Source organism: Pleurodeles waltl, chromosome 9 (genome assembly GCF_031143425.1).
Source record: "Pleurodeles waltl isolate 20211129_DDA chromosome 9, aPleWal1.hap1.20221129, whole genome shotgun sequence".
In the NCBI taxonomy this organism is placed as follows: Eukaryota; Metazoa; Chordata; class Amphibia; order Caudata; family Salamandridae; genus Pleurodeles; species Pleurodeles waltl.
This window is the reverse complement of record NC_090448.1, coordinates 1,163,709,689-1,163,853,867: the sequence shown is the minus strand read 5'-3', so window position 1 is coordinate 1,163,853,867 and position 144,179 is coordinate 1,163,709,689.

The window sequence follows — 144,179 nt, the reverse complement described above, 5'->3', positions numbered from 1 at the left end:
ACGTAGGTGAGTAGCATGCCTACAGCATACCTGACCATGGTAAATGGAAGGTTCCATGACTGAGGACTGTTGTACTGACCTCTGTAAGTTAAATGGGGTATGGCCATTTGGGAGGTATGTATGGGTATGTGATAAGGCTTTAGCTGATGAAACATTGAACCAATCTGTTTGCCTATTTGTTTAGACAAACACTGACAATTTTCTAGCTTCAGTAGTCTGTGGGGTTGTTGTTATTCACACCTATGCTGAACCATTACATTGTGTAGCTATAGTGTTCTGTGTGATATTTGGCATGTTGTCAACCTGTCTGTTGGAAAGTGCACTAAATGGGAAAAAGAGTGTGCCCACTTGTACAACTGCACATATATCAGACCCAAATTCAACAGTATATGTGAGATGGGACTTAACAGATCTTGAACATATGTGAATATCATGTGTATGCAACATTTTTCACAGTTAACTGTTCAATATAGCTAAGAAATGATCTCAACCATGATACGTGGTTCAGTTGTATTTATTTACAAGTGCACAGATAAGTTTAAGGAATGTGGTCCAATCTTGTAGTGCAAACATGTAAAGGTTCAGTCATGGTGGATGTAATCATCAGGGTAGCTGCTAAAACATTTGGAGTCTCAAGTCCAGTGTCCTTGGAAAATGGAGAGTGGTTGAAAAACAGTCAACGGGGTGCATCTCTCACACACAAGGAGAACCAATGAGTAGAGGATCACTTCCTGACAGTGGCTGAGGTCTTGGCATCTGCTCCTCCTGGATGTTTAGGTAGAAGTCCACGTTTGTGGGGGCATTCTTAAGCTACAGAGGCAGGGGTGTCTGAGGCATGTCCTACCCGCTGCAGAGCCTCCATTTCACTGGCTGCCACAGATGTAGAGGAGCGTGATACAGCATGGCCAATGGAAGGGATCTGCTCTAGTGGACACAATCTACTCAGGGTAATATTAATGTCTCCCAGCACCCCTGTTAGGGAGGCCATGTTGGCATTGTGGGCCTCCCACGTCTACATGGCTTCCTGGTTGTTGTCCCTCTGCAGCTGCTTGTTCTCACGCATCATGGCAAATACCTGGCCCATCACGTCTTTGGACTGTTGGTAGGCTCCAAAGACTTGGGAGATGGTGTCCTGGCCAGTTGTATCCGTATCCCTAGCAGCCTCAATCCGCAGGCCCACACCATCTCTCCCATGTGCCCTACCCTGACGTGCCTGTGCCCTTGGCACAGTTTGCACACTCCCACTGGTGCCAGGTCCTTCATTGTCTGGGTTCTCTAGTGGTGACTCCGGTACCTGTACTGGGTGCACATGATGGTATTAACTGTCTTTGGGGCACAGGTTTGGGGGGTGAATGGTTGCTTGGGATGTTGAAGCAACACGGCTGGGAGGAGTAGTTGTGGGCTGGGTGAGGCTGACAGGTGTAGATTGACCAGTTATCCCAGATGGGCCAGAGTTGTCCTCATTGTCCTCACATACAGGGATGTTGTCCTCACTGAGGGCTGCATCCAGGAGGGGAGTTGGCTGTGTAAGGTGTCTGCTCCATGGTCACAGTGGGAAGGTGACCTGTTGAAGAAGTAAAACAGACTGTTACAGATTGTAATGCAACATCTGGTATCAAACTTTGAGAGGTAGATATGTTTTGAGCCATGTACAGAAAGGCTTTCCTTGATCCCCTCATATGCCAGTGACACCTGCTTTCAAATCTGGGGTACAGCCATATGGGATACAGGGTATACCTATGTCATACACCTCACCATAGGATATCAGATTAGGCTGGCATTTGGAGGTCTGTTGATAGACTCAAATCTTGTCTGCTGGGTAGCTTGATATTGTTCATGTTACCTCCCAGTTAGCAGTAGCTCAGTATTGAGTCACCAGACAGCTGCATAATGTCAATGTACAATGACCTGTCCATCACCTTAGGTGTGACCATTCTACCTGGTCATATATATCAGGTTACGCCTAGTACAGCACACTGCAGATATATGTGTGCCCCCAAGGTGAGTATCTGTCAATGGGTAATCGGAGGTAAAAGGGCCATTTTAGCAGAGGACACAGCAATAGCTGTGTGTTGGTGGTATTGTACTGGCAGATGCCCTTAGCATTGGGTGGGTTGAGTTGACATGCAAGGCTTTTTTCATTATGGTACACTGTTCTGGTTTTGTTAATGGTAGAACAGTGGCTGCTGGTAGTTGTAGTGCTCTCAGTCCCGGTACTACCCACACCATACACAGACACTGTGCCTCCAGGTGAGTTTAGTTGACATGTGGTGTGGAGAGGGGTATTTGGTTAGTTGGAAACAGGTGGTTAGGGTGTTGGCTGTTAAGATGTCAAAAGGTGATCAGTGAGCATGCAAGACAGAACTTTAGGGTGACATTTCCAATGTTGTGACTTAACCGACTCCACTCCTCCAGGTATTCCTGTCAAGCCCTCAGGATGCAGGATGTCCAAGACAGTCTCCTCCCATGATGTGAACGTTAGGGCAGGAGATGGTTGCCCACTGCCAGTTTTGTGGACGCCAGCTGGTGCCCTGCAGCCATGGAACGTACCTTGTGCATGGATAACTACCTACAGAATTCACCCCGTCGACTATGTTTTGCCACATCTCCATTTTCTTGGCAATTGAGGTTTGTTGTATTTGGGTTCCAAATAGGTGTGGCTCTACTCTGATGATTTCATCCACCATGATTGGCAACTCTTCGTCTATGAAGGAGGGATGTTTTTGTGGGGACATGGTAGTGGTGGACGGCCCGAAAAGGTAAATAACCAGGTAATGAGGTGTGGGTGCTGTATTGTAAGTGGGTGACGGGTGGTGAGTGATGTGTGCGAAGATTAGTGTGATATGTATGATGTGCAGGTGTGGGATGGGTGGTATTTGGAGTGGTGAGGGGTGCTTATTCTATAGTTCCTAAATTCAGTGTGTGGCCTCTGTCTAGATGCATATGGCGTTTTTGATGCAAATGATTGTGGGATGTGGGGGGGCGTGGCCTGACCGGCAACAATGGCGGACTCGTAATCATCTTGCTCCGTCCGGGCCCGATACTTATCCTTTTTAAATAGCCCTGGTGGCGGTCAGTGACGACCCATAGCTGTGGAGAGCGGTTGGGGTGAACCAGTGGAGTCTCCGGGCCGACTGGAGCTGTGACCGGTGGACCACTGCGGCGTCAGATCCGTAGAGCGAGGTGGAGGTTGGTATGGCGCAGTGGTCTGCGGCAGGCTTGCGGGGGGGGTGCGCCTGGACCGCGGTTGATCGGTGCGGCCCCGGAGCTGGAAGACGCCGTCTACGATTCAGGTGGGGAGCCCGGGGCCGCGGTGCTGTTGTGGACGTTGGGGCTGCCTGGGCTGGCACCGCCATGGCGCAGCAGTTTTGAGGGTTGGGTGGTGGCCGACTTGGAGCCGCGTCGGATGACAGGCCAACATGACGGCGTGCGTGGGCCCATCGCGGATCGGCGAGGCCCGAGGGCTTGGCGGCGCCGCCCTCCAACAAGTATGAAGATTGTGAGCCGTGGCACTGTGGTGGGTGCTGGGACCCCTCGCAACAGTATAGGAGAGGCCTCACCAGGCAGAAGTACGAGGGAGAAACAAAGCGCACCACCAGAGGTAGGGGGCAGACTAAACGAGGTGTCAGCCCCACTGTGCACGAATGTGAGCGCCCCCCCCACACATTACCCTGTTGAATGCAACAGGGAGCCATGATCTGACGAGACCAGAAAAGTGCCCTGCAGTGCTTGGAGCCTGGACACGGATCCACCTAGACAGTGACCAGCTGGGGACCGCAACTGTTGAGCTGTCAGAGACTGTGCCCTGGTGGTGCATACTCACATGACGATATTGTCTTGAGAGACCAAGCTAGAGAGGGGAGGACGGGGACCAGCAGTGGATCTCTACTGACGGTGGCCTACCCCCTGAAATTGGGCCCTCCACTGGCCGTGCCCGCTCTGGGGAGCGGCTGAGTTATCCTGAGAAAGGTCGCCGCGGTACCGGCTGACCCTCCGTTGGGGTTGCCTTCAGCCCAGCTGCATGTCTACTAAACACCGTAACAAGGGAAAGTCACCGGGAAAAAGCCGTGACGGCGACCAGAACCAGATAGACATGGATGAACCACTGCTGCCCTCCTTACAGGTCACATTGGGCAAGATCGTAGGATCTATTGAGGAGTCCAAAACTACACTCCAGCGAGAAATCGGCCAGGTGTCGTTGGAACTGGGCCTATTGTGAGCAGACCACCAGAAGCTTGCAGATAGCATCCGCTTCACTGAGACAACGCTTATGGATCTGGCCCCAGCGCAGCAGGAGACTCAGGCCACCATAGCGCAGCTGACAGAGCGTGTCCAGCGACTGGAACGCTGGTCCGAAGATGCTGAAGGCCGGAACCAGTGGAATAATGTACGCATAATTGGGTTGCCAGAAGGGGCCGAGGGTACTGATGCGGTGACCTTTCTCGAAAAATGGTTGCGCCAGGAGGTCACCCTGGGTTTGCTCACCCCTTTCTTTGCTTTAGAGAGAACCCATCAGGTGCCTTCAGGGCAAGTCTCAATGGGACGGCCCCCACGAGCTTTGGTGTCTAAACTGCTCCACTACAGAGATAGAGACATCCTACTGCAGCAAGCCAGAGAAGCTGGGCCCTTCCGAGTGGACAATGGAACAGTGGCCCTCTTCCTGGACTTCACTGCAGAGGTACAGTCCAGGCGGGCCTCCTACACAGCGATGAAGAGGGCTATGAGGGATGCGGGCATCCAATATTCGCTCCTATTCCCAGCCAGGATGAGAGTAATTCTGGAGGGCCACATAACTTTCCTTCAAACACTGGAAGAGGCCTGGTAGTGGCTGGAGGCACACACACGGATGGGGACCCCGGTGCCCCGTCTGGACCATTGTACTGGCAGGAACACAGGAGAGTGATGAGGCAGCAGAACAGATCCCGCCCAGGAACGAGGCCAACTCCAGCACAGAAGGAGCTGGATAGACAGTCTGCCCTGGAGGCGGTGGTGTAGCTGAAACAGGCAACCACAGCTGACGAGGCCGGTGGAGATGAGACAGATCATCGATCCCACTCCATGGACTCGGACTCTCACCACTCTGGCGAGGCTCCAAGAGTGACTCCCCGAACTGTGGATGATTTGTGATGAGACTCAATGGAGGGTGCCGGCTCCTCATCTGGGGCCTTTGTTTGATTCTGGGCCCGAGGTGGCCACGTTCCCCCGCCCAGATTCTCGAACGCTGTTTATTGAAATGCAAGAACTCTATATGACTCAGTGTTACTGTTCTGCTTGTTTTGTACACGCTGGACAACCGCCTGTTGCGGTATTGCCCTGGGAAGTGGGAGTTGGGGATTGCTGTTTCATTCTTTTAGAATGCGCAGGAGCTTAGTTATTTTAGAACTAACATTGTTAGTGGTACCTATGGGACATGGGGTGGTGCTGAGGAATGACCATCACCAAAGGAGGCGGCCGCCCTCTCCCAAACTGGTTTTCATCCAGCGATGGACTACAAGATAATAACGTGGAACTTCCAGGGGATGGGGTCACCTGTTAAACGCCACAAGATCTTGGCAGACCTAAAGAGAAGGGGGGTACATGTAGCACTACTCCAGGAAACGCATCTCACCGCTGGGGAGGTTGACAAGTTAAGGCGCAGATGGAGGGGACATCAGAAACCTGGTTACCGAATCACCAAATGGGTTTGCGAGTCACAATTAGGAAGGGGTGCCCCCTTCCTAATTGCGAGTCGCAGTGCAATGCAGGATTGCTTTGTGACCACGAACACGGTTGCAAACCAATCGCAGTTTGCACCCACTTGAAATGGGTGGTAACCCATTCGCAAAAGGGAAGAGGTCCCCATGGGACCCCTTCCCCGTTGTGAATGGCACTGCAAACATTTTTTCAGAGCAGGCAGCTGTCCTATGAAAAAATGAAACAAAATTTCCTTTAAGGAAAACGGGCTGCATTCCATAAAAAAACTGCTTTATTTAAAAGCAGCCACAGACATGGTGGTCTGCTGTCTGCAGCAGGCCAACATCCCTGTGAATGCCGCCAGGGACACCATCCAACGTTCTGAATTGCAACTCGCAATTTGCGGGTCGCAATTCAGAAGTTTGCTACATCTGGCCCATAGTGCTGATTTGTGTATATGCCCCTAACGAGTTGCAGACCCCCTTTTGGCAGACCTTCTCCGGGTGCTTGGCCAGGTCCTTGAGTGGGCGGTTTCTGATTTGGGGGGACTTTAACTGCATACTAGACACTGAGATGGATCGCTCCCCCCCCCCATTGCCTGCGACGACAGCACACAAGATGGCAAAATATCTAAATGACTGGACGATGCACTGGGAGTTAGAGGACGTCTGGCGGGTCCAGCACCCCCATGATAGGGATTACTCCTTCTATTCAGGGTTACACCAGCTGCACACAATAATGGATCAGGTGCTGTGCACTGGCTCCATCTCCCACGAAATAGTATGTTCCAAATACCTAGGCCATACTTTATCAGACCACAGCCCGTTGCTTATCACCTAGCAGGGCGTGGGAGGGAGAGCACCTACTCTGTCATGGAGGCTTCAGCCGAGGGCCCTGGAGGACCCGGTATATAGGGACGGACTCAGATCTCACCTTTCGGAGAACATTAGCATCAATAGGGCACCAACGTATAGCGCCGCATAGAGTGGGAGACTCTAAAGGTGGTGACGTGTGCTCACTGCCTGGGACAATCAGTAGGGATCAGACGTACCCTTGTGCATGAATTAAACCAACTGGAAAAGGAACTACATGATAGGGAGGTTGAACAGGGCGCAAATCCAACGGCACAGCACAGACTCCTTCAAACAAGGGAATTGTTTAATCAAACGCTGGAAAGGCTATGGTGCCATGATTACTGGCAACATATGATGTCCATACAAGAAGAAGAGGGTAGATTGGGCAGGCTGCTCGCTTGGTTGGTGCGGACGGAGGGGGGGCACTCTGATTACGAGTTTATGGGGGAAGCATAGGGAGCATGTCTATGACCCGTCTGAGATAAATGATGCCTTTAAATCCTACTACACATCCCTCAATAGGCAACCTGAGGAAGATCTGCTGCAGTCACTGGACCACCACCTACGGTCCATCCCACTGGTCACCCTGCAACCGGAGGACCGGGACCCTCTGGGGGAGCCGCTCACCCTGGAAGAGGTGAAAAACGCTATTACACAGTTATCCGCGGGCAAAACACCAGGCTCGGATGGACTCCCCATGGAGTTCCACAAGACATATGTGGATCTCCTAGCTCCGGCTGGTTGATCTCTACACTGATGCTTACGATGCAGGTACTTTACCTGAGACTCTGCGGGAAGAATTGGTGGATCCTCTGCCCAAGTCCAGGTCACGCGAAGCGTCAGTGACTGATTTCAGGCCCCTATCCATGCTAAACTGCGACTTCAAAATCCTTAGCAAAGCCCTGGCTAACAGGCTACTACACCATGTCCCACACCTCATTCATGAGGACCAGAATGGTTTTATACCTGAGCATAATACCTCTCTGAACCTGAGATGGCTCTTTACACTCCTACACCTGGCACACAAGGAGTGGCAACCCGGGGCTGTGATTCTCTCAGTGGACCTCGAGAAAACATTTGATTCATTAAGGTGGGATTCTCTGTGGGCAGTGATGACCCGAATGGGGCTGGGTGAGAATTGGATACGATGGGTTGAGCTTTTGTACTATCTCCCAGTAGCGAGAGTGCGGGTGGGCGGGGTGGTGTCGGCCACTTATCCAATATTCTGTGGCACCAGACAGGGTTGCCCTCTTTCACCTTTGCTGTTCGCACTGGCTATTGAGCCCCTGGCAGCACAGTTCCGAGTGGAGGGGCTTGGTAGAGGGGTGCTGTGGGGTCACGTGGAACACATTATCTCGCTTTATGCAGATGACCTACTGATTTACCTGCAGGAATGTTGCATCGGGGATTCCTTGGGCACTCACTCTGCTTGAGGGCCACACCTTGATGCAAAGTCAGATGAGAGCTTGGACCCAGGCGGGAGTACTGACCCTGGGAGACCTCTTCCACGAGCGAATTCTACGCTCCTTCATAGAAAAGGTGGAGGAGGGCAGGTCCCGGGGGGCAGTTCCTGATGTATCGGACACTGGTTCTGGCTGTGAGGAGGTTATGGCCTACAGTGAATGCAGAGCCAGAGACACATGCCATATTGCACCTTCTACTGATAGCAGGGTAAGACAGTCATTTCATCACGAAGCTCTACAGGGCTCTTACTGCGGCTACCCTGGTGTCTTTACAGACTCTACGGACGAAATGGGAGGAGACAGTGGGCAGGAACCTGACGGATGTGGAATGGCAGAGAGTGCTAGCATACCTCCAGAGAGTATCCAGAAATACACCCTTTTGATACATCAGTATAATTATGTGCATAGAACGTACCTCACTCCACACAGGCTTAGAGTCATATACGGTGGTGAGCCTAGGAGCTGACCCAGATGTAAAGCTGTAGACCCGGATTTTCACCACATGTTCTGGTAATGCCCAGACATACAGAGATGCTGGAAGGGAGTATTGAAGGACCTGGGGGGAACCCTTGGCACACAACTGGACTTAGACCCCCTCCTGTGCCTGCTGGGTTTGCATGGAAGGCCAACCTCCAAGAGAGTGGGCAGCAGGTTCTTGGACCTCGCTCTGGTCCTATTCCGGCATTAAATCCCCATGGTCAGGAAATCCCCAATGGGCCTGCATTTAGCGGACTGGAGGCGGGATGAATCAGTGTGGGCCCAGGCCGAATTGCAGGCGCTGTAAAGGGAGGAGGCCCGGGGAGTTTGGACACTGTGGACCGAGATATTGGAAAACTGGGAGGTTCAGAGACAAGAACCAGGAGGGGTGTGGGAGCCTGGGGAGGACGTGGCACCACTGGAGCGGGACTGGGCTGACGCTTAAGGGGGTAATAGAGGATTGGGGGAACACAAATATTTACAGTGCACACACCCGAGAGATTTCACTACTCTCCTACATGAGGGGGAGAGCCTTAGGACCGACTATACCGACACCAATGTATGTGACTCGATCATATGACTAACTTAGGGATGAAGCTGAGTCCCGCCAGGACTAGATCACACTACTACATTAGAATGGGGGACGGGCAGACGCTAAATATGACTCTCCCGGATGGATGACCTAGATACACATACATAAATCAGTCCCACTGTGCCTCTACCAAACACTCCAGCGCACTGTTTATATGTTTTCTTTATTGTTTTTTGATTGTTAACTATGTTTATAGTTTGTGTGGTAATACCTGAGATGATATGGAAAGCCGAATGACCGCACTGGAAAACGGACAACAGGATCAAGCAAGGATATGATGATGGAGGGTACATATTGCTTGATTGTATAAAGTCCGGAAGAATATCGAAATGATTAAGTTACTGTATATCATCCAATTATAGTGTATAAACTCGGATTGCCGTCCTGCACTGAGGGACACACTCAAGTACCAACTGTTATTCAACTGCAGAAAATACCAATAAACAAAGGTTACAACAACAAAAAAATGATTGTGGGGTGTGAAGGGGTGTGTTTTATTATGCAGTTTGTAGGTGTGTGGATGTGTCTCAGGTGTGTGGAATTCAAACTATCTAACATGGTGTAGTGTATTACTGTGTAGACTGCCGCGGTTCGCACTGCCACTGGTTTTCCTCCATGGGAGTACACTATCGTGATTTGTGGTTTGTTATGAGTTCGGAAGATTTTTGACTGGCTGGTGGTGGAACAGCCTGTTTCCACCCCTCCAGAGTCCTGATGGTGTCGGAATTTTGGCGAGGTTTCCGCGGTCCTGCATGTTTAACTCGTAATATGGCGGTCTGTATGACTGCGAACATGGCGGTCTTATCGTCAGACCACCAAACTCATAATGAGGCCCTAGGATGCTTTTGTTGTTTACTCAAAATTCTTGAATATACTTCTTCTGAAAATGAGGTTGGATTTACCACCATAAAAGTGGCAGAAAGGGGATTTACTGTACGCCATGGAGAATTTCTGATGATGGAAAATATTTGGTAGTTGTTTATTTCTTTTTTAACATATCGTGAGAAAATCCATTTGTGCCCGATATTTAGAGATATTGTGTTTCTTAGGGCTGCAGAAATATTAGATTATTTATTTGTACATTAATGCATACCCTTCTGCTAGTGGTGGGGAAGTCCTTAAAGGATATTCTGAAAATCATAACACTGCTTTTAGCTTAAATAAACAAAATCATTTGTATAATCAATGGAGAAAATGTAAACTTGTTTGTTGGTTTTGTGGATTGTTTCATGCATGAATGTGTTACTAAAGGCATTTTAGTCTAATAAACGTTTAAAAAAAACTAAATTGCTAAATTTTGTACAATTAATCGATTGAACCCATGAAAAAGCATTTCCCAAGCCTGCTTTGGGCTTCTGTCCTAGCAGTGAATTTCACAAAATATTTTATTTGACACAACTATGACTGGTGCAAAATATGTTTACACAAAATGAAACCTTTAAAAGTAATGTCTGTTGGGAGATATTTGGTATCCAATTGGATTACTGATTCAGTTAAGCAATTGCTTCAGAGATCTGTGTGTGATTTTCATGCTGTGGGCTCAGATCCTAACAGGTTCTACTCTACCTTTTATCCAACTGTCGTCAACAGAAAGACTCCTGATTCCATTCAAAAATAATACTGATGTAGGAATTATAAAACTGTTAAAATTTAAAGGGCTTCGGGCAAAAGCATTGTACAACACAATATCAAATACTACAATATTGAGTTATCACCCAAAAAATATTGTTTACCAAAACGTATCGAAATATTGTCACCCTATACACAAACAAGAAATACACACATATCTCAAACAAAAATATTGCCCTGAAAAGTATCTAGACTACCACAATATTGAATACAAAAATATTGTAAAACATATCCTTAACACATTATATATAATATTATAAAAATATCGAAAAACAACAATTTTGACAACAAAAATACATCTTGAATAAATTGAAAAATATGAATCCAAAATACATTTATTCAGTTTTGCACCAATAATTACCATTAAAAGCCCATCTATTAACCAAATACAAACAAAACATTTTAAAGTATTCCATTTACCGAATAAACACAAAAGAAAATATTATAAAGTATATTTAAAACCATATCTACTCAATAAACAACTAAAATATATATATAGTGGTTTTAACTAATTAACAAATAAAAATAGTGTACAACTGATAAACTTTTATAATTACAAAAAACATTAACTAAAAAAATATAAAATTATGTACACCTAAATAATCTTAGTACATAGACATATATGTTACAGTAAAACATTATCCTGAATTAGCGTCCACTAAATTAGGAACAAACTGCCAAAACAAAATGGAAACTGAACACAGCTACACCTACACAAAAGGGACACCATGCTGTAGTCTACATTCAAATTCCAGGATCGACCCTGCACAAAATCATCTCCATCCAAAAAACACACTGGGTCATATGTATGAGCCCCTTGCACCGCCTGAGCGTCACCTTTTGTGATGCTCCAGCAGTGCAGAAACAAAAATCATATGTATGAGGCCACGCAAAGCCACTTTGCATGGCTTTGGATGGCTTCATACATATGGAGTAAGGCAAGCCAGCACAAGTTGCTGCATTCCCTTAATTTGTGTCAGGCAAGCGTTCCATGGGCGTTGGGTTTTCCCACGCAACACCTATGGATTTTGACACTGCTCTAGATTTACAAAATCACTTAAACCTGGGGAAGCACCAAAACCTTACGCCTTCTGAGGTGAGGCATAAGGAGGAGAAATATTTGTATTTCTCTTTGTTTTTTCCTCTTTTCACGTGTGCTGCATTCTGCAGCACACGTGAAAAGAGGAAAACGCCTGTTGGGATTGTTTTTGCGCAGGAAGGTGCCCCTTCCTACGCAAAAACAATTTTGCATGCAATGGAGGCATCCTTGCATCATGGCGCAAGGGTGCCTGTGTTGGTAATAGGCTGCCAAAACGGTGCCAGCGCAGGGGGGAAGGACAGGAATGCACCCTATTGTATAAATACGCTGCATTCCTGCCCTTTCACTTTGGCACAGGGCCATGTAGCAGGATAACTTGCTGCGCTGCCCTACTAAAAATCCCCATAAATATGCCCCCCAGTAACTAAAAACTAACCTAAAGTAATCTCCTAAAACTTAAAACAAACCACTAAAGTAAATATTTTTCGCTATAGCTCCAAACTTTAGAACCATTACAAGATTACAAAGGAGAATGTAGTCCCTCTCACCATAAACACCAGTTTCCCAAACTACAAACTTGACAAACAAACTCATAAAAAGGTAAATGCAATTAATTGTTAAAATAACTTAAAGCGTTAAAATGAAAAAGAATAACCAAATACCTTTAAAACTAATGTAACTATTGTTTTAAAAATAAAAACAAACCTTCTTTATCCAGCAGAGACAAAAGCACCACCTGACTCACATCTCAACAGAAATGAGCCAAAGAGCAAAAAAGCAGCATGTTAAAAGGATAGCAACTATGTAATTTCAAAATGCCAACAGTGGAAATACATATAAAAATTGTAACTGTAGTTTAAATACAGTTTATATACAAATTAATAAATATATACTAGCATTTGCAGATATAGAGGGTGATTACGAGAGTGGCGGTCTGGACCGCCTCCTATGTGGCGGTCTGACTGCAAACATTACAACCCTGGCGGTTGGACTGCCAGGGAACCTCCAGCTCTGCCTGGATCTTGGATCGCGGCAGTCTGGATGTGGTGGCAGTCCTAAATGGATGGTAGAGAATGGGTGCAGAAGGGCTCTGGGGGGCCCCTGCACTGTCTATGCACTTGGCATGGCATTGTAGAGAACCCACTGGTCAGCACCATCGCAGTGTACACTTTCTGCTTTGTAGACAGTGAACATTGCAAGAGTGCTGGTGCACCCTGCATGCTACAGCATTGCCCTGGTCTCCATTACAAGCCAGAGACAATGTTGAAGCTGTTCCCTTCTAGGCCAGTGGGTGGAAAATTAGGTTTCCGCCCGCTGACCTATCAGGAAACCCATAATAGCTCCTGTGGGGAGGTCACCCCGTCGGTGGCGGCCACTCTGTCTAGAGTTTGGCGGACAGTGTTTTTCATCCACTAAACTCAAAATGACCCCCTCTATGTCAGAAATAACAACACACATCACCTCCTAAAAAGGCAAAAACTTATCGCACATGGGATATACATCCTGAAGCACTGATAATCTACATTGAAAATGTTCAAAATACTATGCTAATGCTTGTTATTAGAGGGCCATTACTAGATATGATGCTGTAATTAAAATTAGAGAGCACAACAACCTCCCAGATATAACACAGATAGAATCTGTAAGATGTTTATTGCAAGACCTGAGAGAAGTAAGCACTAGTTTCCAGGAACCCACGGGAACTATCTTAATAAAGATACTCCCAAAAGTTCCAGAGCCCCCAAATACCAGGAATCCGTAATAAAAAAAAATAATAGCATGCACCAAAATGGCCTCAAAAGAAACCCCTGCTGCTCCCAGAAGATACAAAGACATAGACATTCCTGAAAATCTAACAACTACACACACTTAAGAACACTTCCTCCTGAACAATAATTAAAACAATAACAGGAGAATAATAATATATGCAACAGAACTGAACCTCTATGTCAAGCCCAAAAGTGGATGATGGATGGCACTTTTAAACTGTGCCCTCCAACATTCACACAGATATGCACTATAAATGGTGAATATAATCATAGTAACATTCACCATAATATACCCTCTACTTCCCAACAAGCAAATTGCTAAATACTATGAACTACTAAGCCAAATTAAAATATAAACTGACAACTATTACCCCAAAAAAGTGATAATAGACCTTGCGCAAGCCATGACACAAATCATTTTGAAAATCTATCTCCAAACAGCCATATAAGGCTGCTATTATCATTTCAACCAAAGCATTTGGAGACAACTCCAAAAATCTGCACTAGTGTAGAATATGCAACAGTCAATTCAATCCTAAATGAAAAACAAAAGATATTAGCCTTGGCGTATGTATCAGTCACAGAAGTAGGTAACCACTACAACCTCCTCATAGAATTATTTTCCTACCAAACCCATGAACAAAAACTAAATGCCCTAATGGACTATTTTGAAGACACCTGAGTTGACAGACTCCACTCTTCTGGTGATAGTCACCAACCCAAATGCCAAATGACCAGCTCCATGGCCCAACAAGCCAAAACCAACAACCTAGTGGGAGGATGGTCGAATCGCTTTCAAGCAGAAGAGCAAAAGCCACCCCACCTCTGTATAAATAACAAAAAAAAACACTACCTACAAAGTATTGCACAAACAATACTCTAAACGACCTGACAATCCAACTTAAAATAACATTCAACATAAACCAACAAAAAAATATAATATAGATTTTTTAAATATCATTTACATTTTCTTTATTAATAAGCCTATGTTAAATATTTAAATTAAATATCAAACAAGACTGATAAATAAATTTAATGTAATATAAAATGAATAAATACATTAATACATGGAATAAAACACAATTACAAAAAAATTAAAAAAATCCAAACTAACAAACATTCTATAAAAATATACAATATACAACACAATTTAAAATGACAGAATGATAAAAAATAAAAACAATTCCCCCACACAAAAAAAAAAAAAACTTATGGTTCTGTAGTCAAAGTCCATCATACTTCTCCAACTCATCAAAAATAAATCCATGAAATAGAGAAACATTAACCCCAAAATAATGCAAAAATGACGCAGCCAATACTAAATACACAAAATTGATCCACAGTTCTAGAAAAAAGTATATTGTTTATATATATCAAAACATACACGCACTACAAAACAACCAACACTGTAAAACATACCATAACACAAAAAAAACAAATTCATTTATCACATCCCTCTTTCTAATACATTATCTATTAAATTATAGATTACACTTTAAAAATATACTACATCCAATACAAAAAGCTATGTTTGGAAAGGAGTTAGACTTAAAATGGTTTATTTATAGTAAACTACATCAAAGAAAATTTTGAGCATTGAAGAGTTCATATTTACTATTCCCACTCCAATCAAAACCGCTTTGAGCAAGGTGTTGGTCAAAATATTGAGCTTTTAATATAGTGAAACTATTTTGGAGAACTTGTTTGACATTGATGGGGTCAGGCTTACTATTCCGACTCCAATCCAAACAATTTTGAAGAAGGTGTTTGACATTAAGGGGGCACATTTACTATTCCCAGCCCAACCTAAACTATTTTCGGGAAGGTGTTGGACATTGAAGCTGTCAAATTGACTATTCCTATTCCAATCAAAACCATTTTGACGAATTTATTGGACTTTGGAGGGGTCAAATTCACTGTTCTTGTGAATATCTAAACCATTTTAGGGGAGATGTTGGACAAAAATGGGGTCAAATTTGCAAAGCCACTTAATCTAAGCCACTTTTTGGAGTGTGTTGGACACTGAAGGTTTCAAATGTACTATTCTCAAGCCACTCTACACCATTTAAGGGAAGGTGTTGGACAGTGAGGCTGTTCTCCTGACGGTGATGACTACTGAGTTTGTTTCCCTCTGGGATCCCTGCCCAGCTTCCATTTTTTATCTTGGTGTCGAGATTATTGCTCCTGCTGTAATGGATCTCTGTAATCTGCCAATTGGTTCAGTGACCTGTCCTTTGCAATAATAAAGAAAGATAAGATTGGAGATAAATGAATAAAGACCTGTGAATTACCTGGCCTATTTACTCTAAATTGACAGAATTTGGCTTATATTCCCCCTGCAAGGACAAGAACCTCGGGAAAGGTGGTTTCATATCTAGACTACACGCTTCTTAACTTTTCACCGTGCAAGCATTTGAGCGACTTCAGAATTGTGGATTGCGCAGGACATTACCATAACCACTATATAATTAAGGTCCACAGAATGTAAGAGAAAGTTGCAATTTTTAAGGGGGAGCTTGGTACTGAAAATCTAAAGTGACTGAAGTGGCCATCCAATTCAGTCAAAACTCAAGCAGAAGAGGCAGTGACCAGTCTGGAGTCCATGGCCACTGGAACTACAAACCTGACGTCAATTTGGGAGGCCTTTGCTGAGGAACACACAAGCCAAGGTACCTAAAACAGAATGAATAAGAGAGCTCATTTGGGACATCGCAGTGGCGTACATATGCTGCGCTCAGGGCCCATGAGAAAATCCGCTCTGTGTAGGCTGCTGAGGCAACTGCATAAATTCACGAGGACGAAACATTATTAAGTACCCTCTGGGTGCAAAGCAAGCTCTTAAAAAAGGAAATATGGACCTTTAAAAATTTCCAGCAAGAAACATTATGGACTAAACAGCAGTACGCGTCAGCATTGGCAGACTCAAAATGTTTTTGGAAACTAGTTAATTCCATTGAGGAAGGCCCAAGAGCTGCACATAACACAAATATAAGTAAGGAAGCTTGGGCTGAACACTTGTAATCACATTTCAAGGAAAGTTATAATGGAGAAGTCGCATCAGTTCAATGGGAGAAGGGTTTCCAGGCATCTGATGATCTGAATTCTATTGCATATACATCATCAGAGACAATCAAGATTATTTGGAAATCACGATTTGACTGCACTCCTGGCCCTAATAGACTACTACAAGCACTGTTTAAACAGTCAACAACAAGATGGGTGACCTTCCTGGCAACAATATTTAATTATCTCTTGTCGCCTGGAATCATTCCGGCTAGTTGGAAGGGTTCAATAATTCACCCTATCTATAAGGGAGGGAAGGCAGCCTCACCAAGTAACTATGGATTAAATGCACTTTTAAATTTGAACCTTAAATATTTTTCTATATGCTTACTGCAGCATTTAGAGTCTTGGGCCGTAGATAATGGCAAATTTCCCATAAACCAAACCAGCTTTATTAAAAATGAAGGTACTTTAGCAAACCTTATGGCATTGGGTTTGGTTGCTAACAGTGCAAAGGCAACAGGGACTCCATTATATTTGTGCTTTGTTGATTTTAAAGCAGCCTTTGACTGTGTCCCTTGTGGCAACTTGTGGGCAAAATTACAGCGATGGGGGTTGCCTCCAACTATCTTGAATGCTATTAGATTACTTTATTCCGATACATGGGTGAATATTACGCTTGGTGATGGTTCTCATTTATGTAGAGCAGTTAAAACAACAGCTGGTTTGAACCAAGGCTGTATTCTAGCACCACTCCTCTTTCATCTATACATCGCAGACCTCCCCACAGTGTTAGTCAGTCAGCCCATTCACCCTCTCTTGGTGGTCACCAGCTATCCAACCCACTATTAGTAGATGACCTGCTGATGCTTAGCAACTCTAGAATAGGTATGCAAAAACAGACAAATAGCTTAAGAGGGTATACAAAAATGAATGAGCTGGAAATAAACCAGAGTAAAATAAAAGTGATCATCCTTAATTGTAGACCCTTTAAGCAGCGTAAGTGGCATTTAAATGGAAAGATAATAGAGGAAGTGACCACTTATACGTTTCTACGGGTCAAGATAGTTTCAAGAGGGAGGTATGCATGCCAAAGGGAAGTGATAAAGAAGAAAGCCCAGGCTCTCAATCATGCCTGTGGGACTTTAGCAAAGACCATCCGTCGGCATACCCTTAAACCGTTAGCAGCAGTTATGAGAGTGAAATTACTACCAACGGCCTCCTATGGTACAGAAATAATGCGGGGTGGAGGAAGTTCTCTTGTATAAACTAATGGTAAAATCTTACAAGCAAGCTTTTGGGTTACCTAGGTTGACATCCCCTGCCCAAGTCAGCATGAAATCTTCACTAGTAAGGCAGTCGTTGGCTAGACCTGCAGCATTTATTAAATGTTGCCATAAACATCTAATCTAGTATGGCAGGAAATTAACCTTGAGAGGGGCAATAGTAGCTACAAAGAGTATCTGAGAAAAAGTATAAATCAGCTGGATCTGGGTAACCTATGGGACCATACTCTGCCTAGTCCAGTATAAAGGAAAGTAGTGAATAAATCATTAAAGCTACTAAGCTGGCTAGAAAATATGGAGGAACTATCCAAAAGGTCTCATGGATGATTGGTTCTTAAATCATGCAAACCATTTAAAGAATCGCCAATTATGGACGCACCCTATTCTTTGAAAATTAAGCAAAGCTTTTTAAGGCTAAGGCTTGGAGATATCCCAACGTTAGACTTCTTACCCAAATGGAAGAAGGAGACTCAAAGAGTTAACAAGGAATGCCGCTTTTGCCATCTGGCGGTGGAAACGTTGGTGCACGTGGTTTGTGTTTGTCCAGCCTTAGCTATTTAAAGAATAAAATTGTTGAAAAAGGCATTTAATGCCCTAGGGATCAGAGCATGTAGACCGGCCCTAATCGAAACATTTGATCCAAGAAATGAAATATTGAATATCAGGCTAGTCCAATTTTTGGAAATTTTCACTTCACTTACTGCTTCATCCAGATTCTACTGACCCCAGCATCTGGGCAAGCAACAGGGCAGGTGAACAAAGGGCCTTAGTGTTTTTTTCTTATCGAACCTGATCTATACCCCTCTGAGTCCCATTATAGGGATTGGGTTAGGATATGTATCCACTTTTCAAGGATTAAATACTTAACATCTGATTGATATTTAGCTCTCATGCAGAAGGAATGTAATGCACTTTTGGCCCAACTTTACACGTTATTTAAGCTAATAACTTTTAATATCAAATGTTTTTCAATACTTTGCTTCCTGGGGCCAGATGGAATGTTATGCACTTTTTGTTCAACTCTGCATAGTATTAATTATAATACCAACCACTTTGACATTATACTTTACTTTTAGGGAATAAGGTAAAATTTTATTTTGGCATAAGACCTGTACTAGGATATTGTGAAAGAACCTTTTTTAATTTTTATGGTGGCGGACTAAAAACATCTTACAACTTGATCCTGGAACTGATTCCCGCCGCAAACTTAGTAGATTATGAATGATGTTGGGCGGGTTACTTTGTGTTTTACCGTGATTTTAACCCTGTTTTATATGAGCCGCTGCTTATTAGAAATGGGATCACAGGGGTTAATGTATTTATTGGAATCATCATGCCTTGTTATATTTATATGGGGATGGAATTTTTAATGTTTTTTATTAGCTAAATAATTTATCATTGTGTGTCCTTTACAATAGAAAGATGCACGATTCCTACCTATTTTTTTAAAACAAATGTGGATTCAGAGTAGTTATATAACTATAGGTCTGTCTCGAGACAGCCTTTCCCAGTTAAAGGTCTTGGGAAAGTAATTAATAGACAACGCTGACTTCACATCGAGAAGAATTAGAGACTGGAGAACTCAGAGGTGGGTTTTAGGTTACCTCATTGTACAGCAACTGCATTAGTGACTGTGTTAGACTACATCCGGCTGATCCTGGAGAAAGAAAAGAGATTTGCCTTGGTACATTTGGACACAAATGAGGCCTTTGACTCTGTATCCCCTTCTGTCCTAATCTAGAGGGCAAAATCAGAAGGAATTAGGAGGGGCTTTACAGTGGCTGAAGTCTTTTCTTACCAGCCACAAAGAATGACATCCTCCTCATCGTCTAGTAGGATCTTACAGGATCTTGATGTGCAGTGTTCCCTATGGCTCTCTATTGTTCCCAACACTTTTTAACAACTGTTTGTTGTTTGGCCTCATTGATTAGGAAATTGATTTCTGAATTATGTCACACACCAATGACACTCAAATTGTGGTGTCTGTATCAGAAGGTGCCTCAACTGCCAGTAATCTCCATGATTGCATGCTGGATGTCATGCAAGGGATGAACAAAAATGCCTTGAAAATGAATGGAGATTAGGCACATCTTATCTACTTTGGGCCATTACCTTTGACCAACTTTCCAAATTGGTCACCAAGGAACCTAGGGAAATCACCTATCTAGCTATTGATATTGATGGAAAATAATCAGGGTGGCATCATTGATGCTGAATCAACCTTAGATAAGCAGGTGAACGCAGTCTTGGGCAGCTGAGGTAGCTGTGCAAGATTCTTGCTTTCTTTCCTAGGTAAACTTACCTTCCTGTGGCCCATGGCATTTGGTTCTGTTGTGGCTGGACTGTTTAGACTACATTGATTCCATAATTGTGCTGCAAAATTGCTGATTAAGAGAAGGAAATTATGTTCAGCATCAGCAGCTTTTAAGGAACAATATTCGCTCCTTATAAAACAAAGAATTCTGTTTTAAATAGCCTGTATTGCCTAGAGAGACATTTAGAAAACTGGACATGTTTGCATCACCGAAAAAGTTGGAGCCTTGGGTTTTGAGACAGGACGGCAAATTACGCTTCAAGAACTGGAAATAGTAGGAAATGGGGTAGATCTTTCCCTGCTGGCTCCAAAGGTATGGACTTCCCTACTTATCTCATTGAGATTTGAAGCCGGCCATTGGGCATTTAGCAAAGGCCTGAAAATGTGGCTTTTCATTCAGATCTAAGTTCCGGTGTGCAAGCTTTTTGGTTTAGCACCGGACACCCATTTACGTATTTGCGTTTTGTAAATAACCTTCATCATCATAATCATCAACAGCATCATCATCACTGTAGGGGTCAGATTTACTTTTCCCACTCCAATCTAAATCATTCTGGGGAAGGTGTTGGACACTGAAGGCGGTCACATTTACTATTCCTACTGTACTCAAAACCACTAGGGTAAAGTACTAAACTAAAAAATGTAAAACATTGCAACACAAAAACAACTTCACTAATAATATTGCTAGCAACATTACCATTCCAAAATATTTTTTAAAAGATATCACTTACAACAATATTTTTAACCATGATATTTTTAACAATGATTTTAAAAATAACACTAAAAACTATTTATTTCCCTGCAATATACCTGTCGATGATATTTTCCACATCACAATATTCTTGTGGCGAGATTCCAGTATCATGACATTAAAAACTCAATATTTTGCCATACCAGATAAAACTGATATCAAAATTACAATTTAGTCGCATGCATTTTTGCTAGCAGATTTTTTCTGCTAAAGAGACTGGGCCTGATTTAAATCTTGGCGAAGAAGGACGTAATGTGATTTATATTTCAGCAGACGAAATATCCGTCACCCTTGTGATGAAGTAACTTGTTCACCAAGATCTAAATCAGGCTGTCTGTGTTGGTGACTGGTCAAGTTATGGCTCTCTCCTCCCCTCGCCCTAGTGTTGATGTACATTTTACGTGCTGTGCGCAAAGCACACACCTTTGGGCTATAGTACAAGGGTGTGTGCCTGCGTCTAGCATAGGTTTGGTAGGGGAAGGATAGCCTCTCGGTATAAAATACTTTGTTTAGACAACTTAATAGACTTTCATTACTTTGCATGTGTGCGGTACAGTGCAGCACACATGTAAAGTAAGAAAAGAAAAAAGAAATGAAAAATGTTCTCCTTTTCATGCCTGGTTTCAAAAGGTGTTATTTTTTACACAAACCCTGTCTCACATTTTTAGTAGATAGGGTTTTGCATCAAAAGGAGTGGATGGTTTCACGGTAACACTGATGTAATGCCCCCTTGGTGCTAAGTGATGCAAAGCAGCGTTTCGCGCTACATTGTATTACTTTTAAGGCCTCATTACGACTTTGGCGGTTGAAAGACCTGACCACTAAAGCTGCAGGGAGGAGGCTGCCATCATACCGGCGGCCTCCCACCAGTCGAATTACGATGTTTCCACCAGACTGACAAGTGGAAAAATAGTATTAGGACATTTCTGCCTGTCTGACAGACGGAAACAGTGGCACGACAGCAGCCTTGGAATATGCACTATCTCCACTGCAGACAATGCGCATTCTGAGGGTGCTGGCAGGGGGTCCCCTGCTCTGTCCATGCCAGCACTGGCTTTCCACCAGCATTTTCAAGGCAGGAACCCCACCATGAAAATGATGGTGGAAAGAGGATTTGTGATCAGTGCTGCCATGGCTGAGCACGACTCCAACCTCCACCACCCTGTCAGGATCTATGATCCTGGCGCTGGCGGTGGTCCGACCGCCAAGGTTGTAATCTAGCGATCAGACTCCCAGGAGTGCGGCGGTCCATCCAACACCGCGTGCATGGCCGTCTAATGAGTGTCAGACTTATAATGAAGCCATTAGTCAATTTCATGCTCAAAAGAAGATTTGCGTTGGAAAGTAAATAATTACAAAAACTATTTGTGTCACTTTCATGACTCAAACCCAGCGCAAAATGTTACTAAATTGCTCTTATCTGTTTTGCAAACAGTTAAAGAGCTCTTGGACTGCAATTTGACTTCACCCAGCATTTTCCCAAAAGTAATACAACCAATTTTCTTTTCTGCATTATTAAATGCCTCTGTCTTTACTATTGCCAAGCACAATAAGTAACAAGTGGTATTGTAGCCCAATAGTGCTACTAATCAGAAACATGAAAGTTGGCCCCGAGCACATTCGAGCAAGTGACCTCCATATTGCACCAGATGTCACACGTGGGCACTTAACTCACTGAGCCATCTGCTCTGCATTGTTCAGATCCACTATGCACGTCGAATCACTTATCAAACTTGACCCTTCCAAAAAGATTCTCAGTATGTCTCTGACCTAGAATTTACCTTGAAGAGGCAAGATGGACCAATTAAAAGTTACACTGAGTGCACATTGTCAGGCCATCTAGGTAATAAATAAATCAATCAAAGCTTTATAATGTGCATGATGAAATACCACTTTCTGCATTTCAGTTGGAAGGTACCAAGGAAATAATGAGAACAATAAATCACCAACTCCCAGCATGATTTATGCCCCAAATGTTGTAAATGTATTTTGGAAATGCAATAACATTGTTCTCAAACATCAGTTAATCGTTTCATGAAAACAATCTCAGGCTTCTATGGAATACACGCCTTTTATTTTGATAAATAAACATTAATAAACCAAAGAGGAAGCTTTTTACTTTTCATAGTTTTTCATAAAACGCCTCAATTCTCTGAAAATGTATGATTCTCAATATTAGTAAATATACATTCAGGGACAGATGTAATCTGTATGGTCACAAAAGGCATTTTCTGCAGTTTTGCATCCTTAAAAAAGGCTTGAAAGCTGCACTGAAGTGTTTGCAAATGATCCGTGAGTATTTGCACCCATTTGCAATGCACTCAGACTTGATTGTACTCAGATAGTTTATAATGGCGAGTATTTGCAAACAAGGCCATCTGTTTTTTAACAATGCATGTGTAAACCAGGAGAGAGACAATTCGCAAATTAAAATCAATGTGTTGTTATCATTGTACTGGCTATAGTTTCAGAATAATGAAAGGCCTCTAGTAAAAAAAAAAAGTACACAAACTTGATAAATGTGTTTTTTATACCCAGTCAACTTTCATGAAATAATTATATCAGAATAAAAGCAAATAAGGATTTATTGTAAATCCATGCCTTTCCTATGCTTAAAATGACATGGTTTACAGCCTCTAGTCGATAAGAGGGAAAATTCAGGGGCATATGTACAAGAAAGTGGCTCATCAGTCCTGATGCGCCATTTTTCTTGCGCCGCCCTGAGCCCCCCGAACGACACCATGTGTACACCTCATTTACAATACGCCGCATTCAGCGCGTACATGGCACACGTTAGGACAATAGCATCAAAAATGTTGACACTATTGTGGTGCTTTGCAGGATAAGCGCCAAAAAAGATGGCGCTAATCCTGCGAAGTCAAGGGGAGCCCATTGAAAACAAAGGTAGTGTTACTTTAATGCCTGCCTCAGACAAGCCTGAAAAATTATGCTAAAAATAGCGCATGTGAAAGCTTGTAAATTTCACTGTGCAATTTGTATGGGCCTCCCTGTGTGGGAATGACCCCCTTGCATACATTATGCCTGGCGCAGTCATAATGTGGCACAAGGGCCTACAAAGTGGTGCAATGTATGCATTGCGCCACTTTGTAAATATGAAGAGGGGAAATGGCCTCCTTAACGCCACATTAGTGTAAAAAAATATGCTAGTGTGGCGCAAAGGGCTTGTAAATATGCTTCTCAGTTTCAAAAGTGCACCATGCATGGGGTCCAGTGTATCCAGAAACTACAAGCTGGATTTTAATTGGCTATTATCATCCTCTCCATATTGCATGGTGAAAAATTGAATTATAATGCACCACAGTAAGGAGGAAACGCAGCACCAGCATGTGCGTTTGAGAAACTATTTTTCCCTTTTATTATTTCTCAGTTTTTTTTAAGTCCAACTCTTTCTAGCTCACAAAGATTAATTTAATATTGACATTTACATCCATACGTTTGCTTGCCCTTGAGATGATGCGTCTGCAGTCACAGTAAGCGAACCACACCACACTCAGGGCCAAATTTATGAAAAGTGGTGCTACATTACATGCAGCGCCACTTTTTTTGCAACCCCTTGCGTCCCCCTTCTGCCACCATGCGTGCGCCGTATTTCAAATATGGCGCAGGGTAGGGGGCAATAGCGTCAGAATTTGTTACGCTATTGATGTGCTGTTTAGGGCACCAACATTTTGGTGCAAACCCTGAACAGTACATGGGGGCCCACTGTAAACAATGGTGTGCCCCCCCTCTAACGCCTGCTCTGAGTAGGCGTAAAAAGTGCCGAAAAAATAACGCAAAGAAATCTCTTAGATTTCATTGCACCTTTTTGGCCCCCCTAAAGGGGAAATGCCCACTTCCATACATTATGCCTGGTGCAGGCATAATGTGGGGCAAGAGGTTACAAAGTGTCTCAATGCATGCATTGCACCACTTTGTAAATATGGCGTGTTGAAAAGGCCACCTTAGTGCCACCTTTGCATTAAAAAAAATGACGGGGAGGAGGTGCTAAAGGGGAGCTAGCCCCTCTTAAATCAGGGCCTAAGTACAGTGGCGTAGTTCCTTATTTGCAAAGTCTTTCGCTATTACTCCTTCGTCTACACATGGGGGAGCATGTCTCCAGCCATGTGGCCCCAGATTGTCCTGAGACGCCTATGTGATCTTGATGCTCCTTTGTTCTGGAACTGGATTCCTGGGACATTTTGAGATTTAATCACAGCAGCTGAGGCCTGTGGGGGGAGAGTGCTTGATAGTAAAAGCTTGATGTGTCCTGAGACGCTTTACTTCTTTGTAGTTCTTTAAATGCAAATTTAAATGCAAATATAGACGTGCAGTTACTCACTATTTAAAGTACCTGCTTGCTCCTTAGAAATGCCTGTACTCTCCTATATAAATGTATTGCAGCAATGGTGAGAAGTGCATATGCTCTTCCATTAAACTTAAAGAAGTGCCAGTACTCAGTGCCAGACAGTGCCTGCCTATGTAAAGCACTGCTTCTCTGCATATACTTTCCTGTTAAACACTCTTGTTGGTGGGTATAACAGTCACCATCCTGAAAACCCGCATCCTCAACCACAAATGCTCGTGCCTTCGAGCCAATATCTTCCCAGCTGTCACACCTAAAGTCCAGGAGATCCATTGCTGATACAACCTTATAAAAACCTGTGAGCGTTCCTGGGAAGTCGCTAGCACCGAGACCCTGATGGCCAAGCTGACTCCTGTGCTTTGTCTCAATTCCTTTCCCAACTCTCCATTCTCCCCTGGGTGAACTGCATGGACCAGTGATGCCATGTTTTGGTTGGTGTAGATTCGACAGTATGAAGGATTAGTGGATTAGGGTTGGTGCCTCAAAACCTACATAGTCCAAGAGTCCTGCCAGTTTGTGAGGCTCACAGGTGATTCATATGTTGATTCTCTACAAGCTTTTGCTTGAACCTTTGCAAAGATTCACGGTGACCTGTAAACTACAGGTCAAGAAAGGATATTTGCATCCTCCAAGATTAATAAATTAAGCTAACAGAAGGATAGGAGTTTATGGTTTCTACTACACAAAGTATTCTACACCACCCAGTTTCCTAGATTCCTGCTGCAATTACACAAGTGACAGTCAGCTACTACTGATTTGGGTACAGCTCATCCCAAAAAGCATGGAGTTCAAATCCTTCCTTGCACAATGTTGGTTGCATTTTATGCATCAAACTTATGTTTTTTTCAAATGATACTCTCAAAGTGATGTTTGTACTTTCCCCTCTGACCAAGGAAGCGCTTTCCTGGGCAACACCATTTATCAGTGGCCACAGTGTGTTACTGAATGATTGTCAGACTTCTTAGAGTATTTGATAAAATAAACAACAGATCAACCAATCAGCACATGTGGAATTACTTTCTCTACAACAAGAAAATCGGGATCTTCAAAGAAGTTGAAATCTATGCCGCCAAGTAGAGCCACAGGGCCATGCAACACCCAAAAAACAAAAAAGTCATGTTTTTATCCCTTCTCATACTAAGTTCCAACAGCTTCGAGACAAAGCTCAGTGGACCAGTGAATTGGTTATAGTGGTATTGTATCATGAATTTAGTTGAGAAATTAAGGATGCTTTTTCCTTGGTATTCAACCGACCCACCACCCGTGAAGCTTCGATTAACTGAACGCTACAAATAGAGGACCATCAATAGTCTCATAGGTCTGAGAAAAGAAGTGGATATAAGAAATTGGTGGCAGTCCCCACACTACAACACCCAGACTAATATGAAAAAAGGGGGATTAGGCCTCTATTGTGGCAAGAAGGAGTATTAAAGTGTCCTTTGCTGCAGAGAAAATAACACATCCACTCTTGGCAGGCAAACCACAGAGATGCCTTATGTCTAAGAAAGAGTTTGTCACAGAACACACTTTCATATCTATAATAACACACCAAAGGGACCTCTGAGAACACCTGTCATTGTTTGTAGAACATCAGGATGTTTTATCAGTTTCACCTTTTGTACTGAACAGAAGATGACGTTGTAGAAAAAGACTTTGTTTGAGGCAATCATATGGATTGATGGACATCCTTTGATTTCTGGAGATGTATCTTGGGAAACCCAACCAGCTTTCAAGACACTGGATAGTGGACATATAGAGACTCTAGTGTTCGAAGCAATAAAAGATCCTGTCTTTCCCTGTGGTAAATGGATTGACTTGGTTAAGAACTCATAGTCCCATAATGAATGGAAAGAATAGACTATGCTCCTGTCCTCTGACTACTTTCATCATCACTGTTGGCCCAGTCCCCTCTGCACGTGAGATGAACATTGAGATGTTTTGTCCTTCAAACACAATGAGCACAAATACCTGAGGCATATGAGAAGTTTAAAGATATATTGAGCAAGAAGGATGCAGATGAAATCTGTTTACCCATCTGGAATTTGATTGCATCATTGAACATCAACATAATGTCAAGATTCAGGAGGGGTTTACATCACTTTTAAAACCTAATGAACACTAACGGGCTGATTATGAGTTTAGTGGACGGTTTACACTGTCTGCCGAAATTCCGACTGGGAGGTTGCCGCCATAGAGACTACCTCCCTGCCGGCCCCATTAAGAGTTTCCAACTAGGTCAGCGGGTGGAAATCTGAGTTTCCGTCCGCTGACCGTGCGAGAAACATCCTACAGCATTGTCCCTGGCTCGTAATCGAGCCATCGGCAATGCTGTAGAGCGCAGGGTGCACCAGCACCCTCTCAATTCTCACTGTCTGCAAAGCAGATAGTGAACACTGCGATGGTGCTGGCCAGGGGGCCCTTGCACTGCCCATGCCAAGTGCTTGGGCAGTGCGGGTGACCTCCTGGGGTCCCCTGTACCCGTTCTCCACCAGCATTTTTATGGCAGTGGTACCGCCATGAAGCTGCTGGCGGAGAAAGGGGGCGTAATCCCCAGGGCAGAGGTGCTTGCAGTGCTACCCTAGTGGATTAGGGCCGCTGACACCACCAGACTGCTGGGATCTCCGATCCTGGCAGAGCTGGTGGCCCGACCACCAGGGTTGTAATGTGGCGGTCGGACCACCGCATGAGGCCCATAGTATTGAAAAATTACTTAGAGAAAAAAATATTCTGAAATCCAGGTGGGATCTCTCTATTTTTCCTCCCAAAACTGGATGGCTCTTGAGTGGATTATGAGGAAACCACCCGCAACTGATATCCACTCGCCCACCCCTTTTTTCTCTGTCCTATTGAATCAAGTTAATTCTGCCACCGTTTTCTTAATTTGATCTAAGAGTTGATTCTAATTTAGTTTGTAAAAAGGAGGGAGATAAGTAGAAATCAGCATTTATTACAAAATATTGCCATTGTGAATACCTGATTATGCTATTAGATTACGTGAAGCCCCCTTTGCATTTCAGACCCTTTTTAATTAGAAATTCTGAACACATTTATAGTAGGAAATTTAGAAGACAATTTTTTCTGACAACTTACAACAACAAGACATGAAGAATATATTCACTACATTTTAAACACATTCTCTTTATGCTAAAGCAGTAGTGTGTGTTTTTGAAACATCTCAGCTCATGGAATTCATTATTTCTGAGAAGGGAATCGAGGTGGGCCCTAAAAAAGATCAAGACAATAACTGAGTGAGTTACACCATCCTCTGACAAATAAATATAAAAGTCTCTTGGAGGACCTAATTTTTATGGGCATTTCATAGATCATTTTTCACAAATAGTACAATCTATGACTGCATTTGCCAAGGAGAGTCTACCTTTTTCTTGGGGACCAGAGAAGAAAAAGACGTTTAACCCTCTTGAAAAACACCAACGGTCCTGTCTGACAATACCTGGATTGTTTTGGGCAATTTGTAGTTGAAATATGCCAACCCCAGACATGCTAGGTTGCCCCTGTTTTTCCAGTTGTAAGCACAACTTCACTTATAGGCCTGTTTAGAGATATTGGGAAGCTGATGACTTCTGAAGATGAGGAGAAGACATTTATATGGAAACCACTGATAATTTTGTCTTTCTCACAAGGTCCCAGAGAAACATCTGTAGAGGTTTTGTAACAGATGTGACTAGACCAAGACTGGTGGTAGATTTTACCATTGGGATTCAGGAGGAGTCTGAGAAAATAAAGAAAATTTAAGGTTTACCGTTTCATGCTAACACACTCTAAGTGCCAACAGCAGCGTTACAAAGGACAATCGTCAACTGGCGCATTCCCAGACCAGGGGCAAGGCATCCAGGGATCAGGAAAGCTACACATGTGGTATCCAAAATCATCTGTTGGCCAAAGATGAGGCAGTCACTACAACAATAGGTCCAAATGTGTTGTGTGCATCCGGGTTGAGAATAGTTCAGAGGAATAAGTGGAATTATCACAACCTCTTCCCACACATGAACAACCTTGGTCTCAGGCTTCCTTGGATTTTATTGCAAACCATCCTAGTGCATAAGGTCGAATGATATTATGTTCGATTGTAGAACACTTCACATACGTAAAACGATTCTGACTTCTTAGCCACAGAGCATTACATTCATGGACTTGTAGACTGGCTTTCATAAGTTCCCTGTGGACTTTAATTTCACAGTCTGCAGAATGTGTCTGGCTGTACACCCAGGACTGGCACGTGTTACACAAACCTCTTGCAAATACGCCGGGGTGATTGTATCCAAGGCGTTTTCTTCTGAAATTTGTTTTATTTTAAGTATCTACCACAAATTAATTTCAACAATATTTAAAATATTCAAAGAAAAACTGGTAGCGTAGTGCTATGTAGAAAGGTAAAATGAAAAGTGTACCAAAATTGACAAAGAACTGCAAATATCTTCATAATCTAACTTTGTGACACATATATGAAGAAAATGATTTTGTATTGTAAAGCAGTGATCAATTTCTATGAACAATTAATCACTAACAAAAGGTTTCGTTACACAACAGTGAAAGAAGATCCAGACATCACTGATAGAAGCCCTGGGGGATTATGCAGAAAAAACATAGAAGTGCTCGTTGTCCATCGGTGGCATTATTAGTTAGAATGATTCTTTAAAGCAGTGTTTCTTAAATTCTCAGATTAAGAAGCCTAAACATTAACAAGACGTGTCACACTGTTTCAGTCCCTTTGGTACTGGACCTACATACAATCTTGGGTTTCTTCTTCAGGGCACCAGAGTCGACGCTTCCATAAGGCAGGGTAAGCACCGAACACCCTCAGGGCGACATACGTGTGTTTTTTTGTTTTCTTTTGTGAAATTCTGTGCATCAGGTAACAGGGAACATATATCAATGCTGCTGACATTTTTTTTAATCTGTTTATTGAGTTTTGAAGGATGCATCTTAACCACGATAGAAGCAGGGTGTACTAAAAGGCTAAGACGCGATTACATTGTGTCATATTTAACCTCAAAGATCAAGGTTAAAAGTGGTGCACATTTCTCACAGTGTTGCAAAGTTGGGCACTCAAGTGCAGAGAGAGCAGAGTGGGAAAGGGAAAAAAAAGCAATAATGCACCAAGCAGGTATAAATTGGCATCCAATATCTTTGTAGTGGTTAATATTAGAAAAGGGTTGGTATGTCCAGCATCTAAGGGAAAACGTTATGCCATTGACCAACAGTTTAATTTGCCAAGAACAAGGTAATAACAACGAAAAGGAATATTTGCCGTAGCCCCCCTAAGGAACCCCAACATCCTCCCACACCCACAGAACGAACAACACCACCAGTGCAATCCACACATTGTAGATGCTTGGATCAGCTTGTCCACAAAAGGGAATTAGTTGCCTCAAAAACTGCATAGGAAGCGCCATCACCTTGTATTTGGTGCTCCGCGCCTACCACATTTAATCAGCAGTGTCTGGATGACTGCTATTTTTAAGCTCAGACAGAATTGGATCCCAGAAAGAGGCTACTGGGTACCTGCGGAGTCCGAGGTTGACTTCCACAAAGAAACATGGCGCTTTTTGCCTGATCCCATATGAGAAAACATGTAGTCCAAGCAACCTGCGCCGGGGGTTCAGGTGATTTCCACCGCCTAGAGATGAGGCCTTCGGCCGTTATGAATCCCAAATCTAAGCAGTGAGTAGTGACTCTGTTTTTCTTGTTTCTACGGTATAGGCCTATAAGACACTCCTCCCAAGTGTGTAAACCCAGTAGATCAGTACATATGGATAGGTGAGATGTGATCCCTCACTGATAGTCCTGCAGGAGTGGACAAGCCCACTGCATGGGGAGCAGATCTGTATCATTTTGCTGACTGTCAGGGCAGGCAGCATCTGTTCTGTGGAAATACTGGTTCATTTTATCTGGGCTGAGGTAAGCACTATGTATAATATAGAATTGAATCAATTTAAATCGGGCATTATGTGGGACATGTGCTAGACCTTCCAATATCGCAGCCCATTCCCTGTCTGTGCAAGGACGGGCAAGTCTGTTTCCCATTGCTGGCGAAGAGCCATTAGTGCTGGTGCGGTGTGAATGCGCAGTGAGTCGCAAACCAACGTATCGTGTGTCGGCCTGCTCCCATCACATGGAGATATTGAATCGTGAGACGGGTGGGAAGTTGGTTCAACATCGTCCTATTTACTTCCCAGTGAGGTCAGTAAGGTGTTCCACAGTAGGAATTGCCCGAGGAGCAAACCCTTGCCTGCCATTAATGATGTATATGGCAGAAGGATGCCTTCCTGGTAATTCGCCTAGTGTGTGTCGGCCAACAGCACGCCAGGCAGCCAGTTCCGTTATCGAGGTTCAGGTGTCGCCCCTGGAAGTGCCAAGAAGTGCCAGGCTGGGGCATGAGGGACCCGAGACCGAATGAGGTGGAGACATCTGCGGTCGCAGCGATAAACCACTCCCAGCAGAAGGGGATCACAAGTTCCCGTACGGAAGCATGGGTGAAATAAGTGAAGGATGCCAGGTGGATCCCAGGAAGAAAGGGATGTGCTGTATTTGCCAGGAGCTGGCCAGCTAACCACTTAGCTATCCATTTGATCTGAGAAGCAAGATAGTAATGCTCCAGGTGTGGAACTGCCAATCAGCCTGGCTTTGGGGCAAGGATAACTTTGCCAACACTACTCTGAAGCAGGAGGTTGCCAGAATTTAAATAGGTAAATTTGCAAAACAGCAAAGTAAGTGGGGCAAAACTACCAGTTTCAGGAGTGCTAAACCGCCCTGGCACCATTGTTAATAATGTGTGCCAAGAGGCTATTTGGGAGTGTAAGGACGTGGCTGCTCATGTGATGTTGAGGTCAAAGAGGTCCGTCAGGGAGTGGTAGATACCAACACCCCCAAACACCGGAAAGTGGGGGGTTTCTAAGTGATTCCAGCCTTGTTCAGAGTAAAGCGTGAGTTAGGCAGTTCGGGTGCAAAGGGGAATAGACAGGATTTTGCCCAGTTGACCTTCAGGCCCGAAAGGGATGCAAAATGATCGAGTTTCAGAGCCATTGCGTCAGGAATGGCATGCATGTCTTTAAGGTAAAGTAGTAAGTCATTGGCATAAAGGGAGATAGTATGGGTTCCAGCTCCCAAAGGTATGCCCCAAGGTTGGCCCTATTTCTGAAGTGCTACTGCAAATGGGTCAATTGCCAAGGAGAAGAGAATGCTGCTGACTTCCTACAATGTGTTACTCAGTACACTGGTGGATGGTGAAGCGTGTTATTAAACATACATCCTATGCGCGTAGACAAGCGGAACAATAACAGAAATCTGGAAGGCCCTTCAACAATGACCTGCGGTAACATGCAGTCCGTCTGGTATGCCCCCTATATCTATGTATACAGCAGACCACGATAGTCCCTCCGCAGACCTACACTTTTCGGAAGGGTGACATGGAGCATTATTGCCATATTATTCATAAAGAAACAAAAATTATATTTTATGCATATAGGGACCTAGCATACACATTTCTATATGCACGGAGCACTGAAAACCTCCATCCAATTCATTCAGTCAACAGTTATCCCATATACTGGTTACTGGAAGAACCAAATATCACAACAAGGTGCGACGTCTAATGGTATAGAATCAATTAGGTCTATATCAAAGGCATTATGAGTCGGGTACCAAAGAACTTCCTCACATGATGGCAATTATATTGAAAGAGGAGGCCTCACCCACTCTTTGTGGCATGCTTCATCATTGGCAACCTCATCCCACCCTGGTAAGATAAAATCGACTGGGTGGGTGGACTCAACCTTAAAAAGAGGGAGTTCTTTGATAAAACTATCTGGACAAGAAGGGATCACCCTGTTATGGTTCCATAATGCAAGCTTAGGAGTGCCTTTGTTGTGCAGGCCTGCAATGGCTCCGAAAAGGCCAACGTTTAGCTACCTGTGTTATCTGTGTACAAGGGGATCTCTATAAAACAGCCCTTCTCTCTTGTATTCTAAGGCAGGTGTGAGCTGGTCCTGCCTATGTGGGCTGCTTTGGACCATATGCAGGGACATCTAAAGGATTTTGGGGGCCCTTGGCAAATGTGTTTTGGGGGACCCCGTTTGAAGCAGTTTTGAATTTATAATCCAATTACAGCTCTTCTGTGTCCTCTTTGGCCAGGTTCTTTGGCCAGGTGCACAGGAACACTCATCCAAATTCTACCTGTGTTTATATCTAATATTCAGGGATACTGATGAGTTTTCAATATTGTAACACATCAGCAGCTCACTGATATTACTGCAAATATTCTCTGTGAAATCCTCCCATTTCTCATATGTGAGGCCTTGTTTTTATCCAAAAACGTTTTTATGGATTTTGCATGAAACAAACACACCATTTCTCTGCACAATGTCTGTAATAAACTCTCACACATCACCCACATTAAAAATAAATTAAAGGAAAGCAGTATTAAAACAATATGTTTAAGAAATATTGAAAGGCTTTGGCCCTGGGCCAGAGCCCACTTTGCCCATGCCTTTAAACGTCTCTGGCCATATGTGTTATCCATTTACATGGGATCTGTAAAAAAACAGGGTCTTTTATATATGGTTCCAAAAGTGGATCTTACCCCTCTAGTCAAGTAACAAATGCGTTAAAAGAAAACCGTAAAAAAATACCCTTTCATGTCTTCCAAAATATCAGCTTAAGTAGCTTTGGTAGCTTTTTTCATTGCTTTGCTTTCTGGTGCATTCTCGTACATGCTTTATAACTAGGCCTGGGTGGAGTTTATGGTAAGTCATGCTGCTCACGCTGATTTTTAATGCCAGGAGTTTGTCCCGCACTGTGAAATCAGCACGAGTGGCGCAATGCACAGCACATAACGCCGCTGCTTCTTTCTGCTGCTCAAGTAAATGTTGTACTCGAGCCGCAGCTTCTTCAATGCAAGCGGCAGGTTTCTCAATGCGAGCAGTCGTGGCCTTCCACGACCGATCGTGTTAAGAAATCTTGCAGGGAGGTGGTCTATTATTTGAATTTTTCACTCGCCAACCCACAATTGGCGAGAGCAAGCTAGAGGAAAAACTCTGTTCCGCGCCACTCCACAGAGTTTTTGGGAATGGAGTGGGCATAACTTTGCGAACTCCGCCACCCTTATTTATAACGAAAAAACTTCCCAGAATGCAAAAAAAAACAGGAGTAGATAAGTTGCTGACACGTGACATGGTATGAGACCTCTTTCACATCACCTCTGCCATCCTAGTGCAAATTGATGTTTGCTTTGTTTTACATTGCAGACTGTGCCCATGACACAGCACCTTGTACTATCTGCATTGCATCATCCTTTCCATTCCTCACACAGCCCTGTGCCCCTTAAATGGCAGTGATCCCAGGGGCACCATACACGGTGCTCACCTCATGCACAACATTGTTTTTGCATTTTTATATTGCACGAACTTGACCCAAAGGTATTGAAGCACTTTACATGACCACCAGTTACATTACAAAGGGACACAGTCATTGTTTTGGTACGCTAGGAGACATTAGGTGACTTGCCCAGCATCACACGATGTTGAGCCAACACTAAGACTAGAACCAGGTTCCCCAGCTCCAAAGTCTGCAGCGCTGGCCATTACACCAAAACCTCTCCCTGCAATGATGTGCTCCCCTTGTGCACAGCACCCACTGGTCTCATGTCAGTAATCTCACCCTGTGCATCCCTTGACTATCTGAGGAATCTATGGATTATGTGCCACACACTTAATTCACTAGCCTAGTTGAAACACATCAACAAGCAATCATTGGAAAATCCAATATGTCTGCCTTGCATTTTCAGTCCTGACTAAAACATTAAAATGCCTCCTGCAGTATAAATACAAAACAAAAGAATGATTTCTGTATGTAGTGCATCTATGAGAAAATTAATGTAATGTGTGGCAATTCAGAGTGCTTTATGGATAGTACAATAGTGCAATGAAAGCCTTCCATAGGAGAGATGATGCACGATACAGCCAATAGCATGAGGCAAGAGAAAAATACTGCTCTGGGTGGAGCTAAAACTCCCTCTAGCTATATATAAAGACATAGCAACAATAGGTATTGCAGGCAGCGATGCAGTCAAGTCAGACCTAAGAAGGCCACATACTCTGGGGTAAAAGTGCAAGAAAGTGGAGCAAACACTTCCAAGGGAAATAGGAAAAAAACAAGACACACAGGAGCTCAGGAGCTAGGAAATAGGACAAGACAGGTTACACACCACAGAGTACTCACAATGCACTTCACAATATATTAATACAGGATAAATATGTCCATACGAGAGCCGTAGCGCCTTGCTTCTACCTGGCAATTAATCTGAAGGTTGAATCCACAGGGGCCACTTTAATGGTCTGTGTGAAATATTTCAATACATAATCAAATCAATGCAAGCTTGGCAGTACTTAACAATATGGCACAGAGAGAATGATTCAATCTTGGCAACTGCTGTATCCATGGCAGTTGCAAAAACACAGGAAACTGTGTGTTTTATTGCAATATTGGGATTGTTTTCTACTGAAGGTAACAGGTTCCATCCTAGAAAGGGGATTTGTAATCCTGCAAGACAGTTGTAATGGTGTTGGGCCTACATTCTTTTGGGGGTATCATGGTAAACCTTACTTAAGCACAGGTGCAATCTTGTCATGGGGTCCTCGCTTTTCCCATTTTGTGACTGTCTCTTTCCTTGGGTTCTCCTGACTGACACTGGGTCATCTTCACAAGTGTGTGCTTAGGCCAGAAGGAGTTCCTGTATTACCTGGTGCCTTGGGATTGCTTCCTCTTCTGGTACCTGGAGTCTTTTCCCAAGACCCTTTTCTCCATCCCTTTGGATGTTCCCTTTGATACCATGGCATCCACATCAGCGCCCTTAATCTCAATTCTTTGGGAGTGCGAGATCACTGCAATGGCAGGAGACCCTCAAGCATTTGCACTAAAGCGAAAGTAAGGCAATGAAGCAGAATCCTTGAGATCACATGACATGACCTGGTGCCCTCAAGAGCCACAGCTCCCTGTGCTACTCTAAGGACCATCACCAAGGACTTCCCTGTGGTGCATCATTCAGAGCTGTCACGAGGCACATCAGACAGGACCCTCATGAGATGCACTTGTACTCACCTACCTCCTGAAGCACAGGGTTATGTTCTTGATCCTCGTATGGCATCGATTAGTTAGTATGTGCTGGAAGGTGAGAACAATACCAGTAGCAACCCAATGGAAATATTGACCTCTCTGTTGTTGCGATGTAAGGAGAGTCCATGAGCGGTTGCGGTGGATGGTGACACTGCTCTCAGATCCAGGTTACACACAGGCACCCAGCAAGGAATACAGAAATTATGTCACTGCAGTGGAGAAGTTGTATTCTTCACATCCAGAAATGAAGAGCCCAGAAGCAGGCGGGCAAGCTTCCTTCCCATGAAGAGCAGGTACAGCTCAGAAGCAGGAGCGTGAGCTCCCTTCACATGCAGACCAGGAACAGCTCAGAAGTAAGAGACCAAGCTTTCTTCCCATGAAGCCCAGGTACAGCTCAGAAGCAGGAGACCAAGTTTCCTTCACATGCAGAAGAGGTACAACTCAGAAGCAAGAGAGCAAGCTTCCTTTCCATAAAGAGCAGGTACCGCTCAGAAGCAGGAGAGCATGTTACCTTCTCATGCAGAACAGGTACAGCACAGAAGCAGGAGAGTGAGCGTCCTTCTCATGCACAGCAGGTACAGCTCAGAAGCAGGAGAGCAAGCTTCCTTCCCATAAAGAGCATGTACAACTCAGAAGCATGAGAGTGAGCTTCCTTCATATGCAGAACATGTACAACTCAGAAGCAGAAGAGCAAGCTTCCATCCAATGAAAAGAGCATACAGCTCGAAGCAGGAGAGCAGGCTCCTTGAGAGCAAGCTTCCTTTCCATAGAAAGCAGGTACAGCTCAGAAGCAGGAGAGCAAGTGACCTTCTCATGCATAGCAGGTACAGCACAGAAGCAGGAAAGTGAGCGTCCTTCGCATGCACAGCATGTACAGCTCAGAAGCAGGAGAGCAAGCTTCCTTCCCATAAAGAGCACTCAGAAGCATGAGAGTGAGCTTCCTTCATATGCAGAACATTTACAACTCAGAAGCAGAAGAGCACGCTTCCACCTGATAAAGAGAGCACACAGCTCGAAGCAGGAGAGCAGGCTCCTTGAGAGCAAGCTTCCTTCACATGCAGAGCAGGTAGAGGCCCTAAGCAACACAACAGGCTTCATACACAAAAGAGGTAGAGGTCAGAAGCAGCAGAGCAGCTTTCTTTCACTTGCAGAAGGGCCAGAAGCAACAGGCCCAGCTTCTGTCATATACAGAAGAGGTAGAGGCCAGAAGTAGCAGGACAAGTGTTGTTCAAATTGAGAAGAGGCACAATGTAGAAGAAGCTGGGCAAATTTCCTATACATGCAGAACAGGTACATCACTTGAAGCAATAGAGTGCAGTAGTCTGGTTTAACATTGAGGATGTGGTGAGAAGAGGGGTGACAGACAGACACCTATTCTGGCCTTGATGCCTCAAGCTAGCCTTGAGACAGGGACTGAATTAGTAGAGGCTCTCACCACTGACCCTAACGTGGTGAGCTATGGTGTTGCCCCTTACCCAGGTGCTCAGCCAAGGACTGCATGCTCTTTACTCTGCTTTCTTTACCTAGTCCTCAGGAGTCTTGGAAAGATTTCTCTTGTATGCCTTACCCACACTGAACTGTCAGGAAAAGTGTAGCTGTGGACTTTCTGGATTCCTTTGAGGTGTAAACTTTAAAAAGTAGAGATAATTAGTTAGCCTGTTGGATTATGCACAAAAATTGACACAAGCTAAAATTGTGGATTTTATATCTACATTTTATATGTACATTCAGAAGAGGATGTTTTTTTTAAGTTTATCACTGACAATAGGGTGACTAAGCCTTTGACTTGGATGAAAATTCAGCTGCCTTAGAGGACTATCATGGGCGATGTTAGATTGAACGTCTTGTTTGGAGTAGAAAAAGCCTCGGTTTCCCCTGGGTTGTGTCTAACAGGAAGCTAGGCATCATGGATGAAATTATTATGTACTTAAAGTGAGACTGAGAGAAGAAGCTGGTGGTGTTGCAGAAAGTGGTGATCCTTTAAGTCTGGACTGGGGAGGTGAGGAAGACCTATGCGATGCTCATGGTGTTGGAAGTTTGGAGAACCTTCCTATGAGGAAAGTAGACAGAAGATGATCTTCAATTGAGAGAGGGCTACTTCAACTAATGATTTGGTTACTGGAGGGAGCTTCAGTTCTCTGTAAGTGTGCTACTCACTACAAAGCCAAGGTTTTGAGTTGCAGCGTGAGGCTATTTACTGCTAGTGAGGAGAGGTTGTGTGCCTAGGGAATGAGGAGAGGCCCTGCTGAGACAATAACTGCTGATGAGAGCCCGTAGGTTAAAAGAGCGCTTGCTGTCTGTGCGTTGTTGCGCTATTATATTGTTGATTGAACCGGCAAGAGCGGTTGAGGTCTGATTGTTTTGGACTTTGAACAAGGCAACCTCTTGTCTAAGGTGTGTGAATAACTGTGTGGGTGCCAAGAGTGCTTCATCAAGGAAGACCGTCGCCCCAAGGACAGCTTCCTTGAACAACTGTTTGTGTACCAAGAGCGCATAATCGAAGAACATCGGACTGGGAACAGCTCCTTGAACAATTGTGTGAGTACCAAGTGTGCATTGTCAAGGAACACCAGTGACCTGGGGATAGTTCTGTGAACAACGATATGGGTGCCAAGTGTGCATTGTCCAGGAAAATCAGTGACCCGGGACAGCCCTTTCAACAACTGTGTGGGTCCCAAGTGTGCACCTTCTAGGAAGACTATAGACCAGGGGACAGCCTCTGCGAACAACTGTATGGGTGTCAAGCGTGCATTGTAGAAGAAAACCAGTGACCCAGGACAGTCCGTGTGAACAACTGTGTGGTGCCATTGTGCATTGCCTAGGAAGACTGTGGGGTGCCATGTGCGCATTGTCTATGAAGAGTGCAGACTAGAGAACACCACCCAGTAACAACGGTGTGGTGTCACGTGTGCATTGCCTAGGAAGAGTGCAGACTAGAGGAGACCACCCAGTAACAACGGTGTGGTGTCACGTGTGCATTGTCTATGAAGAGTGCAGACTAGAGGAGACCACCCAGTAACAACGGTGTGGTGTCACGTGTGCATTGTCTATGAAGAGGGCAGACTAGAGGAGACCACCCAGTAACAACGGTGTGGTGTCACGTGTGCATTGCCTAGGAAGAGTGCAGACTAGAGGACACCACCCGGTAACAACTGTGTGGTGCCATGTGTGTATTGCCTAGGAAGACTGTGGGGTGCCATGTGAGCATTGTCTATGAAGAGTGAAGACTAGAGGACACCACCCAGTAACACCGCTGTGGTGCCATGTGTGTATTGCCTAGGAAGACTGTGGGGTGCCATGTGAGCATTGTCTATGAAGAGTGAAGACTAGAGGACACCACCCAGTAACAACGGTGTGGTTTCACGTGTGCATTGCCTAGGAAGAGTGCAGACTAGAGGAGACCACCCAGTAACACCGGTGTGGTGCCATGTGTGTATTGCCTAGGAAGACTGTGGGGTGCCATGTGAGCATTGTCTATGAAGAGTGAAGACTAGAGGACACCACCCAGTAACAACGGTGTGGTGTCACGTGTACATTGCCTAGGAAGAATGCAGACTAGAGGACACCACCCACCCAGTAACAACGGTGTGGTGCCATGTGTACATTGCCTAGGAAGACTGTGGGGTGCCACGTGCGCATTGTCTATGAAGAGTGCAGACTAGAGGACACCACCCAGTAACAACGGTGTGGTGTCACGTGTGCATTGTCTATGAAGAGGGCAGACTAGAGGAGACCACCCAGTAACAACGGTGTGGTGTCACGTGTGCATTGTCTATGAAGAGGGCAGACTAGAGGAGACCACCCAGTAACAACGGTGTGGTGTCACGTGTGCATTGCCTAGGAAGAGTGCAGACTAGAGGACACCACCCGGTAACAACTGTGTGGTGCCATGTGTGTATTGCCTAGGAAGACTGTGGGGTGCCATGTGAGCATTGTCTATGAAGAGTGAAGACTAGAGGACACCACCCAGTAACACCGCTGTGGTGCCATGTGTGTATTGCCTAGGAAGACTGTGGGGTGCCATGTGAGCATTGTCTATGAAGAGTGAAGACTAGAGGACACCACCCAGTAACAACGGTGTGGTTTCACGTGTGCATTGCCTAGGAAGAGTGCAGACTAGAGGAGACCACCCAGTAACACCGGTGTGGTGCCATGTGTGTATTGCCTAGGAAGACTGTGGGGTGCCATGTGAGCATTGTCTATGAAGAGTGAAGACTAGAGGACACCACCCAGTAACAACGGTGTGGTGTCACGTGTACATTGCCTAGGAAGAATGCAGACTAGAGGACACCACCCACCCAGTAACAACGGTGTGGTGCCATGTGTACATTGCCTAGGAAGACTGTGGGGTGCCACGTGCGCATTGTCTATGAAGAGTGCAGACTAGAGGACACCACCCAGTAACAACGGTGTGGTGTCACGTGTGCATTGCCTAGGAAGAATGCAGACTAGAGGACACCACCCAGTAACAACGGTGTGGTGTCACATGTGCATTGCCTAGGAAGAGTGCAGACTAGAGGACAACACCCAGTAACAACGGTGTGGTGCCACGTGTGCATTGTCCCAGAAGAGCAGCGACCCTGGGTTAGTTCCTTGAACAACGGTGTGGGTGCGAAGTGTGCATTGTCGGGGTGGTTGGTGACCCGGGGATAGTTCCGTGAACAACGGTGTGGGTGCGAAGTGTGCATTGTCGGGGGTGGTTGGTGACCCGGGGATAGTTCCGTGAACAACGGTGTGGGTGCCAAGACTGCATGGGTGTTCAGCTGGGGGAAGCCTCTGTGAACAGCTGTGGAGATGCCAGGAGTGAATTTGTCCTGGGTTAAGCTGCATTGGAGACAGCTTCCTAGACAACTGTGTAAATCCGGGGTGTGTGTGTTTCAGGACAGATTCCTGCCCGGACCAGCTCTTGAAGATGGCTGTGAGGAGCACTCGCATCAGCTTGTACTCGTCCCGGGTCCCTGGGGGCATGACTTGTGTACATCCGGCGAGAAGCATGTCTTCTGGAGTGGGAGTGGAGGGGTGCATGTTTTGTTAGAGGTGTTTCGGGTGCGGGGGTGTGGGGCTGGTACCCAGTGAACAATCTGTGCGGCGGATTTATAGAAGTAGATATCAGGTAATAATAATGTGTAATCCTGTCTGATGTTGTGTGTCAATTCACTAAAATTCCAGAGGTAGCAGAAGTGCAATTGCATGCCCTTTGACCTTCACTTTCACCCCCACACACATGCTCACACATAGACACACACGTTCACACTTACGCACACTCCCTCCCACGTAAGCACACTCTCACCTGCAAGCACACGCACATTATACATTTAAAATGATGTGTTTACTTACGTCTAATCGCCAATATCAGGTAACCGTACTCTATGGCTTATTACACTAATAGCTAATAATGTAATATTATTCACTATTAGTGTAATAAAAAGAATGACAGACAACAAAAAGAGTGGAGCCCCAACCGACGCCCATAAGGACCAGCTGCCACTGTGTTTCGGGCACTGATTTTGCCACCTCTGAGGCCAGGGGTCGCAAAGGCAGTGCCAGGGGTCACAAGGGGCACCTGCGACCCCTAAATGACGTCCCTGGCTGAGAGTAGCCCCTGCATCGTGCCATGTGTGAGGCTGGTGAGAGGAGGAATGCTCTGTTGCCATGGTGCCCAGCTCGGACAGCTGATGGAGCTGGGGTGTGCTGAGTGCACCCCTGTTCCTACTGGAGCGCATGCTACTCATATCTCCTGCAAGACGTTATCTCTCCAAGGTTACAAAGGGCTATAGAGCGCCAAGAAGTCTCCAGCTTGTGGCGTGGGCACGTGATGTGGCCCTGCACTCTGCAGTGCTGTGCGCTGATTGCTGAGACCTCAGGCTGCGAGAAACTCCAGTCACAACTTGTAAACACACCTGCGTGATGGCATTCAGGCCCGCCTGAGCCCACTGCGGCTTTCATCTGAAGTTGTCTCTCAGTCCCTTGAAAGGCTCTAATTACAATCGCCTTCTTGCGTTTCCTATTGTTGTGGTGTCTGGAAGTGTTGTGCAAGCTGGTTAATTGCTCGCAGCGCCGTGTCGGTTCAGTGAGACTCCTGCACTAACACGTGGTCACAGACAGACGCGACAGCGCACGGAGCCAAGGTCACACATCTTCCATTCACGTGAAGAAGGGTGCTGGGGCCCGCGGGGCGACCTTAAGCAGGGGGCTGCAAATGCGAAATACATTTACGAACCACATCTAAACTCTGCCAGAAATGAGCTTTTTTCTGACCCAGACTTAACCAATCCCAGCACAAAAACCATTGATGTTGCCTGAATCATAGGGGGTGACAGCATCATTCGCCCACTTGGGTGACCACCCGTGGAACGGATGGGCGGGCAGCTCCGTTCCACTGTGGAGCTATCGGAGCGCGGAGATAGTCAAAAACTCCTAGGCCCGCCAGTGGAGCGGAGCTCACCCGGGGCGCGCTGTGGCCCAGATATGGGCTGCACAGCGCAAGTGCAGACAGTGTGCACTTGCAGCGCGCACTAGAGCCCGGGAGCAGAGGCCAGAGGGAGGCAGCCGCTGCAGACGTCGCTATGGGATGATGAGGAGAGGAGGACTCCCTGGAAGACCCAGGTAAGTCCTCCTCTCTTTTGTCGTTGTCTGTGCAGGCTGGTGCACAAACAAGGACAGAAACGGCAGCTGCTGCTGCCTACTACGCCAGCCTGATTTCAGGCCAGGGCTGTGAGCAGTGAAAGCTGCTGTTTCAGGCATCTTATGCACCGGCCTGTCCCATGTGTATATAGTGTATATATTTGTATACAGTAACCTGATTAACTGAATATATCTGGTGCTCAGCCCAAACCTGGCGAGTAGGCTGAACAAATAAGGCCAAGCAAGGGAGTCAAATGCCTTTGTAGCATCTAAAAAAATCCCCACCGCACGGTCTTCGGGATCCACCATCCGGGCTGCCGCAAAGAATGTACGGAGATTATAGAGGGTTGAGTGCCCCGGCACAAACTCCGATTGATCTGGGAGTACCATGGATGATAGCAGTGGTTGCAGTCTGGATGCTATGAGCTTCGCTAGTATCTTAGTGTCTACATTTATAAGCGACAGTGGCCTGTATGAGTCACATAGAAGTTGTTCCTTGCCGGGCTTAAATATAGTGACAAAGTGTGCTAGGGGAGGCAACCGAGCCCTTGTTATGTTCAAAGTATTCTAATATAGTCGCCCGCACTTCTTCCTTAAAAACATAATCGCGTAGTGCCCCACTTGCCAATCGCCAGGTGAACTCTCAGCGAGCACCCCCAGGGTTCCGCAGTACAAGTGGCACCGGTGAGTGATCCGAAAGCGTTCGGGGCACATGCTCCACCTCTGTGGTCCAGAGCTCTGCATCTTTTGTGCCAATCCACATGTCTGTTCGTGACCAGGGTTGAACACCACATTGAAATCTCCACCCCTCAGCAGAGTCCTGGCGCTAAGCTTACGCACCAGGCGCCAGGCCTCCGCAAAGAACTCTGGATCACCGACATTAGGACTATACATATTGACAACGGTCTGAAGGGCTTGTACTGAAGCAACATAGAGACCATTCGGATCGTGGAGTACCCGCACGTTATGCCACGGTAGTCCTTTCCATGTAATTATGGCTGCCCCATGCGCATAGCTTGAGTAGGTAGCAGCATGGCACTCCCCCATCCAACCTGTATGCAGCCACGATTAGTTTCAGAGGTTAAGTGAATTTCCTGTGGCAGGCACACATCAATTGCATGGTGCCGTAAGTACACCAACAGAAGCCTTATTTTTCGAGTATCATTCAGACACCTTATGTTCCATGTCAGACATTTCACTGTAGCAAAATTATCGTGATTTAGCATGTAGCCACCCCCATCTCAACCATGCAGCAACACCAGCTGGCACAGCAGGCAACGGCCTGAGTGTGAGTACGGGGGAAATAGGGAAAAAGCTTTCAGGGAAACAAGTGTAAACTTTTCTAACCAACATCTCCCATCCAACCCGCCACCCACCTCGGACCCCCATTCGGGCAAGACAGCCATACCCCACCCTAAACATTTCCATGCACAAACCCCAACCCCAATGAACCACCATTTATTTGGACTCATCCAGCGGGGCATTGGTGTGGCCGTAGGACCCCCCCCAATAGTGGGTGGGTGAGCAGGAGATAGAACAGACAAATAAGACAGTTGGGCCAGGGGGCGCCCATCTTCAAGAAGTGTTTGCACCACCAGTCATAGTGACCCACTGTATTATGATACTAAGTTGGCATGCTCATTCTAAGTTAGTCATTGTCACTGAGGTGGTCTCCTCCTTCTCCGTTATCAAGTGCTCAAGCCTGGGCCAATTTCTTAAGGAGGGTTTTTACGCACTTGGCAGCTTGCTTCGGGTCTGTGAAAAAGTGTAATTCACCATTATGCTGAATTCTTAGCTTGGCTGGGTACATTAAAGAATATTTTGCTTCTGTTTGGTTCAGGGTGCGCTTAACCGACATGAACGCCCTGCGAGCCGCCTGTACCCCAGGGGTGTAATCCGGAAAGATGCTGAGTGTGTTATTGTTATATATAATGGATCTGTGGTCATGGGCCAGATGTAATACAGCATCTCTGTAGTTCAGCAGGCATGCTATGATGGGGCGTGTTGGGGTGCCAGGAGCCTGCTCCACCACTAACACCTGGGAGACCTCACCAGGAAAGAGCGCAGTCAGCATTGTCTCTATGTAGTCCTCCATACTGCCGATGTCTGTAGACTCGGGGACTCCCTGGATGTGAATGTTGTTTCTGCGAGAGCAGACCACAAGGTCTTCATTCTTTTTGCTAATCAGCTCCAGCACCCGCTCCATCTGGAGAAGGCGTTCATCTCAACCACAACGACCATCCTCCAAGTCTGAGGTGCAGGACTCCACCTGATCTAACCAAGTGTCATGGTCATCTACCCTGTCCTTCATGTGGTCCATGTAGTCCTCGAGGTGGCCTAGTTTGGCATCTATTCCTGCCAGGCTCTGCCTTCAGATCCATAAACATGGCTTTTATAGTAGATGTACTTGACTCTCCTGAGACTGCTCCAGGACCATCTCCTCTGCTGGCCTGCTCGCTTGACCAGCCTTCTTGTTCTCAAAGGAGAGTTTGGTCTGTTTGTGATCTGTCTTCCCCAGGTCGCCCGAGGGGCATTAACCTGTCACCACCTGGGTTTTCAAATACGCTCACCACCACTTGGTTAGCCGCAGGTCTATCGTGAGGGATGCAAAGTTAAAATTCTTCAGCCGCTATATTTGTTTGTTTTTTGTTATTTTCTTTAGTCTTCTCTACACTTGCAGCCCTCACTGCTAGCACACCCGGAAGAGCCACCAGCGCTGTATGCTCTTTGGGACAGGCTCCCTCTGATAATGTATGGCACCCAACCGGCCCCGTAGCCCCGCCAGGACCAGGCCCCGGGCGCCAGAGATGGACGCTCCATTCACGCTTCCTTTATTACTTTCACCATACTTGACAGCTCTTACCTGTATTTCTGAAGGCCCCCACACCTCCGGGAGTGAGACCTCTGTCTCCTCCCGCAGCCACTGCGCCACCGGGCCAGGGCAGCTCCCACGCTACAGGGCCAGACTGCAGGATCCACCCCCCGCCGGTCCCACAGGGCCGGCCAGGCCCGGTGACCTCCTCAGCTGCACGGCATCCCGCGTCCTGTTCCCTAGCAGCTCCAGGTACACAGCACACTCGTTCTCAGACCCAGGCTCCACCAGCTGATGGAGGTGTCCACCACACTGCCAATCTCTTCAAGCCTCAGCGTGGCCAGGGCCCCCGCATGCTGGTCCAGTCTCACCTCTTGCTGCAGGTCTTCCGTGGGGTACACCCCTACAGGGCAGCCCCCGGGCTCACCTCCGCCGCCTTAGGCCTCTGACTGCAGCTCTGGAGGTGACCCGGGGAGGCCCGTCTCAGTGTGGCCAGGCCCAAACTCAGTCACAGCAACGATCCTGCGCTCCGGCGTCGGCCTGCCAGCAAATTCGCCCCAGTTGGGGCCACAGCAGGTTGATGGTATCGTGCTCAACAGGATTCATCAGAGAGCGGCCCCCATGCCCAGATAAATTAAGGATAAAAACTCCTGCCTCACGGAGCCTCACAGGACGGAGGCCATCTTGCGGGCCGGCCAGAACAGTCCCTACGTCTTGACAATATGATTGATACCATCCTCCTATAGAGAGGCCAACAAGACTACAAAGACGTAAATCTGCACCAAACCAGGGTCCTCCAATTTATCTATATGACATAAGTGCTTCTTTGTTTTGTGGACATGTCCTCATATTCCTTGGATTTAAGAACATGCCACCAAAATCAGAGAGAAGTGCACTGGTGGCCCTTTCGTAAGCTGTCCATCATCCTGGCAAAAGGGGGATGGGGAAGGCCAAGCCGGTAGAGCTTCCAGGTGATTTGCACATTTGCATACTCGTAGCAATTTAGAGGGAGAACCATGGACTCTGCTCTCACCCGGAAAGGACAAGAAACAACTCACTTGTCACAGTAACATACCAATAGATCAACAATGCATTCACCTCCACAAAGGATTTCAGATCGTTTTTCAATGTGGAATTGCAGAGAAAACACACTTGCTTTGCCTTATCCAACCCAGGAGTTAGAATAATGTGTCCTTTAAAGAAGTGGAGCTTCAGGTGGGGCACCTGCTCTGTTTATATTTGTAAGTGCTTCCTCGTGAAGTTCAATTTCTGTGAAATGAGCATCAAGGCCAGATTGTACCTGGAGACCCTATCTCCTGAGGCATGACCACAACCTAATGGTGGGGGTGCAGTCTCCCACCCTGGGCTGATCTCAGACATGGGTCCCCATCCACTGGGGCCCGGCCTTCATTGGATAGAAGAGTGGGAGCACTTTGCCAGCTCTCGCCCACTGGAAAAAGAGATTTTACTTTTGCTTGATGGTAGCTGTCAAAGTTCCCACCAAGCAAAAGCAAACAGCTATGTCCTCGACGTGGGCACCCCGGGACATAGCAGGAGCCGTTCTTGGCTCAAGGAGCCGGACAACACGGCCCCCCTCCTTCTGTTTTCATGGGCCGGCCTCAGAGAGGTGTTGGTCCCCGGGGCCATATATGGCTAGTGATGTCATTTGAAATGTCATCAGTGATGTCACTGACCATGTCATGAGTGATGTAATATATAAGGTCATAAGCAGTGCATTGCGGTGCTGTAGTTTATAGTATCTCAGGTAACTATAATTGCTGAATTTCACTGGTTTTGTATGAGGGAAAGGTTAGCCTAACTATAAAATCCCTACATATATATATATATATATATATATATATATATATATATATATATATATATATATTTTGTAAAAAAAAAAATTCATGGCTAAGTTTGTCCCAAGAACTTTGATAAACTCTGAACGTTAAGTTGTCAGGAGACTGACTCTATGAACCAAACTAAATGCTGAAGTGAAAGAAGCTTGTCTCAGCGAGAACTGAGTTATCTCACCTGCTGAAGTAAAAGCAGCAAAGTTATCCTAGTTTCACATAAGGGTACCTTGATTTCTGCTACCATTAATGACATCAATCCCTGTATCAATGGTAAGAAACACATTCCGGATCAACAGAGTCCTGAATATTAGCATAGCTTCCTGGTGCCCTACATACAGACTGAAAGTGTGGAAGACTCGCGCTCAGATTGCGTAGAAGAACATGCACAATCCTTGACGTTGGATATATTTGCACACGCAAGCATTAGGTCCTGAAGATCTTCCAGCGGCAACTCATCGCCAAATGATAGATGGTAATGATTCAATTTCTTACCAGTCAGCTTCATTACCCCAATTTGTAGTCCTCTTGATACCAGTCCTAAATAATTAGTCAATCCCAAACTCTGACAGAAAGTTTCTCACATTAGATACTGAAAGGTCTCTTCCAAAGCAAACTTTCTTTCATTGCATCCGTTCCATTGCTTCCATTTGCTCCCCCACCTCACTCTCTTCCTATTGGTTAAATGTATGTTATTGGAGGTGCAAAGGGATGGAGGGAGGGTTGCGGACTGCTATGATGAGGACTATGAATCAGAGTAATGAAGATCGACGGTACTTAGCCCTAGTGAGGATGTACCAAGTGAAGACAATGCACCAATACTATGATGCTGCAAAGCTGTTTAGTGTGAACATTAACAATTACACCATTGCCAACTTCAAAACAGAAGAACCAAAATTGTTATTGGACAAATCCACTTTATATTTTTTTACAAACAAAAGATGAGCTGTCCAGGTTGCTGCCTGGCATATCTCTTGGCCAAAGAGATCAGTACCGCTCTACAAGAGGGACTTTGAATGAGTGAAGGTATCTGCTCACCCACTGAAGTATAAGCCTGTGTATGGCCTGTTTGACCAATCTACTTATGGTCTGTGATGTATGCTTTTTACCTCTACTCGCTGAACAGTGGGAAACAAATAGAGAGGTAGGGGATTGCCACCCACTGAACATGAAGGGTAGAAAGCGTTGAACCCTTGTCAAACCCATCTTTCATAAATTCTAAAATTTGAAAAGAATCAAGTGAAGAGGCATTCATACCTTTTAAAATGCACCAGGTGGAGAACAGGTGCAGTGTTTTTTTTAATAACAATATAGAATGGGAGAGGCCTGGATGTGTAAAACGACCCTTTGGGAACAGCCCAGTTCCTCTAAACCTAAGCATTCAAGAGCCATGCCGTACGCTGGAGATGCTGTAGCTTTGATGCCGGCAGGAGCAGAAATGGAAGGGAGAAGGCTGAGTCGTGAGATGCAACTGGTGTCCTCCAGCCAGCATCATCAGCAGAGAGAACTGAGGCCAGTGCTATCAGCAATACCTTGTTCCATTCCTCCTGAATTTTTTGAAGTACCCTCAGGGGGAGGGGAATTGGAGGAAAAGCATACAGAAGGCTGTGAGGCCATGGCATTGAGACAATCAACTTCCAAACAAAATACTGGAATCACATTGCTCCGGGGTGATGCAAACAGGTCTATCCGGGATGTTCTGAAGTGGTAACATATCCAGTTGAATTCCTGAGTTGACAGATGGTAGTTCACTGATGATGGAAGATGCCGACTCAGGATATCTGCTTGAGAATTCAAACATTCCTGGATGCAGACCTCACCTAATACCAAAAGATGATGTCCTGCCCTGTAAAAGAAATCAGGTCAGCTACTTGTCCCAGTTCCCTGCTTCTCACACCCCCTTGTCTTGTGAGATAACACCGGGCTTTCTAGTTGTCAATCTAAGGCAGGGGGCTTCAAGTGATCCCAGGGTGGACGCCAGGCTCTGATAAAAAGAAGCATTATGCAGATAAATGTGTTTTGTTTTAAGCAGAAAACAATACATTGCATTTTTAAAAAGGTATTATAACTGAACTGTAATGTTTAAATAAGTCTAGACATTACAATCCTAATAGAAATTTTTTGAACAATTCTGAGGGGGGGGGCGATGATTTTTATTTTTTCACAGGGTGGGGCGCGGCATTAAACTGGTCTAGGGTGACTAAAAAATCCCCTTCCGCTATTAGATGAATGATGTTGAAAAGAGTCACCATCCTGAATGTCTCTAGTGTCACAAATTCGTTTTGGCGTTTTAAATTCAGCATTAGTCATAGTCTTCCAGCCACCTTAGAAATCAAGAAAAGGAATTAATACATTTTTTTATCTGATTTGGCGAGACAGGAATGACTGATTTCTTCACTACCTATGCTTGAATCCCTTGCGATGTGGCTTGCACTTTTGTGACTTCTCTGGACCATGAAGGAATTCTGAAGCGACGTTAGGTAGGTTGTTCTATAAATAGAATATGGTACCCATCTTTTATCACCTGCAGGACCCACTTGTCTGAGATGCAAATTGTCTAGTCATGACTAAACTTTTTAACCTTGCCTCAACTTGCTTGACTGTGATTTACGGGACAGAGCCTGATTATAATGCATGGGAGGGATCCTGTCCAGATGTATTGTTAGGTCAGGACAGCTCACCGAAAGGGGAAAGGTTTTTTATCCTGGATACTCTGAGAAGGGCATTTGAATAGAAATGATTTCTTCCTTGGGATAATTTAAATGGTTAAAGGACCTTCTTTTCCTCGGCTTTATATTATATATTCTTGAGGTTATTATCAATCACCTTTGTGCCATTAAAAGGTAGTTTTTGAGTGAGATTTCTTTGCATAGGATCCAGCTTCCACGACGTCATCCACAATAGTCTATGCCCAGCTATCGTGGCTCCATGAGATGCTGCAGCTTCCCACAAGCAACCAAATGATGCATCATAAATAAACTTAGAGACCAATTCCATATTTGCTAAAATAGCAGAAGGATCTCAATTTTCCTCTGTTCAATCGTACAGTTTTGTACCCTTTTATTCTATGCAGGGTCATCTTTTTGCCTCCTGCCTCCTATTTTTTCTGACCTGTTGCTGTTGGCTTTTGAACTCTGAGCACTTTACCACTGCTAACCAGTGCTAAAGTGCATATACTCTATGTGCAAATTGTATTGTTGATTGGTTTATCCATGATTGGCATATTTGATTTACTAGTAAGTCCCTAGTAAAGTGCACTAGAGGTGCCCAGGGCCTGTAAATCAAATGCTACCAGTGGGCCTGCAGCACTGGTTGTGCTACCCACATAAATAGCTCTGTAATCATGTCTCAGACCTGCCACTGCAGTGTCTGTGTATGCCATTTTAACTGTAAATTTGACTTGGCAAGTGTACCCACTTGCCAGGCCTGAACCTTCCCTTTTCTTACATGTAAGACAACCCTAAGGTAGGCCCTAGGTAGCCCTATGGGCAGGGTGCAGTGTAAGGTTAAGGTAGGACATATAGTAATGTATTTTATATGTCCTGACAGTGAAATATATGCTAAATTCGTTTTTCACTGTTGCAAGGCCTGTCCCTTCCTGTCCCTTCCATAGGTTAACATGGGGGCTACCTTTAAATCTGATTAAAGTGTAGATTCCCTTTGGGAGCGGATGGACGTGTGGAGACTGGGGTCTCTGAGCTCACAATTAAAAAATAAATCTTTTAGTGAAGTTGATTTTAAGATTATGGCCCTCATTTTAACCTTGGTGGTCTTTTTCCAAGACGGCCGAGGTTCCTCTGGGCCGAAGACCTCTAGTGGTGGCCGTCTTCTGCCAACCATATTATAACTGCTGGCAGCCCTCTGCAATTTTTCAGATGGAGAGCCGCCAGCAGCCATACTGGCGGTCGGCGGTGAAGTAGAGGCTGCTCCACCTCCACCGACCCGTCATCAGAACACCGCCCACCGAATAACGTCCCAGTATTCGGCGTGACGGTGTTCTGGTGACGGGGTGCTGGCGGTGGAGCAGCCCCCATGGATCCCGTTCCCTCCTGGAGAATCACCGGAACAGGTAAGGTGATCGTCCGTTAGGGGAGGGGGGCGGGGGTGTTGTGTGGTGTGTGCATGCATGGGGGTGTGCGTGTGAGTGTGTAGAGGGGGTGTGTGAGTGCGTGTATGCATGCGGGGGGTGATGTGTGTATGGGAAATGTGACGTGTATGTATGTGTGCATGTGTACATGTATGTGTGCATGTGTACATGTATGTGTTCCTGTATGTGTACGTGTATGTGTGTGAGTGGGGTGAGCGTGCGTGTATGGGGTGTGTGTGGGGGTTTCTGTGAGTGTGGGTGGGGCGGGTGTGGGGAGGGGGTTCTTCCACCTTTGAGGGTGGTAGGGGGGTTGTGGGTGTTGGGGGAGGACTCAGGGGAGGGGGGACGGGGAGACCCCAATCAGTGCCAGGGAACGAATTCCCTGGCACTGATAGTGCATACCGCCATGGATTTCATGGCGGTACAAAACCCCATGAAATTCATGGCGGTATGCGGTGGTCTAGTGACAGCCGCCAGGCTGGAGACCGAAGTCTCCAGCCCAGCGGTCGTTACCACCCTGGCGGTCAGTGTGTGAAAGTGGCGGTTTTGCATGGCAGTAACCGCCATGCTCAGAATCCCATTTTTTTCCCACCGGCCTGTTGGCGGTATTACCGCCGTTTCAGCACCGACCGCCAGGGTTGTAATGAGGGCCTATGTGTTTGAAAAAGCCACTTTTAGAAAGTGGGCATTTTCTTGCTTATACCATTTCTGTGACTCTGCCTGTTTTTGGATTCCCTGTCTGGGTCAGTTTGACAGTTGTGCTGGTTGCACCTCACACTAGACAGTGACACAAAGGGAGCTGGGGTTTAGCCTGCATGTCCTGATGAGCCATCTGTGCTAGGAGGGAGGGGAGGAGTGGTCACTTACACCTGAAAGGGCTGTGCCTGTCCTCACACAATGCAGTCTCCAACCCCCTGGTGAGTGTCTGGAGCCTGGCCTGGGCAATGCAGGATTTCACATTCAAGAGAGACTTTGCTTTCAAGTAGGCCTACTTCAAAGGAGAAATTGGGTATAAGAAGGGCACCCAAAACCACAGACTTTAGAACACTTCTGGAAACAAGAGGAACCTCTGCCTGGAGAAGAGCTGAAGAGCTGAGGAAGAAGAGCTGCCCTGCCTGTGACTGTGCTTTTGTGGAGCTATCCTGCAGTTGCTGCTTCTGCCAGAGTAAGTGGGCAAAGACTGGACTTTGTGTGCCTTCCATCTTGAGAAGAAATCTCCAAGGGCTTGATTTAGAGCTTGCCTCCTGTTGTTTGAAGTCTCAGGGACAGCAAAGACTTCTCTCTGCCAGTACCTGGAGTCTCTGGAGAGACTCCTGTCTTGACGAGTGGTGCCCTATACAGTCCCTGGGCCCTTGAAAGGAAAAGCTGGTGAAAATCCAAGGAAATCGACTCCGGACTAACGCCGCTGCTGAATCCGGTGACGCCGCCTGCAACCGACTCCGTGATCTTCGCTGGAACATGACGACCTTCGCAGGCCCAACACCGCTGCAGCCCCACCGAAGTCCGCGACTCCGTAGAAGTCGCCACACCACGTCGTGACCGACGCCACTCGAAGTGCACGGATTCAACGTTTCGCACGGACGCCGTAGATCCCCGACTTCGCGCATCGGCTTGTTTTCACTCTTCACCAAGGTACTGTACCTGGGGGTTCACGTGACTCCGTGGCCAGCGCCGCTGGTGTCGGATTGTTGGGAACGACTCCACTCCGTCACGACGCCGTGTTAACACCTCATCTAAGCATTTTGTGTTTCTAAGCGCTAGTTTTGAATTTAATCTTTAAAAATTCATAACTTGACTCATTTATTGTGGATTTTTGTCGTTTTGGTCTTGTTTTGTTTAGATAAATATTTCCTATTTTTCTAAACCTGTGTTGTGTCATTTTGTAGTATTTTCATTAAGTTACTGTGTGTGTTGGTAAAAATACTTTACACCTAGCACTCTGAAGTTAAGCCTACTGCTCTGCCAATCTACCAAGGGGGTAGCAGGGGTTAGATGAGGGTGATTCTCTTTTACCCCGATTAGAGTGAGGGTCCTTGCTTGAACAGGGGGTAACCTGACGGTCAACCAAAGACCCCATTTCTAACATACAGCATCTTCAAGTCCTTTACCAACACTTATGTTGTGAATGTCGGTTCGCAGAGAAAAATTGGAGGCCACATTGGACCTTTTCAAGATGACTACTACGTGCCTATCCACCACCTCAGGAAGATTTCAGTCCTCTGATGCTAGATTCACTGAACAGGCCATGGATGCCCACATTGTATTCTTCTTAGGCGTTTGAGGAAAGTCCTTTTAAATATCTTTTATTCAAGAAGCGGGGTATTGGAGCCTTATACGGGTCTGTCAATTCTTTCAATAAAATATCTTTAATACCATCATGACAAGACAAATCATCATCATCCTTGGATGTGTACTGAGTGTAAAAACTCTTTTCTTGGCAAGGATTTGGCTCAAAACCCAGTGCCTCCCTGAAATGGATCAACTTGTCTCTAAAATGGGTTCCCCATACATAGTTGCCTCTTTGATCCTCCTCTAAATCTTCATCTGTATCTTTGAAACATTTGGGTCTAGGCTTCGAAAGTACTAAACCAGCAGTCTCCTTGATCATAGATTGCAGTCCATGCAAGAGATTTGGAAAATCTCTCCCTCTTCGTCCACCTGCGCTTATGTGCCTTCATTATGATACTTTATGTGCCACCACATGTCCTTTCTGGACAATACACTATAAACACAAACAAGTATGGTGGGTACGACAAGAAAGGGACTGCCTCTTCATTAAATGAATAATCCCTGCCCTATTTAGGCATCACTGGAGTTCTGCGGGACACTTGGGAAGACCAATCTTTTGGAAGAGGGAGCCGCATCCACAATTTGCTGCATGCTTCATCAAAGGCAATCTCTCCCCACCCTGGTAGGTCAGTGCCACCAGGCGAACTCAACCTCCAAAGTCTAGGAAGATGGAGGGAGTTCTTAGATAAAATATAACTGGACAATTGCGGGATCCAGATCAGTTACAAATACCTTGGGGCACCCATGTTTTTCACCTTTAATGCCGGGGACCTCTGATATATCTAAATACAATACTGGGATGGAAAATGAGGGCATGGGGTTGAGCCATCCCCCGTTATGATAAGCAGGGAAGCTGCGCGCTAGCACAGTGTCCTCCCTATTATATAGTATCCTGGCAACCAAACTCCCACAAGAAATGAGAGTCCGGGGCTAGAGAGGAGTGCTGCCTGCCAAAGAGTATTGCACGCGCATGCACACACTTACCACTGGCTGAAACACTACAGCGTGGTTCTTGAGCGGTCCGGTCCAAGAAAAGATGCTCCCCAACCCGGCACAGGAGTGGGGAGCGTAGCATGGGCTGGTGCACAATAAGCTACTGCTCTCGGTTCCAGCAGAAGGACATGTAAATATCCCTAACAGTAGGAGAATGTACAATGCTTACCTCTCGTCGAAGGTGCAGGAGAAATAAAATAGGAATTGAAGGATGTGGGGGAAGGAATATATACAGTGGCCTAACAAAGGCGGGAATACCCTTACTATGTTAGGACTGGGACGAGGGGACCGCAGTGAGAAGGTAATGCGAAGACAAACCACATAGAAGAAACCGGATGAATGCAAACAAAATGTTAATTTCTCTAAGTTGATGCCCAACGACAGGAGAATGAACCAGAGAGGTCTGACCTGCAGGTTGCCTTTAAGCTCTTGAACTCCCAGTTATTTTCTACACAAACATTAAAGGCACAGTGAAAGACATAAGACACCCGAATAGTATGGGGCAGATTTAAGAGCCCCTTGCACCTCCTTGACCTACATTAGTGTCATTTTTTTATGATAATGTGGCCCAACAAGGCCAAAATTGCGCACCAAATTGACAAAGTGGTGCAATGCATGCATTGTGCCACTGTGCAACCCTTTGCGCTACATTATGCCTGCGCCAGTCATAATGTATGCAAAGAGGGCGTCCCCCCGTTAGGGGGGGTGCAAAAAAATTATGCAAAGGAATCTAAAAGATTTCTTTGCATCATTTTTTTCAGCACTTTTAATGCCTGCTCAGAGCAGGCGTTAAAAGGAGGCTCAACATTGTTTACAATGGGCCTCAATGGGCTTTGCAGGATTAGCGTCAACATGTTTCACTCTAATACTGGAAAGCTCCAAACTAGCATCAAAAATGTTGACGCTAATTCCCTAACTACTGTCATTGTGCACCATATCTTAGATATGGCGCACACATGGTGGTGTTAGGGCGGAGCTAAGGTGCTGCACTACTTTTCTTATTTCAGGGCCTATATGTTACAAATGAAGGGGAATATTTACAAGCCCCTTCCACCTCCTTGCACCACATTAGCGACATTTTTTTCACCAATGTGGCATTAGGTAGGCATTTCTGACGTGCCATATTTACAAAGTGCCACAATGCATGCATTGTGGCACTTTGTAACCCCTGGTGCCACATTATGCATGCGCGAGGGAAAATGCATTTCAGGGCTGGGAGGCCCAAAAAATGGTGCAGCGAAATTTACAAGATTTCACAGCGCCATTTTTTGTGTCATTTTTGATGCCTGCACAGAGCAGGTGTTAAAATGATGCACCCATTATATTCAGTGGGCCTCCCTGGGCTGTGCTGCACTATTGTTAACATTTCTGATGCTAGTACAGCAAAGTGCCAAAATAGCGTCAAAAATGTTGACGCTATTCTCCTAACGACCACCATGGTGAGCCGTATTGTAAATACGGCAAAACCATGGTGTCGTTAGGTCCTGGTAGGTGGTTCAAGTGCCCCTCAGTATAATAAATATAGTACGATAAATACAACGGCCAGGTGTCTCTGTTTTAGCTGATCTGGCTGAAAGTCAGTGCTTAATTTGTGCTTGTTGTTTCCGGTGCTGAGCACCAGCACAAATTTTTGAGGGCCGGGGTTTATTCTTCTACCCCAAGCATTTGCTGCGAGCAAAAGACACACATGTGAAAGACGGAGGAAGAAAAAAACGAAAAAGCTTCACGAAGGAAGAAAGCAGAAAGCTGGCAGAGTGAGCTGAGGGGGTAGGGAGTGGTTGTAAATGGATTAAAGAGGTCCGAGATGGCTTCAGGATTACGCCGCCTCGGTATTCCGTGTTCACACATTTAATTGCAGCAGCCGCATGTTTAAGAGGGCACCGGCACCTTTTTATTTACAAATTAAGCACTGCTTAAAGTGAAAACCTATTAGTGTGGGTGGTGGTTCCGCCCTCTTCCAGCACCTCTGCACGGGCTGAATGATAAGAAATCTGAGTGTCAAAGGGGAAATTGATCCTGCTTTCCATGCACGTGGCAGCTGAGATGAATTGTACAGGACGGTGATTGGTGATGAGACAGAATGTTCCAGAATGTTTGTTTTTTACCCAGTGGAGGAGGCTGGTTACCAGCGAGGCCTATCTTAAATCTGGCCTGTAATGTTTGCCCCTCCCCACTGGTGCACGTTACCCCCCTTCTGATGTGTGCGTTAATGCCATGCGGTGCACGGGGGCGCCCCAGCAGGCTGGCAGGGAGGGCGAGGGGCGGGGCGGGCCTCTGGAGAGTGGATGCACGCCCCCCGAGCATCCCTCGGAAGAGGGGGTGCGCTCTGGTAACAGCTGCTGGACCTGCTGACATTTGCTTTAACAGCTGAGATAAGCTGCATTAATGACCGAAATAAAGCTTTAAACATGACATTAACGTGTTTTAACCGAGAGGATTGATTCCGTGCTCCCAGCACAATAGAGGGAGGTCTTTCAAGGCGCTGTGCAGAAATAATGGAGTGATGTTCTTGCTCTATTCCCACTGATACAGCCATCCGGCGCTTTTTTTTCTAAGTTCGCTCTTTATAAATTCCACAGGCATACGTCAAACCGTGGTAGAGTCCGGAGTTAACTGAGCCGGTAAGCACCAGACCTTGGGCGCTTCTGAAACACGGCTTGGGTTAAATGTTAAGGGACCTATTCATGAGCTCCTGTGTGGGCCTTTCCCAAGGAGTCACCCACAAACACTAAACACTAAAAGGAAATGTGTCAATAGAGGGGTGACAGCATATGCAGTGCATGCCTTTCTGTTGCCCACATAACCCTGTGAGCATGAATTGCTCAAAAACTACTGCACAGATTTAAACCAAATCACAAAAATCACTATTTCTGGACCAGGATCTAACTTTCTGCCAAATTTGGTGGAAATTTGCAGTTTGGGTTGTACCAGTATCTAACATTCCCATGGAAAAATGAATAGGGAAAAAGCGTTTTGGGACCCTCTTTTTCTTGGCCCCTGCTTGATGGATCCCCAAAGTTTGCAGTTAGTAGGTGAGGTCAAAAACATTTTTTGAAAGGTTTTGTAAAAATTTGTCAAACTGAGCCAAAATTATCAGGAAAATATAAAATGCTTTTCCTATGGAAACATGAAGAGGTGACCCTAACTATAACTGCCCATTGGCAACATATATATATATATATATATATATGTGTGTATATATATGTATATATATATGTCAACAAAAATCTTTGGGTCTCCCAAAGAAAGACGGGCACTCCAGTGTTGAACTTAGCAAATCCTTTATTCAGCAAAAGCTGGACTTCATTTTTCTGAATGCAGGATATGCTCATTGCAACCCAGGAGTGCCCATCTTTCTTTGTAAGTCCCAAAGATTTTGTTGCGCTCCACGAAGCACCCACAAGCCAATTGAATCAGGTCAAATGACAGATCCCACCAAGCAAAGCAAACAAAGTCTGCTTTCTGACAGCGAGGACTGTCAAACAGCTCCATTGACAGAAAGCAGAGTTTTCATCTGTTTCCCAGCAAGCAAATATGTGTGCAGGGAAACAGATGAAAACATTGCTCCCAGAAGCAGGGAGCTGCTATTTAAAGCAGCTCCCTGCTTCTGGGAGCAGTGCCTGCTCCAAAAGGACTGGGGAAGCCAGCTAGGACCATGAGGGCTTGAGACTCTTCCCACAGTCCTGTCACTCTCTCTCTCTCTCTCTCTTCCATCCCATAGTGGATGGTCTCTCAATGCAATGACTTCAAAGAGTCAGACTAACAAGATGTTTGGTACGAATGTTATACTTACATTTGGATGCAGAGTGGAACAGAGTCACTTCTAGACTAATGGTCTAGGTCTTACACTGTCACTCAGTAGGCTGAAGGTTCAAATCCTACAATTGCTTGGCAGTGTGTATGTTTATTTACTTGAGTTTTGACTGTTAAACCTTCCTAGTGATGGTACATTCACATTTCATTCCAATCACATGCGTGGATTGACTTTCATAGGTATGTCTGGAAGCATCACAGTAAGGAGTCACCTATGGCCTAAAGGTTACAGTCACAAACCCTTGCACAGAAAGTTGGTGGTTCTACTCCAGCTGTGTCCCTGGACATTTTCCTTCTTTAATTTATTTTAAACTTCAAACGTTTAAGGGTCATAAGGTTCATAAGGTGCGTACGAAACCGTAGAAATTCACAAGTTATAGTTAGAGTTACCTGAAGTAACGATAACTCGAGCCCTAAGGTAACTATAACTCGCACCCTCACCTTGCACAGTTTTATCATCAACATTTTTTGTGCAAATATTAAATTGATATTATCAATGATGTTATCGAAGATGGCATGTGTGCCATCATTTGTGGGGTAATTAGCAGTGCACGAGGAGGACACAAGTTATAGTTACCTTAGGGCACAAGTTATAGTTACTTGAGGTAACTCTAACTGGCGAATTTCCATGGTTTTGTACGTTTAAAATGTGAACCTAACTATATTGTCCCTGTAACCTTTAGTTTTTTAAGTGAATTTCTATGTTTTTTATAATTCTATTTCCTAACTATAACGTCCATGTAACCTTTGTTTTTTTCAGTGAATTTCTATGTTTTTTAACGTATAGAAATGTTCATTACTAAATGTTAATCCAACCACTGCCTGCAGCCAGGCCCAGAGACCAACCCCCTAAAAGCAGCCAGCCTTGCACTGTGCATGGCTTTCGCCTGTACGGAGAAGAGGTTGCCTGCAAGACCTGGTCTGCAGCCAGACCCTGCAGCCAACCCCACTAACCACCCAACCCCATGCTGTGCACAGCCCTTTAGCCATGTGCGGCGGGAGTAGGCTGCAGCCTCTCTAAGTATGAGAATAGGTGTGAGAGGTTGTATCTGGGGGTAACAGTGGCTGTGAGAGTGTCTGTCTAGTTGTGAGAGTGCGTACATAATTTTTATTTGTAGGTTCATCAGTGTGTGAGCGGATCTGTGAGTGGGTGCATGAGAGTGTCAGTGGGTCTGTGAGTGGGTGTGTGAGAGTCTGACTGGGCTGTGAGCGGGTGCCTAACTGTCTGAGTGGGTCTGTGATTGGGTGCATGAGGGTCTGAGTGGGGTTGTAAGTGGGTGCATGAGGATCTGAGTGGTTCTGTGAGTGGGTGCATGAGTGCCTGAGTGGGTCTGTGAGTGGATGCTTAAGTGTCTCAGTGGGGGTGTGAGTGGGAGAAAGAGATTGAATGAGAGAGAGAGAGTGTGAGAGGGAAAGAGACAGAGAGTTTTTTTAGGCTTTGATGTATGATATACTTAGAATGAGATAGTTCTGCACAATTTCAAAAGAAAAATTTATTTGTCATATGAAAACAGTAAAATCACCTTTCAGCATGAGCCTTAAACATTTGAATATTTAAAAAAAAGTGCAAAATGACAAGGGACACGAATGGATTTGAACTCTGAACGCTCAGTGTGAAGGTCTGTGACCTTCACACTTGAGCTATTTATTTTTCCATAGTTTTTTCTAAATTATGTTTTATCCCTTTATGGGCTATCTGGGACCCGGGGGAACCTCAAAGACTCTTCCGTGGTCCCTGACTATTTTTTTAACATTTATTTTATACCATGCCCTTTACGGGCTATCTGGGACTGTGGGGGGAGCCTCAAGGCCTTCCTCATGGTCACATTGCTTCAGCAAGCAGGCAGATGTTTAAGAAACAGCTCCGTGCTTGCTGGAGCAAAACTTTCATCTCTGTTCCCTGCAAGCATATCTGCGTGCAGATAAAAACTCCACTTTTTGACAGCAGTACCTGTTTGACAGCAGCCAAGCCAAGGCAAACAGCTGTGTTCTGGGATGGAGATCCCCAGGGCCATTAGTGGCTTCATGAGGGAGGGCCGCCAGGCCCTCCTCCAGCAAAAAAAAGCCCCAGGGAGGTGGTGGACCCCGGGGCTGGGGGGAGAGGGTCATGCAGCCTCCCCCTTGCATTAATGTAGCTCATCGCCTCGGGGAGGTGGCAGTTCCCGGGCTGTGGGGGAGGCTGATGGGCCAGCCCCACTTAATTTAAATATAGCCCCGGGGAGGTGGGTCCCCAGGGATGCGGGAGGGCCCTGCAACACCCAGTATTAATGTAGTTCATGGATCCAAGAAGCTGGCAGTCCGTGGGGCTATGAGTGGTGACTGGGACCCCACGTTACAAGTCAACTTTGCCCCCGGGACCTGGCCAACCCGGGAGCTTCAAAAAATGAAGCGAGGGAGCCCACGCTTTATTTTTCTTTTGAAATTGCATCAGATCTGCCGCAAATAGCAGTACAAATTCTAAAAAGCGGTCAGGGTGTTTGTACCCTTGCCCCTTTTCTTTTTTCTTTACATTTTTGTCCGGGAAGCAGTTCAAGCCGAGTCCTAACACTGATGATAATACTTCCTTGTTAAAGTGTTGCTGATCAATCAGATCTCAGTACAAGCTCAGGAGGCATCACAAATCCCTTGTGTCCCTATATGTACAAATTTGGATCTCCTTAAATTTCTTAAAACTAGTGAATGGGTTTACACCAAATAACAACAAGCATTTCCACTGCGTTTGCTCGAGTTAGAGCTAATAGCGTTGTAAATTCCTAACTAGACTTTTCTTGCCACATAAATTGAAAATGAAAAGTAACACAGTTGACATAAGCAAGCCCATTCAAATCACCATGGCCGACATGAGTGCGAAGGAGAGACACAAAAGGAAAAAGAAGTTCACTTGCAGTCAATCATATTGCCAATCGTTCAATTATCAATGTAACAGGGTCGATGGCCAAGGCGGTAACAAAACTGTCCCAAGGCGGGACAAACATAAAGCATTTACCAATGATAACAAAGGATCTTTGAAAGGCAAGCCCACGACTGAGTGATAGTGATGGATGTTCGGTGGGTGTGGTTAAAAGCCCACAGATAGATCACAGCACGTCAGAGTGCTTGTGCGCTCAACCTAAAAGAACTCTTTCTGGACCAAGAGCTAACTTTCTGCCAAATTTGGTGTAATTCCGTCCAGTAGTTTTGGCACTTTCGTTGTTCAAAATCCCTATGGAAAAATGTATGGGGAAAACATGTTTTGGGACCCCCCCCTTTTGTCGCCCCCCCCAGACGGATCACCCTGAAACTTTCCAGAAAGCAGCTGATGTGAGTGTGAATGTTTTTGGGAAAATTGTTTGAAGATTCATCAAGCAGCACTAAAGTTAGTAGTGAAACAAAAATTGCTTTTTCTATGGAAACTAGGTCCTAACTATAATTACCTAGTGGCGACCACCATTAGGTAATATACATATATATATATATATATATATATATACATATATATATATATATATATATATACATTCACTAAAAAAATAAAGGTTACAGGGTCATTATAATTAGTTTGATGTTTTACCCATACAAAACCTTAAAAATTCTGAAGTTATACTTATAGTTATAATTATGTTACGAAACTATAACTCAACTAAAGTTACTTAATGGCACAAGTTATAGTTTCTTCAGGTAAGAATAACTATGAGTATAACTATAACTGCTGATTTTCTTTGGGTTTTGTGTGGGTACAACATCCGCCTAACTATATCGTTCCTATAACTTTTGTTGTTTTCAGTGAATTGTATGGTTTTTTTTTAACATAAAGTTATATATAAGTAGTGTACTTTAATACAACCATGCCACCTACATATTCCAGGTGTGTACAGCGGGTTTTGGTGTGTGAGTTGGTGCATTTTTTTCAGTGCATTTTAGATCTGTGAATAAGTCATGGATTTATACTGGGGGATCGCGCTGAGCACCTCAGTAGCTTCTAGAATCACCCATTGAATCCTTCTCATATGTCCTGTGTCCAGTGGGTTCAGGATACCTGCATCCTGACCTCTTGTGTCAGTTTTTGATCGTTTCCCACATCCTCTATGGCCCGATGCAAGCAACAAAATGACAGCCCCAACTTTCCTCTCATGCTGTGGCCAGCCAATCAGGGCCTTACTTTTCCCCCAGATCTGCAGATCACCCATGAGTGGACAGGTGAAGGATCCGAGTCAATAAATAGCTATGTTTTTTTTCCTTTAATAACTCCAAAACATCTGAACAGATTTATACCAAATCACAAAAGAATTATTTCTGGACCAAGATCTGGCTTTCAGACAAATTTGTTGTAATTTTGACTAGCGGTTAGGGCTGTAGTCTTGTCTAAAATCCCTAGGGAAAATTGCATGGGGAAAGCGTGTTTCAGGACCCCCCATTGTTTTCGCCCTCCACTTACTGAATCACCTCAAAACCTTTCAAACAGCTGCAGAAGTGAGTGTTAAACCAGTTCAAAATATTTAGTGAAGATTTGTCAAATGTAGTCAAAGTTATGGGCAAAACAAGAATAGTTTTTCCTATGGAGACTAGAACCTAACTATAACTACTTACTAGCAATTGCAAGTATTATATATATATATATATATATATATATATATATATATATATATATATAAATAGTAACTTTTTCCTGAGCAAAGCTGCCCCAATCATTAATCCATTTGTTCAGAGCAGAAACAGGAGCAGCACAAGCTGGTACAAACTTTGTTTTGAAAAAGACAAATATTTTATTTTGTTTTCATTTGAAAAATGCAAAGTGCAAGGTGCTGCAAACAAACAGGCCTACATGTTTCAGCAAAAAGCTTTCAACTAGGCAATCATGGGATACAGTGTCAAGTACCTATTTAAAGGAGACTCCTCCTTATATCCACACCCACTTATTTGTGCAAAAGGAAACATACAGACCACATTTGAATTTAATTCAAAATCCATAAATCCAATCTTTAGAGTAAAATCATGTTTTTGATATTGAGTGAAAGTAATGTATGTATAATATATGTCATCAATTGTTCTTTAAGCCACCACATATATGTATTCTCTAGGCCTATGGATACCATATATATATATATATAAATATATAGATAAAAACTCTGGTGCCGAGGCTATTACTACCGCACCTAGAATGAATATGAGTAACTGTAGACAACTAGTGCACGAGTCTTGAGGAACAGCCCCCTAATCCTCAATCACAAGGACTCCAGGTGCTATAATTATGAAACGAGACTCAGAACATATATGCATCCACTTATGATAAAAAGGAATTATGTATAAATATTTTTGTCACAAAATTATGGTTATATGTTTATAGCCCCGAAGAAGTCCTTTGGGACGAAACGTGTTGGCCATGGCTAGTTTTATTTCACATGAAGTTATATATGGAAAATCACAAGAAAATCAATAAAAACATAAATGTTGAAAGAAGACGTGGTTGATGAATTAATGTTAACATATGGTGCTGCATAAGGACTTGAAGATACATAAGGAGATTTTCCTTTTATGATAAGTGGATGCATATATATGCTGAGTCTTGTTTCATAAATATAAATATATATATATATATATATATATATATATATACATATATTTATATTTTTGTCCTTATTTCCTTATGAACATATATACAAAAATGTATCACAGTGAAGTACTACAGCTATTGCATACTCCCTAATTGTCCAGAGCCGAAAAGAGAAATTGCAGTTAAGTACTCATGCCTTTAACAATAAAGTGCCAGATGTTCACAAAAGTTAAAACACTACAAAATGATTTATACATAAAGTGCTCAAGGTGCTCAAATTGGCAATAGAAAACACTTCATAGACATATTTAATAGAAAAAGGGGGAACAATTCATTCAAATTACTTTTTGTGGCTGTGCCAGAATAAAAGTTCACTGAAATAAGAGAAGGAGAGAATAACTAACCATGCTGCAGCAAAGTAAAGCAGAATGTAAAAATGCATCTTGTTAAACTGCTAATCCGAAGCTTCAAGGTACCCATCTCCCATAAAATAGAAGCCCATAGATTCAAACAGGTACTTAAAGGTCCGCATCTGTATTTAACCCCCAAGGTATTTCTGTTCCAATTGTCATAATCCACTTCGATTCGGATCTTCTAAGGGACAATTCCTGATCTCTTTCTCTCACATTTGCCCTGACATATTGGATTCAATAATAACGTAAGCTGTGATACTCTCCAGCATGCTGTGCTTGGATATGTTTCGCAATCACATAGGAATAGTCTTTATTCAATATCGCTGTTAGATGTTGCAATATACATAGTTTTAATTTATTAACAAGACTTCTTTATTTTTGGCCACTGCCACATTCAAGGGAATATACTGCAAATGTAATTTCACATGTATCTGTTCTCCAGTTTCCCTTGTGGAACCATCAAGGCATTTAAACTGTGACATATTCTTCTGAAATCTACACGCCTTGCATTTTAGGCACTTGAAAAAGCCCCTATTTTGGAACCAATTCTTTTCCCTGGTCTTCTGTACTGGTAGATAACGTCTGACTAGAAGCTCATTCAAGGATGGTGTTTTTCTGTAAGTTATTTTTGGATGTTCTCCTACCCAATTTCTTAGCTCATCATCTTTTCTAAGCACATTCTGATTTTTTTCTCAGGATTCTTCCTAATTTCCTTGTGAGAGCAATTATAGTCCATCATATATCTAATGATATTTTCTTGATCCTTTTCCCCTTTTCTCACATTCTTTGAGACTAATAAGTCCTCTGTATTCTTTTCCATCGCTCTCTTCATGGCGTCCTCTAGTACAGATGCTGGGTATTCTAGTCTCGTGAATCTTGAAAACATATCCTCACCCTGTATCTTGAAATCATTCAACTCTGAGCAGTTCCTTCTGACTCTTACAAACTCTCCATAAGGTACACACTACTTGAGTGCTTTAGATGTGAGCTGTTTGCAAATAAAATGCTTTTACAACTGGTGGGTTTGCGATGTATTCTTGTACGTGCTTTTTCATTATCAATGTCGATCTTTATGTCCCAAAAAGTTATTTTCTCTTTACTTATTTCATATGTGAGTTGCAACCCAAGCGGATTATACGCACCCTCCCAAATTAGGAACAGGTCATCAATGAAGTGGACCCGTAAAATGACCTTTTTGAGGACCTCTGCATTCTCTTCTGTCCAAACGCATTCAGCCTTCCAATGGCTCATCATTAAGTTGGTATATGTCGGGGCAAAAGATGTTCCCATGGCTGTTCCTTTCTTTTGGATATATTTTCCTTCAAAGATAAAGATGTTGTTTGTGAGGCAGAACTTCATCATTTCCAGCAGCATGCGTGTATGTTCAAATAAGCTCAATGATCTGCTTCAAAAGAAGTATGCGCAAGCTTCCAGACCATCCTCGTGGTTTATTGAGGTATATAGTGACATAACATCTACTGTTGCCATTATGTGTTTCTTTTCCCATGGTATGCCCTCCATTTGACTCAAACAAGTCCATGGAATCTCTAATGTAAGATGGAAGTAATGCTAAGTATGGGAAGAGGAAAATATCTACAAACCTTGATGCATTCTCCAGTAAAGAATCACAGGAACTAATTATTGGACGTCCCGTAGGATTGGCCATATTCCTATGTATTTTGGGTAGCACATACATGGTAGGTGTTGTCGGACGTGTCTTTTTTAGATACATCAAGTCTTCATCCTTCTACAGACCTTTTTCATGCCATATATTTAATCTCTCATGAAAATTTTCCATAACTTCCTTTGTGGGATCTTCTTTTAGTCTCTCATAGATATCCTGATCTGATAGTTGGCTCTTTATTTCTTGGCAACATTTACTGAGGTCCATCACAACTATATTTCCACCTTTATCAGATGTGTTTATCTCAGTGCTGCTGTCCTCTTGTAAACCTTTCAATGCCCACCAATTATCTTTTGTCATATTATTGATTATTTGATTGAACATGATGCTTTTGTTTCTCATTTTTGATTATGTTCCTGAGATCCTCCGCCACCAGTTCCTGAAACAGATCCACCTTATTACCCAGATTGTAGTTGTGGGTAAAACTTGAATTTCAATTTGCAGCCACTGACCACAGATTTATCAGTTTCAACTCCAATTTCTGTGCAAAACTGCCAATCAGACAAATCTCTTTCACTTCTAACTAAAGTTACACTTGATTCCTGTTCCAAACTATGTAAATCTCGGATTGTGGCAACATTATCCATTGTCAAACATGATGTGGCCTAGGGCGCACTCGGTCTTTTACTCACGCCTGATTTGTTTGCAAAATGCTTTTTTAGTCTTAACTTTCCACAGTATTTGTATTGGTCAATCCTTGCTGTTGCCAAGTCCACACTTTCACTTGACAAAATGCCAAGCCTTTGTTCAAGAGATCCATATGTTTATAACTTGAAGTTTTTGAGGAAAGATTGTTTGGAAGATTATCTTTCACACTTGATTTTATTTCCTTGCTCCTGGCCTCCTCAGCTTCTTCCTGCTCTGCCTTGTTCTTTTGGATCCCACTGATTTGCTGATTTTGACATTTCTCTGCCCTTCTTGCACGTTGGCTTTTGCAGCACTCACGTCTCCTCTGAGAAGTCCAATTTGGTTTGTGCCATTGATGGTCCCTCGTCCCCCGAACTCACTTCAGAGCTTTTAACACTTGATGGCACTTCATATTGATCTTTGGCTTGGTCCATCATTTGTCTATTATACAGTGCATCAAAGCGGCTCGACAATGTATAAACCCTTCCTGTTGTACAGTCAATTTTATCCCTGTTTAATTTTTTTAACTCCTTCTGTTGGACTTCCTTTTCATGCTTGTCCAATTTATTCTCCAGTTCCCCAAAGGATTTTTTCCCTTCCTCAGTCTCCTTGTATTTTTCCGATACCTTCTCTAACTCTTTGATTTTTTTCTATAGCTTGTGCAAGCCTTCTGATAAGCATATTCATTAATTTCTTCAAGCATTCTGTTGTATCCATTTACCATTGTCTTAATAAGTCAGGATCATATCATTAAGGGTTTGGTAAAACATATTTTCGCAATCCTTTTGGAATTCAATTGCATTCAATGTACTTTTATAACGTTACACTCTCCCACCGTTTTTTTATTTCCATGATACGTGTTTTCTCAAAGTCTTTCAGTAGCATTTTAAAATAATTTCCATTGCATTTCCTTGCATTTGCGTCGTCTGTGATATTGTGCTACTATCTGTGTCAAAATTCTCGTTGATGAATTCCTCACGTTTTATTCATCTTTCAGCCATTATCCCAGATGTAAATGTTGTTGTTTTTTTTACTTGTGTAAATCATCAATCTGTAATCCCTGTGATTAATTGTAGTCTCGGACTATGATAGTCTTGTTTCAATATATTGTGTGTTTACTCCAAAATAAAACACAAGATTTCAAAAGTTGAGGTCTGTACCATTGTGCTCATTTTGTAGCATACCATGTTTTTTTCATTCACAATTCAATTGTAATTTTAATGGCCTTCAAAGCAAAGTGCACCTGCTCTCCTTAGTCACACTGTTGATCATATAACTCAATTCACCACTAAGTTGGCCACCATTTTCTTATGTTTGTTTCCAGTTTCCAGGCTCCATTTTTCTCATGTTGCTGGCAGCTAATCAGACAGCTTGCTCCCCCAGGTGTCTGACTCCTGTGTGAGGGAGATGTCTCAAGAGAAAGAAACTACATGGGCCAATCAGAATACTCAGTCTCTAAACTGACATTCCATTAAGACTGCTGCAAGCTTCTAGTGAACCCAACCATCCAGATATACAAATATTTTTGTACCATAATTTTTCAAACACTACTTAATGCATTACCTTTGTGTCACACACGCATGGCCCTGCATTGCTTGGTAAATCAAGAGCAACTGACCTACCCATGGATTTTGGTGTTGTCCTAGATTTGCCATGACTGGTAAACCTAGGAAAATGCTACCTCTTCCCCAGGAAGATGCAACGAGGAGAAATATCTTTATTTCTCCTCATTGTTTCCTCTTTCTAAGTCTGCTGCATCGTGCAGCACACTTAGAAAGGGGGCAAAGCCTCAGATGATTGTTTTTGTGAAGGAAGGCGTCCCTTCCTGCGCAAAAAACAATCCTGCCTGCAACACATGCACCTTTGCAGCATGGCTCAAGAGTGCCTGCATTAGCGCTGGGAAGCATATTTTTGAACCAGCGCAGGCAGAGAGCAGGAATGTGCCATATATTGGTAGATATGTCACTTCCATGCCTTCTGCCTTTCATGCAGCACAGAGCAGTGCAGCAAGATGATTTGCTACATAGCTTTGCTTGGAAAAATTGATAAATCTGGCCCCATATTGGGGAGAGAGTGCAGGCCTGCTAACGGGCCACAAACAAGGTATAGTTTGCTACTGTGATCAACTACCGTAGTGATACAGAATCTGTGTGATGCTGTATTTGAGTCTAAGAAAGAAAGTAAACAGGAGGATGTAACTGAAGACCAATCCAAGGGTTGTAGAGAGAGAGTTTAGCCAGCACCTGCAATGGTAGGGTGTCCCTCCCTCTGACATATATGCAGGAGATGGGGTGAAGTACTGACAGGGGTGAGGCTGGGAAGGCAGGAGAGCCATGGCCAGAGTAAGGGAGTTTAAAGTGTGGCCCTGGGGATGTTTGTTGTAGGGGTAGGTTACACAGAGGAGAGAGGGAGTTGTATCTTGAAAAAGGCTAAATAATCCTGGTCCCCTGATATATTGCTGTAAAAAATAATTGTTGCCCAAAGATTTTAATTTTTGATTTGTGTTTTTGGATCATTAAAGAAGTAATTTAGCTTTAGTAGACATTGCTGATCCGTGTTGCAGTGATGATGTAATATTTCACGAACAATGAGACCTACATACTTCATTTTGGAGTCAAGGGTTTTGGGGTCAAGTAGACTTATAGAGACAGAAAATAACTTCTTGGAGCAACCCCTCCGGTCATTTTTCCAACTGGCAGCTATAATAGAGGAAGAAGAAGCATATATATCAATGAACCAAATGATAATGGCTTTTAATCCTTTTAGGTGTACACCTAACAATGATCTGAATATGAAAATAATGTTTATCACTCCTGTTTTAGACTTTATTTATTTATTTAGACAATCACTCATGGTACGTTTGCAGAATATTGAACATTTGAGAAGACCATATCGACAGGGACATCATTTTGTAGCACAGGTTTTACAAATACGTGTATGTGTAACTTCTGTGTGTAGAGACTTTAGAAATTTCATAGGTTTTAGCACCCCATCAATATCTTCCCAACAAAACTCGACATATGCATGATCCAAAACATTTACAACATTTCTGATCAAGTAGGACACTCTTTTAATGTGTCCACGCACAGAATATGACATCGGTGGAAGGTCACTTAGTGGGACTGATCTCTTGAACTCACTGTACCGAAGATCGTCAGATGTGTGACAATCAAAACTCAGTTTCCACACACGCACACATTTTTCTACATCCTTAAAGACACATTCTTCTTCTGTCACGACAAATCCTTTTAGAAGCTTCACAGGTTCAACAGTTAAAGCACCAAGCTTTGTTCGAATTTTGCTCATAGTGTCATCACCCATAAGAATATGTGCCTTGATAAGAACTCTGGCCATCTCTGGGTCAAGTTTCTTGTACAGATTATGAAGTGAGATTAAGTGCCTTTCCTCACCCGTTTCATAATGTATCCATAAATCTGACAATCCTTGACTTATGAACATTGTAACAAATCTAAATGGCACAATAATACCATCTGTGCCATTTGACAGTACAATGACTCGATTAGGTCCATTTTGAACAGCCCACTCAACATGTGGCACAAAATGAAGGTCAGCTTCCTCCAATTTGCTGTTAAGATCTTGAACAATATGGCCAACTTTAGAATATATCTTTGCAGGCACCAACTCCTCATTGACAATCATTCCACTTGCAATAATTAGAAATTCAGTGTTCACTGAAGCATCAGCAATGTTTTGGTGAGTTAACATCTCAAAGCTCATCTTGTTCGATGTTGATGACCAGAATTTATAAGGTTGCACAGGTATAAATGTTGAATGTTTGATGCAGGCAAGGTCAATTGTTCCACCTGTAGACATTTGTCTGATTCTCCCATTCTTCGACAGATAGGTCAAGATAATTCTCAAAGACAATGTGCCATTCTTGCAAGGTGCTTACTGACTTTATATCTATAGAACAGTCTGAGTGACCGCTCCGAAGTTTTACATGGATTTAATCTTGACCGCAATTGTGACATATAGTCCACCACAACAACAGGAGATTTCAATGAGGACACCTTTTCGAATTGAAATTCTTCAGGTAAAAGTTTTTTTAAAGCTCTTGTGCGAGTTTGTGCTTCAATGGTTTGGTTGAGGCATCTCCATCAAATAATGCATTTGTTGGAAGAAGATCATGCAACAGATTGTCCTTGATAAATTCACTCCTTTCTTTTGCTACATCCATCTCTCTATGTGCTTGCGAAAGTTGTTTTTGTAACCTGTTTTGTAGAGGCTGGTTAGATGAAATTCTTACGATGGCAATTAAAGCATGGAAGTTTAGGTTTAGTGATTGTGTCAAACTGCTTTTTCTGTTCTCTCCTGCTTTAGTTCTTCATATAGTTTTGACCAAGTTCCAGGACATCTAGTAAATGTGTCTTGATATCATTATCCGCATATTGTCTGGTCACAAAGTTGTGCAGTCACACAGGCTCAGTCATTTCAAAAGGGTTTCCTTGCTACTGCATGAAATGAAGAGGGCTGTCAGCAAGCTTTTCCTAGAAGTTTGTGGTGAAGAACAGTTTCACAATGGTCCATTAATTTTGGGTGTGGCATCTCTCTGAAAACATTGTAAATACAAAGGACTTCACGATAAACTAGCTGCAATTGAGCAACATATTCACTTTTGGAGCTTTTCATTGAGCTCTGGATCATGTGTTTCAGTTTCATATCTGGACCAACAGCATTAAACCTTCCCTCTCTGTCTTTCACCACAAAATGTATTTGGATGAAGTTTCTGTAGAGGTGTGGTTTTTTTCACCTCTAGCTTCTTCATTCTTTCCAAATAGCAGGACCCATATCTCAGGTAGTTTATGCAATCTAATTCACAAAACACAGTAATCAGTGACTCCACATTCTTCACGTGTAGCTCCCAATTACCTTCTCACTCAGGATGTATCAAGTTTTTCACTAGAGCTATCATGTGTAAAACATTTCCCCAATAGTTACAAAGTTCTGATTTTTCTTCACTTTCTTTGACAAGTTCTATGAAGTTATTTTTTAGGTTTTCTTATTTTGAACTAAGTGTATTAAACATTGCCTAGCTTTGCATTATGTATTTTGAATGAAGTGCACCCTGTGCCTTGTTCACTTCTGAGATAAGATATGCAAAACCTACTTTGTCATTTTTGTCCCAGGAAACATTCCAACACACTGTTACTACAACCTCAGATATGATGAGCGTACCTTGTAACAAACAAACATAATGAGTTCCCCTCAATACTGACTGAACAGTTTTGCTTCCAAAGATTTCAGCCTCAATAAGTGCATTGTCTATGCCACGTCCACTGAGATAACTTCCTCCACACCGCAACACAACTTTTGTGAAGTGGAAAATGCCCATCATTGTATAAAGATCATCAAATTCTACTCATTAAAATGTCAGCTATGATACGAAAAAACACTTTCAATATAGAAAATTGGCAGGATAGGCTGGTCTTATTGCTAAGTATGCACATTTTGGAAATTGTTTAGAGCTCTGTATCCTGTTGCATAGTTTTGTGACTGGAGATTGTATTACTGGTAAAAACCCAACCTTCTTCAGTGGGACGGTATCCTGAGAAATCAGAGCATGAATTCCAGGCCACAGAGGAACTAGCTTTTCCTCATCCTTCAGTCCACACAGAATAAGCAATATGATAAATTTGGTTAAATCAGCTTTGCAGATCACAGCATCAGCTAGAAGAATAGATTCATGTCCTCAGCCACTTTGAAACTTTCTGGTAGACTGCGACATGTTGATGGCTTGTAGTGATTTTGCACACTTTGGCAAGGCAGTTGGGTTACACATTAGAGCTTCATTTGTTTATGCCTACAGCTGACACAGCTTGTTTTCTGGTAGCTACGTCATTGGTACAGTTTTGAAAAAGCACTATGGCAGTATCATGTGTGCTGGATGTTCCAGACAAAGAACAGCTCTTTTCAAAATCAAAATGATCAAGAGCAGCAATTGTAAATCCTTTGTTGGTAAAGTGACTTGAAAGTTGTGTGCTGTCAGATTCACAAGATTTTACAGCATGACCTGCTTATAAGTTTCTGCTCTGTACTATTTCATTAGAACTTGTTAATACACCAATCCTATTAATTGAAGTGATTAGCTCTCTACTTTTGCACTTGTCATAGATTGCGTGGGCAGCCATCATGTGTAGCAGAGTTTTCTTTTTGCTGTGATCTAATTCATAAAGCATGATTTGGAAAAGACAGTACATTTGCACAGCATAAGCCTGTCGGTTCATGTGATTGTCTTCCACTTCTTTGCTTACATCTTCAAAGCCATCAATGTTGTTAGCTTCTGTTCTGAACTCAAGAACTTTAGTTTTTAACAGTTTAGCTCTGCGGATATTAAACAACGTGTAAAAATTGTTAAGACAACATGAGGTATTTTTGTTTTGCAGAACTCTGAGGAATCACAAGCTTTGGTACTCATTTTGACTTTGGCGGTCAATTTCCCTGACATCCAAAGCCAAACCCGCCACCAGACTGCCAGTGCTGGCAGTCTGCAGACTGCCATACTACGAACACTGGCAGCTGTCTGCCATCTTTGTGGTGGAAAGTCACCAACAGTCGTGGTGGCGGTCTGCGGTGCAGAGGCCGGTGCATCGCCAGCATCGCCGCAGCAGCAGGACTCCGCCCGCCGTATTACAAGCTATAATATGGCTTAGCGTATCCCTTCCCGGATGTCCTCCTCTACAGAGAAGGTAAGTGGGCGTCCAAAAGCGGGGGGAGGATGGGAGGGTGCCTGTGTTTGTGGGTGCGTGTGTATGTGTCTGCGGAGGTGATATGGGGGTAGTGAATGCGTCCGTGTAGGCGAGTGAATGCGAATGTGTGTGTGTATGTGCATGTGTATGGGAGTGTTGGCATGTTGGAATGCGAGTGAGTGGGGGTGTCTATGTGGATGAATGCGAGTGAGTGGGGGTGTCTGATTGCATGTTTGCGAGAGAGTGGGGGGTGTCTGAGTGCATGTATGCGTATTCTGAATGGGTGTGTATGTGAATGCATGCATGCATGAGGGTGTGGGGGTGTTTGTGAGTGTGTGGACGGGTGGGGGACATGTGTGCATGTATGGGGACACGTGTGCATGTGTGTGCCGGTGACAGGAATGAAAATTCCTGTGGGGTGCGTGACCATCAGGGTTTTCGTGGTGGGGTGATCGCTACGGCAAGGCTGTAGATTTGTAGGCTTGGAATCCAGCCAGCAGGCTGAGGCCTGCCGCCGGGTTGCAGGTGCACACCGCCGGTCACGGCGGTGCAACCACACCGGTGGGCCAGGGGGGGGTTGTGGAGGCTTGGCATCTGCCAAGCCCCACAACTCAATGTGGGCTATGCGGCAGTAGGATTGCCACGGCGAGAATGAGGCCATGGTCATTAAGTTCAACATCTAAATCTTTCAAGACATTTCTTAAAATGCTTTTTGCTGATTTTGCTAAACCCTGAGATCTTATTTTGGCAGCAGAACTTCAGGAGTCAAATCAGCTGAGAACACCAGGAGTGACTCATTCTTTCGGTTAGACTGACAAAAATGTATTCTGTCATTGTTCATTTTCACCAGAAAAATCTTAATTTCATTATTATGGATCAATACAGTTTCATCAGCGTGAACCCATAGCCAGCACTCAAGAGTGGCTTTAAAACTTCATTTGCTTCTTCAAAGAGTGCAAACTTAACTGAAGGCTGGTGGTTACACTGCTGCTGGGAGCTCATTGTACATTCATATTTTCAAATGTATGCATGCATACAGTTCGGGGGTGGAATACAAATCTACTTCAAATACATTCACTTTGCTGTTTAGATCAGGTACTTGGCTGAAAACTTCCTTTTGAAAGAAGCTATCTGCAGATAGAAACATGTTTGCCCTTTGAGGCTCACATACTTGTTGATGTTAGCTTTTCTTTCAGTTTAGTTTGGCATATAACCCTTTTTTCTTTGTTTAAGGAGTCCTCAGATTTTGTGGTTAGCAACACTCGAGATCAGAAGGTAAAGATCCTCTGCTACTACCTGCTTGGCTCATGTTTATGAATTTGAATCAATGGAAAACCCGAAACAAACACAAAATAAAAATAAATTATCAATATGATGGCTAAAACACATCATTATAGAGCTGCCATTTTGGAAAATGGTGTAAAGGTTGCTCTGAGGAGTTATTTTCTGTCTCTATAAGACTACTTGATCACAAAATCTATGTTTTGAAACCAAAAAAAAGTAAATAGGTCTCATCATTCCTGAAATATTACATCATTACTGCAACACACCCACCATTTTTAAAAATGATGTCCAGAACAATTTGGCCCGGATTAGCAATGTCTACCCAAGCTAAAATACTTCTCTAATGATACAAAAACACAAATCAAAAATGAAAATCTCTGGACAACAATATTTTTATAGAGGGTTTTCAAGGAGCCAGGCCTAAAAGTTGTTGAGGGAGGAGGCTGAGGTTTCACTGGCACCTGGAAAGTAGTGGGACCAGCTGAAACTTTGACTGGTATTGATTTTGAGATAGATTCAGAGGTGAATGGGGCCAGGTTGTCACAGGATAAAAGATTCGTGATTATAGCTCTTTTGAAGGGTATGATGGGAAATAAAAAGTAAAGGTGAGATTGATTCAGGTCCTGTTACGACACCAATTTTGTCTGTCTGTGTCAGGAACAGGAAGCTTCTTTTTTAGACAATTGGATTCAGTATTTTCAATTTTTACCTTACCACAGAGTCCAGCAGTCGGTGGGAGTTAAAGCAGATCTGAGAGTGTGGTTGGCCTCTTTGAAGTATTTTAATGAAGTTAGAGTCAAAGACCTGGGTGAAAAAGGTAAATGGGGTCATAAAATATTTTCAGATGCTGCTAGAGGAATAGGTGTTGTTTTTTATTGTCAAGAAAGATGGTGTGCTGAAAAATGGCCTGAGGAATGAAAGAAGGAATGGCGGAGCACAGCATTTTTAGAGTTTTTCCATTTGATGGATGCTTTAGTTTTGTAGAGTGCGCATTTCTGAAATTAGAATGTGGTGTTTAATACAGATAATTCGTCAATTGTTATTTTGTGAAAAGGCAATCAATGAAGGACATTCAGGATTTGAGGTTGCTGCTTGTTTTTGTATTGAGGTGTGTACAGTATAATATTCTGTTTAAGATTAGGTATGTCCCAGGGATCACAGTGAAACTGAGGAGGCGTTATCATGTTTGCTTGATTGTGTGGGCTAACACCAGAGGCTCCAGTACCAGATTGGGAAATTATTGTGATGCCATAGCAGGTGTGGACAATAGGCCATTGAGAGTGGACCATTTGATAGAACAGTGCCCACAGTGCTTAACTTGTACAAGAATGAGTTCTGATGGCCAAACCTCTGCTCATAAGCCTGCTGACAGTGCAATTAAATGTGCCTGTGCTGACTACCAAGGCTGCAAAGTCTTCAATTTACTACATTCCTATTTAATCCACCACCATATACTCCATTTCACTTTATCTCAATCCTGCATGTCTGTGCTTTCTCCCTTTGTAACTGTTTTCCTTGTCTTCCTCTTTCCCTGTCTTTCTGCTTAGGGTGCTTTCCTCTCCCTTGCTCTTGGTAAATGTATGATGAGGAAAACTAAATGCTGGTCCAAAAATGAGTGGTGGTGGCCCCCACCAGCAACAACCGGCTCAAAATAAGCACTGGGTCCCTGTTATCTTCAACTAAGCTACCTTGCCAACAGATATGCTCAAGAGTTAGCATCTGGAGATCGGCATCGGACTCTCAGTGTGAGTTTTCGGGAAGCAGATTTGGGGGTTTGTGGGAATATGTGGTGTCCTTTATGGGTCTAATTGAGAAAGATTTGGCAGCAGTATTGATTGCAAGTAAGATGGTGGGAGTGTTGTTTCATGGTAAGTTATTGTGTGCCTATGAGCTGACATTGGGAGAGAAGGGCAAGCAGTTGCTGGAAGGTTGAGTAAAGGAGTATGTGAGTGCTGCAATGTTGTGGAGGCAGACCACAAGGTCTTTATTGCAACAGGTTTTAAGAGTGTTACTGCCATTGGTGATGTTCTAGATATTTTGGGGTTATTTTGGGTGGTTGAGTTATTTAGAGTGATCACACGGGTTAGGGGAAGGCGATGCAGTGGCGTAGGTATTCAATGAAGTTGCATAGTTATCTAGTGAATACAGCTTGTCCTGTGACCAGGTGGAAGGCCTATGGAGGGGTTGACTTTGGTAGGGTAGTGTTTTTGAGCAGTCAAATGGGTTAAGTTTGATGAGTTTTCAGTTGTTGTGGGTACTATGGAGGACTGAAATGTTTGGGTTCACCTGCAAAAGAGTTTGGCACTGATTCTTTTCATATTGGGGCATCAGCGGAAGCAAACATTAGGGGTTGTTCAGTGAATATGATAAGGAATTTGGGGAGATGGAGGTCTTATTGTTATGGTAGATATATATGAGCTGGTTGGGTGCTCAACTTTAACACTTTTTGATATTTGTAGGTTTCGCCAGCAGGGCACTTGCACTTTGCTTGTGAAGTCTATTGTTAATACATATCTTAAAGGGGCTTACATCCCGCCCCCTTGCTTTTCGTTGGCTCCTGTGCTTGCTACTTACTTTCCTGTTCTTCCTCATGTCTTTGCTCCTTTCAGTCTCTCGTGGCCCAAGGACTGTTTCAATCTGCTTTGTTGGAAATTCTAGGTACTGAAATGTGCGTCCCACTGCTACTCGACCTTGTGTAGTTGGGTTCCGACTGCCCAACAACTGCATCCTACTAAAATCTAGCTTAAAAACCTGAGCCTTTACAGATTTTATTAATAACACCATCTGCTGCTTCTAGTATGGGTTTTGGCAGCCTGGTCTCAGTCCCTCTCACCCACAGTCCTGTTCAATTTGAAACTTAGCAGGGCATGTGAGCGCTACAGTATAACACACATGCACTGCCCTTGGCTTATCTCATTCAGCGCACTGGTAATGTCAGCTCTTTCAAAGCCACCGCTCTTCCCTGTACTCACCAAATGCAAACCAATCTCAGTTGCTCTCATGCAAGGGAATACATATCAGGGTGAGTTTAAGGTACTTTGTCAATTAATCTAGCCTGGTTATAATGATAGTAGTGAAGGACCTTCCTGCTGATCATCTTTTGGCAGCACTGACCATGTTAAGAGAAGTTTGATCTCTGGTGCAATTTATTTTGTCATCGAAAAACAAAGCGTTTCTTACACTTGGGCAATGGATGAAGCTGGTGCGGGGTTGATACGTGGAAAGGTCTTCGCATAAATGTATTTGAAGAGGATGTCCATAGTATTTCTAGAGATGTACAGGTGCTCTGGAAAGTAAATCATTTTAGCTGCCAGCATAGCCTTTTTGTAGCCCTCTGACAACTGATCACGGTTTCTCACATCACACTTCACCTCCATAAACACTTGCGCCTATAACAGTGCGAAGAATTGTGGTTTCTGCTATAAAAAGGGCTATCTCCTTTTTCGACCCTTCAAAATGACATTGATTAGGAAGTTTCAAGGGCCAATCCGCACTCCTGGATTTTGTTGCACTCCACTGGAGTATTACTTGCAGACACTTGCTCACTTTGGCCCTCATTACAACCCTGGCGGAGGGTGGTAATTTGGGGAAAGGTACTGCCAACAGGCTGGCAGACATTTTCCCAAATTATGACATTGTTGGTTTGGCTCAAGCCAAACCACAATTGTACCACTCCGTCCGCCAGGGTGGTAACGGCCACTGGATTGGAGACTTCAGTCTCCAGCCAGACGGCCGTCACAATCCCACCCTCAGGATTATGACCCCGACTACCACTATGGTTTTCGTGGCAAGCGTATCACCACAAAAACCATGGCAGTAGGCACTATCAGTGCCAGGGAATTCCTACCCTGACAGTGATAGGGGTCTCCCCTGCCCCCTCCCCAGACTTCTCCCCCATCCTCCCTCTCCTGCCCCTGCACATTTACACACCCACACGAGCATACATAATCATACAAGCGCATTCCCACAACAACCCACGCATGCACACATACATACCCACACACCGCAACACACACAACATACATTGTCACACATGCGCATTCACAACACATAACATACATGTACACTCACATTCAGTCATTCACGCATGCATTCAACGCGACTAACACCCGCATGCATGCATACAGAAACAGACACACACACACAACACCCCCACACACGCACACACCATGCCCCACCCCCCTCTCCTGTCGTAGAACCTGACTTACCTGCTAGCAGGGGGTCCTCCAGCAGGAGACGGGACGCGGCACTGCTGCCAGCAGCAGCGTCCACCAGCAAAACACCGCCAGGCCGTATCATGGCTCACGATACGGTCGGCGGTGTTTTGCTGGTGTGGCGCTGCTGCTGGCAGCATCGCCACCTTACCGCTATCCACCGCCATGACATCGACGGTATTCTGCCAGCCTTCTGGCGGTATTCCATCTACAGTCATAATGCGGGTAGGCGGCTGGTAGCCACGGCACCAGTATGTTGGCGGCCGTCGCTGTGGCAGTAGGCGGCAGTTACCGCCAAAGTTATAGTGAGGGCCTTTGTCTCTTATCACTCAGTAAAATGTGTAATCCAATTTACTACTCTGGGCCCTGTGTCAAGGCTACTTTGCATGCCAATGAATAACCTGTTTGTGACAATATCAGGGGCCTTTGCTTTCATTAAGTAAAGAATCACACAGCCATACATAGAGTCACACAGCCCTGCACATTAATTACATTTCAATGCAGTTACCCCCATCCCAAGACCCAGTTCTCTCAGATCAGAGCTCTAAAGACTGTAATCCTCTGATCCTGTGATTTCACTCTCTTTCACACAGAGTACCCTAATGGGCCAGGATTAGAGTTAACCATACGTAAAAGACCTTGGCACTCACTACCCCAAAGCTAGATGAATTGGCTGCACTGCCATCATGCATCAAGGACTTGCAAGAGACAGACCTAGTAACTGTATGCCTTAAACTCTCCGGATGGTGGATGACAAAGTTTCTCCACCACAGTGTCACATTCTCTTGAGGGGACCACCATGGCCTTTCGCTCTGATCCTCCATAGCACACACCTGAGGGCCCAATGTGAGCTTTTGCCAACAAATGCTGATTTTATATTGTACATGTATGGTTAAGCATTTCTACCCAGTAACCTGAGGGCATTTTAATGCTAACTGCTAGCAGTCATTAGGGATTGAAGCCAAGCGTGCAGTTTCTAATGCCTTCTGTTCCTACTAAGCTCTGCCACTTCCTGCCCACAAAATGTGTAATTGCTAGTCACTTCTGTCTACAAACATACAAGCTCTGCCATACAAGAACTTCTAAGCACTTCACCTACTCTCAAACACCGCTCACCCTGCACACTCACCCACCATTTACTCTGCACAGTCACCCTGTGTTGTGCCGCGGCCCACCACGGCCCGAGCGAAACGATCAGCTCGGGCGCAGCTGGAGCTGCGGTTCATTCGCTCGGCCGCAGGACGTGCCACGCCCCTTCTTACTGTTATTCTCTCACAAGAGGCCCTAGATTCGGCATCGGGCTTCAGCAAGGTTCAGGGCGCGTCTTTTTCTTCCTGTCTGTCACTTCCTGTTTTAGGGTATATAAGGAGTGAGATTCTTGCTCTCCTTGCGCTGCAACACTTCCTTTGGTGCTGATCATGCTCCGGTTGTTTCCCTCCAGCCTTTTTCAACTCCTGTTCCAGTTTCTTCCAGTATTTATTTTCTTGGAAGACTTACCTTTTTGTGCTTATTCTCTGTTCCAGGGAGTTCTAGTCATAGAGGTTTTTCCCTTTAGGATTTTTTCCTCTGGGACTCCTTCTTGAGGGCACGGACTGCCTTTTGACGTCCCATTGTCAGCAGCACTGTGGGTACCAGAAAGGGCCGCCCTTACCTTGGTCAAGGCACAACGTACAAGGATCGAGACCACTCTGCAGTTCCAGTTGGCCTGAGTCATAAGCGACGAGTAAACCTTGACACCCTGACATTGCACTGGCAGTCAAATACTGCTCACACAGTGATGACTGCATTCACACACCAATGACATACCTCCCACCCAGCATCCACATTTCCCTCCCATCCACACACACCTCTCACCCTGAATTCAACCTGCTCATCCTGCACTTATAATACTCACATACCGCTCACCCTATGCTTGCACACCTCTTACCTTGTACAGGGTAATATCTCTCAACCTGTATACTCACACAATTCTCATGCTGCACTGAATACACATCAATCACCATGCATTCAGGCACTTTCACTCTGCACTCAAACACTTATCAACCTTCATTCACACACCACTCACCCTGCACAGAGAGCACTCACACCATTCTCCCTGCACCCACACACTGCCCCTACACCTCTTAACCCATTATTAATCGCATAGGCAAAACCTAATGCATTTACCAATGTTGGTTCTTTTAGGTTGTGTGTTGGGTCCCACCAACTCATCCATATCTATTCATATCATTCTTTTGTAAAGTGTGTGGCCAGGCAAGCAGAGCAAAGGCCATTTGAAAGCAGTCTCAGATCTGATGATTCAAGAATTCAACTCCAATGGTGGGGGAAAAAGGGGCATGTGATGGGCGATGGGGGAATATGTTGACATTGGTGGCACATTTGTTTAAAGGTAGGAGTTGACCCTTGTTCTCGTGGTCCACTTAGAAGAAAATGATTTGGTTGAGTTGAAGGGTCTGACATTACATAAAACTATTAAAGGAAATATATAGGAAATTAAAGGTTTATTGGCTGGAACTTCTATCTTTGTGTGCAGAATTGATACCAAGACTTGTGTGTCGGGATACTATTAAAGAGGTAAAAGGGTGTTGCCCATGGGAACTTAAGTTATGAAAGACAGTTGTAGATGAGGTGTATTTGGGGAATTATAGTTAGAGATTATTTTATGTTGGGCACTTAAGGGTGGCAGGAGTTTGGGGTAGGTTGATATTGACGTGTACTAAGATCCTTATTTATCCTGTGTTGCATTTTGCCAGAGTTGCTCTGATGTTCGCCTATCTTGTTAAAGTGGCTTTTTGCAACTAAAGATATGTTGTGGTTCTTGTGTTTGTGTGGCTCACCCGATAGGGACTTGGAGGGAAGTGCCTGAAGGAGCTTTTCCACCTGGGCTTTTTGGGTAGGTGGTGCTTGTAAGGCACCATCGTAGATGGGGACTGGTTGGGTTGTATGGCATTCGGATTGGTTCTGTGTTTCAAGGTAGGTCAAGGGACCCTCTTTGTGGGTAAGTAGAGGGCAGGCTAGCTGAAGCAGGTGGCAGTCTGTGTTTTCAGGCCACTGCCACCTAACTCGTTTGTAGTCTTGTGGTAGGTTTGGTAGATGGTTGGGTGGTCCTTCCTTATTTTAATTAAATGGAGTTTGACAGAAGGGGCTACTGACTGAGAAGATCCTTCAGGAGTGTAATAATTCCTTATGACATAGGTCACTTTTTGAAGTTGTGGGTGCGTAAGGTTTCTTGATGCTGGCTCTGTAATGATTTTGTGGCTTATGAGCAGATGTTTTCAGGTTTGGTCAGGAGGACCAGCACCATGGAGGGGAAGGGATAAGGGGTTGGAGGCAGGATCGGACTGACCTTTAGGGCAGTCAGGCAGTACCCATAGGGCTGGTCGAAGAGGACACTGTGTGGACCATGTTTTTTTACTGATTCTCTGCCTGTTTTATGGTCTGCTGTGCCTGTTTTTACTGTTGATTTCCCAGATATTAAAACAAACAAAGTTTGCAGCAACCTCATATCCAATCTGTATTCTATAGCTTGCAAAACATTTATATATCGTGTCTTAAGTCCAAAACGCTCTAGTTTAAACTTATAATAGACTTTTTTAACTGTCGGATTCACTAATGGGGCCACTTTCATTTTGGTGCCTGGGACTACTTTGTGTCGCAGTCCGACCCTGTTTGGATGGAGTTGGAGGGAGCTGTGATCTTGTTGTGACAAGTTGGCTACAACTGCAGGAAGCCACCAGATGCATGACTACCTTACTGAGGAAGGCTGATTTATGAAGAAGCAAGAAGTTAAACTTCAACATGTCTCCTGCAGTGAAGTCTTCCAGAATTTCATTAGAGAAATCTGAAAGAGGTGCTTCAGAGACTGTGAGACTATTCATTGACACTTCACAAGAGAAAATGATAGTTTTTTAAAGGATACTCTAGAATTGTGCAGATTGTTCTTTTCCAGAAAGGGCGTCCAAGCTGCCCATAAAAAGGTACATGGCATTAAAGCTGCAAAACCGCCAGGGTACCAAGGGCCTGATTTAAGAAAAGTGGCGCTGCACCCATTGCAGTGCCACTTTTCTTGGACCCCTTTGCTCCCCCCTAACGTCACCATGTGTGCACCATATCTAAGATACGGAGTACCATGGCGGTAGTTAGGGAAACTAGCATCAATATTTTTGATGCTAGTTTGGAGCTTTGCAGGATTAGCATAAAAAATGTTGATGCTAATCCTGTAAAGCCCATTGAGGCCCATTGTAAACAATGGTGTGCCTCCTTTTAATGCCTGCTCCAAGGCAAGGGTCGCTCCCCATGGGGGCACATTACTGTTGCCATATCTGCCCCCCTCGGGGGCAGATCAGCATATTTTTGGAAGGCCCATCTGCCTCCAAGAGGGGCAGAAAGCCCACCATAGACCAGGGATGATTTTTTTTCAAAATAAGAAGGTGGGGGTATGGCCATACCCCCACCCCAAATAAATCGGGCCAAAGTTGTTCTGCCCACCAGTGGGCAGATAGGACAATTACCCCCAAAAATTGTGGGTGGTGTCTACCAACCAGTATGGGCCTGGTTATCCCCCCACCCCAACAGTCTTTCAGCTCTCCCGCGCACACTAAAACATCTTATCCCACGGCAAGCAAGAAGACATTTGATTATTTTTGGTTTTGGTTTTACATTTGGGCCATGAGAGCTTAATAACTCTCAAAATTGTCCCACTTGGAAGGGGGAAGGCTGCACTTTTTTGACTTTGGGACGCTGCCATGTAGAAAAACCCACAAGACCCAGACACATCTGAAAACTAAACATCCAGTTGATTCCAGGGTGGTGTGCTTCACATGCACCCCGCACCATTTTCTTACCCACAATGCCCTGCAAAGCTCTAACTTTGCTGGAAATCACACATTTTTCCCACATTCTTTAGATGGAACCTTCCTGAATCTGCAGGAATCCACAAAATTCCTACCACCCAACATTGTCCCATCTATACCGATAAAAATTCTGCTGCACTTGTCAGCCTAAAAATTTTTTTTTTCAAACTGCCCTTTTGGCCCCTCTTTGGTTCCCCCTCAATTTCAACATGTTTTTGTCTCTTCCCTGTCACAGGCACTTGGCCTGCCTACACAAGTGAGGTATCATTTTTACTGGGAGACTGAGGAGAATGTTGGGTGGTAGGAAGTTTGTCCTGGTGCGGTGATCCCACACAGAAATGTGGGAAAAAAGTGATTTTTTTAGCTACATTTGAGGCTTGCTGAGGATTCTGGATGCACTCTAGTTACACCTCCCTGGACTCCCTAGGGTGTCTAGTTTTCAGAAATGTCTGCGTTTGATAGGCTTCCCTAGATGGCTGCTGAGCCCAGGACCAAAAACGCAGGTGCTCCCCTCTCCCCCCAAAAACAGGTAGTTTTGTGTTTGATAATTTTGATGTGTCCAGATAGTGTTTTGGGGCATTTCCTGTCGCGGGCACTAGGCCTACCCACACAAGTGAGGTATAATTTTTATCAGGAGACTTGGGGAAACATTGGGTGGAAGGAAATTTGTGGCTCCTCTCAGATTCCAGAACTTTCTGTCACCGAAATGTGAGGAGAAAGTATTTTTAGCCAAAATTTTGAGGTTTGCAAAGGATTCTGGATAACAGAACCTGGTGAGAGCCCCACAAGTCACCCCATATTGGATTCCCCAAGGTGTCTAGTTTTCAAAAATGTGCAGGTTTAGTAGGTTTCCCTAGCTGCCGGCTGAGTTAGAGGCCAAAATCCACAGGTAGGCACTTTGCAAAAAACACCTCTGTTTTTTTTGGGAAAATGTGATGTGTCCACGTTGTGTTTTGGGGCATTTCTTGTCGCGGGCACTAGGCCTACCCACACAAGTGAGGTATCATTTTTATCAGGAGACTTAGGGGAAAGCTGGGTGGAAGGAAATTTGTGGCTCCTCTCAGATTCCAGAACTTTCTGTCACCGAAATATGAGGAGAAAGTGTTTTTTTCAGCCACATTTTGAGGTTTGCAAAGGATTCTCAGTAACAAAACCTGGTGAGAGTCCCACAAGTCACCACATATTGGATTCCCCTAGGTGTCTACTTTTAAAAAATGCCCAGGTTTGGTAGGTTTCCCTAGGTGCCGGCTGAGCTAGAGACCAAAATCCACAAGTAGGCACTTTGCAAAAAACACCTGTTTTCTTTGGAAAAATGTGATGTGTCCACATTGTGTTTTGGGGCTTTTCCTGTCATGGGCGCTAGGCCTACCCACACAAGTGAGGTATCATTTTTATTGGGAGACTTGGGGAAAGGAAATTTGTGGCTCCTCTCAGATTCCAGACCTTTCTGTCACCGAAATGAGAGGAAAAAGTGTTTTTTTGGCCACATTTTGAGGTTTGCAAACGATTCTGGGTAACAGTACCTGGTCAGAGCCTGACAAGTCACCCCATCTTGGATTCCCCTAGGTGTCTAGTTTTAATAAATGGGCAGGTTTGTTAGGTTTCCCTAGGCGCCGGCTGAGCTAGAGGCCAAAATCTACAGCTAGGCACTTTGCAAAAAACACATCAGATTTCAATGTAAAAATGTGATGTGTCCATGCTGCGATTCCTGTCGCGAGCATCAGGCCTACCCACGCAAGTGAGGTATCATTTTTATCGGGAGACTTGGGGGAATACAAAATAGCAAAACAAGTGTTATTGCCCCTTGTCTTTCTCTTCATTTTTTGCTTCCAAATGTAAGACAGTGTGTAAAAAAAGACATGTAATTGAGAAATGCCCTGTAATTCAAATGCTAGTATGGGCACCCCGGAATTCAGAGATGTGCAAATAACCACTCCTTCTCAACACCTTATCTTGTGCCCATTTTGGAAATACAAAGGTTTTCTTGATACCTTGTAGGAAGTTGGCTCTGCATATACTATTTCAAAGTAAGAAATAGATTCCATGGGTTCCCCTTAGAGGTAAGATAGTGGCAAAAAGAGATAATTCTAATGCTCTATTTTGTGGTTGTGTGTATCGAGCAGTAGGCTTATCAGAGGGTAGTGTTAAGCATTTGTTGTACACATACAGGCAATGAATGAGGAACACACACTCAAAGACCTACTCCAGGCCAATAGTTTTTTATATTGAAAAATATATTTTCTTAGTTTAATTTAAGAACCACAGGTTCAAGATTTACAAGTAATGCTTCAAATGAAAGGTATTTCACTTAGATACTTTAGGAACTTTGAATAAAAGCAATATCATATACAATCTTTGTAAAAATGGCAATAAGCTATTTTCAAAGTAGACACAGTGCAAAAATCAACAGTTCCTGCGGGAGGTAAGTAAAGGTTAAGTTTGCAGGTATGTAAAACACTTACAAGTCTCAAAGTTGGGGCCAAGGTAGCCCACTATTGGGGGTTCAAGGCAACCCCAAAGTTACCACACCAGCAGCTCAGGGCCGGTTAGGTGCAGAGGTCAAAGAGGTGCCCAATACACATAGGCTTCAATGGAGAACAGGGGTGCCCCGGTTCCAGTCTGCCAGCAGGTAAGTACCCGCGTCCTCGGGGGCAGCCCAGGGAGGTTTTGTAGGGCACCGGGGGGGACACAAGCAGGCACAGAAAGTACACCTTCAGCGGCACAGGGGCGGCCGGGTGCACTGTGCAAACAAGCGTCGGGTTTTAGATAGAAAGTAATGGAGGGACCCGGGGGTCACTTCAACGATGCAGGCAGGCACAGGTGGGGCTCCTTGGGTAGCCACCACTTGTGCTAGGCAGAGGGTCACCTGGGGGTCCTTCCTGCACTGGAGTTCGGTTCCTTCAGGTCCTGGGGGCTGCGGATGCAGTGTTGGTTCCAGGCGTCGGGTCCCTTGTTACAGGCAGTCACGGTCAGGGGGAGCCTCTGGAATTCCTCTGCAGGTGTCGCTGTGGGGGTTAGGGGGGTTCGTCTCTAGCTACTCACGGGCTCGCAGTCGCCGGGGAGTCCTCCCTGAAGTGTTGGTTTTCCACAGGTCAAGCCAGGGGCGTCGGGTGCAGAGTGGAAAGTCTCACGCTTCGGCGGGAAACGTGAAGCCTTTAAAGTTGTTTCTTTGTTGCAAGAAAGTTGCAGATTGTTGAACAGGGCCACTGTTCACAGGAGTTTCTTGGTCCTTGGTTGCAGGGCAGTCCTCTGAGGCTTCAGAGGTCGCTGGTCCCTGTTGGATGAGTCGCTGTTGCAGTTTTCTTCGAAGTTGGGAGACAGGCCAGTAGGGCTGGGGCCAAAGCAGTTGTCGTCTCCGTCTTCACTGCTGGGCTTCAGGTCAGCAGTCCCTCTTCTTGTTAAGGTTGCAGGAATCTGGTTTCCTAGGTTCTGGGGAGCCCCTAAATACTGAATTTAGGGGTGTGTTTAGGTCTGGGAGGGCAGTAGCCAATGGCTACTGTCCTTGAGGGTGGCTACACCCTCTTTGTGCCTCCTCCCTGTGAGGAGTGGGGCACATCCCTAATTCTATTGGGGAAATCCTCCACTCACAAGATGGAGGATTTCTAAAAGTAAGGATCACCTCAGCTGAGGACACCTTAGGGGCTGTCCTGACTGGTGAGTGGCTCTTCCTTGTTTTTCTAATTATCTCCTCCAGCCTTACCGCCAAAAGTGGGGGCAGTGGCCGGAGGGGCAGCCATTTCCACTAGCTGGGATGCCCTGTGGCGCTGTAACAAAAGGGGTGAGCCTTTGAGGCTCACCGCCAGGTGTTACAGTTCCTGCAGGGGGAGGTGAGAAGCACATCAACCCAGTACAGTCTTTGTTCCTGGCCACTGAGTGACAAAGGCACTCTCCCCATGTGGCCAGCAACATGTCTGGTGTGTGGCAGGCTGGCAGAAACTAGTCAGCCTCCACTGGAACTCGGGTATGTTTTCAGGGGGGGATCTATAAGATGCCCTCTGTGTGTATTTTACAATAAATTGCTCACTGGCATCAGTGTGCATTTATTGTGCTGAGAAGTTTGATACCAAACTTCCCAGTTTTCAGTGTAGCCATTATGGAACTGTGGAGTTTGTGTTTGACAAACTCCCAGACCATACACTCTTATGGCTACCGTGCACTTACAATGTCTAAGGTTTTGCTTAGACACTGTAGGGGCATAGTGCTCATGCACATATGCCCTCAACTGTGGTATAGTGCACCCTGCCTAAGGGCTGTAAGGCCTGCTAGAGGGGTGACTTATCTATGCCACAGGCAGTGTGAGGTTGGTATGGCACTCTGAGGGGAGTGCCATGTCGACTTAGTCATTTTCTCCTAATCAGCACACACAAGCTGTGAGGCAGTGTGCATGTGCTGAGTGAGGGGTCCCCAGGGTGGCATGAGACATGCTGCAGCCCTTAGAGACCTTCCCTGGCATAAGGGCCCTTGGTACCAGTTACAAGGGACTTACCTGAGTGCCAGGGTTGTGCCAATTGTGGAGACAAATGTACAGTTTAGGGAAAGAACACTGGTGCTGGGCCCTGGTTAGCAGGGTCCCAGGACACTTTCAAATCATAACTTAGCATCAGCAAAGGCAAAAAGTCAGGGGGTAACCATGCCAAGGAGGCATTTCCTTACATACCTATGTTTCACTCTATATTTCAACAAATGAATTGTGTATACCCGGTATAGAATGAAAACCCATCGCAGGGTGCAGCTCATTTATTGGCTCTGGGTACCTAGGGTTCTTGATGAACCTGCAAGCCTTATATATCCCTGCAACCAGAAGAGTCCAGCAGACGTAACAGTATATTGCTTTAAAAAATCTGACATTGCAGGAAAAAGTTACAGAGTAAAACATTGAGAAAAATGGTTGTTTTTTTCACCTCAAGTTCAATATTTTTTATTTCAGCTGTTATTTTCTGTAGGAAACCCTTGTAGGATCTACACAAATGACCCCTTGCTGAATTCAAAATTATGTCTACTTTTCAGAAATATTTAGCTTTCTGGGATCCAGTATTGGTTTCACACTAATTTCTTTCACTAAGTAGGAAGGAGGCTGAAAGCACAAAAAATAGTAAAAATGGGGTATGTCCCACTAAAATGCCAAATTTGTGTTGAAAAATAGGGTTTTCTGATTCAAGTCTGCCTGTTCCTGAAAGCTGGGAAGATGGTGATTTTAGCACCGCAAACCCTTTGTTGATGCCATTTTCAGGGAAAAAACCACAAGCCTTCTTCTGCAGCCCTTTTTTCCCATTTAAAAAAAAAAATGTTGTATTTTGGCTAATTTCTTGGTCTCCTTCAGGGGAACCCACAAAGTCTGGTACCTCTAGAATCCCTAGGATGTTGGAAAAAAAGGATGCAAATTTCGTGTGGGTAGCTTATGTGCTCAAAAAATTATGAGGGCCTAAGCGCGAACTGCCCCAAGTAGCCAAAATAAGGCTTTGCACCTGAGGGGGAAAAGGCCTGGCAGCGAAGGGGTTAATGTTTGTGAAGAATGTAATTTTGTTGTTCTGCATTTTCCATACAATATGGCTTATGAGCAGCCATTACGCAATTACCAGATCGGCGGTTAAATATGTCGCAGCTGTAATTCAGCCGTCGAACTACCCCAGCCATTTGCCACATCACACCGTGTTGCCATACACTGCTTCCGGTTTAGGAATCTGCAAAAGATGTTGCGCCGACCTGGAGGTTCTGCTTTTTAACAGAGCCCGAGAGAACGCCGTGCAGTTGGTCAAATTCAGTGCCAGCGCCAGGTGGTGGACTTGTGCCATCTGCCGAGGCGGAAGTAGGAATGGGGAATAACTGGCTTGTTCCTAGCATATTAGCCCTTCCAATAATGCGCCAGTGTGACTGGCCACAGGCCGGTGACTGTGGGAGAAGAGGTTCAGGCCAGGGGGACCTAACTGTGCCGGTCGAGGAACAAAGGCCCCACACATCCTCTGCACCCCCATCCCCTCCCAAGCCCCCGCAGTGTGAGTTCATTTACGCCAGCCTTTATTTGGCGTGAATAGTTGTGCCTCTCACAAATTTTGCATCGTGTTTTGGCACCAAAGACCTTTGTATCGTTATGTTGATAGATGCGTTAGAAATGGTTGCTATGGATGCCAGAATCTGTTGCCATGGTGCGTTCTGCCGTTCATGAAACTAAAGCGCAAGGAAACAAATACTGACAAAACCAATAGGTTTGGCTTCTGTACAGTGCATGCATGCAGTGCCACGCGTTGACGTATCTCTAACAAACGTCCACATATGCAAACACACGGATATTCATGCACACATAGGGCAATACACATACAAACATCCGTACACACACAGCCTCCGCAGAATCACTATCACTTTCACACGGACCACCGGGTACAGAGGTACCCGTGCACACTGCCAGAGACATAGGGGCTTAAAATAGGGGTGCAAGGGGTGCTGCAGCTACATACCCCTTCAGAAGGTGAATGAGCAATAAAGATGCATTTAACTTTTATTTCCATCTTCTCACATTTGCTCTGCCTTCAAAGACAGAGGCAAAAATGCCTACGTCTTGGACGAATTGCAGCTCATTCTTTTGCAAAGGGGATTGGTGTTTTCTTCCTTTGAAAGCAAGGTTACAGGATCTTGTAAAGTGAATTCCGTGACAGTCTTCCTGTGGTACCGGGATTGTAAAAGGAAAGGTTATTGAATTTCAGTTGTTTTCTAACACACAATATTTAAAAAGTTGTAAAGTAACTGTGCACATATTTCATCACATATCAGCATTTAAGAAACCACAAACAAAGCATGTTTTTTTTTCTAATGCTGAAGTGCAAATGAAACAACATCAAAGCAAATCAAGACACTTTGGGGCATATTTACAAGAAAGTGGTGCATCAGCTATGATGTGCCACTTTTCTTGTGCCCTCCCCCCCACCCCCACCCCCCCAACAATGTCTCCATGGTAACTCTGTATTTACAATACGGCGCACCATGGTGCAAGTTAGCATAAGAGCATCAACATTTTTGATGCTATCGTGGCACATTGGCCAACTAGCACAAAAAGTGATGATGCTAGTCCAGCAATGCGTGGGGAGGCCCATTGGAAACAATGGGAGCATCACTTCAACGCCTGCCTTGGGCAGGAGCTAAAACTTAGAAAAATGGCACAGTTCAATCTCGGAAATTTCACTGCTTCATTTTTCTGGGCCTCCTAACGGGGGAACGACCTCCCGTGCATGCATTACACCTGGCAGAGGCAAAATGTGGTGCAAAGGGTTACAAAGTGGCGTAAAGCTTGCATTGCGCCACTTTGTAAATCCGGTGCAGGGAAAAGGCCTCCTTGACGCCACCCTAACTTAAAAAAAATTACGCTAGGGCAGCGCAAGGAGGCGGTAAGGGTTTATAAATATGCCCCTTTATTCGGCGATGTGCACATTGGAAATCTTTGTTGAAATCGATTTCCACTTATTTGCTACACTGGTTCTTTGTGAGAAGCTTTCATGTTTCACAATCCCTGTGACTTTAGTGATTGAACACTGAGGCCGACACCCCCACTATGAAACTTGCTCCAGAACCACTGCGTGCAGAGCACCGGACTTACAGGCACCATGCACACAGACCAACACAAAGAGGTTCACACACACATCCACAAATATATAACCACACACAGGTTACGCATTCAGACATCCGAGCACACACAGGCATGCACACAGACCAACACAAAGAGGTTCACACACACATCCACAAATATATAACCACACACAGGTTACACATTCAGGCATCCGTGCACACGCAGGCATGCACACTGACCTAAAGAGACCCATACACACCACCTGTCATACATGCATGCAGGCAGTAGTACCCACGTACACAGACACCCAGACGTAGAGGTGCCCATGCACACAGAACAACATTAAATGGTACAGATAACGCACAAATTACACAGACCGACTCACCCACAAAAAGTCATGCACACTCAGACCAGCACACTCACTGACACACAGGACCCACCAGAAATACTGGCTGCTACACTCAAAGGACAGAGGCTCCCAAACACAGTGACCCCCGCTAGGGAAGTATTAGCAGTGGCGACAGTCATTTTTGCATTATTTGAAACACTTCCGGGGGGTTTGCAGAAGGGCGCAATGTGCGCATGGCAGGAAGAGGCTATCGTTGACACCAGAGACATTTCTCGAATACAGCAGGAGGCGCACAGTGCAACCAGCACAAATCGAAGTGTTTGTATACATATTATTGATAAAAGTGTCAGTAACCTGAGCGCCGGACATTCTTCCTTTACAGAGCAGAACCAGCCCTTCTGCAGCAGAAATAGAAGTTGAGTTGGATTAAAGAGGAGTGTCCGTGCCCATTTGATTCTTGGCCTCTCCTTGGGCGATGGAAAACTTCACACCGGAATGAAGGGAGTGCAGGGGCACGCAAACTATAGAGGACCAGGGCTGCCCATTGCCTCTTTTGTGCTCTTCATGGCTTAAGCAGTAGGTTGGCCTAGGCCCAAAAACTGCAGAGGAGCAAAGAAGCACATCCTTTGCCTTGTAAGTTTCCTTGGACTGTTCATGATGCCCTGGTCGCAAGGCTCATTTACCTCTCCCTACCTCAGATTTAATATCAGGGGAAACACCCAATCACTGAGTAAGAAGGGCAACTCAGACCAATGGTTGCTGAGCTCGCTCCAGGAAGGCCCACCCCCGGATGAATTAACTGCTTGATGATAGGTGAGCTACATGACATGTTGAACCAATCAAGTCCCTGTGGCTGCTACCTTTCATATAGGAAAGGATGAGGCCTGCCCTGGACTAGGTGACTCTCTTGGCGGCCTGCTTGGTTTCTGTCCCCGGGAAGGGTACCTCGTTGTCTAACAGAGAGAGAGAGACTACAGATTAAAGCGGTGTGAAGGGGAGAGCGGGGTGACTGAGAGCGGGGTGACTGAGACACTCGGAAGACCACTACCCTTTCCACAGATTTTACTAACATTTAACTCACTGTTTAATAGCTTCAGAAATTAAACATTTTTACACCTAGTTATTCACAACAAATCGGTTGTTGTGATTCATTTAGCCATTGGCAAAGCCAGTAGGTTTGGCTTGTTTTATGTATATGTACGGGATGCTGCCTGGTTTCAGCCCAAGGCCAACGAATATCTTTGAAATATGGGGTTCTTCCAAGCCCCTCAATACATTCTGCAGGGGGACCTCATTGCCTTGGATAAAATCACTGTGTTAGGGCTTACAGCCAGCCCTCTTCATCCAATGGTCAGCTGCATCATTCCTATTTTTGTAATCCCCCCTCCCTCCCCGCCGGGCCTGGGGCAGTGGGACAGCTCACTTCTGCCACTGAGAGTGAGGGAAGTCTGCTCTTTCACAGGGAGCACTTCCTTACACATATGAGTTCTCTTCACTGCCTGGGTCTGTGCTTTTCGAAAACCAAAACATATTTTTGCTTTCAGCCAATCTTTTTTTTAGATATATGGGTGAGTGTTGAGCATCTCCTGCAACTAAAAAGTTTTACAAACTCCATGACAAAAGAAAAACAAGCATTAACAAAGTCAACAGACTGGCAGTGCTAAGCAGCTACTGCTAGACCTGTTGGATTTGCCAATGCTTATTTGTTTACTCAAAGCGACAGGCTTTTTTTTCTAATGTTTAATGAGGACTCAAACTGTAAGGCAGACCTATTGACTTTGCCAATGCTTGTCTATGTTTCTTCCCTTCAGAGGGCTTCCCGTGCCTTGCAACATTAGATGTTATCAATGCTGGAAAAGGGTTCAGTCCACAGATAGTGACTTTGGGCGCTTTTGAAGCCTCGTGGGCGAGCACGGGGGGCGCGCGGCCGCTGGTGTTTCTCTATCGGCCGCACAAAATGAGCTTGTCAGCAGAAAAAGGAGATAAAACAGAGAACAGAAAATTACCAGGTCATCAAAAAGATAATGAAGTTTGAAAGAAGCACAAAAGATGTGACTCACTTAAGGGGGGGGGGGGGGTTTGGGGGCTGGAGGCCGAGAGAGCGAGAGGGGGAATGACAAGTTGTGCACCATCCTGGCTGTGTACACAAGGTACAAACGCCTCGAGCAGCTCAGCCACTGCGTCGTTATATTCCTTTTTTATGTTCTCCACAAAAAATGACCTGCGTTCTCGCTGGCTTCGCTGGAATGTACCTTAATCAGGACTCACCCAATCAACGCGTCCCTCGTGAGTCGGGAAGGTGTCTGTCTGTCAGTGAGGTGCCCTCGCGCCGTCATCCTCTCCTCCCAGAAGAAATGCATCTGCTCCTGGATACACAGCAGCACAACGCGGCCACGAGGGGGCGTCACTCTAACTGCGGTGCAATTTCACAGTATTTCCGCTGACCTGTCCCTGCAAACACTATTTGTGCTTTGGGCGGTCAGTGCAAGAGCTGTGTGTCCAATGGATGGCTGGTGCAAATATCGCTCCTGCACTGCAAAGGTCTGCCTTGCCACAGCTGTTCAATGCATACGTCCTTTTTGCACAGGATAGTCAATGTGTTTGTGGGTTTTCTCTGGTTGGCTATTGCAAATATCATTGCACCGACTGGCTGATGCAAATGTCCTTGCACTGGTCAGCCATTTCAAATACTAGATCAGCAGGGGCAGTCGGTGCAAATGGCGGTTCACGACTCCACTGCAGTGGGCTAAGGTGGCGTAATCTGGCCCCCGGGGACCCTGCAGACAGGCTCTTGCAGTCATTGTGGGTGGAGGGAAGAACCTTGACCGGTGACCCCTCAGCGTTGCTTGGGTTGATTGATGAGATCTCATTTATGGGAATGGTTGTGGGTAAGCCAACACTGCCCATAGTAGTAATAATAATAATTTAATTCAATTCTTGTTGGTTGTGCAGATGCCAGCTGATATTCCTTCACTGTGCATTCTAACTTCACAGTCATCCCTCATTCAGAATCTGACGCGTGCGGGTTCTTGCGACTGAGGGTAAGACACCATCATTACGGGAGGTGGCTTGGAGGACGTTAAGGGTGTCAGCAAGTCTGCAAGAGATGGGGATTTGAAGGATGGCCCTTGTAGGATGCGGCGAGAAGGGGCCTGCGTCAGAGGAGAAGCAGGCTTGATGCTCCTGGTATGCCATCCAAGGCTCCAAATCCTCTCACTGGGGAAGAGGCTACAGCCTTGCACTTGTCTCTGGAGTGTGAGATTGCAGTGTCAAGCTGGGGGTTGATGCAGTGCATGATTGTCCCATAGAGCTTCTGCGTCACTAATGGCGTTGGTATAATGCTTGGGTTCTGCTGTGTCTTTTCTTGTGTGTGGGAATAGTCGAGTTGTAGTGGGAACTAGAAGATCTAGGATTTGTGAGGATGTTGGGGTCAGCCATGTTTCCGCGGTGTAGGATGTGCCAATCATGTGATAAATTATGAGGGATGAAATCCCGTGAGCAGGAGGTGCTGGAGAGCATGGGTTAATGAGCACGATTTGGAGAATAGAAACGCTACGTGGTGGTTTGCAGGGTTCTGCAAAGTCGGTCCTGGAGAGCCAGGTCCATGCCAGATTTTTAGCATATCCACATTTAGAAAAATGTAGATTTCTGAAACATCTTTATGCTAAAAACCTGGCATGGACCCTGCTCTCCAGGACCGAGTTTGCAGAACCCTGGTTGGGATGTGTACGATTTTGGGTCTCACTGTTGTGAGGATGTGGTGTGTGGTTGTGTGGTCTCATTCTGGGTACAATTGAGGGGATGGACACTGAAGGGTGATGGACTAGGCACATGATGAATACTTACCTGGTAGCCTTCTGAAAGTGTTGATGAACTGGAGTTCTGACCCAAAGCTCCTGGTCCTGGCATGCAGTGCCCATGTCTGAGTCAGCCTTTAGCTGGACACACCTGGGTCGTGGGACAGCCTGAGAGCTGAACTAAAGTAGGGGAGGAAACAAAAGTTTTTTCTTGGACTGGGTGATTTCACTTCACTTCCTGTAGAGCTGGATGCGGGGAAATGCAGGTATGTCACTTCCAATTGAGAAGTCTGCTGGAACTGCACTGATGCCTCTTTCTGTAGGGATGAGTGCTGGTGAATGAGGTCTCCTTGTCTAGCTACTTCTTTTAAAGATGGTTTGGATAGGAAACCAGTGATGTGACTTCCTGTAGGCATAAATGAGGACCAAATGCCTGGCTTCTTCTTACAATGGTTTTGGTGGGAACCCAATAACGTCTCGTCCTGTAAAGCTGGATGCTGAGAACTACATCACTGTCTCTTCCTGTATAATTGAAAGGATGCATAGTATCTTGTATTTTGTATTTTTGTAGTGATACATTAAATGGGTGTTAGCTGTGTAATGGTGTAGCACAGTCCTCAGTAGGTGACACGATTCCAATGAGAAAACACATAGACCCTCATTATGACATTGACGGTAAATGCTACCTATCGCCACGGCGACGGCCACCAACATACCGTCGCCGTGGCTCCCAGCCGCCAACCACATTATGACCGTAGGCAGAATTCCGCCAGAAGACTGGTGGAATTCCGTTGATGGTCATGGTGGCGGACGGCAGTAAGGTGGCACTGCTGCCAGCAGCAGCGCCATGCCAGCAAGATACCGCCTACTGTATCATGTTCCATGATGCGGCCTGGCAGTGTTTTGCTGGTGGACGCTTCTGCTGGCAGCAGCGCCGCGTTCCGTCTTCTGCCGGAGGAACCCCTGCAAGCAGGTAAGTCGGGTTCTCTGACAGGAGAAGGGGGTGGGGGTGTTTTGTGCATGTGTGGGGGTGTTGTGTATGTGTGGGGGTGTGTGTGTTTTTGTATGCGTGCATGCAGGTGTGAGTTGCGTGGAATGCGTGCGTGAATGACTCAATGTGAGTGTACGTGTATGTTGTGTGTTGAGAATGCGTGTGTGCGACAATGTATGTTAGTGTGTGTTCCTGTGTGTGGGTATGTATGTGTGCATGTGTGGGTGGATGTGGATATGCGTGTGTGTATGTGTGTCTGTGTGCGCATGTGGGTGTGTTGATGTCAGGGGGTCTGGAGGGGGGGGCTTAAGCCAAACCACCAATGTCATAGTTTGGGAAACGCTACGTGGTGGTTTGCAGGGTTCTGCAAAGTTGGTCCTGGAGAGCCAGGTCCATGCCAGATTTTTAGCATATCCACATTTAGAATGATGTAGATTTCTGAAACATCTTTATGCTAAAAATCTGGCATGGACCCGGCTCTTCAGGACCGACTTTGCAGAACCCTGGTTGGGATGTGTATGAGTTTGGGTCTCACTGTTGCGAGGATGTGGTGTGTGGTTGTGTGGTCTCATTCTGGGTACACTTGAGGGGATGGACACTGAAAGGTGATGGACTAGGCACATGATGAATACTTACCTGGTAGCCTTCTGAAAGTTCTGATGAACTGGAGTTCTGACCCAAAGCTCCTGGTTCTGGCATGCAGTGCCCATGTCTGAGTCAGCCCTTAGCTGGACACACATGGGTCGTGGGACAGCCTGAGAACTGAACTAAAGTAGGGGAGGAAACAAAACGTTTTTTCTGGGACTGGGTGATTTCACTTCACTTCCTGTAGAGCTGGATGCGGGGAAATGCAGGTATGTCACTTCCAATTACAAAATCTGCTGGAACTGCACTGATGCCTCTTTCTGTAGGGATGAGTGCTGGTGAATGAGGTCTCCTTGTCTAGCTACTTCTTTTAAAGATGGTTTAGATAGGAAACCAGTGATGTGACTTCCTGTAGGCATGAATGAGGACCGAATGCCTGGCTTCTTCTTACAATGGTTTTGGTGGGAACCCAATAATGTCACGGCCTGTAAAGCTGGATGCTGAGAACTGCAACACTGTCTCTTCCTGTATAATTGAAAGGATGCATAGTATCTTGTATTTTGTATTTTTGTAGTGATACATTAAATGGGTGTTAGCTGTGTAATGGTGTAGCACAGTCCGCAATAGGTGACACGATTCCAATGAGAAAATACATAGACCCTCATTATGACACTGGCGGCAAATGCTGCCTACCGCCACGGCGACGGCCACCAACATACCGTCGCCGTGGCTACCAGCCGGCAACCGCATTATGACCATAGGCAGCATTCTGCCAGAAGGCTAGTGGAATTCTGTCGACGTCATGGCGGCGGACAGCGGTAATGTTCCATGATACGGCCTGGCAGTGTTTTGCTGGTGGACGCTGCTGCAGGCAGCAGCGCCGCATCCTGTCTCCTGCCGGAGGAACCCCTGCAAGCAGGTAAGTCGGGTTCTCCGACAGGAGAGGGTGGTGGTGTGTGCGTGTGTGTGGGTGTTGCGTATGTGTTGGGGTGTGTGTGTCTGTTTTTGTATGGGTGCATGCAGGTGTGAGTCGCATGGAATGCGTGCATGAATGAATGTGAGTGTACGTGTATGTTGTGTGTTGAGAATGCATGTGTGCGACAATGTGTGTTAGTGTGTGTTCCTGTGTGTGGGTATGTATGTGTGCATGTGTGGGTGGATGTGGGTATGCGTGTGTGTATGAGTGTGTATGTGTATGGGTGTGTTGATGTCGGGGGGTCGGGAGGGGGAGGCTTGAGTCAAACCGCCAATGTCATAATTTGGGAAAAAGTACTGCCAGCCTGTTGGCAGTACCTTTCCCCAAATTACCGTCGTCCGCCAGGGTCATAATGATCCCCATAGTCAGTATTCTAGGCTATTCTTAAGGCACCGTCTGGTGGTCTACAACCTGTAACTGATTAGGTTTTCCAGAAATTCACAGACATTGCATCTTTCTGAAGGGTCATTGTGCCCATTATGGAATTTATAGTCTGTACACTTATCGACGGCTCAGAAGGTCCATATAAAGCCACTGGACTCATGTTCGCACCCATGGTATACAGTATATACTCACTGAGTTGCTTATATATTGTCTCTATTTCTAGTAATACCATCTCATCTGACCTGCACTCAAATTCAGTATGTTGGTATTGTGCAAATTCTGCTAACCCTCGCCATGTGGCTCCTGGAAGCCTCAAGCAACACATTGTAGCTGACTCTGCTACATGTGGTAACTTCTCATCAAACCACTGCATTTGTTTTTGGTAACTTATGGTGATCTCCGGACTTTCCTAAGATGCATAGGAGAATATTTATGAGAGGCTTGCAGTGCCAGAGCGCCACTTTTGTTAATGCTTCAGCGGCACAAGCATGTCAACCATATCTACGAGGCCACGTGAAGCCACTTTGTGTGGCTTTGCATGACCCCATATATATGGAGTAAGACAAAGCAGCACAAGTCGCTGCATTCCCTTACTCTGCACCAGGGAAGCGTTCCATGGTGTTGCGGTGGGTTTTCCCACAGCACTCATGGATGTTGACGCTGCCCCAGATTTACTTAATCATGTAAACCTGGGGAAGGGCCAAAACACCTCCCAGGGGTGCGGTAACGAGAAGAAATATTTTAATTTCTATTGGTTTGCTGCACACATGGAAAGAGGAAAACACCTCTCGGGATTGTTTTTGTGCAGGATGGTGTGCCTTACTGCACAAAAACAATTGTGCATGCAACACACACACCCTTACACCATGGTGCAAGGATGCCTGTGTTGGCGCTAGGCAGCCAGTTGTGCGCCAGCGCAGGGGACCAGGAGAGGAACGCACCGTATTTCATAAATATGGTGCTTTTCTGCCCTTTCACATTGGTGTAGGGCAGGGCAGCAAGGTGATTTGCAGAGCTCTACGCCAATCCCCCAGAACTATAGGACATAGTATGCAAGTGGTCTGAAAGGCTTATGGTTTGGAAGATGCCCATCATCTGTCTCAACCGGTGCAAATTCTACCAATAAATAAAATATTTCAAACTTATAACTGGCTGTAACAACTGGTATTAGTTTGCTCCTAAGAGGCAGGAAACCTTGTAACGTCACAACATTAGTCGCTGAACCCTACGTTTACCCTTATTTGTAAATCAAATTCTCCATCCCTAACCCCTTCCACAGACTCTTCCCTCCTCCATCCTCCTTTACTCATCTCAAGCCTAAATCCTATTACTATATACTCACAATTAACACTTCTTGATTCTTTCCTCCCCACCCCTCCATTACTCCAGTGAATCTAACTAACAAACTCTCAGATCCGCGGCTCAAATTAACTCATAATAATACTAAAACTGTACTCATATTTCCCTATACTAACCCATCACTAATTCTTGTTGGGTTCCGGAGTAGCGTGCTACTCGCCGAAAAGCACTTCAAAGCCTCATCAGGGGTAGTGTGTGCGACTCCTAAGGGTACTCAGGGTTTGATGGCAAAGTTGGGTGACGCTTTACGCGAGACAGTGCACCCTGGAAACACCTGCTAGGTTTCTCTTGGCCTTCAGGAGCTACAGGTCTACCAGCTTACCAGTCAGAGCTGGGAAAATAGATTGTGTCCCATGAAACTTCAATTAATTTACCTAAAGGGAATTTATGTGAGGAGTGTCAGATTACTGTCAGAGAAATGCATACTTAAGTGGGTTTCTTCACCTTCCATCCATAGACTGCACACGAAATAAATCTGAACTAGCTTTTTATTTGGTTTTATTAAAATATGTTGTAGAACAGAATATTTATGTAAAAATATTACAACAGATATTAAAAGTCAAGCGACTATAAATGAACAGAAAGTAAACAATATATAAGCAGACAGTATATTATTTTATATGAACTCCCATTGTACTAATACCTGGCTGATAATTCTTAGCACTGAGAGGTTTTCACCATGATGGGTGCATCACATTTGTCAGATACCTGGAAGCAGAAAGCAGGCGCGAGGCGTCTGCAGTGACAAGTTCTGTTTATGAGAATCCAGGGTGTTCTCAGTCGCAACTTTTGTGAAGAGACAACAAGTTCCCTGGAAGCCAAATTGCTCCTCAAGAGAACTAAGGATACAGGCCCAGATTGTTCATAGTGTTGTGTGGCCCTTGCGTCACACAAGGTAACGCAAGGGCAACGCAACACTGAAGTGAGATTTACAAAGCAATGCAAGGCTACCTGTGTGGCCCTGCGGTGCTTGGTAAATCTGGAGTAACGCATCATAGCGCAAGTCGTTGCCTTGCGTTACTCTGAATTGGGAAGGCGTTCCATGGGTGGAGCTTGGATATTCCACGCATCCACCTACGGACTTTGTGGAAAATCCTATATTTCCCATGAGTGATAGACCTGGGGACGCGTCAAAATGCTACATCATTCCGGGGGAGGTGTAACAAGTTGATATATGTTTATTTCCCCATATTTATGCCCACTGTCTTAAAAAGAGGAAAAAGTCTCAGAAGATTGTTTTTGTGCAGGAAGGTTACCCTTCCTGCACAAAAACAATCCTGCCTTCAACGCAGGTGCCCTTGCACTAAGGTACAAGGGTGCTTGCATTGGCACAAGGCACTATATTATGTGCCAGCACAAGGAGCAGGCAGGAATGTGCCAATTAATGTTAAATACGGTGCATTCCTGTCCTCTCCATTTCACTCAGCAAAGTGTATTGCTGTGTTGTGTGGAAGCTTGATAAATCTGGGCCACAGTGTTTATAGTGATTCTCATAACATTCATGGGAAACTGTTCCTGTTACTAGGGAGGTAACATGAGAGAAAAGCCATGGGAATTATTCTGCCACACTGCACAGATGAGTCAGTTTGTCATATATTACAGAGCTGGGCCTAGTATGAATGTGAAGAATAAAAGTGCACTATCAGAACTGTGAATACACACAACACACATTGTAGGATAAGGAGCACACATGCAGCAAACAATCAACAGTTGCAAGTTTGATGAATAGTTGGTTGTTGTACTGCATAGTAATCCAAAAATGAATGAATGATTGCAAATGGGGCACAAACCTTCAAAACTCTTACGACTCAGGACCCAAACTCGTGCAATAGGGGAGCACACATGCGACCCTTCCCACTTTGAATTGCCTGGCTCAGATCCGTGACCTGCTACAAACTGGCTGGACATAGCGCCTAGAAGGGATAGTACCATTTACAGCAAAGGAGGTCTACAATCTCCCGGTGGAAGGTATTCGTCAAAATTCCTTCCTGAATTTAATTGAGCAACAAGGTTATAAGGATTGCAGCACTGGGTCTGTTGGTGCCAAAACCAAGAGGTCTGTCTCTGTCCCGTCACAATCTCCCATACATGTTCAAACATATTCTGAACATTTAACCTGAAATTACTTCATCAGTGTTAGAAATGGGGTCTCTGGTTGACAGTCAGGTTACCCCCTGTTCAAGCAAGGACCCTCACTCTAGTTAGGATAAAAGAGAATCACCCTCAGCTAACCCCTGCTTACCCCCTTGGTAGCTTGGCAGAGCAGTAGGCTTAACCTCAGAGTGCTGGGCGTAAAGTATTTGTACCAACACACACAGTAACTAAATGAAAACACTACAAAATGACACAACACCAGTTTAGAAAAATAGGAAATATTTATCTAGACAAAACAAGACCAAAACGACAAAAATCCAACATACACAAGTCAAGTTATGATTTTTTAAAGGTTTAAAATAAAAAGAGTCTTTAGGTAGTTGTAACACCACACTAGCGCTGCTAGCGTGAAAATGTACCTGGTTTGCGTCAAAAATAACCCCGCACGGGCGGTGTGCGTCGAAAATAACCCTGCACGGTTATATGCGTCGAAAACAACTCGGCACGGCGATGCGCGTCGAAAAAGCCAGCCACGCGACGGTCCGAAAGTCCCGCGGCGCAGGTTGCGATCTCTCAGCCTTCGTCAGCGATGCTGCGCGTCGTTTCTCCTGCTCCGGGCGTCGATTCTCCGGTCGCGTTTCCTGCGGCGTCGTTTCTCAGCTGCGGAGCCGGCGTCGCGTCGTTTTCTCAGCCGCGATCGGATTCGCGTCGATCTTTTCTCCGCACGGCGCTCGGTGCGTGTATTTTTGTCCTTAGGCTGCCAGCCTCTCCTTTCAGGGTCCCAGGAACTGGAAGGGCACCACAGAGCAGAGTAGGGGTCTCTCCAGAGACTCCAGGTGCTGGCAGGAAGAAGTCTTTGCTATCCCTGAGACTTCAACAACAGGAGGCAAGCTCTACATCAAGCCCTTGGAGATTTCTTCTTCAAGATGGAAGGCACACAAAGTCCAGTCTTTGCCCTCTTACTCTGGCAGAAGCAGCACTGCAGGAAAGCTCCACAAAGCACAGTCACAGGCAGGGCAGCACGTTTTCCTCAGCTATCAGCTCTTCTCCAGGCAGAGGTTCCCCTTGGTTCCAGAAGTGTTTCTAAAGTTTGTAAGTTTGGGTGCCCTTCTTATACCCATTTTAGTCTTTGAAGTCACCTTCCTTCAAAGGGGACTCACACCTTCTTGTGAAATCCTGCCTTGCCCAGGCAAGGCCTCAGACACACACCAGGGGGTTGGAGACAGCATTGTCAGAGGCAGGCACAGTCCTTTCAGATGAGAGTGACCACTCCACCCCTCCCTCCTAGCAGAGATGGCTAATCAGGAAATGCAGATTACACCCCAGCTCCCTTTGTGTCACTGTCTGGTGTGAGGTGAAAAACAACCCAACTGTCAAACTGACCCAGACAGGGAATCCACAAACAAGGCAGAGTCACAGAATGGTTTAAGCAAGAAACTGCTCACTTTCTAAAAGTGGCATTCCCACACGCACAATCTTAAAATCAACTTTACTAAAAGATGTATTTTTAAATTGTGAGTTCAGGGATCCCAAACTCCACATGTCCATCTACTCTCTAGGGGAATCTACACTTTAATCATATTTAAAGGTAGCCCCCATATTATCCTATGAGAGAGAGACAGACCTTGCAACAGTGAAAACGAAATTGGCAGTATTTTCACTGTCAGGACATATAAACCACATTACTATATGTCCTACCTCATCCATACACTGCACCCTGCCCTTGGGGCTACCTAGGGCCTACCTTAGGGGTGCCTTACATGTAAGGAAAGGGAAGGTTTAGGCCTGGCAAGTGGGTACACTTGCCAAGTCGAATTTACAGTGTAAAAATACACATACAGACACTGCAGTGGCAGGTCTGAGACATGATTACAGAGCTACTTATGTGGGTGGCACAACCAGTGCTGCAGGCCCACTAGTAGCATGTGATTTACAGGCCCTGGCACCTCTAGTGCACCTTACTAGGGACTTACTAGTAATTCAAATATGCCAATCATGGATAACCCACTTACATACAATTTAAACAGGAGAGCATATGCACTTTAGCACTGGTTAGCAGTGGTAAAGTGCTCAGAGTTGAAAAGCCAACAGCAACATGTCAGAAAAAAATAGGAGGCAGGAGGCAAAAAAGACTGGGGATGACCCTGCATAAGCAAAAGTCCAACACGACCCCCTACCAGCCTAAAGCCAGGGGAGAACAATCAATACCTGGATGTACTTCCCTGATTGGGGCGATAGAACAGGGACCCAGGCCCACAACAGCAGGGGCATGTTCCAGTTCTACGCCTTCCTGACTCCAGTTGGATCCCTCTGTCCATACTCTCAGGGCCCACTAAGCTAACCCATGGGGAACCCTTCTCCACATCTACAAACACCCTCTGTGCAACACCTAACTTTACTTTGCTCACAGATGTATTGCAATGGGCAGATAGTACCACCAGGGCCAACACAGTGGTGTTGCCCACTCCACCCCCGGGGTGTGACTCTCGTCCTCCCCCCCCCAGGGGCAACTCTGTCCACCAGGACAGCAAGCCACAGTGGCCCCAGACAACTGTCAGGGATGAGAGCCCGACCTCAGGCCTCTCTAACCACTGTGACTGTGGAGAGTGGGGGGTGGTAGCCCCAGGTGCCTGGCACCCTTTGACCACTCTCTCTTCCACCAGGTCAGGGATGACAACCTGACCCTGGTCCTCCCCTCTGGGGCTCTGTAACCTCCCTGGAGAAGCGGCACCCCCAGAGTCAAAAACTGTCAGGGTGCTTGTAGAAGCAGTCCTGCACAATTCTTCCACCAGTGCAGGGATGTTAACCTGCAACTGATCCTCCAACCTGGGGTCTGTACCTTAAGGTTGGACCAGGGCCAGGGGTGAGGCTTCCCTCCCCCTGCCCTCTCTTCTGGGGTCCTGAACCACCCAACTAGGAGTGACCCCCCCAGAAGACAACATGGTAGGGGCACTGTTAGCAGTAGCCCCTCCCTCCAGGTCAGGGGGGACACCCTTAACCTGGCCTCCCAATCCAGGGTCTGTACCCACAGACTGGATCACTGCCTGGCAAACCAGGGCTTCCTGGGGGGCATACCTACCCCCCACCAGGTCAGAGTTTACCCTCTGAACCTTGTCATCCAACCCAGGGTCACCACCCTGCGGTTGAACCACTGCCTGGCACACCAGGACTTCCTTGGGAGCACACTTACCCCCCATCAGGTCAGAGTTTACCCCCTGAACCTGATCATTCAACCCAGAGTCACCACCCTGCGGTTGAACCATTGCCTGGCACACCAGGACTTCCAGGGGGGCACACTTACCCCCCTCAAGGGACACACTGTCCCGAAGGGCCACACAAGAGTCTGGCTGGCGCAGGTCTCCTGACCTCTGCCCATCTGACAGAGTCTGGATTCCCCCCAGCCCAGAAATGGTCTCACCAAGGTCATTCATGGGGGGCTCTGCTCTCAGAGCTGACCCCTGACCCTCCAGGTTCTCCACTGGGGTCCGCAACCCCCTCTCAACCCTCTGTCTGGACTTCTGCACCCCCTCACTAGGAGTGGTACTGTCAGACACCAGAACTGGTGGGACGCTGGCTACAGCCGCCCCCCCAAGTTCTCCTGACACTGTGGGGTCTCCCTCAACAGATGGCCCTATGGTACAGGCTAGGCTCCCCTCCTGGTGTTCCCGCAGGGAACCCTCCTGGACCTGGGACCGGATCTCGGGCACCTTGGGCCTCAACCCATCCCCATTCCCTCTCCTCTGAGACGGGACATGGGGTCCCTCACCCATCCCACTACACTGGGACCTACCTGGGACACTACAATCCTTCCCTACCTCACCTGGTTGGGAACTACCTAGACCACTCCTCTCAGGAGCACCCCCAAATGCCTCTTCAGACTCTCTGGTACTCACCCAGAAGTCTGCCTCCATTGTAAGCTCCCTGGGGTCAGAGAACTCACACTCCACCTGGTGTTGGCATAGCTCTGGAAAATAAGGACTAGACATATGCTCTCCAGCCATTACATCACTCAGCCCCTCACATGAATTAACCAAAGTACCCTTCACCCAACCATCCAGTGACTCTGCTTTGACAAAGCACCCCACATCACCCTCCTGAGACTGGTGAGACAGTACCTGACTGTCCCTGACACTCAACCCACACTCTTCTGGGATGTCTTCACACTCCATAACCAGGACTTCTACCTGGGGGGAACCCCTCTCCCTGTCACTCTCAACTAGAGTCAGTAGAGTGTCCCTCCCACCAGTAGGAATATGACTCCCCATGCCAGTTCCCCAATCCACCTCAGGGACCCTGTGCATCACTGGAGCTACCTCATACCCCTGAACCTCCTGGCGTGTGTTAACTCCCTCCTTCAAGTAGGGCACCACCTCTCTGGGCATGTGCACTTCTGCAGCATCACTGGATATACAATTGTTGCTGCCACCATTCCAGCTGGACTCAGCCCTCATGACTTCCAGCTCTTTCAATTTAAGCTCGTAAGCATAAATCATTTTTTTAATCTCTAAGTTCCTCCTCCTTTCTTCCAGCTCCCAATCGAGCTTTTTCAGCTCCCATTGGTACTCCCTCTCTGCCTGTCTGTCCTGTAACTCTTCAGGAGTCAGACCCTTGGGTGACACCCTGCCATCCCTCCTGGGGACCTTCCCCCCAGGCGTAACAGGTTCCTCCACTACACCACTGTGTATCCTCTGCACTTCCCCACCCATATTCTCCTCCTCTGTGTGCCCTCCAGCCTTCTTGATTGTCACCCAAGCCCTCTGTGCCTGTTGCAGCTCCCCCTCCCTGGTGGAGCTCTCAGTGGGACAGTCAAGATCTTTAAGGAACTGTTTCAATTGAGCAACTGAGTACTCCTTCAGTTTCTCCATTTCAAACACAGCTCCAGCTGTTGCATCTCCAGATTGAGACATGATGGTCACAAGTGCAAAGTTCCAAAAGGCAGAAAAAAATAATTTCCCAATGAAGTAAAAAGAATCAGTCAAGGGATCAGCAAAATCATGGAAGTAGAATAAAAAGAGTCCTTAAGAGAAAAATCAAAAGATCACCAAACAAGTAGTATGTGGTCACGTAGTGGTCTGAGATCAAAACAGTAGTGTACACTTAATTACTGTATGTCAAGTACAAATACAAGTCCAATCCCGACCGCTGGTCACCAATGTTAGAAATGGGGTCTCTGGTTGACAGTCAGGTTACCCCCTGTTCAAGCAAGGACCCTCACTCTAGTTAGGATAAAAGAGAATCACCCTCAGCTAACCCCTGCTTACCCCCTTGGTAGCTTGGCAGAGCAGTAGGCTTAACCTCAGAGTGCTGGGCGTAAAGTATTTGTACCAACACACACAGTAACTAAATGAAAACACTACAAAATGACACAACACCAGTTTAGAAAAATAGGAAATATTTATCTAGACAAAACAAGACCAAAACGACAAAAATCCAACATACACAAGTCAAGTTATGATTTTTTAAAGGTTTAAAATAAAAAGAGTCTTTAGGTAGTTGTAACACCACACTAGCGCTGCTAGCGTGAAAATGTACCTGGTTTGCGTCAAAAATAACCCCGCACGGGCGGTGTGCGTCGAAAATAACCCTGCACGGTTATATGCGTCGAAAACAACTCGGCACGGCGATGCGCGTCGAAAAAGCCAGCCACGCGACGGTCCGAAAGTCCCGCGGCGCAGGTTGCGATCTCTCAGCCTTCGTCAGCGATGCTGCGCGTCGTTTCTCCTGCTCCGGGCGTCGATTCTCCGGTCGCGTTTCCTGCGGCGTCGTTTCTCAGCTGCGGAGCCGGCGTCGCGTCGTTTTCTCAGCCGCGATCGGATTCGCGTCGATCTTTTCTCCGCACGGCGCTCGGTGCGTGTATTTTTGTCCTTAGGCTGCCAGCCTCTCCTTTCAGGGTCCCAGGAACTGGAAGGGCACCACAGAGCAGAGTAGGGGTCTCTCCAGAGACTCCAGGTGCTGGCAGGAAGAAGTCTTTGCTATCCCTGAGACTTCAACAACAGGAGGCAAGCTCTACATCAAGCCCTTGGAGATTTCTTCTTCAAGATGGAAGGCACACAAAGTCCAGTCTTTGCCCTCTTACTCTGGCAGAAGCAGCACTGCAGGAAAGCTCCACAAAGCACAGTCACAGGCAGGGCAGCACGTTTTCCTCAGCTATCAGCTCTTCTCCAGGCAGAGGTTCCCCTTGGTTCCAGAAGTGTTTCTAAAGTTTGTAAGTTTGGGTGCCCTTCTTATACCCATTTTAGTCTTTGAAGTCACCTTCCTTCAAAGGGGACTCACACCTTCTTGTGAAATCCTGCCTTGCCCAGGCAAGGCCTCAGACACACACCAGGGGGTTGGAGACAGCATTGTCAGAGGCAGGCACAGTCCTTTCAGATGAGAGTGACCACTCCACCCCTCCCTCCTAGCAGAGATGGCTAATCAGGAAATGCAGATTACACCCCAGCTCCCTTTGTGTCACTGTCTGGTGTGAGGTGAAAAACAACCCAACTGTCAAACTGACCCAGACAGGGAATCCACAAACAAGGCAGAGTCACAGAATGGTTTAAGCAAGAAACTGCTCACTTTCTAAAAGTGGCATTCCCACACGCACAATCTTAAAATCAACTTTACTAAAAGATGTATTTTTAAATTGTGAGTTCAGGGATCCCAAACTCCACATGTCCATCTACTCTCTAGGGGAATCTACACTTTAATCATATTTAAAGGTAGCCCCCATATTATCCTATGAGAGAGAGACAGACCTTGCAACAGTGAAAACGAAATTGGCAGTATTTTCACTGTCAGGACATATAAACCACATTACTATATGTCCTACCTCATCCATACACTGCACCCTGCCCTTGGGGCTACCTAGGGCCTACCTTAGGGGTGCCTTACATGTAAGGAAAGGGAAGGTTTAGGCCTGGCAAGTGGGTACACTTGCCAAGTCGAATTTACAGTGTAAAAATACACATACAGACACTGCAGTGGCAGGTCTGAGACATGATTACAGAGCTACTTATGTGGGTGGCACAACCAGTGCTGCAGGCCCACTAGTAGCATGTGATTTACAGGCCCTGGCACCTCTAGTGCACCTTACTAGGGACTTACTAGTAATTCAAATATGCCAATCATGGATAACCCACTTACATACAATTTAAACAGGAGAGCATATGCACTTTAGCACTGGTTAGCAGTGGTAAAGTGCTCAGAGTTGAAAAGCCAACAGCAACATGTCAGAAAAAAATAGGAGGCAGGAGGCAAAAAAGACTGGGGATGACCCTGCATAAGCAAAAGTCCAACAATCAGATTAAGGTAAAGTTGTTTGAGCTGACTAGTAATGTATAGGTATCGTGTACTTCCTTCTAAGGGTTCTGAGAGTGTGACAAAAATGTGTACGATGCAGAGTAATGGTTGGGCTGAAAGTACCCCGGAGGGGGAAAAGGGGGGGGAGTTATAGTTACCAGGGAGCACGAGTTACAGTGACTTGAGATAAGTATGATTATAACTGTTGAATTTCTAACCTGAACCTAACTATAACGTCCGTCTGACCTTTGGTTTTTTAGTAAAGTTCTAGGTTTAAAAAAAAATCTATTTCCTACCTGTAACATCCCTGTAACCTTTGTTTTTTTCAGTGAATATGTACTATAAGCACCACCTACTAGGACAACCGAGAACTTTACATGAGAGAAAGGGAAAACGTATATATATATATATATATATATATTTATATATATATATATATATATATACAGTATAACAACAGCAAAACGTATATATATAAAAAAAAAATATATATATATATATATATATAGACAGATATACAATTAATAACATACAGTAAGGTGTATGGTGCCTGACAATTTGAGATCATGCTTCTAAAACTAGATATAGCCTTTCAAATAGACTTAATTTAAAGAGTTGCTAATCTTCTATACACTCTAGGTGCATCCCTTGCATTGCATGTAACATTTGAGATCTCCAAGGGAAATCACCCTCATGTATATGTAGATATGGGTCGAAGAGAAGCACAAACAAGATATTTATTCGGATATTTTGGCCGGGCTAGAGGAGGTTTGGAGGTCCAGGCAGTGAGCGTGCTACCTGAGAAGATTTGTTTTACAGTTATTTTTAAGGATGGTGTTTGCAGAGGGAGAGGGTCCTTCCTTTGCAGTGAGCGAGAACCACCAGAGATGGTTCGTTTATGAGCTAGGTAGCTTGGAGATCCATTGTGCATCATCCTGTGAATCATGCATGCTGCCAGTTTAAAAAGTATTTTTGCCCTCCATGGGAAGACATGTCAAGGTGCTCATGACTGGAGTTTTACAATCTTATGTTCTTGATTCCGCCACTAGCCGGGCTGCAGCATTGAGGATTGCTTCCAGGAGGGGTGAGGTGGATTTTGGGGATGCCATTCAGCAAGTAGATATCATTATCAAATTTGGGAAGAAGGGGCTGGACAATAGATTGCATCTTTTTGGCTGGAACAAGTGAGTTCAGACCTCATAGGAGTCGAATTTAGAATTGGGTTCCTTTAGCAAGAGCAGTAATGTGGGTGTGGAGATGCAGGTGTTTGTTGAGGATAAAACTCAGAGATGTACCACCATCATCAACAGAAGGCTTGTTGTTGAGTAGATTAGTGACTTTCAGCCAAGACTGCAATTAACTCAATTTTGAATGGGTTTTGCTTGAAATGTGGTAGCCCCATCCAGGCCCAGAGTAACCTTAGCTAAGCCACAAGTGTAGCATTATCTTCAGATGATGAGAATTTCAACTACAGGTCAATGCTCTTGTTGGAAAGATAAATAGAGATGGTATTGTCTGAGGAGAGAATTGAGGGGTTCCATAGATAGACTAAAGAACATGGGGGACAGAATGGATCTTTAAGGAGCTCCTTAGTGGAGGAGGATGGGTTAGAGTGAGTTCGGCAACTTTATGTGCTGGGAGTTGGTATTCATTCCATTTCAGGATTATGCTGCAGATTCCATGTGATCTTTTTGAATGTTTCATACTGTGTAATAATTGGCCATTTTAGATGCTGTGGACAGGTCCAAACCAATGGTTAGGAAAGATTTACTTTTTGACAAAGATGAAATGCTTCATCCACTATGTCTAGCACTGTAGTCTCAGTGCTACATACCAACCCAAAGCCAGACTGGACTTCATCAAGAAGCTTATTTTTTCATTGATGTGTGTTAGCTGTGGTGCAATGCAGCATTCCTGGAAGTTGGGCAGTTGTTCAGGTTTTCTGGGTCAGCTTCTGTTTTATTTTAAATAAATGTTGTGACCTGCTCAACTTGCAGGCAGTGGAGACTATACCTTCAGTTAGGGAGGAGCTGATCATGTTGGTCATATAGGAAACATAAGCCTAACCTATGTCTTTAATAAACGTGGCTAGGGTCTGCGAATTGAGACAATAGTCTGAGTTCTGTGTCTGTAGTAATCAAGTCTGCTTGAGAAATCTCATTGAATAATGTCCAGCTCTCTGTTCTTTTCTATATTAGTGGGAGAAGTTCTACCTTTTTTATTTTATTAGCAAAGAAACTGGAGAACTTCGCAGACCTCTCTTTGCTGGTGGAGGTGTCAAGGGACGTCAGAGCTTTGGTAGGACTTCTCACTAATTCAGAAAGCTTCCTGACAAAATGTTTTGTCCGGTTGCACTCCATTTTGAAAAAGATGATTTAGTCTTGAAATAGGGTCTTGCACTTTTTGCATTTGTTTCTTTCAGATTCTTAATTTGTTCACAAATAATTAAATTCCAGACACATTGCACCAGTGTTATATCTTTTTTTATCTCATCATGCAAGTCTTCATAACACCATTGAAAAGAATGATTGTTATTCTTTGATTGTAGGATCATCAACGAGTTCTAACAAGAAAGTGTTGTGAGAAATAATGTTCAAATTCAATCTTGCAATGACAGGAACATCAGTTTTGGGATCTTACAGTATTATGGAAGTTCTGTTAACGTTATTGCATGCATGATTGATTCCGTATCTAAGCCACACAAACAGATTCCCGTTTGGGAAGATTCAGTAATGAAGGAATGAAGAACTGTCGTAGTTGGACTCTTGCTCTTGGCAAGATTGCTGGTTTAAGGATGACAGTACTTATATTTGTAGGCGACTATGCCAATTCTACAACAAAACGCAACTGTCGTCCCAACCCTTCCGGCTCACAATCAGTACCTCACCACAACTCTAAATAGTCAAAGTTGATTTGTAGCAGCCTTAACGCATGGACTCAAAAACATGACATCTCAGGGAGCGTCGTGGTTAAACGGAGATTACCCCTTTCTCACATTAACAACATGTCTCTGTCACACACAGGCAATGAAGAAGATGCAATAAAGTTTCAATAATATTTATTTAATCAAAACTGCAATCTGCGATAAGTTGCATGGGCTGCAATGATTAGGATAATGAACAGTGCAAGAAACAGAATGATAAAGACGAGAGTCATTAATACAAAGACCCCCACCATCTTGCAATATCACTTGATATCATGAAGTGTGCGATATGTCATAATACCCTAGCCTGTAGGCCTAACCTCTAACCCAGAAGAGAGCTAGGTGTTTTAAACCTCAATCTACCAATGCCATGTCCATAAGAAGAGCCCCCAACCCTTGTTACCTTGGAATGAGGTCTCAAGCTCAGACTCCGCAGGAGCACGAGGACTGGGTCAGTATCAAGGCGACGTGCCGCAGCAATAGCATTGATGGCATCTGGTCAGAATCCCTCTATCTAGCTGATAAATTGAGGAGTATATATACAGATCTGCCTGGACCCCTGACGTGGGTTAGTTCCCAAACAATAGATAACAAGGCATGCTTGGGACGGTAATTAGTATAAACAATTCCCTTGAAAGTGTGAAGAGGGAAAGTACCTAACGCGGACACCTTCAGTTTGTTTTTATTTATCACCTGATCTTGACGCCTTAGCACGGTGGCACTGATAAGGAAAGTCAAAACATAGGCCTAAGTCATAACAAGGCACCCATCTTAAAATAATTTATTAATTAAATGTGCTGAAACAGAGCAGGCTAAGTAGGGTAAAAGTCACTGGGTGACGGGGCATGAGCCGGCAAGCCAACGGCTAAGCTAACTCCTGTATCCCTGTAAAAACAAACTCGGATTCACCACAGAATGAGTCAAGCGGGTACATTAATAGGGCTTCAAATACCTCTATTAAGACAATAATGAACGGAGAGAAGCCTAATGGCAAAGGACACAAGAATAGTCTGAAAAACAGAAGAGATACTTGCCCTGATTATGACATTGGTGGTAAAAACTGCCTACCGCCGCGGCGACAGCCGCCAAAAGACCTTTGCCACGGCTACCATCTGTCTGCCATATTATGACCACAGCCAGATTTCCACCAAAAGAAGGGCGGAAATCCAGCTGTGATCATACTGGCGGATGGGGGTAAGGTGGCGCTGCTACCACCAGCAGCGCCACGCCAGTTGTCCGCCGCCAGCCGTATTATGACAAATAATATGGCCTGGCGGTGTTCTGCTGGCGGGCGCTGCTGGCGGTAGCAGCGCCCCATCCCCTGTCGGAAGACCCACTGGATCCAGGTAAGTTGGGTCTCCGACAGGTGAGGGGGTGGGGGCTGTTGTGTGTGTGTGTGGGGATGTGTGCATGTATGTGTGAGTGTGTGCATGAATGTGAGTGTGTGCATGAATGCGAGTGTGTGTTTAGTGTTGATTGCATGCATGTATGAATGTGTATGAGTGCATGTATGTATGGAAATGTGAGTGCGTGTATGTATGGAAATTGGAATGCGTGTCTGCGTGTATGTTTTGATGTGTGTGCGGATGCGTGCGTGAATGGATGAATGCATGCATGTATGTATGTTTGAATGAGTGTGGGTCTGCGTGTGTGTGTGAATGGGGGCATGGATGTTTGGAGAGGTATGGGGGGGCCTCCTATCAGTGACAGGGAAGGAATTCCCTATCACTGATAGGGCCTACCGCCATGGTTTTCGTAGCGTTACGAACGCTATGAAAACCATGGCGATAGGCAGGGTCATGATACCGCCGGCGGCAAAATGGCAGCTGCCGGGCTATGATCTCCAGCCCTGAGGCTGCTCCGCCATGGCGGGCGGAGTGGTACATTGGCGGGTTGGCTTTAGTCAACCCGCCTATGTCATATTATCGCGGTAAGTACTGCCAGCCTGTTGGCAGTACTACCGCCACATTAACGCCGACCGCTGGGGTCATAATGACCCCCACTGTGTATTCACTTAGAAAATATTTACTAAAAACAAGGAAAAATTTAGAACTAGAAAGGACAGGAAAGTTATTCCAGCTGCTGCAGATTCGTGCCCAGCTTTCTTTTTAATGAGATATCAGTTAGGGACAGCCAAAAGCAAAGAAAAAAAGAGAAATTGAAATGTCATTTTAAAATGCGAGGGTAAAGCTTCACTGCATTCGTAAGAAGCGCACATATAAGAATGGATTGTCTCAAAATATTGTCTCATCAGCACATACTGTAAAGTAAATGAGTCGCTGAAAAGGAGGAATTTAAGTAAATTACCAGCTTAAAAGCACAGAAGGAACAAAATACCTTACTGCCTCGAACCCATTAGCAAACATCTTCTATTAATTTGAATTCTATTCGGCTGCTCCACCCAGATGCATCTGTTTTACTAGAAGTTGAGCAATACTCAGTGGATTTTTTTAGACTTGTTTCAGATGCAGGGCTTTGCTAAATAGGTCTAGACTGTTTTAAATATTTTATGTTAGTTCGAATTGGTAATTCCTGAATTCTAATGGCTTAAAAATAGTTCATTTGCAAAAGAACCTAGCAGGTCATAACATTTACCAGTGTTAACCATGTATCTAGTTATCACATGTATTCACGTATGGATGGTTTCTGAGACATGTTCTTAAATCGTTATAGGACAGAGATTGGATGTGAACAGAGGGACAACACCTAAGCAGGGATATGATAAGAGTAAGGCCCTTATTTGTGGGAATTTGGCGAAGGGGAGGGCAACAAGCCACCTTGCTGGGATGCCCTACACCAAAGTGAAAAGGCAGGAATGCACTGTACTTATCCGACACCCTTGCACTGATGCCGTTCTGGCAGTCTAGCACCAACGCAGGCACCCTTGCACACTGGTGCAAGAGTGCCTGTGTTGGCAGCAGGATTGTTTTTGTGCTGGAAGGGGCACCTGAGAGGCCTTTTCCTCTTTCGATGTGTGCTGCAGCATGCAGAATGGAATTTTTGAATGAAGAATACATTTAAGTGGTCCATCCTCCTGTGTCACAAGGACCCACTACCTCCAGCTGGAAGATGGAATTATTGAATGAAGAATACATTTCAGTGGTCCATTCTCCCGTGTCACAAGGAACCACTCCCTCCAGCTGGACGAGCTTTGCCTATCCTATTTTTTACAGCATAGTAGTAACTGTAGTTCATTGTTCCAGAAGATAGCACCAGGAATATACCCCGATAATCCAGATGGTGGCTTGTTCAGTAACCTTGTGCTTTGTGCTAACGGACAAACAGAGGCAGCTCCTCCATTAGGACGGAGGAGCGTTCCCCCGCCATTCCTTTTAATAGGGCGGGGCCACAAGGGTGATAAGCAGTAAGGGGGAGTGTATGTTTGGCCGGGTGTCTCGAGCCAGCCAAACACACATGCGCAGTAGGCCCTCTCAAGCCTGGCAACACAGTTGCTGGGCTGGAGGGAAGCTGCACAGGCTCTCAGTCTGCCTCGGAGTGCCATGGCTGGGTGCTCCCAGCCAATTCTGATGCTGCCTTGAGCAGCGTCAGGATTGGCCGCAGGGCAGGCTGGGAGCCTGTGCCTGCAGCAGAAGGTAGCAGAAGACAGAGGAGCGGCGGAGGAGCACAGCGTGCAGGTAGGCTTATTTTTTTTATTTTTTTTATTCTATTGGTATTTCCAAACACCACTCCATCCCCCTGCTCCCCCCACGCCCCTGTACACTACCTCACCCCCTGTAACACGCGCGAGCCGCAACTGCGGACAAAGGGTTACAAACACAGAGTAATAAGTAGAATGTTGGAGCAGGGGGTTTCATGCGTTGATCGAACAAATTCTCAGGGTTAAGGGTGGATTTTAATTCAACCACCTCCACAGCATTCATTCTGGAAACACTGATGCATGTCGTGCAAGGGGAATCAACGTAATTCCTGCAAAGCAAACTGAATCTTAAAAAAAATAATACAAATTTCCTTAGTGGAAAAAGTCAGAAAAATATTGCTAGAAGTAAGAAAGCTGTAATATCCCTTTTAGAGGTGATGGTCTTAAAGAGATGTTTGTAGAATCAAATAATTCAATGAGAAGGTAGAACCATTTGCCAGATTAGCGGTAGGTCGTCAAAGGGAGGATTTGGAGTGTATTGAGAAGTAGGAATCTCCTCAATGTCCATGGATATTAGCTGTTTCAAACTCTCACAAAACTACAAAGAATGGCTGGCTTTTATCTATAGTGAGTTAAGTGTGGCTTCTTAGAATATTGCCTGAAGAATCAATGACAGTAGGAAGAAACTTTTTTCTGACCGCGTAAATTTGGCCATAATTGCTAAACAGGAAACATAGATCTGTGAAGAAGTAAGTATTAATATTTTTTTGGTAGTGAACAATACCACTTATTGCAATATATATATGGTCATGCAAAGTATATGTTCACCCTATTCTTGAGTATGGCCTTAGGAGTTAAGTTATGGATTAACTCTTTAGGTCAAAAGTCTGTATTCCTCTTTACAGGTTATACAACATACTTATGTACTGAAGGTTTTCAATGGATTTCAGGAATTGTCTACATAGAATGCTAATACAATGTTCTTATCTAAATGCAAATATATCAGGCTCCACGGTGCGTTGTTTTACAGAAGATATAAGAGAGAATGTATGCAATATCTCTAAATCTGTTTTTAACCTGAAGATAGAAACAGATAAAAAAGAACTTTCAGTATTATGGGCATCTACATGAAATGTTTTGCATGTTTATTAACTGATTTGTAGGAAATCCAACAGGAGTAGAGTTTTGTGGCCTATAGTTCCTTTTGGTTTGCTTACTTTGATTATTAAAGTGAGCAGAACTAATCATTATGATGACCCTAAGCCAATCACTTTCAGGATAGTTTTCAAGATCCCTCAAAAAAATGATTATGAAAAGCTTGAATTCAAGAAGCTAATTAGGCATCGTAATTAGGATCCGCATGAAGTGGTTAACCTTCATGAGCTAATATAGTATGGACCTGTTTCACAAACTGCACTTTGTAGTATGCTTTGCAGTACTCCAATAGTACTTCAACATGTACTACAAAGTGCTATTCACAAACTGCCCTTTTGTAGTAACTTATACTTTTGAGTAAGTTTACTAATTTTCCATATTCACAAACTTCACTTTTGTAATAACCTACTCTTTTAAGTAAGTGGCACTTTTGTAGGAAGTCCCTACCTCTAGTATTGTCAATGGGAGGGCATTGTAGTACCATTGGTTGGCTATGTGTTGCACTGGATTTACTACAAATGTTTAAGGGCCTGATAATGAGTTTGGTGGTCTGACGAGCCGACTGCCAGTCTCAGGGAGATGAGACCACTGTCAACCACCCGTCGTATTACGATGTTCCCAGTGGGCTGACCGGTGGGAACACTGTATTACTACGTTCCACCGGTCAGCCCGGTGGGAACAGTGCGACAATATTGGTCTTGGCTCCCTTAAGGGAGCGGCGGCCAATACCATAGCACAACAGTACCCTCGGAATGCGCACTGCCTGCTAAGCAGACAGTGCACATTCGAGGGTGCTGGGCATAAGGGGTCTCTGTTCCGCCCACAACATGGGTGGCCCCATCACTTCCTTTCTGACAGCCTTTTCATGGCAGTTAAACCACCATGAAAGACTGGTGTAAATGGGACTCATGATCAGCACGGTGGTGCTGAACTCAGCACCACCGTGGCTGAACATGAATCCGACTGCCATCAACCCATCAGGTACCATGTTCCTGGTGAGGACCTGGGTCCCCTGACAGTTCAACTGCCAGAGTAGTACTGCGGCGGTCAAACCGCCAGTAGTACGGGGGTCTGACTGCCACCGAGCATTGACTGCCAGCCTCGGAATGAGGCCCTAAGTTGCTACAAAAGTTCAGTTAGTGAATGCTGAAAAGTAGCAAATATATTCAAAAGTTTACATTTACTCAAATGTGTAAGTTACCATTGTGAATCAAGCCCTTTGCATCTATGGATTTATGCATGTATATATGTATGTGATATGTGTTGAACATGAACCCAACCAAAATAAGCGGAGTACCCTATTTGGCCAAAGGCTATAAAACAGTCAACAAGTAATCTGAGAAGTAAACTGGTTTCTGCACTGCTACTGCATTAGTGTATGTAGTGTTCTGTTTTTTTCAACACATTTTAGTGATTTCAAGTTAATAGTAAAGTGAACAATAAAAGTTAACATACAAAAGTTAGTCCTTCAACCCTCCCGCCCCAGCACCCTCCAATTACCACCTCCGTAGAAGAAGTACCATGTTACCTGCAGGCATACCTAAGGCAACCCAATCTTAAGGAGTATCATGCTGGGTGTCTAATGGATCTATATTAATACCCCAGTATAGCCTCCAAGGCTCTCACATTATTCTTGTGGCCAAGAATGTTTTTTCCATAGCCATACAGTAAACCAAGACCCTTTGCCAATTATCAAGCTTTGGGGGACTCTGTTCTCTGTGTAGTGTTCTTTAAAGTGTATCTTTAACTCTTTCCTGAATTGGAGCAGAGTTGGGTTGGTCCTTATTGATACTTGGATATTGTTCCAGATCCTCAATGCATAGATAGAAAAGGCCTGTTCTGTTGCTTATTCTTCTTTACAGTGTACAGTTGTCTCAAACTATTTTGGAAAATGGCATAAGGTATTATATATATTTGAAATTGTAGGCACTCATAGCTAAATTATTTAAAAAGCACTGTAAGAGCTAGTAAAAGATGGGTGAGAAGGATATGATAGAACAAAAGTTATGAGAGGTCTTGAATAACTGTTAACAATTTGCATGTCATTCTCCTACAGACATGCGCCTAGTTACAAGAATTAAAATGAAATTAAGAAAACACAAACACACAACTATAACAATGTTCTTCTCATGCTTGACACCCATTTCAAGAAGAAAAGTGCGTGTTAGACTATCTATAGCAGAGTTAGAATGGACTGAACTTGTAACTCATTCGTATATCTAAAAATGGATAGAAAGTGTTCCATAAAGTTGGGATGCCTAATTGGTTCCTATATTATGTCCAATCTTGGAAAGGGAGCATATTATTCCCAGCCCACCAAATTTTTCAATATGCTGACTTTAAAATCATGGAAGTAATTACAAAATTATTCTGTAAATCCTTGTTAGAACGTCTACACGCTGTGTATATTGAAGGTGTATTACTTCCTCTTGAACATTCTGGGTACCTGGCATAGTACACAATACAAGGGGCACATACTCCTCTTTGGTGTTACATGCAATAATTAGCCAAAGGGAGACCAGGAACCAGCCATGATCCGAGAGAAGGAGAATGTAAAATAAAGCACAAAGAGCACATGGAACCACGAAACTCTGGTAATTATAAAAGAAATTCCAAGGGTACCGGACAGAGTGAAAGTAAGAAGAATGAAGCATCAGTGCAACCTTTGAGAGGAGCAAGAAGTCATTGCAAACACAAAATTGTGACCAGTACAGATAGAAAGGTAATGCTTCCTTATATACTTTCACTGTCCCAGAAGATCTGCAAGTGACCCTGCAAAGTGAAAATATAAAAACTAATGATGGGTGTGCTTATTTACTAAATGGCTTATATTTCATAGGAAATGACATTATCCTCAAGAACATCGGTGAAATTCTCATCAGTTTGGAAGGTTGGAATGTCTTGAGGGAACATGCCTTGTGAGATTTTTTTCTTATTTTGAGAAGTAGGAATTTCTAATTCAAAAGTAATACTGAGAAATGGAAAGAAAAGGATCAAAAATATCCCACCTTTCAACTATGTTTAATTCATGTTCCCATTGTACCTTTTTCAAATATTCACTTATATTATTTGAAACAGATGTTTCCCCCAAAATTGAATTTTTTTTCTCCTTAATAATGGTATGTTGTGTATTTTGTTAATAATTTTTATATCATTGTTGTAGCTCGTATTTGTCGAAACCAGCAGAAGTCATGGACAGATAAGTTGTTTTGATTTGATGTGCCGGTGTGGTAATGTTCCACGTTGAATTTGTCCCTTGTCGGGTCGGTGTGGAAGCTTTTTAATGAGTTTTAGGACTGTTAGGGGTAATTGGACTCCAATTGTTACAATAAAACCTGTACTCTACTGTTGGACCCAAAACTGAGCACCAGGTACATCCTTTAATACCTGGTTCTCCTGGTACTGAAACGGAGCAATCCAAGGCTTGTTCAGGGAGGTGATGTGTGCATAGAGTCTCAGACCTTAGTGAAACATAGTAAATAATAAATCAGTCCCCAACAGTGATTTTACATAAGAGAAAAATGACGTTCAAATATAACACAATACTGTACTTGCAAAATCGGAGCTGAAATCACAGCAGAAATATAATGCACAGTTGTGAGGGCATCAATCACTATGCGAGGGACCCAGTCGGTATTGTCTTTGGCTGGCACCTAATAGTGAGGTTTTGTAGGTATTCACCAAAACATTGAGTTTTACATATTGTGCTACAACACTATCAGAGCAAAGATATCAACAAGATAAGTAAATATAGGTAAGTATAGATTTAATAACCTTAACTCCACACATATGTACTGTAAATGAAAAATGCATATTAGTGTAACTTTAACAGCTGCGGCCATGTTTATCTTTCCCTGGCCAACTGTGACAAAGCAGATGAAGTTAGAGCCTACCTTTTAATTAAAATTAGAAAATTAATTTAATATAATAATAAAAATAATAATAATAAAAAAATAGTAACAACAACAGCAACAATAATAATGATAATGAGAATAATAATAATGATAATAATATTAATACTACTACTACTACCACTAATAATAATAATAACAATGATTTTTATTATTGCTATTGTGTTATTATTACTACTATCATTAATACTGCTACTACTAATAATAATAGCTATTATTATTATTATTATTATTACAACTATTATTAATTTTGTTATTATTATTAATTAGCTTGCTCAGCCAGAAAGTTATGCTCTTGTTACAATTGACAATAATCACTCCTATCCCACGACTGTTATAGATGCGATAACAGTAGTGTATGCAGCTGTCAGAGACTGTCTCTTTTCAGTAGGCAACCACCCTAATAAACGTAAATGTGGCTGGTACGACAAAGCCTGCTATGATGCAAGGGCAAATTTAAAGAAGGCAACCGAGACTTACCATAGAGATTGGGTTCTCGTAAAAGAAGCCAGATTAAGGTATAAAAGGACCCTGAGGGATAGCAAGCTAAAATATAAAGATAAAGCCTGGGAAGAGTTAGAGCGTGCTACAGCTTTGAAAGACCCCGGCCTGTTTTGGAAGGTGGTGAATAGAGGCTCCTTTGAAACAGAAACCTCTGAGGGCCTTGGATGTAATATTGCCCCGGAGGACTAGGTAACACATTTCTATAGTATATTTGAGGGTACCCCCCCTAAGAAATATGCAGGAGAATGTGTATGATGTGGCTCCTAACCTAGCAATCAGATTCTCACTACAGGAGGTTTTTGATGCAATACAGAGTTGTGCGCATAATAAAGCACCGGGCCCGGACTCAATCCCGATGGACCTCTTTAAGGCTAACCCTCCGTTATGGGCACCCATTCTCCTAAATGTTCTTAATGCAGCCGTTACTGTGGCCATTCCTGCCTCTTGGAGATTGGCATGCATAGTCCCAGTGTTTAAAAAGGGTGATCGAAATGATCCTAAGTCTTATCGCCCTATTTCACTGCTGGATTCCTCTGCGAAGATTCTGGGTCGGATTATCTTAGGCCGTCTGGAGGCCTGGATGACAGGAAATGATATCCTAAGTCAGGAACAGTATGGATTCAGGGAAGGCCTCGGCACACAAGAACAGTGTCTTAATTTACTGATGATAATCAATAAATACATGCAGGCCAGGAAAGGTATCCTTTATCTTGCTTTTATGGACCTTAGCTGTGCTTTTGATAAAGTGAACCGGTCTTTATTATGGGAGAGGCTAATTCAGTCAGGGTTGGACCCTAATATTGTAGAGCTTCTCCGATATCTCCACTCAGGGACAGTTGCAAACGTGAGGGTGGGCCCAAATGGGGAATGCTCGGAGGCTTTTAAGCTTTCAAGGGGTGTGCGCCAGAGGTGTGTCTTGGCCCCTACCTTGTTCCTTCTATACACAAATGGACTGTCAGATTTTCTGATTGAACACTGCAGGGATGTCCCGAAGGTGAAGGGTATTGATATCCCTGTACTGACGTATGCGGATGACGCGGTCCTTATGGCCCGCACAATGAATGGTCTCCGTGACTTAGTTAGAGCTTATGTCGTCTTTATGTAAGCTTTGGGACTGGAGGTCAATTTTAAGAAGTCGCACTTTATGGTTTGTGGTAAACCTATGAGTAGGGTGGGGGAGCTAAGGGTGGAGGGTCAATTTATTAGCAGAGTCCATGAGTTCCCATACCTACGGGTCACTTTTGATGAGAAAGGATCTTGGAAACCCTGTATTGCCAGAAGGATCATGCTTTTTCATGCAACAGTTGGTGCAACATTTGACTTTGCGGCTAGGGTAGGTAGTAAACCTATCAAACCCCTGCTTGAAATCTATAGGCGGAAATGCCTACTTGTCCTCCTGTATGGTTCAGCACTTTGGGGGTTTAGGGATACCCGAGCCCTTATGGTGGAAGAAAATCGTTTCTGTAGAAGGCTTCTGGGTGTTGGACAAAATATTCCTGGATTTTGCCTTCACCTGGAACTGGACCTTGAGTATGTACAGGACACTATCCAGCTGGCTCCCCTTTTGTTATGGATTTCAGTTTGGAGTAACGTACATGCCTCTCTTAATAGGGATATCCTAAGGGATTGTTTGGCTTGCGATAATGTAAAGCATATTCCTTGGCTGTCGCACATTAGGAAGATGGCACATGATCTGGGGCGGCCTGAATTGTTTGACTATCCCGAGGACCTGACTAGCTATGACAAGAAATGGGTTAAGGATAACTTTCAGAGAATCCAGGAGACTAAAAGGGAGGGCGAGGCTCTAAGGAAAAAATCGATCAGGGAATTTTCTATGCTAAAGATGTGGGTGGGTCCTGAGCGATATCTTTCAGAAATTAAGGATGTGAGGGAAAGGTCTCTCATAACTCGATTAGAAGTAATTTGTGCTTCCCCCTAGGTCAATATGGGGAGAAATGTATTGGACCCTGCCCCTGTGATGGGGTGTCCCATCAGACCTTGATCCATTTTACACTGTTCTGTGTCTTTTATGCACCATTTAGAACCTGATATTTACTACCGCTCCTTAGGCCCAAGGGTTTTGTGCAATACCGTCCTGCTTTCATGTGGCTGCAAATGGCCTCAGATGTACTGGTATGGAAGGGCTTGGGATCCTTCCTGAAGGGAGCTACTACTTGGGGAAAAAATGTGGAATTTTTAGAATGATTTTACTTATTTTCTTCCAGTTTTTATGAATGAGGTTTTTATCTTCTTCTGTTTTTTATTCTTATATATATATATAGAGAGAAAATTATATGTACTTGTTTTTATGATGGGTGCTTTTATTATACATGATTTTTATTGGTATTTTTACAATGTTTTGGTGATTATGGCGGTCATTCTGACCGCGGCGGGCGGCGGTCGCCGCCCGCCATGCGGTTACCGCCGAATGACCGCCCCGCGGTCAAAAGACCGCAGCGGCCATTCCAACTTTCCCGCTGGGCCGGCGGGCGACCGCCAAAAGGCCGCCCGCCGGCCCAGCGGGAAAGCCCCTGCAACGAGGAAGCCGGCTCCGAATGGAGCCGGCGGAGTTGCAGGGGTGCGACGGGTGCAGTGGCACCCGTCGCGATTTTCACTGTCTGCTAAGGAGACAGTGAAAATCTGTATGGGGCCCTGTTAGGGGGCCCCTGCACTGCCCATGCCAGTAGTATGGGCAGTGCAGGGGCCCCCAGGGGCCCCACGACACCCGTTCCCGCCATCCTGGTTCTGGCGGTGAAGACCGCCAGAAACAGGCTGGCGGGAAGGGGGTCGGAATCCCCGTGGCGGCGCTGCAAGCAGCGCCGCCATGGACGATTCCCTGGGTCAGGGGAAAACCGGCGGGAAACCGCTGGTTCCCCTTTTCTGACCGCGGCTTTACCGCTGCGGTCAGAATAGCCCAGGAAGCCCAGGAAGCACCGCCAGCCTGTTGGCGGTGCTTCCGCTGCCCTCCGCCATGGCGGTCATGGACCGCCAGGGTCGGAATGACCCCCTATGTGTTGTAATGGATGAATTTTCTCATACCGAATAAAGCTTCTTCTTCTTCTACACTCCTTTCCCCATGATTTCAGCCATCTGCACCTTGCAGTACTCCATTTGTTCTACAAGGCCACATGAGCTTAATTGAAAGTCTATTTGTAAAATACTATGCGGGGCAGTCGGACCACCGCCAATGTGGCGGTCCGGCAGCGACATTATGACCGCTGGGATCGCGCCACGATCAGACCACCAGCACCGCCAAATCACGACTTCTCATCAGTCTGGTGTTGCTGGCGGTGCTAGAGGTCCTAATCCGCCAGGTCAACGCTGCAGGCCCATGCACTTGGCATGGGCAGTGCAGGGGCCCCCATGGCAAGCCCCATTGTGCTTTTCACTGTCTGCTTTGCAGGGAGTGAAAAGCGCAACGGGTGCTTGTGCACCCTACGAACCGCAGCATTGCCGCCTGTTCATTTATGAGCCGGCGTCAATGTTGTGAGATGTTTCCCGCATGGCCAGCAGGTGGTTCAGCAGCCACATTATGACTGTTGGGATCACGCCACCGTCGGCCCACCACCACCGCCAGCCCCTGAACTTGGCATGGGCAGTGCAGGGGCCCTTATGGCCAGCCCCACTGCACTTTTCACTGTCTGCTTTGCAGGCGGTGAAAAGCGCGATGGGTGCTTGTGCACCCTACACACAGCAGCTTTAGAGCCGGCTCAATTATGAGCCAGTGTCAATGTTGTGGTATGTTTCCAGAGTTTCCACCTGCTGAGCCAGTGGGAAACTCGTAATGGGGCCCGCACGAAGGGGACCATACTGGCGGCAACCAGTCAGCAGGAGTTTGACAGCCTTTTTGCCCGCCAAACTCGTAATGATCCTCTGTATATTTGTGTCTTGTCTTTGCTTCAAGAGTTTGTTTATTTTTGTTTTTCAGCGGAACCCGTTTCTAGAACTGAACCTGCGACTCAAATGTACATTTGTCTTTCTGTTAATAAGCTTTAATTGTTGTGGATCTTTAACAATAGCTTGACGAAATATATCATCAAGCTACCCAGATGTGGTGTTAAGAATAGTAAATCTATGCTTACCAATATTTATTTATACTTACCCCAAAAATATTTGGGCTGTTGATGTTTTTGGTACAATATTCTTCTAGCATACTATACTGTAGTTGATATTCTGATATACAAACCGGTTTCATAACAAAAATACACTCAGCAAAATATAGGACATGTTGTCCTTCTAGTGGATTTTAGTAAGTAGAAACACCTTGATGTCCCTCTGGGTTCCTGCCTAACCCCCCTCAAAGTCAATGCTGGCTGGGTTTTTGGTAGCAAGTGAATTTGTAATAGAAGGTTCACAGCCACACAGTGCCCTGTAATGACTCAGTGGTGCTTTGTACCTGCATTGTGGGCTGCCCCTGGATGGGACAAAGGCTACCTAGCTCACAGTGATGTGCAATCTGCATGACCAATCAAGAGTGGTCGAGTTGACTCGGTCATGGCCTGGTGGACTCAGGCTGCATGTCCTTGTGTGCAGGTGCGTGCTCCTGGTGTAGAGGCAAGGCCACACTCTGCTGGTGCCACTCAGGGTTGAGGGGAGACTTTGCTTAGAGCCCAAAGACAAACCCACCAACTAAACATAATGAAGTGTCCAATTTGGATTACAGAAATGATAGCAAAAAGATGAGGGTAAACACCGGGTATGGTATGCAATCTTAATGTAGCACTAATATTCTCTATGTGTTTGACTTCTGGTACAACCACCAAAATGAGATCACAGCTCTTTAGGCACCAATTTTTCACAAGAGGTGATAGGGAAATCACGAGATGCATTGGTGATCCCTGTGAGTGCCAAGCCGTCACAAGTGCATCAGCTTCTGGGCATGCCTGAGGGTTTTAACACCTCACAAACTTGCCTTTCAGTGCATATTTCGGTTGTTACTGTGTCTTGGATTCACATCCTCTCACCTCAGCTTCCAGCAGGCTTATTCCTGTTATAGACAGAGGGACTCATTACCACTTTGGCGGTCGGACGGCCAGACTGTCATAGTGGCAGCCACCAAAAGACCAGCATGTTGGTGGTCATACAGACTGCCGTATTACGAGTTACAGAGCCAGGAGGGCCAAAACCCAGCCAAAAAAACAACACTGCCAGTATGTTAAAGGTTGAGAAATAAGCGGCCTGACCACCAGCATCGACAGCCCAACAACCAATCACCGAACCTATTACAAGTCAAAAGTCGCAATGGCAGTCATGCTGTGGCGGTCATCCAATGACAGTCTGAACCACAGTGGTTCCCAGCCACCACAGTAAAACACCACACCACATTGGATGGATTTGAAAACAGCTCCGCAGACACACATTCACACCCCCGATAGACCTACAAACCACACAATAAAACACCCCTACACACACCACAATCCTTTGCAACTCCCATGCAAAACACACAATCTAGAGCTCCCAAAACAAATCTAATTAATTAGCACCCCTCCATCTCTCACTGAGCAAATATCGCACACCCACAACAAACTGACATCATACCCATTTGCACCCCTCCCCTCCACTTATTACCCATCACCTTCTCAATTCCCAGCACCTATCCTTATTATTGATTATTTCATTTCACCACCGTCACCTCAGAAAATTCCCTGTTTCACCAAAGTTGAGTTAAGAGTCATGGTGAATTAAATCATTAGAGTAGAGCCACTTCTATTTGGAGCCCAAGTCCACCATACTACTAGCGTGAGGAAAATGGAAGTATGTCAAAGGATGGTCGACAGTGTGAATTCTGGAGACCCCATCCAGCGCACAAGGAACATCAGAAAGAGGTGGAATGACCTCAGGGGGAAAGTCCATTCCATGGCATCCAGGCACCAGCTGCTGCTCCAGAAGACTGGAGGTCAGCCCCCACCTCCTCTCTTACAACTCATCATGGGAGGAGAAGGTCTTGGCCCTCCTGCATCCCGAGGGCTTGACAAGAATACATGGGGAAGTGGAGTCGGGTAAGTCACAACTAAAAAAATAGCATCAAACTCTATTGGCAAGCATGTTCACTGCTCAACTTTTGCTACCCTCACTGTCGCCCCACTCAGCAGTCCAGTGTCCACCTGTCCACAGACCCCTGTCTGGCCTCCAGCATGTGAACTAGACTCACCTGGGGGAACTAAATCTCTGTATAGTGGATTTAATACAGGGATTGACAGCACTGCAAATCCCAGCAGGCACTACTTCAACATTACTAAAACCAGAACAGTGTAGCCTATTCAGTTTTAACATTTAGTACAAAGTCCGCATTGGAGTGTGCTCACCTGAGAGGTTGGCATCTGTATAGTCTCTCTGTAGGACAGGCACTAACAGCAATGCTAAGGCCAGGAGGCCCTGCTACTCTCACCCTACTCAGCCACACCTGAGAAGATGGCATCTGTATAGTCTGTGTGTAGGACTGGCACTGACAGCAATGCTAAGGCCTGGAAGCACTGTATACCCAGTGCCAAATATCGGCCCACAAGGCATCTGTTCAAGTATCCCTGTACGTGAACTTGCAATGGAACTGTACTCACCTGAGAGGATGACCCATGTATATTGTGTGTATATCTTGAAGTAACATGACTGTATATTCAAGAAGGACCTGTCCCTGGAACTCCAAGAACCAGGCCAGTGTCTATATTACAATGTGCTTTTGACTGTGAACTCACAGATAAAGTTTACCCATCTGAGGGACCATGACACAGATCATAGTACACTCTGTGATGTGGCTAACCACCTAGATCCATAGTGAGCAGCCGTGCCAAGATACCAAAAATGTGGACAGGAAGGACAGCTCACACTGTGTGCCAAAAAACGTTAAAGAATCACCAAAGGCACCAAAATGCATCATCTGATTGGTACTGGCAGCAAACATATTCCCAAAGCACTGACCGCATGATGACAACTATCACAAATAAAACAAGGTTCTGGATCTGCCTGCATGAAAATCAACTTGGTCTTAAGCTGACCTAAACCACATCCTGCCCAGCCACTGTTTTCACTGCCCTGCTGGCAAGATATATGTCTGTGACCAACCCTCCAAGTGCTAATAAACTCAGACATCCTGAAGCTAGTTGACTGAAATATAATTGGTATGTTACACAAATGTCAGGTTGACACAGTTGATAGTAGGTGTGCCCGTCACATAAGGCAAATTGGTAATTCCAATGTGTACATGGCCTTAGTCAAATGTCACTGTTAACTATTGGAGGGACATGTCACAATACAACCTGTAACATTCCGTCTCTCACATTAGCAGGTCTACCTGACACTTAGAACACGGAGACCACTCAAGAGACTGCCACTACCCCCATGGATGAAACCCTCAGTGAGGACAACACTCCTGGATGTGTGGACATTGAGGACAGTTCTGGCACATCTGGGCAACGTGGTCAGACGACACCTTTCAGCCTTACCATGACCACATCGACTCCTCCCAGCCCGGTTGCGTCAACATCTCAGGCAACCAGTCGCCCCCAAACCTGTGTCCTAAGGACAGTGACAACAATCTTGTGCTCCCCCCCAAGACCAGAATCCTGAGTCACAGCAAGACACCTGTGACAATGATGGTCCTGGAAACAGTAGTATGGGGCAAGCTGTGCTAAGGACACAGGCATGTTGGGATAGGGTACGTGGGAAGGATGGTGTGGGCCAGCGGCATTTGTCTGTTGGGGATGGTTCTGGCCAGGACACCATCACCAAAGTCTTGGGAGCATACCAACAATCCCAAGCGGTGATGGGCCATGTACTTGCAGAACTCAGGGAGTTCAAGGAGCTACATAGGGACTTCCATCGGGAAATCTGTGAACAGTGAGAGGCCCAAAATACCAACATGGCCTCCCTAACAGAGGTGCTGAGAGACATCAACATCACCCTCAGCAGGGATCGTCAACACTACCAGACCCCTTCCATTGGCCAGTCCATTCCAGCCCCTTCTATATCTGTGGCAGCCACTGGAAGGGGGGCCCTGCCAGGGGAAGGACCTGTCTCAAACACACCTCCTCTGTAGCTGAAGAACACCCCTGCAAAGCAGGGCCATCCACCCAAGCATCCAGGAGGTGCGGATGGCAAGGCACAAACCACTACTTGGAAGTGAGCCCTTCCTGAAGAAACTCCTTTGTGTGCCGCAGATACACTCTGTTGACTGTTTTTCAAGCACTTTCCGTTTTCCATGGTAGTAGGACACCGGACTTTGGACTTCAAATCTTGTGGCATCTACAACAATGATAATATACACCTTGACTGTTTCCTTCACTGTCAATTTATTTTTTAGAGCTTTACCTTTATTTTGTGTGCATGTGTAAATAAACACAACTAACACTAAAACAGTGCCTATGGGTAATTTGTCATTATTGTGAGAATTTGAATGTTAAATGTATGTGATGATAATGATGAATACATAAGAAGGTAATGGAAGCAGGAATATGTCACAGGTAGTGACATGCAGATGATTACTACTAACACAATGACACAAGTGACTAGTCACACCAAACATTTTATTGTATTGTACAGCACACAGGCTGCCAAAATGACTGGACTGTCATAGCCCAGAATGGCAGAACTATGCTGAATCAGGCTAGATTTCTCAAGGTACCGCCCCCCAGACCACAGAAGAAAGGGCTATGTCAGACCTTGTTCCGTAGAATAGGCTAACAGATTAGTGGATGTTGTCAACAGCTTTAGCCTTATCACATACCAAAACCAGGTCTACCAACTTGACATACGGCATGACACAGACAGAGGACAGTCTCTAATCATAGGTCCATACTATTACACTATACAAGCATCTGGTGGTATGATACAAACATATGTCAGTGTTGTGGCACAAGCACTGTGGCTTGCAATGAGGAAACAGCTGCATACAGGTAATCAGGATCATTGGCAACATAATGTGAAGGGAGAATGCATGGATTGCACTGGATGACAACATGTATCAGTGCCGTATGATCACACACAAGAGACAAAGGATCAATCCACCACATCAAACAAGTGTATTATGCTCTTCAGAATTCCACCCACCCATGTCCTAGGTACTTTTGGCAAAGGACTTATACACTTCAAGTCTGTGATCAACATTACCTGGATCAATCCATGTCCACTTCATATGTCAGAATAGCAACAGCTACATGCCAGTGTCACAGCTCTGAAATGCCCACATAAGGATGGCATGGTGAAGAGACCTGAATGAAATGCAATGTAAGGAGTTTAGGCAGGAAAAATACATACATATGACCATAATCTCATATTAGACTTCAGTGGATCCATACACATTTCCATGAGATTGACACAAACAAAGAAGATAATGATAGTCTTTGCTTTTTTTCAGTCATAAATTGCCATCACACCTTGGCTGTATACTACATGGGGTGAGATCCCCTGACCTTTATAAAAAACATGCTCTACTCAACACATCCTGTCAACTACAGTTTGCCATACAATCCCCGGAATCACATATTACCATACAATTACAATCAAGTAAAGTATTGATTGATGATATCTGCCTGCAGGTTTTCACCTTCCTCCTCATCACTGTCATCCTCACTTGGCATTTCAGGATTCTCACCCGGTGGCAAATACTAGCTCCCCCTCATCTGGTATATATGGGATGTTCCTCATCTGGGCAATGTTGTGGAGCATGCAGCAGGCCACAATGATCATACATAGTTTTTGGGGTGAGTAGAGGCAGGTCCTACCAGTCTTGTCTATGCTCCTAAATCTGTCTTTCGGGAGCCCAAAAGCCTGCTCCACTACATGCCATTTTCTTCCAATTGCACCTGTGAAGCAGACTTCCCCTGGCATAGTTGGGTTTCTCACCGGTGTCAACAACCATGGACGGTATGGGTATGCAGAGTCCCCTGTAATGGAGCAGGACTTATGTTCAACAATTAGCCCCTCTCATTGTTTCTTCTGCTGCACACATTTGATACAAACACACATGACATTTGTGACTTACCAACCAGCTAGGCCCTCTCTGGATGCAGTTGTGACATCAGCTGTGGAATTACGCTGTTTCGCATGATGAGGGCATCATGGACTGAACCCGGATAATGGGCACCGACATGTGAAACGTAGAGGTCTGCCAAACAAACAACTTCGACATTGATAGAATGGAAGTTCTTCCTGTTCCTATAGACTTGTTCATTGGCATACAGTGGAACCAAGGAAACATGAATGCCATCAATGGCTCCCACCACACGTGGGATGTGTGCCAAATGATAGAAGTCATCTTTCAGATGGGGGAAATCCTCACATTGAGGAAACCGTATACATCTGTCCAGGTGTTTCAACATTGCAGAGTGTTCATCCTTCAATACAAGACTGAACATAGGCTGGGACTTCCCAGCAGATAGGGTGACTGTATTTTGGAAGGACCCTGTGGCCAGGAAGTGCAGCACTGCCGTAACGTGTACAATGGGTGGTATGCTATTTGGATGAGAAATGAAAGGCAGTAGATCTGGAGCCAACTGACGAAAGAGATCCATAATTTTTGCCTATTCAGACGGTACATCTGGATTATGTGTCTGTCTTCCATGGCCCGAAGGTCCAGCAGTGGATGGTAGATAATAGGATGTCTGATCCTTCCCCTCCCTGGGTACCTATGTAGGACAAGAAATGAGTATAGCCATCATCCAACTTTTTCATGCAACATACATAATGCATGTGATTGACATACTGTGACAAGGCATGCCATGATTTGATGACATGATGCTCAGTACATGCTGGTTGTCCCCAAATGTCTATACATCATCTATCTGGATAGCAGCAATTTGTTCCATGAAACATGCTACTCGGAATCTGACATAAGTTTCCGATTTAAAACTGACTTGGATGAGGGGATATCTGTGGCCAAAATAAACTTGCCATATGTGCCTGGAATTGTACAAAAAAGCTGTCAAAGTAGAACAACAGACATGACAAGACAAGACCAGCAATTATGAGTTGTTTAGGCCATTATTCAAATCTGTGAAACATTTATTATTAGCCAAGTACCACATCAAAAATGCTTTTTTAATGGTGGGTGCCTGACCTACTCCATTGCACACTAGGAACCGCCCACATCCACCAGCAGTAGTCGTCATGGCGGAAGACGGTTGCAACCACGGTGGACTCAGCCATAAGCTAATGTTGTTGCCAGTGGCGGTCTTGGGCCAATTGCTGTGTCCGCCAGCGGTGATGGCCACGTGGCAGATGTGACTGCCATGTTCTGAATAATCCCTCACTTGACTCCTGACACTACTGCCAGCAAGCCCTCTATGACCTGAGCTGCTGTGTACCGTCACTGGGAGCAATCATGCCACGTCCAACAGGTGATAGGGCCCCTGCCTTCTACCCGGAGGAGCTGGAGAAGCTGGTGGAGGAGGATCTACCCCTATATGAGCAGCTCTATGGTGCACCAGAGGAATAGGTAGGTGCCTCATGTCCATTTTATTCCTGTACTTCAACATATATTTCCTCCTCACAGGCGAGATTGTGCCCAAGTGTGCCAAACTTTGAGGTAAAGGCCATGGAGGTGCAGCCGCCGTGGCTTAAGAAGCCAAAGATTTGTCTTGTGTCCCATACCTTTTGAAATCTCTGTCAGCTGATAAACCTAGTTAGTGTAGTGCCTGAGCAGGGTGGTGATTTGGTCTGCAGACTGGGAAATGTTTGTAGTCTTGTCCATGGACTCCATGACTGGTATGTGTCCCACTTGGGCATTGTGGGCAAAACCGATTATTCATTGCAGTGTGTACTGACATGTATGTGATTCTGTCATTTTGTATGTGATCTAAGGACATCGTTTCCTGTGTTTGTGCATCCATGCAAGTAAATACCCATCAAAAGAGATTTGGAGAGCCATTTCTAAGATTGTGTAGATCCTGGGGGGTCCACAGTTGGCAGAGAACCCACTGCAGAAAGAGATAGGAGGACCTGTGATGCTGGGCCCGGAAGATCATGGAGGCCCAACTGGGTTGCTGTCCTCCCAGCATGGCAGGGGTGCCCATCGGACCATGACTCCCCTAATGGCCCGCATTCTGGCGGTGGCCTACCCGGAACTGGATGGGCCTTTGAGGTCAGCACAGCAGCCACAAGGAGAGGGCTACACAGAGAAGTCCTGCTTGTCCCATTGCCAGGTGATTGCATGACAATTAGTGATGAGCCGTGTGTCACACAGTATTTGGGAGATTGTTTGTATTGACATGTCATGTGGACCTTGCCTTCTGAACCTGGGACCTAGTACAAACCTTGGGGGAATTCACAAACCACTTACTCTGCATTGTCAAAAAAGGGCTGTGTCCATTCTTCATTCATGTATTATTTGATGTTGTAGTGTGTGTTATTTGTGAGCCAATAATCACTTCCCCTGAATGTTACAGACAAAAGGTAATTGTATTATGGATTACTGTCCTTTGCCATGTGTCTGGGCATATGTGTATGTAGACATCTGACACCCAAAAGCAAGTTATCCTCAGTATATGATGGGTACTGGTGTCTCACTGCAATCTGTGCTGTGTTGGTGCCCATCAAACATGTGACATGGCTTATCTGGATAATTGTTTGCAGATGTAGCAAACCACTTTCCCTTTGTAAGTGGAAAAGTCCATTGACATGAATCGTGCCCCATGACTGTTGCCAACATTCATTGTGCCTACATGTCCGCAGGTGTCCTTTTCCCTTTAGGAAACGTTTATTATCTGAAATTTCAGGCATGTCTTACCCATGTTGATGGTATGATGTATGTATCCTCTCACATGCATGTGCTAGGAAAACTGTTATTTGAATGGTACATTTACAATGGTGGTACATTCCATGTTGTGTCACACACAGGAGTGTGTTGGCATTGTGTATTGTCTGACCGATACCTTCAAGCATCATAGTATATCAGTTGGCATGTTGAACTGCCATAGCAATTAGGGATGTGGCAAGTGGTTCAAGACTGTGGGACCAATCTGTGTTTATCTATGCCCTTGATGTGGCATCATGTTGAAGAGTTTGCTGCACGGGGGTATTGATTGAGGATTGTTCACTGACTGTTGTCATGCATTATGGAGTGTCTTGCATTGATGGTGACATCACATGCGTTTGGGATCATGCATTCATCCACAGATAGCTACCATGCTTGGCATGTCCAAGATGTGGGTAGTGATGTTGCTTCTCATTGGACAACAGGTTGGAGTCCTTCTATTTGTGACTGTGAGTTCTGTGTCTCTACAACATTCAAGGGATAGATGTGTACTACTGATACACTTAGATGTTGTCATTGTCATGGGTGTCAGATAATAGTGGTAACTATCCTGGGCCTTACTGATTCTTTGTTGTGTGAATCATTGAGACATTACATCCTGACATATTGAACCTTACGTCAATGTTGTTCCTTTCAATGACACATGTAAGGCCTCTCTGTGTGACACTGATAATACATCCTTTACTCTAGTGTGACAGGTGTAACTTGCAGATCTGTACATTGTTGACGTGTCCATTATGACATGCGTTTTTCCATTTCAAATACTCTAGGATTTTGAACTTTTGTAACAGAGTCAGCTGGGTGTCATTGGCTTCATCCCAGATTGTTGGTACATCATGAATGTGCAAAATGGATGTGTGCACAGACTATTGTGTGAAAAATGGGTGTGCACTTTACAATAGGATACTTTTGTGGGCTACAACTTAACTGGAGTCTGTTGCATTGGGGATGGAGAGGTCACCTGTTTGTAGTAAGGTCGTGGGGTTTGCCAGACTTCATCCATGCAATTGTAGTTGTCCCTCATCCTGATTTTCTTGTGGGTAACTTTGGGAAATCCAGATGGCATGCAAGCATATGTTATGACACATGTATGTGCCACTTAGATGTCAGATTTTGCTGAGGCTTACTTGACCTGATGGTATTCTTTGTCACTCAGAGTGTTTAAAGTGTTATCAGGTACATTTTGTGACCCTATTTCTCTTTATTTTTGCAGCATCAGCACCAGCATGCTAAGGAGATAGGGCACAGCCGGGTGGGGAAACATCTGGCCACGGGACCTTTGGTCAAGATACCACAAACACAGAGGGACCCAGTGGCCTGGAGAGCGAGGGGCGTACTATGGGGGAGACCAAACATTCTTCATCATCATCAGATTCCTTCTTCAGTGACCACTAACTAGTGGTGGCGGACCCATCAGTCACTCCCCCAGTACCATCCTTGTCTGCCACCCCCTGTTCTATCACCGCTTTCCTGTTGCTCCCCACCCAGTTTGCCATGCCTGTTCACCCAAGAGGGTGGGCGTCTCCTTTGCCACAGGTACCTCTGCCCCAGCCCCTGTTAGTTCTGCTGCCCTCCGTGTGGAGGCTTTTGACCTCCTGAGAAGTATCTTTGTGGGTCAGTCCATCATCTTGAATGCCATCCAGAGATTGGTTAGTAAACTCCAATAGACCAATGTATTCCTGGAAGGTATCCATGGTGCAATGGCTGCCCTACAGAGATCTTTTCATGCACTGGCCTCAACCCTGATGGCAGCCAGTTATGCGCCACCTTCCATCCCCCCTCCACTACCCTCTTCCCTGTCCAAATACCTCCTTCCCCTACCTCCACAAAACACACAAACAGATCCTCAAACATCCACCTCAACAGACAAGGGTAGCACACACAAACACAAGCACCACAAGACACACCACTGACATACACACAAGCAACATCCACCCGCAGACACAGCAGCAGTCATTATTTTCCCTGACACCCCACTATCCCCAGCATCACACACGACATCAAGCCTACCTAAAGACACCACCACAACAGTCATAGCCACCACACCCATCCTACTCACAGACACCACCCCAGCTGAACCGCAGACATCCACTCCAAACACCACACCCGCAGCAGACACCACAACTACTGACACACCTACACCCATCCACCATACCTGCAGTCACCACCCCAACAGACAACCACCCACCACGGCATTCCCCAGCACCTCTAACCCCCTAAGCCCAAGACACATAAACACCCTCACTCATTCACCAAACAAACACCCACCACACGCAAGCATACCTCCCATAAGCATGCACCCAACACATCCACAACTACACGTCAGACAACTACTCTCTTAACCTTCAAATCTCGACCCGCTTCTGATGACCGTCGCCGTGTGTCCAAAAAATGTTTCCTTTGTTAGCCCTGTCTCCCCCGCCTACCACACCCAAAAGGTCCGCATTCATCCCCAAAACCATCCCTTTCACCTTCAAGGCCTCACCTGAACACCCTCCAAAGACCCATACCCCTACCCCAAGAAGAAGCCCACCCCTCCTAAAAAGGAGCCCCCTCCTCCCAAATCCACCCCCCTACACTGCCAGATAATCCCCGAGGTGCCTGCCCCCTTGATGCCCCTTATTGTGGAGGTTACATGCCAGTCAGGAGTCAAGTAGGGGCACAAAACTGTGCCATTATTTGGACATTTATTGGACTGGCTAATGGTCTTTGGATGTTGTTTTTGCTCTATTTGTTGCCGCCATTAAAGCCAAAGAGGTGATTTTGTTGGGTATAACTTTGTCCTGCAAAAACTTTCCTAGGTTGATGTTGTTCCTGAATGACTTTTTATTGTGTCCCTTCAGTTGTGTGTGTGTTTGTGCCTGCTTGCTGCTGCATGTGCTGTTGTCTGCAGTAGGTGAGTTTGTGTGCAGTGCTGTTATCCCCCAATGGAAGGGTATATGTTTTGTGTTAGGTCTGTTAGTGTATATGCAATGTTGGTTTCATCGCATTGTGCACTGTTGTGTATGATAAGTATTTCTTTTTGTGTTGTACTATGTGGGCATGTATGGTGTTGGACTTGTCCCCCCGATATGGCTATTGTATACATGTGATGTGTATATTCTTGAGTTTTGTTATTGCAGACATGGAGTGTGTTCAGTTATGCTAGGTTTCTTAGCATTTGGGTGTGCAAGTGTCCAGTTAGGTGTGTGTCCCTTGTAGCTAGTTCATGTGGAGGTATGTCCCATGGTGTTGGCATTGTTGACTTGTCCTTCCCCGTTGTGTAGCTGTGCTTGACAATTGGTTTTGGTATTGTTTGTCCCTGAGATGCATGTGGGGCCATTTTCTGTGTGCATGTTGTTTGAGGGGCCTGTTCAACCTGACATGTGTCCATGTGCAGCCTCCTTCCATGTTTGCTCCTGATGGTCACATCTCAACTGTGCAGGCATGGTTGGTATGGTGCACTTTGTCTATTTTGTCTATTTGTCTCTCTGTCCATTGTGTATGCCATTGTGCTTCCATTGTGGTATGATGTGTGATCTGTGTGTCCATTTCAGGGTTGTTTCATGGTGGTGTTGTATGCATTTCATGCAACATCGATAAATATGTGTTTTGTATGTGTGGACAGTCCCTGGCCAATGTTGAATGTGAGTGTGTGATTTGTATTTGTATATGTGCTGTAGGTGTGTTTTTGTTGCTGTGTGTGACTATGTGGTGTAGCCTTCGGTGTCCATGTGTCCCTGTGCCTGAGCTGTGTGGCCGTGTGTATTTGTGGATTGTTACAGTGCAATGCGAGTTTGCTAGCCAAAGTGTGCATATTGTGAGTGTGTAGGTGTCTGTTTTGCTTTATGTCGGTGAGTGTGTATGTGGTTTGAGACATTTACCTGCTGCCCGTGGCATCCCCCCTATGATGTGTATGCCGGCACTACAAGCTGTTATTAAGGTCAATGATGCAGGTAGGTGTGTGTAATTAGGATTGCTGTCATACACGGCGACGCTGATTTTGTCTTTCAGCGTGCATGAGCAGTGGCATGATGTTTGCGAAGGGCTTCATGGTGGCTCCGGACCTGTGAAGCTGTCTGCAGGTGAGTGTCTCCCTTTACACTGTCCATTTCCACCAGCTTCTCCCTAGTGGTTGGACCGCCACGGTCACATTGGTGGTATGCAGCCTCGTAATGACTCTGGTGGAAACACAGGCTCTGCCGGCCTGTGTGTGCTTTTGGGTGACTGTGGCGGTCTGTGCTGGCTGGTGGTGGTGGCGGACCGGTGGTGGTTTTCTGTTTCTATGACCGCCATACTCATAATACGGCAGTCCACTCCGGTAGACCATTGGTGGTCGGACCGCCAACATGGCGGTCATGGGTCCGCCAAACTTGTAATTAGGGCCAGAGTCTGCTTCATCCAAGGGCACCCACAGTACTCCTCCTCAGGAGCATGTTGGCTCCTACCCTAAGCCAGTTCCCAGATAGGTGTTCTGTACAGGTAGCAGAACTGCTAGGTTCATATTTGCAAACCTAGTGCAGAGGAGGTGGCAGTCAATGGCTTCAAATTTGGAGCACAGAAGAGGTTTTTGTTCTCCACTAATATGGAAACTGGATTCTGGTAAAGAAATAACTAGTAGTTTCTACCTCATACCTACAACAGGTTTGCAAATAGTTTGTGTATTCGGCAGAACTAGCTTTGGGACAAGCTTCTAGGTAGATCCTTACTTTTTCTTTTTCCCCTGAGAGTGGTTCAGTCATAGTCTTTGGCTAGCATTGTCAGCAGGAAGTTGAGTTAGAATTGAGAGTCTCCTGCTTAGGTGGCCCAAAACAAAGGTATAAAAAGGGAATTGCTTCCAAACTTAAAATCATTATAGCTATTTGAAGTGACACTTCCATTGAACAATGATATGTGAAAGGGCAGGTAGCTATCCCTGCACTTCAAAAGGGCCCTCCTCCTTCTTTTGCACTCCACATGCTAGTCTGTTCCACTACAAAGGACATAGCAAACGTTTTAGAGAGGCCCTGCAATTCACAGTGGTGAGTGGGCTTATCTACCACTCTAGTACAGGAAATTAAAAAGGATTCCTGGTTTGCGATAACTGTACGCAGCACAGTCCGTCCATCCACATTTTACTGTACTTGTTTAAGCTACACATGTGTGTGCAATTAAAAGCCCACATGGATGGAGAGAGCACATCCAGTTGCAGAGGACTGTGGGACTAATTTATTACATGGGACACTCCAGCAGGCAACTCTCACTTACATGGCAGGTAAATAGGCCTGGTTTTGCCAATATAATTTGCCTGCCACCAGTGTCAGTTTTTTATAGACTGGAAATCTGACTGTGTTTATGCTCAGTAGAGAAGGTGAAGCTTTCATTCCCCTACAGACCACGCAGCCTAGCTCTGGGTCTTATTCAGTGTCACAATGAGCCCTCAGCATACATCCATTATTGTTTTATGTGTGTAGGCAAAATCAAACGACCAACATCATCTCTCAAAGAGACACTTCAGACAGGGGTGCAAACCCTCCAGTGCCATGCAGGGAACCTTTTCTGTCCTAATATTTGGATTGTGCAATAACTTTGGATAGATTTTAGTTTTCTTGACTGACAGGTTAATATTCTTGTTGGCTTGCACCCTAATCTGCAGGTATTTTTTAGTTTGACCCCAATAGAAGTTTTTGTGCTCAGGAGTTAAAAGCGTACGAGGAGAAGGTCAAACCAGTTAACTTGTGTAGATGTTTCTTCTTGATAATGTCTTTCTTGGTAATAAGGAGGTCTTTGATTGGTCATCGGGGAGAAGGATACAAGTGACCAAAGTAGGTTCAGAGGAGGCATCTGTTCCTTGACAAATGTGTGACTACAGGGGCATGCCCCACACTTTTCCCATGTAGCAAACATGCTATATATAAAAGGGTGACCAAAGTGGAATACCATACAATATTAGAAGGCAGGTGTATCCTTAAAAATACATGTTAAATGTGTACATGTTGTTTGCGTTGTCTGTGAATCAGAGTCTTCCTGTCTCAGGTAAATATAGAAAAAAGGATTGTCCCATGCTGTAGACAAATTTTGTTATAAGCCCTAAAGAAAGCCCTGGACCCATTGCCCTAGACAAATAGGGGCTGAAACGTATTAACTTTTAGAGTAGGGGTGTAGGATCATAATTTTCAAATAGTCCTCATTGTTTTTATATGAATCATACCAGAGAATATCACAAATAAAAGGGATACCTTAGGTGTTTCTCTAGGTATTTTTAATGTAAAACCCAGGAGAAGATTACATCTTAAAGTTCTCCCTGGGATATGGTTGATCCTATCCTGTTTTTTAGGGACCAGGATGAGACCCGATGATTAAGCATGACACCAATTGGGTGTGTGAGGGTCTTCAAAACAACACTCTATATTGGAATTATCTTCAGCTCACCAAGGTAGTGAGCCAAAATACACATGGGAAGAACATGTGAGATGTTAGGGTCTTTGATAGCACCCTTAACATGGGTGGGAGAAGAGCAAATAGTTCAAAGTGAAACTGGTGCTCTCAATAGGAGATTAATCAGTTGTTTAGCAAATAATAGGTTTTCCTCAGAGGGTGATTATGATGCTTTTAAGATTTAACCATCATTTGACCATCGACTCCATTTTGTGCAAGTGACTCAATTTTGTGCCCTGCGGCAGTGCAGGTGTTTTTTCAATAAAAAACACGTTTTTCTCTTCATCAGTGAAGAGTCGGACAATGCTGGAACATATTATGTGGGATACGGACCTGATAAGAGTTCACAAGGCTGAGACTGTTTTCACCAGAGGAATGTACGAATCTGTCTCAGAACAAACATTTAGGAGCATGGCCAGCTCCCATGGGTGTTTTTGAGGCAGATGAAGTACATCCAGAGGGGAAGGCATAAAAGACGGGGAGACGGCGCTCAGGGAGAATGCACGTCTGTCGAGCAGACGTGCTACCCAGGATCTAATTTGTGATCCCATTCAGGGGTCTCCTGCCTTAACTGAACTAGGGTTCCCAGTCGCACTGGCAAAAATGATGTCAACAACCCCATTGGTGATGTTTTTTAAATCTTAATTATTTAGCTTATGTATACATGCTCTGTTAACACATTGAATATTTCTTTTTCAGGCTTGACCACTTAATATATAGATTTATCTTTGTAGATTCACACATATGCTGCTGCATTTGAGTTACATGCTTATTCTCATATATTTGTATGACTTTTATTTAATATTTGATTAGTGCCTTAATAAATTCATTATTTAGACTAAGGGAGCTGAATTATTTTGTCATTGTGTCCTCTTAGTTTAAGTGAGAGCAATTCATTGATTGAATGGTGTAGGCTTTGTTTTAAGCATTTCACTTCAATAGAAACACTTGGGAAGAAAAAACTGATCCATTTTAAATTTTCCGCATTTTATGGATGATAGTAGGTTCAGTGTAGTTTGGTAGATGTGAGTAAGTCAGATTTCCAAAAAGAACAATAGGTCTATGACATTGTTTTGGATCAAGACCTAAATTTCTAGAAGGATTTTTTGCTGCTGGTCGGTAGTTGTTGAGTGTGCATTGGGGAGAGAAATGCTCAATTGGGGACTAGTTGAACTATAAACCGAATGAGATTTCCAAGATAAAGGTTTTTATTTTGGGACATGTCACAATCTTTGGGACTACCTGATGATAGAGATCTCTGAGAGGGCTTTTGCTGGGCTCAAGAGCTTAGGTTGTGGTGGGCTACAACCAAATCTTTGATTTCGGCATCTCATAGCTTTTGTAGACGTTTTAGAGTGGAGTTGTGAATTTCTCTATGGAACAATACACACCTCTGTCACTTCTGAAAAGCAGGGAATGTGAAAGTTCTAGATATGGTAGATGATTTTGTGGAACCTTTAGTGAGCTGCTGATGTGAGTAAAGGAGGGTGTCGTAGAATTTATTCCAAGGAGATGAGACTTGGTTGGCTGAGTAGTCTGTACTCTGTATAGAGTTGGCCTGATTTGAGGTGATTGCAGAAGTTGGGATGTTGGACACCTTTTTTCAGGAGTTGCCTTGTTTCCCCATTTTTCTTGAATTGAGTATAATATCTCTGCCAATAAAATGACTGATTTATCTGGTTCTAGTCTCTGGAGAGCAGTGTGCTGACTCAGGTTTGTGGTGTATTTGTTGGTGTACAATAATGATAAGAGTTGCTTCGGCCATGAACTTTCACTATCACCAGAAGAGGAATTGGCCAGAGATTTCTCTCTACCCCGAAGATCAAAAGAGGGGAGAAGGAGTGCTTGAGGGTTGTTGTGTAAGGACATTTGATGAGGTAGAAGACTGGACAGGGGAGTACAGCCACAGGGCTGGGAGTTCGGAGTTGGAAATAGGGAGTGTGTTTTGGTAGCAGGGTCTTTCTAGGAGCAAAGATAGATTTTGAATTTAAGATCAAAATCGGCCATCGCTGATGATTGCATCATGTTCTTGCTGATCTTACCATGATATTAAATTAATATTTTATGCAATTATCTGCACACCAATTGGCTAGCTGTTATGATATGGAATCAAAGCATGTTTTTCATGCAAATCTCTTCAAAGTGATTGGCTAAATGTTCTATTGTCAAATAGAACCATGCTTTTTATGCAAATCTCTGCACAGTGATTGAGCAACCGCTATGACTTATTTCAGCAGATGATTCAAGGTGGAATGCCTGAGGACACTTGATAGAGTCCTCCTTTTTAAGTTGATAGAGGTGTAATGTGGGGTAGATATAATGTAAGAGTCACAATTTAGGCATTTTCTTTAAATGACTCTCAGGATCTGAGCCACAGGAAAAGATCAGGGATCTAGCGCTCTTCGTATGACAAAGACGTCACCAGCCCTCTCTGGAGTGCAAGTGAAGGGGACGTTTCCATGGTGATGGATGTGTCAATACCCAGCGCACAAGAGGCTATTGTCTGAATTCTGTTTATCTGAGTGACATTTCTCCTGAACTCTGTCTTGGAGAGAAATGCATTTTCTATGTAATCACAAAGGGACCGATTCACAAAGGTACAAAATTAGACAAATGATGTGCTTATGTTAGGCTCAAATAGACCTAACAATTTTAGAAGTAAACTGTGATCCACAATTAAGTAATTATTTCTCCACAACATATTCAGAATACACCTCATGGCTTACCGACAACTCTGAATAGTTGACCATACTGAAATTAAAAAATATCTATATAGTGGGTCTGAAACTATTCCCTTAACATGGCTTAACTGGAGTAAAACTAGCCCAGTGTGTTTGATGGGCTCAATATACTTCTATGAAACACAACAGATGCAGATGTGCTGAAATTGTATAACTGTACATCAAATGTGGTCCCAATAGTGTCAAGAATTAGGAAATTGTGTATGAGAAGGAGGCAGAAATTAATTGTGGTCTCTTTCCAAATACATACATTTTATTTATAGTTGTTTTATATAAGGACTAAGGAAAGACACTCTGGGCCCTATTCACACATGTACATTTACATATGTGTATTTCCTCACATGTAAATTATTTACTTTTACCTTAAATTGAGCTAGGATAGCATTGTCTATTCTAAGCATGAAGTTACTTCAAACTTTAGACCCACATGTCTCCACCCACTCAACATAGTGTGTGAGGTCTACATAAATGTAATTTACTGCTGTTAATTCACTGCTAGTAACTTTACGATAATACTTTCCTAAGCACTTGGTGGAGAACTCCATAACCAGAGCGCAGACTTCTGAATCTTGGAGGGAGACCTCTACATGTAAGGAAATAGGAGAATTAGATACACTTGAACCGAATCATAGCACTTGACACTCATTACTTTCAAAAACATAAATGCTGTCCACATCCTATGCTCTGCTTTTTCCCTCTTCGTCTTTCG